This window comes from Camarhynchus parvulus, chromosome 3 (assembly GCF_901933205.1).
Source record: "Camarhynchus parvulus chromosome 3, STF_HiC, whole genome shotgun sequence".
Classification (NCBI taxonomy): Eukaryota; Metazoa; Chordata; class Aves; order Passeriformes; family Thraupidae; genus Camarhynchus; species Camarhynchus parvulus.
This window is the reverse complement of record NC_044573.1, coordinates 5,811,645-5,950,112: the sequence shown is the minus strand read 5'-3', so window position 1 is coordinate 5,950,112 and position 138,468 is coordinate 5,811,645. Positions and strand designations below refer to the sequence as shown.

At 48.3% G+C, this 138,468-nt stretch overlaps 7 protein-coding genes across 10 annotated transcripts in view; 2 read left to right on the top strand and 5 right to left on the bottom strand.

Annotated features, from left to right (window-relative positions):
- Positions 1-7,420, bottom strand: part of RRP36 (ribosomal RNA processing 36) — an 8,718-nt gene extending 1,298 nt beyond the window's left edge. Inside the window, exons 1-7 of the mRNA XM_030946145.1 lie at positions 7,179-7,420; positions 4,145-4,283; positions 1,712-1,778; positions 835-939; positions 635-709; positions 417-534; positions 1-179 (exon numbers count right to left, since the gene is read on the bottom strand). The exon at positions 1-179 is cut by the window's left edge and continues 1,298 nt beyond it. Of these exons, the coding sequence (XP_030802005.1) occupies positions 40-179; positions 417-534; positions 635-709; positions 835-939; positions 1,712-1,778; positions 4,145-4,283; positions 7,179-7,380 (846 nt within the window). The 5' untranslated portion in view covers positions 7,381-7,420 and the 3' untranslated portion in view covers positions 1-39. The remainder of the gene's footprint in view (positions 180-416; positions 535-634; positions 710-834; positions 940-1,711; positions 1,779-4,144; positions 4,284-7,178) is intronic.
- A 5,627-nt stretch (positions 7,421-13,047) lies between these two features.
- Positions 13,048-32,605, bottom strand: KLHDC3 (kelch domain containing 3). The gene is made up of 11 exons (XM_030946143.1): positions 32,453-32,605; positions 25,511-25,737; positions 23,139-23,315; positions 20,878-20,993; positions 19,489-19,560; positions 19,048-19,261; positions 18,682-18,768; positions 17,314-17,422; positions 13,832-13,905; positions 13,403-13,481; positions 13,048-13,207 (listed from the first exon to the last, which is right to left on the bottom strand). Exons 2-11 carry the CDS (start codon positions 25,662-25,664, stop codon positions 13,141-13,143), a joined length of 1,149 nt encoding a protein of 382 aa, XP_030802003.1. The 5' UTR covers positions 25,665-25,737; positions 32,453-32,605; the 3' UTR covers positions 13,048-13,140.
- A 199-nt stretch (positions 32,606-32,804) lies between these two features.
- On the top strand, positions 32,805-34,025 carry MEA1 (male-enhanced antigen 1). Its single transcript, XM_030945421.1, has 3 exons — positions 32,805-33,066; positions 33,146-33,260; positions 33,327-34,025. Exons 1-3 carry the CDS (start codon positions 32,854-32,856, stop codon positions 33,488-33,490), a joined length of 492 nt encoding a protein of 163 aa, XP_030801281.1. The 5' UTR covers positions 32,805-32,853; the 3' UTR covers positions 33,491-34,025.
- PPP2R5D (protein phosphatase 2 regulatory subunit B'delta) lies at positions 33,898-61,532 on the bottom strand. Of its 2 annotated transcripts, none has more exons than XM_030945418.1 (16): positions 61,448-61,532; positions 60,580-60,681; positions 53,922-54,141; positions 52,713-52,912; positions 52,235-52,345; positions 50,781-50,873; positions 50,198-50,328; positions 50,027-50,086; positions 49,250-49,358; positions 48,356-48,409; positions 45,457-45,627; positions 43,357-43,484; positions 40,226-40,327; positions 37,702-37,774; positions 37,134-37,250; positions 33,898-36,787 (listed from the first exon to the last, which is right to left on the bottom strand). In XM_030945418.1, the coding sequence occupies exons 1-16, from the start codon at positions 61,472-61,474 to the stop codon at positions 36,650-36,652; spliced, it is 1,836 nt and encodes a 611-aa protein (XP_030801278.1). In that variant the 5' UTR covers positions 61,475-61,532; the 3' UTR covers positions 33,898-36,649. The 2 variants fall into 2 exon arrangements, with proteins under 2 accessions (XP_030801278.1, XP_030801279.1); XM_030945419.1 differs by lacking the exon at positions 61,448-61,532 and adding an exon at positions 61,118-61,202.
- Positions 61,533-66,955: 5,423 nt separating this feature from the next.
- Positions 66,956-105,030, top strand: ABHD12 (abhydrolase domain containing 12). Its single transcript, XM_030944831.1, has 13 exons — positions 66,956-67,197; positions 86,475-86,599; positions 88,890-88,995; positions 91,163-91,282; positions 94,152-94,182; positions 96,672-96,717; positions 97,887-98,016; positions 99,797-99,834; positions 100,012-100,091; positions 100,634-100,716; positions 101,421-101,499; positions 101,767-101,894; positions 103,088-105,030. Exons 1-13 carry the CDS (start codon positions 67,037-67,039, stop codon positions 103,125-103,127), a joined length of 1,167 nt encoding a protein of 388 aa, XP_030800691.1. The 5' UTR covers positions 66,956-67,036; the 3' UTR covers positions 103,128-105,030.
- A 1,275-nt stretch (positions 105,031-106,305) lies between these two features.
- PYGB (glycogen phosphorylase B) lies at positions 106,306-123,185 on the bottom strand. The gene is made up of 20 exons (XM_030944830.1): positions 122,860-123,185; positions 120,808-120,909; positions 118,879-118,957; positions 117,961-118,064; positions 115,885-116,016; positions 113,757-113,868; positions 113,282-113,364; positions 112,238-112,381; positions 111,815-111,907; positions 111,557-111,703; positions 111,276-111,439; positions 110,893-111,007; positions 109,695-109,796; positions 109,425-109,572; positions 108,852-108,910; positions 108,020-108,161; positions 107,502-107,709; positions 107,011-107,145; positions 106,832-106,898; positions 106,306-106,602 (listed from the first exon to the last, which is right to left on the bottom strand). The coding sequence occupies exons 1-20, from the start codon at positions 123,100-123,102 to the stop codon at positions 106,450-106,452; spliced, it is 2,532 nt and encodes an 843-aa protein (XP_030800690.1). The 5' UTR covers positions 123,103-123,185; the 3' UTR covers positions 106,306-106,449.
- Positions 123,186-123,404: 219 nt separating this feature from the next.
- ENTPD6 (ectonucleoside triphosphate diphosphohydrolase 6) lies at positions 123,405-136,797 on the bottom strand. Of its 3 annotated transcripts, none has more exons than XM_030946213.1 (14): positions 136,744-136,797; positions 134,992-135,333; positions 133,653-133,729; positions 133,114-133,257; positions 132,614-132,689; positions 131,327-131,362; positions 130,077-130,165; positions 128,754-128,833; positions 127,743-127,807; positions 127,283-127,384; positions 126,689-126,829; positions 125,670-125,726; positions 124,992-125,104; positions 123,405-124,739 (listed from the first exon to the last, which is right to left on the bottom strand). In XM_030946213.1, exons 2-14 carry the CDS (start codon positions 135,248-135,250, stop codon positions 124,650-124,652), a joined length of 1,329 nt encoding a protein of 442 aa, XP_030802073.1. In that variant the 5' UTR covers positions 135,251-135,333; positions 136,744-136,797; the 3' UTR covers positions 123,405-124,649. The 3 variants fall into 3 exon arrangements, with proteins under 3 accessions (XP_030802073.1, XP_030802075.1, XP_030802074.1); XM_030946215.1 differs by lacking the exon at positions 136,744-136,797 and adding an exon at positions 136,659-136,673; XM_030946214.1 differs by lacking the exon at positions 136,744-136,797 and adding an exon at positions 136,327-136,477.
- Between the last annotated feature and the right edge of the window lie 1,671 nt (positions 136,798-138,468).

Below are 138,468 nucleotides of genomic sequence, written 5' to 3'. Positions count from 1 at the left end.
AATGAACCAGTGCCAGACAACAGCGCGACTGTCCAACAGTCACAAGTTCTTCTGTGAGGGCAGATGGCGCTTGTCTTTGATGGCATTCCTCTTCCTCTTCTTGTTCAGGAAGCTCTCCAGCTTTCCACTCCTCTTCAGCTCTGCATACTTCTCAGCTAGCTCCAATTTCCGCTTCTCAGCTGCAGAGCAGAGGGAAGTCGAGTTTTAAACTGAAGCCCCAAAACATCTCTACAGAGCAGCCCCTTCTCACCTCTCCCTCCCTGGTCCAGGCTTAGCTTCTCCCTTGAGCAGCAGCACTGGAACAATTCCCCCACAACTGTGTGGAATAGTATGGACACCTTGCTCCCAGAGCTTGAATTCCTGCCAGCAGTACACCCTCTAGATCCTCCTGCAGCATGCTCACTCTGAGTACTTACATTTCTTTAGGAAGAAAGGTTTCTTTCCCTGCTTGGCCAATTCCCTCTGTTGTTTTTTCAAAGACAGTTCTCTCTCTCTCAACTTCTGCTGTTTTTTCTGTGCCTGTTCCTGCTGTGTCTGTACAAAAAGGATAGCCTGTGTCAGCACTGAGGCAGACCTCAGGTGACACGTCCTCTCTCCCCGTGCCCCCCAGAGAGGAGATGTTCACTGAACTCACCATACGGTTCAGGAGCCGCTGAAGTTTCTCCTTCTGTTCCACGTTCCGGCATTTCTTCAGCTGCTTCTGAACCATCTGAAGAAGAAGAGAGCAGAAAGCTGCATCACTGCCTGCCTGTCACCTCCCCTGTGAAAAGCCTTTGAAGAAGTAGCTCCTGCCAAGCAAGGTTCTTCCAGGCAATGACAGGCACAGAGCATCACCTCCTTCTCCTGCTTCTTGATGCTGTCCAGGAAGCTGTATGTCTTCATAAATATTTCAGGCTTATACTCTCCAGACAGGTCATCAAATCGAGGGTCTCTCTGGACCTGTCAGCAGGGAAGGCAAGAGCTGTAGCCAGTGTTACTCTGTTAACAGCCTGCTGACTCTCCCTTCATGGATCAGCCAATTTTTTCCCCCAGGAATGTTATGCTCCCACCACTGAAATATCTGCAGTTGGCATAGATTGAGTACGATGGTCAAGGTGGCATCCCCAAGGTCATGCCTGCATCAAGTTTATCATGCAACAGGCATCTCCATGTGCCAGTCTGCCACCCAGGAATATCCAAGAATAACAGCAGTAGTGCTGCTGTCAAACACCTGCAACTCCCAGACCAAGAGCTGGCTGAATATGTGTTGTCAAGGTGATGGATTTGGGAACTCATACCTATGCAGATTTTCACAAATTAACTGTGTCAGGTCATGCAAAAAGGGTGGGACAAAGATGTTTCCAGCTGTGGAAATTACCATATTCCAATGACCCAGCAATGATAAGTCAAAAATTAGATTCAGATTGGAAAGTAGATGGACATCTGAATTTCTGGGATTAGAACAATGACCATGGTTTGCAGTGGAACTGTCACTGGTGGCTGTCATTGCACCTTCTAGAAACATCTGGGTCACAAACTCTCAAGTTAACCTGCAGCTGCTCCAACCCACCCGTTTTTCTCCCCAGGGAAGCACTGTCACTGTCTGCACCCCCAGTGGTCCAGCCCTGTCCTCCAGAAGTAGCCTGTGCCATCTGCAGCAGCCCCATTCCCAAGTGTGTGCCCTGTCAGCAGTGCTAAGGCAAGTCCTGAGCTGGGGAGGGGCAGCACCCACCTTCTTCCTAACAGGGACCACTTGTCGCAGGAAAGGTACAGGCTTCTTGGCTGACATCTCCAATGGCCTGAAAACAAGAAAAATGGATTTAAGAGGAGCAAATGTCAGAATGAGGCTCAAGCTAATATGCTGGGAGGTCATCCAGACCCTCAGAAGAACATTACTGCACAAGAGATTCTCCCAGCTCAATCCTTACCATGATATAGAAAGCAAAGAGGTGGCTCAGTCAAAAGCCACAGAAGGTTACAACAACCAAATATATCAATATGTGGTTAAAACAACCCTACAAAGAACCTGGAACAGCTCCACTGTATCAAGTGAAAACTCACCACCTGCATCAATAATGTGTTGTACTGATTATTCCTCTCATGAAGTCACAGAATGGCTGGGGGTGGAAGGAACCGTTCCTAAAGCAGAGTCACCTAGAGCAGATTGCACAGGATTGCATCCAGGTGGGTTTTAAATATCTCCAGAGAAGGAGACTCCACAACCTCGCTGAGCACTTGTTCCAGTGTTCAATCACTCTCAGAGTGAGGAAGTTTTTCCTCATATTCAGGTGAAACTCCCTGTGTTTCAGTATTGCCTCTTGCCTGTCACTGGATGCCACTGAAAAGAGCCTGGCCACATCCTCTTGACACCTGCCCTTTACATATTTCCAGTGGTAAGGTCCCCTCTCAGTCATCTCTTCTCCAGGCTAAAGAGTCCCAGCTACCTCAGCCTGTTGTCACAGGAGAGATGCTCCAGTTCCCTAATTTTTTTTTTTTTGCCCCCTAGTGGATTCATCCTCTCCAGGAGCTCCACGTCTCTCTTGTCCTGAGGATCCCAGAACTGGGCACAGCACTCCAGACTGGCCTCCCCAGGGCTGAGCAGAGGGGCAGGATCACCTCCCTGGTCCTGCTGGCACTGCAGTTCCTAATGCAGCCCAGGATCCTCTTGGCTTTCTTGTCCCCCAGGGCACTGCTGGCCCAAGGACAGCTTGTTGTCCACCAGGACCCCCAGGTCCTTCTCTGCAGAGCTGCTGCCCTGCAGGTCACCCCAGCCTGTGCTGGTGCCTGGGCCTGTTCCTCCCCAGGTGCAGGAGCCTGCACTTGCCATTGCTGAATTCCAGGAGGTTCTTTGTGCCCAGCCTGTCCAGGTCTCATGGAATGGCAGCACAGTCCTCTGTGGACCAGCTACTCCTCCCAACTTTATGCTGTCAGCAAACTTGCTGAGGGACACCTGCTGAGAGCACCCACAGCCAGCCACAAGTGATGCTGGGGAGGAGCACAACCCCACAGGCACAAGTTTTCCAAATCCCTCTCAGGGCAGTGCTCAGTGTATTCTCACATCCTCTGAGGCTACAACCCTGCACAATGCTCTGGAGTCACTGCTGAAACCAGCTCAGTGCCAGGGGATTTCCCTCAAGCCCTTTCTTTAAGAAGCTCACTTCCATAACAAAAACATGAGAGAAAAAGCATTTGGGATTTACAGCAATACATTACTTAAAGGATTAGAGGAATTAAACAAAAGCAGAATTATGCAAACTCTGTGGCAGAAATAGAGACACTGAGAGAAGATGTTACACTACACAAAATCCCCCAGAGTCTTGGGTAAAAAGGAAAGCAGAAACATTATCCCAACCAACTCTTTATGGCAGGAGAAATGCATTTTGTGTACTCCACTTTGTGCAGGAGAAATGTATTTTGTGTTCTCTGCTTGTGCATTGAGCGGAGATTCAGAAATAAGATAGGGAGTGCCAGTGTAAGAGAGGAAACCCATTCAAATCACCTGGGTGCCACTCTGAGGACTGAAAACTACCTAATTACTGCAAATAAGGGGTAAGGGTATTGCTGTTAGCAGTGGGGGCCTGTGGAGAACTGTAAAAAGGTATGATAGCTTTTGTTGTGATGAATACAGGGAAAAGTCTGTGATGGCAAGTTCTGTAGAGAGGGAAAAAAGGAAAATGAACACGGACAAGCCACAGATGAGACAGCAACAGAAGGATGAATGGAATTCCAGAACAATTGTCTGTGACTGTGACTCCAGCCAGTGAGAACCAGGCAGAAGATACTGAAAAGCTGGAAGGGGTTTAGGAACCAGCAGGGCAACTATTTCAGGTCACAGTGGACACTGTCATAGAGCTTGAGAGGCACACCATGCCAAGGGTTACAAGTGCCTTAATTTAGAGGGTATAAAGGCATTGAGTGCCAATTTGACTGTCAAGTGACAGGTGGCTGCTGGGGATTTGAAAAGAACAGGACATTAAGAGCTCTGAAAACAGCACCAGACCATTCCCAAATGAAACTATAGTGACAGGCATTATTGTCCAGTACATTAAAGGAGATCTATGCCAGCTCCAAAGCAACATCACTGCTGTGAGGAGCTCCCAGTGTAATTTCTGGAATGCAGAGAGCACACATACACGTTTTTCTGATCACAAAAGAGCCTCTTTACCCCTTTTTGCCTTGTTGCTGCTTCAGTGTAGCTTTGGCAGGCTTTGCAGTTTTCTTCCCACCAGGCACCTTCCTGCTCACACTCGTCCTTGCATCACTCTGCACCCGCAGGAGTTCCTCAAAAGACATGTCAGACTGATCTGGAAGAGAGCACAGGGCACACCTGAACTGAAGAGCTTCTCAAGGCACTTCTCACCCCCAAACTCCACCAAGAGGGATGCCTCAGAGCTTGGGACAGTGACACAAGCACAGTGGTGCCACCCCTGTACAACTGCACAGCAGGAAGAAACCACTGCATCTCTCAGCCTCTGATTCCTCTCCCATTGATCACTTCAGTCTCTACCACCAGAACAGAGCAGCCTCCCCCTCTCCCCAGAGTGTCTTTGCTTCTCTCTTCACTCCACAACACACACAAGACCAGTACAAAGTGTTTACCTGGTACAAAGAGCACTACAAGCTCTGCACTGGGCACTGTGAATTCTGAGGGGTCACCTCTCAGTCCTGACTTTCCCACTTTAATGTTTCTTTAATATCCCTTAATATCAGTAACCTTTAATGCTTCTTATAACCAGAATGCAAAAATATTATCATCTCTATTATCACACTATTCTTTATTCTAGATTTATACTTCTAGGTGTTCAGAACCAACAACTGAAAGCATTTCTTCAGTCAGCACTTGGATATGCTCATTCCACTCTCGTGTAAGGGCAAGAAGGGCTTTGGACTGTGTCCCTTCTGGAAGGGAAAGCCTTGGCAAACTGACCTAGGTGGTGTTTGCCTGCTCAGCACCCCTGAGCAGTGACAGACACAAAACCCTGTCCCATGAGCAAGGTTTGTGTGTGCTCTGCCAAATTCAGGAAGCAACATGAGGTCAGTCACATTGGCTCAGAGCATGGATTCATCCCAAGCACTCTCATCCTGGCAACAACCAAGACCTTCAGAAACAACTCCCATCATCCAGAAAACATCATGGGCACAGCCAAGAGCTGCCTCAGTAAATGTTTTCATTTTGCTTGCTCTGAATGCTCAGGAACTCTGCTCTGATGATGCTCATTAGTGCTCTGAGGTGGGATACAGGAACAGGGACTATCCAGTCTGCTGCACAAGGGACAAAGGAAATGTGAATACAGCATGATTTCATTGCACTGCTTCCCCTAAACACCAGCCCCAGTCCAAATTCTGAACAAGGGCAGCCAAAAGGACAAACAAAGCATTAAAAGAAAGGAATTATGATGTGGAAGATACTCTCAGCACTTGATGAAGACAAGGCACCATCACTTGCACTCCAATATTCCATTTGGCTGAAATTCCAAAACAATACTGTTTACATAGCAAAGACTTCAATGAAAATGAGATAAAGACACCATATAAAATGATGCCAAAAGGAGATTTGGTATAAATCAGACAAAGCAAAGGCATGCAGAGTTTCCATGATAAAGTATTTCACCACTGGTACAGGAGAACAAACCTGACTACCTAAAACCTGACAGGGAAAATGATTTCCACATTGTAGTATCAGTCCACAAAATACATCCTACTGCCTATTTCTAGGAGATTGAATTGACCACTCACAGTGATAAAAACATCACTATAAAAAAAAGAAGCCTGTTCTGGAGCAGAAGTGAATGGTCCCAGCAGGCATTCACTGCTGGGCAGCAGATTTGGCAACTGTGTGTGTGCAAAGGTTCTAGTTTAAAGGGCAGGATTAGCTTATTTTCCTTGTTCCTTGCATTCTTGCTTGAGGGCTTAATTTCCCAATTTTTTCATTCCTTTTTTCCCCTTAGTATATAACTTACCTGTCCTCTGCTGTCTCTGTTGTCCATTTAATTTTCCCTCCTGCCACTTTTTCCCTTCATCCATTATTTTGTGGATTGTTTCCTTCTTTTTGCACCTCTTGATAAGCTACTGTTACCTGCAGATAACAGGGGCATTTCCTGCTCTCAAGCACAGCCTCCTCGTGTTTCCTCTCCTCCCACAGACTCCCGTGGCACATGGACACCTTATGCCTTCCTCAGCTGAACCTGCAGGGAGCTATACAACTTGCAGAGCACATCAGAGTGTCCAGGATGCAAGAACAGATGGCCTAAAGAAATGCCTGATATCTGCCCAGTCGTTCCCTGCTGAGACAAAATCAGTGCTGGACTCCAATAGAACTCCTCCTGCTCCAGAAACAAGATCACAGAGTGCCCTGACAGATGGCAAAACCAAAACTGCTGTTCCCATTCCCATCCAGCTGTGGGAAGGAAAGAGTGCCTGTCAGTGATCCTGTCTCTGAGCTCTACCCACCACTTCCTCACCAGAGGAAAACAAAATGCCTACGACAGATGGTGAGGCACCTTGCCCACCTCTGAATCCCACTGCCAAAATCTCACCTCCAGAGATGTGCCTCCCCCACAGACACACTCTGGAGACCCTCTCACAAGGAACCAGTGACTCCTCGTACCCGTGACACGCTATGTTGTGCCCTGCAGCTAACACCAATGCCCGCTCCCTCACGATTCCCTTCAAGGGCTTTGCTGTATTTTTGTAAGGTTTTCCTTCTCATTCGGATCGTTCTGAGACAAGGAAACCAAACTGTGTTTGCTGCAGTGGATGAGAACCCCCACGCCGACCCTCAGCCCACACAGCCGGGCATCGCCTGCTCCTTCCCCGCTGCTGTGCTGGGACGGCCTCTCCAGCTCCTGCACATCGGAACTGGCACACAGATTGTCCCCGAGACGTGTGACATCTCCCACAGCAACCTGGCCTGGAGCCAGGTGCGGGTGGAGTTAAATGGGTGAGCTTTAAGGTCCCTTCCAAGCAAACCATTTTATGGTTCTGTGACTCCCCGCACTGGGAAGGACACCGGGGACAAGCGGCCCCTACACGAGTTTGCTTCAGGGACCTCTCACCCAACCCTGCTGCTGATCCTGAGCTGCTCAGCTGGGCAGGAGCTGGGATACGAGAGGGCACCGAGCTCTTTGACAGCTCCTTTCCCACCAAACCGAGCCGAGGCTGCCGCCTTTCCCGGAGTCGCTCCCGCCGGGCCCCCTCACCTTTCCCGCCAGCCCCCGCCACGCTCCCGCCGTCGTCGCTCTCGTCGCTGGAGCCAGAGCTTTCCTCCGCCGGCTCCAGCCTCCCGAGCGCCTGCTCCGCGGCCGCCTCTTCCTCGCTGTCTGTGGCGACGCTGGCGGCGGCTCGCCCTCCTCCTCGTCCCTGTCCCCGTCCCCATCCCGGTCCCTCACGGCGCGGCCCCATCGCCCCCGGAACGGCCGCGCGGCACCGGCGGAACCGGAAGCGGAGCACAGGCGGTCACGTGGGGGAGAGGCGTTTATTTTTTTCTTTTTTTTTTTTTTTTTTTTTTTAATTTTTTTTAAGCAAAAATCCTTCCTTTCTGAGGAACGGGTCGCGTAAACAAAGGCCCTGGCGATACCCAACTAAGTAGTCAGTAAGTGTTTTTAAGTGCGAGATCTGGATCCCTTTACGCTGCTGGACCGAGCCGTCCTGGTGCCGGATTTATCGCAGCCCGGACTAAGTTTCTAATACGAGCACCAAGTGTACGGAACGAAGGTTTGCCATGGCCTCCCACTGGATCAGCTGCAGCTGTCAGAAGTGACCAGCAGGCTGAAGTGTGGTAACAGTGGCGTGCATTAGGACAGGTACAACCAGCAGAATAAGCGGTGTCAGCATCTGTGAACACTCGACACCTGTGGGAGCACACTTGGAATGCTGCACCCTATTTTCTGCTCGAAAGGAAACCGAAGGAACTGGGCAGGAGGGTGTAGCAGAGAGTTCCCAAGGCACACAGAGGCATCGTCCTCGGCTTCCTCGGGACGAGGCCAGCGGCAGGGCACGGCGGCGGGCGGCGAGAGGCTGTCGGCCAGGGCGCGGAGCTGCTCGGCCAGCCGGCCCAGATCCCGGCCCGCGGGCGGGGCGGCGGCGCGGGGCTGCCGGGCGCGCAGGTGGGCTGCCTCCTCCTCCCTGCGGGGACACGGGGTAAGGGACAGCCTGGGGACCCTGGCTGAGCGCCAGGTGCAGGCGATGCCGCCCCCATTCCCGGGATCCCGCTCACCTGAGGCAGCGGCAGGTGCAGGTGATGCAGCCGCCGTCCCGCCGCGCCCACACGCGCAGCCAGCTCCAGGCGCGGTCCTTGCGCAGCACTCGCAGCACGGCGGTCCCCGCTGCCGGCCCAGCCCCGGCCCCCAGCGCTGCGGGCAAGGGAAGGGGCTGCGTGAGCCGGCAGCAGGGCACGGCCCCGGGGTGCCGGGATGGCCCCGCAGGCTGCCCCCGTGGGCTCTGCCGCCGGCCCCAGCGGGACAGAAGCAACACAGAGCAGAGTCAGGTCCGTAGCAGTCTTGCCCTCCCAAAGAGATGGGGCTCAGGTGGGCTTGTCCCTCTTCTGTATACCGTGGCAAAGCAGGATTGCCCACCCCCAGCTTGGAAACTACTTATAGACAGTGTATGGGGTGTGTAATCACTTCCCCACTTCATCCTTTTTGGAGCAGGGAGTCACAACAGGAAGGGCTGAATTCACTTTGTCGCTGCTGTCCTGGGTAGCCACGTTTCAGGCATAACCAAACCATGAAGCCAGGGGACAGCAGGTACGTTCCTGGGTGTGACACTCACCCAGAGCCCTGTGCTGGGCAGCTGCCAGGTCAGCATCCTCAGGATGCAGGAGGCTGTACCACGACTGACCGACCAGCTCCTCCCGGTGGTAGCCGAGGTGGTAGGTGACACTGGGGAAGACAAGGGGAGTGGGGACTGAGTCCTGTACGGAGCCTGCATCTCATACACAGGCTTGGTACAGGGAAATGATTCTTGCTGCCTGAGATGTACAGCTGGGGCTGTGTGCGAGCAGGCACCCCTCACCTCTCCGTGACATCAATAAACGTCATGTCCAGGAGATGCATGCTCTGGAATATGTCATCCTGGGAAGCAGCTTCGCCATCTGTGGGTGACTGCACAAGGGGTGTGCAGAGAGCCAGGAAGGCTGTGGTGGAGGGGGAGGGTGGCCAGCGCAGGGTCACAAAGCGCCCGCACACTGCCACGACCCGATTGCCCCCGTGCTGCAGCCGGAAGGCCTTGGACGTGCGCATCTCGCTGACAAAAGTGACTTCTGCAGGGAAACACATGGTTCAGAGTGAGTCAGGAGCTCCCTCACTCTGCTCCCAGCAGGGCTGGCCCTGCTCTCAAATCACAGCCAAGGGCCAGAGCAGGGTGGCAAGATCCATGAGATGCCAGCCAAGGCCTCCCTTACCCCTGCCAGGCTCCTCCCGGGCAAGGAGGAGCTTCTTGTGCACATCCTCTCCCACTCGCCCATCCAGGATGTCAAAGATCGTGTCCCCCTGGGCGAGCAGCTCCACCTGACAAACAGAGGGCTGCCCTCAGAGACTGTGCCTGTCTCAGTGGGCCCTGGCTGCCATCGTGGGTGCACAGCCTGCTGCAGCCACAGCCCAGCCTGTGCTGGGGCAGCGTGCCGTGCAGGCAATAAAGGCACCAGGATGGGTATGGGGACAGTGACTGCAAATGCCCAGTGAGCAGGCCTTACCACGGAGAGGCCCAGGACCTCAGCCACGTTCTCTGAGATGTAGACCAGCTTGCTGTCTGCTGAGAGCACAAGCAGAAACCCCGGGAGCAGGGAGAGTAGTTCTGTGCCAAGGGCCGGTCCCGGAGGAGGAGCCAAGCCTGCAGGGGGATGAGGATTGTCTTGGATGAGGCAGGGGCAGTGCCCCACACAGAGCCAAGCGAGTGTGGAGTACAGCAGTGCTCAGGGTACCTGGAGGGAAGAGCTGAGCCCCCCGCAGCCGGAGGCACACCAGGGCCATGGTGTGCAGGTAGGAGAGCCGCTCCTTTTCCTGTGCAGAGATGGGCAGCAGGGAGCGCAGCGCCTGCAGCTCCGCATTGATCTGGTCTCGGCGAGCCTTGGAAGCGCTCTTGGTTGACCTGCAAAGCCAACCATCTGGGACACGTGTCCAGGGAGGGGAAGGGACAGCATTCCCTGCCTGTCATTGTGGGAAGAATTGCCAGCTTGGGGATATGGAGTGGAGATGCTCAGCACCCCTGCCAGCTGCTGCCTCTAGGAGAGCAAACCTTGTGGGCACGGGCAGAGCTGCTCAAGCCTACCCAGGGGCACAGGCTGCTGGTATGGCTGGTGCCTCTCCTGCTGGGCACCAGGTTGGACAATGGCCTGTGCCTTGGTGGGGAGCCCATGTGACACAACCTCCCCACCAGGATGGAAACTACATCCAGTGCTGGAATGTGCATCCCAGCCCAGTATAATATGCCTTTCTTCCTAAACCACCTAAAATACCCCTGTCCCTCCGAATTCCTGTATCTCCTCCCCATGCACTGGCTGGCAGTCCCACTGTCCCAGGCTGGTGTCAGTACCTTGCAAGGGCCATCAGATCCTACACCAGCTATCCCGAGGTTCTGGGAGGCCATCCCAGCCCTGAGGGAGGGCAGGGGCGGGAGAGAGCTCACCTGAACGGCCTCGGGGCGCTGGGCGCCTGCTTGGCCCTGGCGGGCAGGCAGCTCATCTCTGCCTGCAGTGGCCGGTGGCAGTGGCTGCAGAAGATGGTCATGCTGCCGGGGCTGGGATGGCTGGAGCTGGCGGGAACCGCTGGCAGGGAACCGCTGCCTCCTTCGCCTGCGGCTGAACCTGCTGACCCTGCTGCTCCCGGCCTCCTTTTGTAGCCTCCTGGGGTGCAGAGGCCAAGCCACTCAGGGGCGAGAATTACCTCTTGTGACGCAACTCCAAACAGCTCGGGGCTATTTTTAGAAGGCAGGCTGCTAAAAATAGCCCCTGCAACCAGTTGAAATTTGAGAGGGGAAGTAATAAAAGGAAGCCAGGGTCTTTAAAGAAAACCTGCCGCTCAGGAGGGGGCAGTGACACAGGCAGCAGGGATCTCCCGATGGGGCACACATCTGCCCAGCTCCTGCCAGCCCTGCAGAACATCCTGTGTCAAATCTGCCTGACTGGGAGCTGCTCTCCAGCACCACTGAAGACTGACCTGGGTGCTGGGAGAAGGAGCTGATAAGCCAAGAAAATCGAGGTGGAAACACCAGGACCAAGGTAGTGAGCAGTGTGCCATGCCCAGGCCTGCAGTAGGTTCCTGGCAGAGGCAGGTTAGAGCCACCGCACCCCTGGACCCAAGAGACCCCTTTGAGAGGAGAGGGGCGTCAGTGACCCCTCTACCTGATGAGCCCCTTTCCTTTCCAGAGGAGACTTCTCCCCCACAAAGGTTTGCTCTCCTAGAGGCCGCTGGCATGGGGTGCTGAGGCTTTCTGGGGCCGACTGTCTCCACTCACTGCCCCAGAGACTGAGATTCCTCCCAGGGACAGAATTGAGGAGCCTGTGTGCTCAGCACCACACAGCCCAGCACAGGGACTCTGGGTGTTCAGGGGTCATTTCCTAGTGCCTGGCAGCCTGCAAGGAGAGTGAGCTTGGTGCTTTAGTGCACAGCAAAAAAACTCCACCATTTATTTCACAGCTTGAGAGAGGGCCTGTGGCTGAGGCAGCTGATATGGGGAGGGAGTCAGAGCTGCTGGACAACACATGGGAGATGTTCACCTAAGTCCTCTTGGTAACCTGCAGGTGCCAAGGACCACAAAGGATGCTGAGGCTGCTCCCCCTCAGCCAGCTGCGCTGTCACAGCACACCCTGTTTCCCTCCAGGCCAATGATGCTCATCACCTTCACAGCAAGGTGCTGCCAGTGTGTGAAGAACAAGCTCTTGTCACCATTGTGGGGCCTTCTGTTCTCTTGCCACGGGGTTTCACTGCTCTCACGCCACTCCAGACTGCTCCACTGTGCTTGCATTGGCCACCTCCTGCAGGCTGAGGAGCCCGGGCTGGATGAGCACTTGTCCCTGGCTATGTGCCAGCCTTCAGGGCAGGGGAGACAGCCTGGGCCCTCTGCCACCCAGGTTCCTGGCATGCAGCCACCACCATCTCAGCAGCCCCTGTGACTTTACATCCCAGGAAAGGCCCTGAGTGCTTCCTTAGCTTTCTCTGCAATAGCCCAACTACAGTTGCCACTGGAGCTCCTCTTCACATCGGACGCCTCACGTTGGTGGGAAAGGGTTGGAGCACAGCCCTCTGTGCCACCCAGGAAGGCTGTCCCAGGCATCCCTCCAGCCCTGAAGCAGGAAGCTCCAGAGCACCCACCCACCTGAGGCAGTGCAGCCCAGGAGACAGACACCATTTTCCTTCTGCCCTCTTGCAGGACAGCACAGCTCTGGGCAGGAGGCAGGTACCCCATGGCAGTGCTGCTGGGGGGGCCCAGCTTCCCTTCCCCATCCCAGGCAGGGCTGTGGCTCACATCAGCCACTGCCTGCTGCTGCCACAAGCCACCAGTGGCCTGCAGCTTCAGTGAAAAGCACCTGGTTCAGTCTCTCCCCTCTCAAGCCTTTTCTCCCCCAGTTCATCTGCTAGGACACACAGAAACCACGTCTGCCTCACCATTTATAAAACTTCCCCCAGTTGCTGATTTACAATGGGAGCTGGGCAGTGTCCAGCTGGGCCTAGACCCCCACACTGTGCTCAGCTTGGAGCTGGGGCCTGCCCTTTAGTGTCAGGAAGCTGTCAGTGCTGGCACGAGCAGGTGTAGAGGTTCCTGCTCTCTTGAGGCAATGCAGGAACAGTTCAGGTTGACCCTGACATCAACCCCAGGGCCATGGCTGGTGGTAAGAGTTGATTCAGGCCCTTGGAAAGTGGCTGGACACCGGACAGCACAGCTGCAGTTCCACAGACAAAGGGAAAGGAAGCTCTAGAACCACCAGTGAGGAGAGGGGTCACAGCTGTGCTGCTGGGGCCAGACAGTTTGTCCCTCAGTGGCCAGCTCTGCCTGTCCACTTGTGCTGCCCAAAGCGTGACAAGGGCAGAGAGAGGCCTAGCTAGGGCAAGACAAACCGAGCTCACACATTCCTTGCTTGAAAGGGCTAAAAATTCATGCAGGCAGTGGAGCAAGAGGTCAGTATGTGGAAGGGTGAGGGCAGGGTGGTAGAAGGACGAGTTCTCTTCAGCCCTGGTTGGAGACAATGGGGCGGCTGATGGTGCTGTTGGTTGTCATGGCTGAGAGCTCCCATCTGTAACACACCAAGAGGATACACACTGAGAGAAAGCACAAACACAGTGCCCAGGGCTAGAGCAGCTTTGCTTCATGTCAGCCTCAGCTACAGTCTCCAGCCCAGCCCACAAAGGTGCACAGTGCCCAGGGCCTTGGGCAGCCCTCAGCCAGGCCTGGAGCACCCAGGGTGAGCTCCCAGCAAGGCACACCATACCTGATGTCGTGGGGAAGGCAGGACTGGTCCAGGCTGTACTGAATCACTGCTAGCTTACACAGCGTCTTCAGACTGGGGCCTGGGAAAATAAAGCAGTTTAGTTACAGCAGGCTTTGAGGAGGCCCCAGCATCATGCAATCAGTGCCACAGGAAACAGGGCAGAGCCTTGTCTGAGGGACAAGACAGCGTGCACACCAGGGACAGGCTGGGGTGCTCCCACAATAGGTCTTGCATGCAGGAGTGCACAAAGCATGGCTGCACCTCTGGCTGCTCTGCCTTAAGCCAAGCACACTGGTCAGACACAGCTGTCTGGCTCCAGGAGATGGCACCTGCAGCCACAGAGGGCACATTTAGGTGCTTCACAGCAGGGCCTGCTCACAGGGCATCTTGTGGTAAGAGGTACAAGCTGGGCAGGAAGTGCTCACGTACTCAAGTCAAGGATGTAGAGATCCGAGTGATCCATCAGGTCAAATTCATCACCCATTCCCTCCTCTGGAGATGGGCTGCAGAAACCAAACACAGTGTGTCAGTCAGTGCCAGAATTCTTATACACTAGCTCACCAAGGGCTGAGCAAGCCCAGGAATGTCCCCTGGCCTCCCTGTCCCAGGCAGGGGCCCTGTGATCCCCTGTGATGCTCCAAGCAGCACCCAAAGTCATCACTTTCTCAGCTCCTTGCAGAGTAGGCAGAGCTGCACAGGAGCCAGGGAGCAGAAACCCACACTATTTCCTCTGCAGGGCATGGGAGATCTGCCTCCTTTTCATGGATGACCATGATGATTCCATGAGCCATGAGCCTGCCCCTCATCTCACCTGTCCATCACTCCTGTTCTCATGTAGTTAAGATCTACTGCATTTATTTCAGCTTGGCCACTGAGATGCTCTGAGAGGAGTGTACAGAAAACAGCTACAAAACATCTGCGTAGCAGGGCAAGCACAGACATTTCTCAGTCCGACTGAGGAATCACTTTGGACTCCAGCCACAGCTGGAGTGATTGTGCCAAAATGGAAATGGCATTTCAGAAGACTGTAGCTGAGCACTGAGCAATGCAGCAATCATTTTAAACCAATTCCAATTTGCTGATACTCCAATTTGATGCTGGTCCAGAAATGTTAATGAGGAACTACAACACCAGGCATTTCTAGGGAACAGCCAGCCTCACCTATGGTTTCCTGCCACAGTGGTCTTGATGGAACAACCAAAGCACCTGAGAGACTGGACACTACATCTCCTTGCACAGACAGATCAGCCTGTGCTGAAACATGGGAAAATACTCCCTTGGCTGATGGTTGTTTGGAGAATTTGAAAGAAAGGAAAAGTGTTTTAAGTCCTGCTTTGGTCTGTGACAAACCAACTTAGTGTGCCCTCACCTCTTAGCTGGGACCGACCTCATGCAATGACTCCTTGCCCCAGTGTCACTTGTTTCCCCACCCAGGAGCCACAAAGCTTCACACTCATGGGACATGAGGCAGTACCTGCTCCCCCAGGTCCCCACAACCTCAGGCCAAACTGCAGAGCACAGCTCAGTGCTGGCACAGAAGACCTGTTGCTGATGGGACCCATCTGCCCGGATACAGGCAGGAGCCCCCTTAACTCCAGCTCGTGTGCTTACCACACCACAATCTAATCTCACATCCACGTCACAGGAAACCCTAGGCCATCCCTTATCTATCAAAGGAAAGCCAGCAGGCACCACGTCTGTGGCAAAAGGAAAGTAGCAGGGTGAGCCTGGAGTTCAAGACCAGGCAACCCCCTGCAACTCCCAGGCAGCAGCGTGCAGGGCACACCTTTGCCAGCCAGAGCCCAGCAAAACTGCTCATTCCAGCTGCAAAACAACTCACCCTGCAGTGACTCAGTGACAGCCCCTATTCTCTCACCAGAGCCAGGATTCCTAAGCCTTGTCAGGGAAAACACAGTCTCAAGCCAAATCTGGATCAGCATCTCTTCAGCTAAACTGTTTTACAGCATTCCTTCTCCCCCCACTTCTTCCTTGAGGATGGTCTCTGCACAACTGAGTTGCTGGTGGGCTTAGGAGGAAACCAGACCAGGGCCACAACTGTGACACAGCTAATGGGAACACCAGGCTTCCTGGTCCCTTAAACGGGACACAAGTGAGGGATTGCTCCTGGCCACAGTGAGGGACCACAGCTGGGGCAAAACCACCAAGCTCTGGCCAGGACTACCAAAGAAACAAAGCTTTTGGATGCCATAGGAGCAACCAGCCTGCAGAAGTGCTTCTTCAGCAGGATGTGTGAATCCTCGAAAGGCAGACACAAAGGGGTTTTGCTGCCCATCCCCCAGTGCTGTTCCCTAGAAAGCTGAGCCTGCGGCTCATCCTCTGAGAATCCCTGCAGGACAGCCCCCACCCCTCCCCCTTGCCAGCCAGGGGAGCACAGGTCAGCAGGCAGACCGCTGGGAGTTCTCCATTACAACGACTTCCTGGAAAACTTCTTATCTCGCCAGGCAGCTCCAGAATACACCTGATAACTGTTACAGGAAGCGAGCACGGCCCACCCCCACCTCCCACTTCCCCAAGACCCTCCCTCCAGCTCAAGCAGGCTGCATTCCTGGCTGCCAGCAGCTCTTCCCAGCCTACACTAGTGCTGATGAATGTGCCTGTACTGGGGCTGAGCCTGACCTAAGAAACAAGCTGAATTCTGAAGCGGCTCATGGAGAAGACAAGGCATTGCTGCATTGCCTGGCAAGGGTGAACCAAACTCCAAAAAGATGGTGTCAAATTTGATGTGGTTTGCTAGCATTTCCCAGGAGTGCCAAGGCTTAACATCAAAGTTCAGCTGCTGCAACACAAATCCACACAGCACAGCATCTGGGACCACCCAAAACTCCCATAAAGCCCTACCAAGCCCTAGCTTCTGCTGTACCGAGCAGCACCCAGTATCTTTTGAGGAGACTGGATAAACTCAGCACCTCTGCATACCTCACCTGCACTAAGCACTCCCTCAAAGTCACATGGACATCCTACAGCTAAGCACACTCCCCCTTCACCCCATCACACACTGGTACAGCCAGGTCACCCTTGGTTCTGTGCCCCAAGTTTGCTTCAGAAGCAGCCCCAAAAAGCTACTGTCAAGATCCCAGAGAGAGACCCAAAGCTTTCCAAACCATGTGGAGAGCTGAGAGCATTTAAGATGTCTCTGCAAGGTAGATACTGGCAAGCAGGACTGTGCTCCAGAGCTGCAATTTGTCACTCCAGACAGCATAGAGTGTGTCCTGGTGATAGGCCACTTCCTTTCTTTTAGCAGCTGTTAAGGCTCTTGGCCACATCCAGCTGCCCTGCACCCTGACAGTATCACTTGAAGTGTTTGACAGCTAAAGCCATAACACCAGGTCCCTGTTGTGAATGGGAATGTTGCTAAGGAACACTGGTGCAGAAGGCAACATTGTCTTGTCTTGTGTGTAGGCTCCTCAAACAGCTCCCAGATGAGCTGACATCCCACTGCAGCTTGGCAGCAGAACCCACACTTGCCAATGGAAGCTCTGGTGGGAGAAGCAGGGCAGCATGTAGGTGAAGATAAGTCAGTTTGAGGTCTGCTCTGGCACAGCAGACTGAGATACGTGTCCTTCTGACAGCAGGATCTCCTCTCTTACCCCCACAACCTATTCACCAGAAAGCCTGAGCACTGCACAGCCCCTCCTGAGCAGCCTGTTACACCCTTCTGTCTCTACATGTAGATGGTTTGTCACCAGATGCTTTACAAGCTTACATGACACCTTCAGTCTCTTCCATGGCCTTTTTTCAGAGGACCCTGATGTACACGATCACCTACACGTGTCAGATAGGCTGACACTTGCCACATGCCTCTGAAGTCCATCTGATGGGTCACAGTGTGAAGGGACACTGTGCTCAAGGGACTGGCAAAGCCTCTCGAGGAGCCACCTCACACAACTCACCTGGTACCTCCAAAGAGGATGATTCTGTCCCCCACTCTGCAGCAGCACTGCCGGCGCCGAGGACACGGCCCCTTCCCCTTGGGCTCAATCTTCCTCCAAGAAAGAGAAACTAACAGGAGGAAAAGAGTGCACCAGCTTGACACAAGAGCCTGGCCAAGACCAGCTATAAGCAGGTTATGAATTTAAACAGATCACAGGAAAAGCACTACCCCAGAGACACCAGCTAGCCAATATCCAGCCTCCCCCCTGACCTCCTAATTAATGGTGAATCATGCACTTCCCTGAGACTGTTCCTGAAGTGCCAGTCACAGTCCTGGAGCTCTACCTGCTGAGACAGGATTTGCAGGTCATATCATAGAATGGTTTGGGTTGGAAGGGTCCCTAAAGACCATCTTGTCCCAACCCCCTGCCATGGGCAGGGACACCTTGCACTAAACCAGGTTGCTCAGGGCCCCATCAAGGCCTTTCACTTGCAAAGCCTGAGCACCAGGACCCACAGACTGCCATGGCAGCGGGTCCGACATCACAGGAAGCTGTACTGGGCAGAGCTGCAGGGACAGACAGGCAGCCTCCCTTCCCCAGAGCCTGCTGCGGTCGGGATTTGGAGGAGGGAGATCCAGGAACCAGCTCCATCTGCTGGCAGGCTGCGAGCGCAGAGCACCCGGGCAGAGGTGCATCAGCCGCTGGGATAGCTCGGCTGCGGGAGGAGGGATTGGAGAACTGGACCAGGTGGAGACAGCAGCCTTTGTTCTTGCTGCTCTCTGCGGCAAGGATGCTTGGGGGCGACAAAGCACAAGACTGAAACCTGTAGCAGCTCTCTCACCAGCTCACAATCAGCTTGGGGAGCAGCTGGTTGGCTGCTCTCAGGTAACTTTACTATGCAAAGCAATTAGCAAACAAAATGAGTCTAGACAGTGAAACGTGCCTGAGGACCCCAAACCACCTCACAGCTGACTGATATTCAGGGTACCAGCTGAAGAACCCCTCCTTCTGCAGCACAATTTGAGCTGGTACCAAGAGATGGTGATCCTGCAGCTCAAGCTGAATGGTTTCTCCAGCTATAGTCTCTCTCTTCCCTAAAACCTATTGTTTTCCCATATCTTCTCTTCTGTCAGTACTTTTGCATATTTAAGAACAAGACAAAGTTTTTCCAATGATATATGTCTTTCAGCAATACCTCATTTTTTATTTTATAACTGAGATTTGGAAACATCCTGAGGAGGAACAGGCACAGTAGCAAGCTGCTGTCAGAAGAGCCAAGAGCCATTCCCCCCCAAGCAGTACTCCTTGGACAGTATGTTTCCCTGAGCACTCACATGCCTGAGGGCCTGGAGCACTATCACTGCAGCAAGTTAAAAGCATAAATACCTGGATTGAATTTCCAGAGGTCATGGAAGTGTCTGTTCAGGCGTGCATTGTAGCCACCAAATACATAGAGTTCCCCGTTGTAGCTGACTGTAGGGAGTAAGCACAGACATCAGAGGGCCACCCAGCAGGTCCCTGACCCAACACCATACACAAAGTAATGTGATGCTGGCTGTCCACCTCTCCTTACATCACCTTCATGTGCAGTGTGGAGTGCAAGGCTTTTTGGTGGACAGCAGCTTTCCACAAAAACTGGGCTTTGTGCAACCCCTTCTAACCCACAGCCCCACCCAGCAGAGCAAACACCCCTTCTAAGGCAGGCAGAAACTTCCCTCCACCATCCTCCACCCTCAGCAGACCCACACTCACAGGCTGAATGGCTCCTCCTGCCCTCGGGGAGCACGGGAGTGGGAGGGGAGTCCAGCCAGGAGTTGGTTTCTGTATCAAACACTTTAATTCGGTTACAGTAGATCTCATTGTTAGAGTGAAATGGCCCAAACCGATCAGCTCTGCCACCAAACACGTACATCTTTGTTCCAATGATGGTGGCTGAATGAAAGTCTCTCCAGCGAGCTGGAGTACCCTGAAGGACAGAGCAGAAAAGAAAGACAAAAGAAAGAGTGCAGATTAGCCAGGGAAATAACACATCTTGATGGGGAAGTTGGGTGGATGCCTTCTCCTGGAGAACTTCCCATCCTGTAGATCCCAGCCACACCAGCCAGAAGCTGTGAGACAAGTGTGGGCAGCTACCCCAGAGAAAAGCAGATGCAAAACTTCCTCCACAAACCAGAGGGAAAAACAGACACTGACCTTGGCAGAGATTAAGGTCCACGTCATGTTTGTGGTGTCCAATTTATGGATATCATTTGAAAAGCAGTCAGCCTGGAAGACACACAAGCAGCTTGGTCATAAAGGGACTGAGAAGCCTGGTCACATCCAGCCACAGAAAGGATGCTGCCCTGCAGACCTGGAGCATCCCTTGGGATTCAGTACTTCCTAAGGAACAAGGTGCTTGCTCAGGCAGCACTTAGCACTTAACAAGAGGAAAGCAAAGCCCATTTCTTCCCAAAGGTGTCCTGTCTCTTCCTGCAGCTTTCCCATTTATTTGGTGCTCAGTTCCTCCTCCAAAGGCTGTCCTGCATACAATACATTCATGGCAGGAGCCTGCCTCCTCTCCATGTAGCAGCAGATAAAAGAGGCATTAGCAGGACAGTCAAACTGGCTCTGCTAAGGCTGCCTAACGATGTGCAGAAGCCAAGATTACTTGTGGGAAGCTGAACATCCAGGAGCAAATACACTCCAGGTTCTGAGGTCCCACAAAACCCATCTGCAGCTGCCTGCCTGGAGGAGATTGCATTCACATAATGTGGACTCCTGCTCCTCCAGGCAAGGTAGAGAGCAGCAAGACAGCCAGAGGTTTATTTGGTCTTGGCTGAAAAAAAGACATCTGAACCCCTCCTGCTGCTGTAATCAATATAATGGATTTGGTCTATTACCCTCAGAAAAGAAGGAATAACCCAGAGGCTTCTGTAACAGAGCCCAAACTCTCTTCCAAACAAACAGACGTGACTTTGCACATGTTCTGTAATCTAGTGATAATTTTTATTTACCCACTTCTTAAGATTACATCATAAGAATTTGCTAAAAAGAGCATTAGATACACTGACAACTATTGCAGGATGAACTTTGGCTCAAGATATTCTTAACGGGAAGGCAACCAAATGTTTGCTGAAAGGGATCAACAAGATGTCAAAGCAGGGGGAGGCTGCAGGGAACATACACCAGACTAGGACAAAACCTCACAGCAACACTGCAGAAAGTGATTTTTCTGGCTCATTTCTGAGCCAAATTAAAATAAATGTAGATCAATATATACTCATTAAAAATGTTACGTATTTATGTATCTACATTTGGCTGAGAAATGAGCCAGAAAAAAAATTAATTTTTTACCTCTTTGTGGTAAATATGTTTTGTGAAATTTAAAAAAAATCCAACACTTTTTGGACTTGCTTTCCCAACCATCTTCTCCACAAAACAATTAGCATAACCTGGGTACTAATGCCATAACTTTGCTAAGTTACAAAATGACAGTGACTTGGAATACAAATACACCCCCGTGTCCTGCCTCTATCAGTGTGCTGGGTATCAACACCCTCTTTCCCAAGGGCTCACCAATTAACAGTTACAGAGACTACTCACCAGCTGTTCATAGCCTCCAAAGATAAACATGCTCTTTGCCAGGACACAAGCTGAGTGCCCATCTCTTGCCCCTGGGACCATTCCAGACACCTTTGGTGTGAACCACTTGTGTGTGTCTGAAACAAAACAAGAGGCAACGCTGAGAAAACACAGGAGGAGTTGGGGTGGGATAGTTCTATTACTACTGTTCTTAAATTTCTAAGGCAAAAATAATTCTTGCTTTCTCACACGGCACCTGCTCTGCCAGAGAGGCTGCAAGCTTCTTTGGGCAAGGCTACCTGCCTGAGCCCCCACAGAGGGACACAGCGACAGAAGCCTCAGCCTCTTGGCATGACCACCAACTGCCAGACCTGACAAAGAGCTCACATTTTAAGTGTGAGTAGTACAGCAGGGCTTCAACAATGTTACTTTTACACAATCTCTTGCAGAGTGTACTTGTGAGTCACTTATCAACTCTGCATTCACACTTTCTATTACAATGAAGCAATAATGCTAAGTGGCACAACTGACCTCAAGGCGTGGAGATGCTCAGTAACTGAGCATGACTGAGGAAAAACAGCTCTCAAACCCAGATACAAATCACTTAATCACAAGTTCTCCATGTTAGCTGTTGTGCATATCTCCACCTCTGCAGTGCAGCTCTCCCTGTCTTATCTGCTCCACTTGTTACATTCCCATCCCTTCATCCTCACTTTCCACCCATCACAACGCCCCCTGTGAGCCTGCACCAAACAGATTCAGCCCCTTAGCCTGCACACTACAGGGGCTGGCTTGATTTAGAAGATGACTTAAATCCAGGCAGAGCTGCTCTCCATGCCAGGGCAGCACAGAGCCAAGCCAGGACTCAGTGCCAAGCGCTAACAGGCACCTGCCCCAAGAGCTCCCAGAGGCACAGATAAGCCTCGAGGCTGCAGGAGACATTCCCCCACCCTCCCTAATAGCCCTTGGCTGCCAAAACCAGTGCCTATTTCAGAGAGTCGTGGAGCCAAAGCAAGAGGATGACTTCTCTGAATTTGGCCTGTGGACACAAGTGTCCACCTATGCTCCAGCTGGCACCAAACAAAGGGTCTGGCAAGGTCAGCAGAATCCCTGGGGAGCCTCTAGTGTGACATCCCAGGGCTATCGAGTTCCTTTTCTCCCTGGGCTGCTTCCAAACTCAGTCACACTGTATGAGCAAAAGCTCACCCAATTGCAGCATGTTAAACTAGAGATGGAAAAACCCTCAATTTGTGATCTGCTCAACACTGCAGGAACAAAACTGCACTCAGACAGGACTTTATTTAGCCTGATGTGGCTCCTACAGTGGAACTTACACTGCAGACATGGGACTGTGACTGCCAGCTACACTTCCCAGGAATGGCAGGCCTGTGTGTACAGACAGCTGCAGAGGGCTTGGAACAGGACTTTCTGTTAATTTTCACTTAATGCTAAAGCACTGGAGCTGCCAGGGAGACTAGGCAGGTCCCACTACAAAGCCTCTGTGTAGGCAGAGCTTTACTGGTGGCTTCTCAGCTGCATGTGTCAGGGGAAGGAAGGGGGAAACCCTGTGCCATAAGCTGTAAGATATTTCCTGGTAAAGAAAAAGATCTCTGGACCAAGCACCAGAGCAAGCAGTTTCCTTGCAAGTTCAGCAAGACAGTTACTGGCCAGAATTTAGATGGACTTGCATCCAGAATCCAGATATATTCCTTTTCTTTCCTGACACTTGTGTCCATGCAGTTCCTGATGGTGCCTTTTCTCCAGAGGTGCTCCAGCAGTGCTATGGAGAAGCCAACTAAAAGGCTCAAGGAGTTTATTTTTCAGGTTTATCTAACTTGACTCATGTCTCCTGTGATTTTGCCATCCTGTCCTGGACTACTCCTGTGCTTTGTTCCTCACTCTCCTTCACACCTTCAGAAAGAAGAACCACACTGGAGAGGAACCACAATCTTCAAGAGCCACAATTAAGGAATACTATATCACATAGAGAGAACACTTCAATTATAGCTACTATCAGAGAGAGCACACAAAGCTGACAGAAAAATTAAAACCATTTTCATCATTAGAAAAGATCAGCAATCTCTGCCCAAAGGCTTTTACAGAGATGTAAGCACAATGGCCGCCATACTCCGCTTCTAAAACTGCTGAAACAGACAGTGACACCATTTCCTCCAGATTGTCACCGAGGGACAAGAAAACAAGCTGGGGAGCAGAGTGGGGGGCAGAGAGGAGGTGTGATCAAGAAGAGCTGTGCCAAGGAGCAGTGAGAAGCTGGAACTTACTGACATCGAAAGCATAGAGAACGTTGCAGGCTCCCTCCGTGTCGTTGCGACCGCCCCAAATGTAGACGGTGTCGTCGATGAGCACTGCTGAGTGTCCATACCTCATGTAGGGCACCTCCCTCACGTGGTCTCGGCTGTTTGTCCACACTGGAGGCAACTTGATCCAGCGCAGAGACACTGGAAACACAAGTTTGAGCCCATGTCAAATGCTAAGCCTGCTGAATTGCTCACAGCTCATAACCCATCCTGTGCGGTGCTTTTACCCCGTGACAAGGGGTAGAAGCGGTTGAGTAAACAAGAGAAAGCTGTGTCTGACCCCGAGTAGTAGCTAGTTAAGAAATACAGAAGGAAGTCCTCTGGAAGTCCAGAAGGCTCTGTTCTACAACAATTCATTGAGAAGGTTTCCACTCTGGCTCAGCCTAGGCTGTGAGTGAAAGATACAGCACACACACAAATAGGGAAAGAAAAATGAAGTACAGAGGTGACCATGAATGCAGACACTACTTCAAGCTAGTGAGATTGCTGAAGAGACTCAAAGCTGGAAGAATGGGCAGCACAGGAATAACTCACTGCAGTAAAATGCAAGGGAACACCTGAAGGCATCACTTGGACTTGCAGGAGCACAGTTTAAGTAAAACAACCCAGCAGTTTTGTAGGAACTGGGTTTGTTTGCTTTGGTTTTGGTTTTGAAGCTATAGATGAGGTGGCTGTCTGCCTCCTTTACCCCATCTGTATTCAAGTTCTCCCTGCTAACCTTGCATTACTAATAGGAGTTCCTTGGGATTACAGCTTCCCCTTCCTGTGTGTCATGCCCAGCAGCAGCCAGAACAGTCAACAGGTATTACAGGGTTTAATGCCAGTGCAAGAGCCACAGCAAGTGTTACACAGCCATTACATAACAGGACCAGTCACCCTCCTTCTACCACACACAGCCTCCAGGTTTGTTTTCTACATACAGCTGATACAAAATACAGAAGAAAATAGTCTGCAGCTCCTCTGAAATACTAACATTGGGAAAGGGAAAAGTCAGGCATCTCAAAAGGTAGGCATCTACCCCACAGGCAGAAAGGGCACTGAGGAAGCACATCCATCTAAAGCCAAGCTAGACTGGATGCTTCCTACCTAAAACAGCTTTCATCTTTGGAAGACTCATTCAAAATCTGGTATCTTGGCTTTAGCACTGCCACCTGACAATGCTAGCTGAGCAAGGGCTCGGGAAGCCACTGTCACTTCCCATGTGGTGGCTGCAGCATTCTGACTGACACTTTAATACTTGGGAGTGGTAAGAGGGAAAGACAACACAAGAGCATTCCTTTGGGCACAGTCATTATGCTTCCCCAGAAGATTGCTGCTCTACTTGGCACGTTCTACAACATTCAGCTGTGTTGAGTATAAAAGCCCAGTCCCTCTGGACAGAGGTGAATGTCACTGCTCACAGGATCCTGAGCTACACCTCCTCTACACTGAGAGCAGGTCACCTTGGCAGCCCTCTGTAACCAATGCTTTTATCCCTAGGTTTGTCTACATGTGGTGCTCACAGAGCATTCAGCACGCTGTCCAGTCTCCAAAACTGGTCATTGCTTCTCTGTTCTTGGCTCTGTTTAGCTGGAGCCACCCAAGCATCTGTGCAGTTTTTTAATCACCTGCCTAATTACAGGGAAATGCTTAAGGGACCAGCTCAGTAACCTCTTTAGTTCAAGGAGCACTCAATCAAGAAATACAGCCAGTGCCAGCACAACCATGGCTCCAACTCAGCCTCATGACAGGTACTGGTTACCCTACACAAATGGCTCCAGTTGCAGATGCTTTTCTAAGCTATGTTGTGAATCTGCACGATAGCTGTTACCAAAAAGGGAAGGCATCCCTCCTAGCCACATGCCCCTACTGACTCCATCATGCTGGCACCAGTTGTCAGCTGCCCCCATAGGGAAACAGCTCAGATGTCTACACCTGGAATCTTTAGTGAGTGCACTGGCTCACACCCTGCTCCTTCCACACTATGGGCAGCTGAACATGGACATGATGCCATGAGGGGGGACCTGAGCCAGCTCGATATCACCTCTTTGCACCTGGCTGACTTTGTGTTTGCAGAGAACAAGGACAAACCAAACTATTGGCTATGTGACTATTTCAGTGAGTCCTTATCCTAGCAGTCACATGAACTACAGCCCCTCTTGCAGTCCTGCCCCTGAAGCTGAAAATGCAAGGCTGCACAAAGAAAGGGGCTCCTACCTACTCTGATAACATTTTCTGGAAATTTACGTATCAGACAGCATGTTACAGGGTATAACATGTCAGGTACCAGCAGGCAAGAAAAGCAATAAGTGAGCCCAGCAAGCCAAGCCCTCTGTGCCCCACGAGGACACGTGTACCTGCGTTGAAAACGTGGACGTCGATCTGCCGCAGGGTCTCATAGTCCTCTCCAGAGCAGTAGCCACCGAAGGAATAGACCTTGTGGCCCACAGCCACGGCCGCGTGGTTCACCCTCCGTGGCCCCCCTTCCAAGTGCACTGCCCACCGGAGCATTCCTCCCTGCGAGCCAGGCGGTCTTCAGGGCCCCCAGCGCCACAGCCGCATGCTTCCGAGGCCACTGCAAGGTCTGCAACACAGACACAAGGCCAAAATAACAACATCCATCCTTCCCTGAATGCCTGCTGCAAAGGTTACCTTAATGTGTCCTCATTCACCTGCCTCCCAGCTGGAAATGTTCCTCTTGGGAAGGGGACACAGAGCAGGGCTCAGAGGAGCAAGCAGAGGTGCCCTTGCACACAAAACCCCTCAGGGTGGCTGCACAGGCAGCCCCAGCCAAACACCTTCAGCCTGGGCACGCACACGTCACGTTCATGTCAGAGCCATTTGTCTGCATGAATGAAAACACACAGCGAGAGCCAGCGGTGAAGGTGAAAAGAACAAACCCAGAGGGTTTGTGCTCTTTGGATCAGTTCTGAGAAACAGCAGAGGAAAAGATTAAAAACAAAACACCCAGCAAAAAAACTCCAAATAACCACCCCTACATAAAGCAACCAACTTGTCGTTGTGAAAAATGCATGTATTTTATGATTGGCTTTTTGCAAATATTCAAATGAATATTATATGTGTTGTGTTAGAAAGTAATGCTGTATTAATTCTCTTAAGTAGTGTATTAAATATAGCTTTAGGTAATAAAAAATGTTAAAATAGAAACTATGCTATGTAAGATACTTTTTTTAAAGAAAGGACTCACAGTGAGATAGGAGCCACAGGACACCTAAATCTTTTAGAGAAAAAGAATTTATTGCCCTCTTATCAGAAGAAACCATCTTCTTCCTGCCTCGAAGGCGCTGTTAGGATTCAGAAAAAGAAGCTGAAGATGACCAGACAGAATCCTGTGTTTGAATGGAATTTATGCATCATGGATGAGGTGTATGAATATGCAACAGGTTATTGTTTTTAAGGGTTAATCCTCTGTTAACGTGTGTCCTTTTTTGGGCTCGTGCTGCCCAGAAAAAGGTACCCGGACGTCTGTAACTCTTTGTTTCTATTGTCTCATATTGTCCTAATTCAAATTGTCCAAACTGTTATTACTCTAATTGTATTACTATTTTTTATAACCATTTTATTACTATTAAAGTTTTAAAATTTTAAAAATGAGTGACTGGCATTTTTCACACCATTACAGGGGTGGGTGACAACATTAGCATTTGGACTCATTGATTTGAGCACTAGGGTTCAATCTAATTAGACACAAGAGAGCAGAACCCCCTAATCTAGGTAGAAAGCTCTTTGGTAATGCTCTGAAAAGGTCTTTTCCTCCCACAGTAAACCCAGGCACAACTATGAAAATTCTGTAGCATCACATCTTGTTAAGCAACTGATATCCTTCATTCCTCAAACAGATGGCTTAGACCATATCTTACAGAAGTCACTACAGCTGATTCTTGCAGAGATTCTCCTTTGGATTTAAGAACCTAGAGGAGAGTCCTATCCAGGTGCTTCTGAAACAGCAGGTCAGTTTGATTTTTAACAGTTTTCTCCTAGCTGAAAACAGCCATTAGAAGAGATGTCAGTGTTTCAGATAGCACAAATAAAATGTTCTTATTTTATTTGTTGTTTCTAGGTTATTGAAAGATTCAGCCAGCATGCTCCCATCTCACAATCAGTTTCAGCCTTTGCAGAATCCAAAGAAATTTGGGGATGCCTTTGAACAAGGACTAAATTCCTACACATAAAATTCCTATGCTCTGCCCCATTTCATTTTGGAAAGTAGTGAATTTTGGCAAGGAGGACTTCCCTCCCGTTTTAGGTTTCTGAAGTAGCTGGAGGGCAGCAAGAGGGGCAGTGCTGTGCTGCTCTGCTCCACTTGGCCACCCCCAGCCCTTCGGTCAAGTGGAATCACTGCTCACAAGGAGGCTCATCAGCAGCCTGACCACCCCAGTGCCCAGCACACCCACACACTCACATTTTATCCCCTCCTGCAGAAGAATAAGAGATGCCACCAACAGGGAGCTCCTGGCATGAAGCAGAGCTTAGGCTTCCAGCTTCATCCACTGACTCCATAGACAGCTCAAAACCATTCAGTAACCACTCACCTCATTCCAGAACTCTCAAATGTCATTAAAATTTGAGTAGCTTATTTTAAAAGTTATTTATTTTTTCAGTTGTTTTCATGCTCTGTACGTGAATGTGACAGAACACATGCAAAGCTCGAACAGAGACCATCCTGCAGCCTTATTGTAACAGGAGCCTCTCCTGCAAACCTGCCTGTTCCTGCAGCAACCACCCTAACCTAAACTGCAGTCAGTAAGCCAGAGAGTTGCAGCAAGCTTTGCTCCAGCAGGGGTGCTCCAGAAGGGCCCAGGAACAGCCCCTGTCTTCTATAGGCCATGCTTCAATTTCAGATCTAACAGGTTCTTTTCCTTAAGCATGTTTTTTTTTTTTTTTTTAAGCCAGGCAGCACTCTTGCATAAGTCTTCTGCAAAGCTACAGAACAGATGAGTTTCCATGGAACCCACTAAAGGCACCTTCCAAGCTATTTTGAAGGCTTCACATATCTAAATCTGTTTCCTGCCTCAGTCACAAGTTATTCCTGAAAAATCTAACCAATGTTTCCCTCATAATCTCTTCTTGTTTAAATGATTCTGTAAAATACTCCTCAAGGAGCTTAACTGGTCTTTATCACCACCATCAATATTTTCAACACCCTTCAGACTGAGCCCAATCCAGGAGGACCAAGAGGATGAATCTTATTTCCAAGTTCTCTGCTTGATTCCTACTGAGGTAGAGGAGCACAGCTGCTTGGCGCAGCAGGCAGGCATTGTACCAAGGCCCTGCCTTTTTTGTCAGAAAGGTTGGGAACACTCTTCCTCACCTTTGGGGCTTCCCTTGAGCCAGGTGCAAGGATGCTGGTCCTGTCACTGCCACAGGAGCTGGCTACCCTGCAGTTCTGCTATTCCCATCAGAAGGCAGCTCATCCCAAGAGGTTAAATCTGGTCCACTGAGAAACAGCAGCTCCAGGCTCAATCCCTGGCACTGCCAGAAAGATGCTGAGGTTGAAGCAACAATGTTGAAATGCTGTTTCCTGCAATTACTGGGAAAGGTTTTCCCCAAATGATTGCTTTGCAGGTGACTGGCAGGTCTGGAATGGTGGTGAGGGCAATGGGATGGAAGTTGGCTGTGCTTTGCCTTGGCTCTGTCCGGGGATACCCCTTTAGAGCAAACACAGAGCTCTGCCAGCACAGCCTCCTGCTGCCCCTCCGCAGAGCCAAGAAAAGCAAACACTCATCTGAACACTTCACCGACACAGAATGACCAGAAGTGTGAAGTAATCTTTACAGGTCATGGGAAAACACAGGGTTTAACAAGCTGTCAGGGATTTTCCAAACCCAAGAGCTCTTCTCTACCCTGTAACAAAAGCACCCGTGCAAAATCCCATCTTCCTCTTCTGCCACTGGCCACAACCCTACCCTGTAACTACCACATCTTCCTGCCATCACCAGGCATTTGTTTGCCCCTTTTCAGCCACACACAGGCCCGGCCTCCCCTCCTCCCCGCACAGCCTTGTCTCCTGAGGATGTCTCCCCTGCTCCATCCATGCTTTCTATGTCCAGCTTCAGATTCTCCTTGCCTGCCTTATTTACAATCGTTTCTTTAGATCAATCTTCTGTCCCAAAGCATTTTCCTCCACTGAGCCCCCTCTGTACACTATCTACAAATAAGAGTTAGACACACATTTTGAGAAAAAAACCTATATTTTCTGTCCTACAACTATGGACACTGTTTAATTCCATTTCAAGTTTAATTTCCAATGCTAATTTTTATTATATAAATGAGGACATAAATAAACCACTTTTCAGTCTCATTCCTATGAGGATTTCTTAGTAGGAGAAGTGCACTTGACATTAAGCTACAGCTTAGATTTCTTTACAGATCACAGAGGACACAGCCAAGGAGAACGGGAAACAGCAAAATTGATAAGAAACAATTTACTAACAATTTCCCCCAACTGTACAATATTAGATTATGCGAAGTACATTCTGTGGTTTCTCATTTAGGACACCAGCAACAGTGATGTAGGCTATAAAACACAAAAATATTGATAAGACAGAGGCAAACTATATTAGAGAACTGGGAGGGCACTGCAGGATGAGGCACACAGAATCACAGCTTCTGTTCAGGCCACCCTTGCTTCCACTGACTCGCATTAGATCCTCACTTCCACTCTCCAAAAATGAACAGATCTCTTACTTTCAACCATGCAACCTTCACAACTCCCCATTTCCCTGGTCTGCCATGACCTAGCCAGAAATACAGTAAAGCACAGAGGATGCAGAGAAATGTTGAAACCCCTGGTAGGTCCTGTCATTATGGAACAAGAGCATTTCTAAAAATCAGGACATGCTTCACTTACTGGTGAAGTACCTGACGTTGGTGATGCTGGAAATTAAGTGAGAACAGCAGTGTGTTGTTCCTCTGCCACAAAGCACCTGAAGCATTTCACTGCTAAGCCAGGGAACAATCAGATTTAATTCAGCTCTGCATTCTTCCAACACAGCACCTACAGAAAGCACTCCCATGTCTCCGGTTGTGCTGTTGCCTCAAGATGCACTTAATGCCTGCAACAACCTTCATCCCAACTGCTCCAGCTTACACCTAACAACACAGCATACGGACACCTGAGATCAACAGAAATATCACTCAATAATCTCTCACTAGCATATCTTCCAAAACGGTCGTGCTGACTTGAGCACTCGGGCACAGATAGAAAAAAAATCTCCAAAACAGCAACAAAAAACCAAAACAGGTTTTAGTCATATTTTTCACTCATTTGTTCTACTGGCTTTAGGCTTAGTATTTTCAAACCCTACAATTAGTTATGAAAATACTTCATTCAAGATAGAAAGCTACTGAGCATCTCCAAGTACAGTAGCCAGGTGATGATCTTAAAGCAAACCCTTGGATATATCCTTGGATCCACTTCTTTGCTCAAAGGGAGCTCCCTGGGCTCTCTCACTGCTCCATGCACACAGAAGGAAACCTAGAGCCATTTCTAAAACCTGCTCAGATCAGCCTTGTTGCATCCAATTCCCAAAGCAAGGGGGAGAAACCCAGCAGCCTGGATTTTCAAGGACTCATTCTGCTACCCCCAGAATTACAGCAGCACCCCAAGAAGAGCAGCCTACCCTGAAAAGCTGCTCCAGAGAGCAAATCCTACCGTGTGGCTGCCTCAGTCCCGTCTCCCAAAAGACACCAGCCACAAGGTTTAGTAACCCTTAAAATAGCCCAGCCAGTTCACAGCAGCCCATATAGACTGTTCTATTTCAAGCACATCCAACATACTGTTAGAGATAACATGAGAACAACCCGCTTTCTTCACTTGTGCTTGACATTTATCTAATGCTTGGAGCATTTGTGCTAAGGCAGTGGGAAACTGCAAGCTTGCACATTCAACAGCCCGGCCACTCACAATGCAATTCCAGCCCCAGTAAATTAGATGGTGCTAGAACAGCCCTGGAGCTCGTGAACTGAGCCTGCTCTGGAAGCTCATGTTAGCCATGGGAACCACAGACCACACTGCTCAGACCACACAAATTTATCCCAGTGGTATCCCTACAGCCAGCCTCACCATCTCCTTATTTTTCACCAAATATTTTGCTCACTTATTTTTGCCTAATATTTGGACTTACTTTTGCCTAAAGCCTAGCTGAGATTCTGCACCTACTCAGCTGAGCTTCTATTCTTCGCCTTGCCTCCCAAACCCCAGCTTCTCTATGGAGTATGCCTAAGCTTTGGAGACACTGCTTGACTTTCCCATCAGGAATTTGTCTCAGCCTGTCAAGCTGTGTCTGCCAGGCCAAGGGCAGGCCTTGGGTTGGGAAGCAGGCTCAGGAAAGCTGAGCTGACAGTTTTACACAGGGCTACATCAGTTTGTTCCTCGGCCCCTCTGTTGCACTGACACTGATGCCCAGGCAGAGTGGTGCTCACAGGTGCCAGCCTTCCCTCTGCCTGGCACACGGGACTGGCATGCAGCCTCACACCAGCCACGGCTGGGTGAGAGAATAAATGGTCTGAAACCACACGAGCCCACGGGATGGAGAGAGAAGGCACAGCAGAGGTCATGCCAGGGCAGAAGGGCAGCCTCCCTAACACACACCTGTCTGGGAGGATAGGGATGTGTGGGGTCACAGAATCCTCTAAGGATGGAGAAGACCTCCAAGATCACAGATCCCAGCCATTAACCCAACACTGCCAGGCCCACCACTAACCCATGTCCTGAAAGTGTCACATTTACAATTTTTTTCAACACTTTCAGGGATGGTGATTCCACCATTTCCCTGGGCAGCCTGTTCCAACGCCAGACTACCCTTTTCGTGAAGGATTTTTTCCTAATATCCAATCTAAGCCTTCCCTGGTGCAGCTTGAAGCTATTTCGCTTGACCTGCCTGTGAGTTGTTACCTGGGAGAAGAGGCCGGCCCTCAGCTCCTTTCGGGCAGCTGTAGAGAGCGACAGGGTCTGCAGGCTGAGCACCCTCAGCTCTCTCAGCCGCTCCTCACAGGACTCACTCTCTGCACCCTTCAGCAGCTCCTCTGCCCAACTCTGGACACGCTCCAGCACCGTTGGCCGCCCCTGCCCGCCCGAGCCCCTCCGTGCCGCCCCGCGCCCCCACCCGCCGCCCGCGGGCCCGGCCGAGGGCACCCGGGCAGGGCGGCGGCCCCGCGCCCCCGGCCCTCACGGAGGGGCTCGGCGGGGCCTACCGGCCTCACCCTCCCCCAGCCTCAGCATGGCCCCGCCGGCTCCCCCCGCCCCTGCGGCCCCGGCTCCAGCCCCAGCCCCGTACCTGTGCCCGTACAAGGAGCTCCGACAGCCCCGCTCCGACAGGAGCTCCCGCCGCCCCTGGGACTTGTAGTGCGGCGTGGCCCCGCCCGGGTCCGCGGGCGCCCCCGCCAGAGCGGCGCGGCCCCGACAGGCCCTTCCGCGGTGCCGGGCCCCGGCCCCCTCAGGGGCGGCTCCCTGGTTCCCCGCCCCGCACGGGCCCGGCCCTGGCGCGCTGCTCCGGCCCCGGCGCAGACCGAGATGGCGACACTCGATGGCGACGCTCGACGGCACCGGCGGCGTGCCGGCGGCCCCGCCCACCGCGCCGGGGGCCCGCTCTGGGACTACAACACCCAGAGTGCCCCGCGGCGGCGGCGGCGGTTCCGGGCGGCGGCGGCGGCACCTCCTCGGCGCCGCGCCCGGTGTATGGCGGTGGTTCCGAGCATGGGCCCCGAGCGCGTCTGTCCCCGGGAGCCCGGGCCGCCGGAGGGCCCTGACGGCGCGGCCGGGTGGAGCGGCGATGAGGAGGAGGAGGAGGAGGAAGAGGAGGAGGGTGGCGGGTACTTGTATCAGCCGCTGAGCCAGGAACCGGAGCAGGGCCTCGGCGACGCGGGCCCCGGCCTGCAGGAGCGGCTGCAGGTACCGCCCAGCGCCTCTCGCCGGGCCGGGGGTGGCGGCGCCCGCGGTCCCGACCCCCGCTGCCCGCCTTTCTCCGCAGATGCTGAGGCTGCACCTGCCCGACCCGCCGGTGGACAGCGAGGAGGAGAATGAGGAGGAGGCAGCGGGAGGCGCCGCGGCTCAGAGCAGCCACAGCTCCATCCCCATGGATGCAGGTAACCGCGTCTCCGGCAGGACCCGCCCGGGGCTCCGCCGCGGTCTCACGGCCTCTCTGTTCCCAGAGCATGTGGAGCTGGTGAAGAGAACGATGGCCAGCGTGAAGCTGCCCACCCTGGGCATCCCTGCCTGGGCCAACCAGATCTCGGAGGAGCAGTGGAAGGACGTGGTGCAGCGCACGCTGCAGGCCCGGCAGAGCCTCGGCGGCCCCCGGCCTCAGTGGAACTGAGGGCTGAGCTGCGGCACAGCGGCTGCAAACCCCAGCCCTCCCTCTACCCTGGAAGCACCCACTGCCTCCGAGCCAGGTGCTGACAGGACTTGCCAGTATCAACCTCCCAGTTTGTCCCACTGACATTGTCTGATTTTCCTTCCCACTCCTTTTTCTGGGTTCTGGCTGGTGCATAAGTCAGTGTGGTAACGTTGTGTTGGCTTCCTCTAGCTCTGAGGAAGCAGATTGTTTTCCATGCCTGGATGCATATGGGGTGATGGGGCTTGGCTGGCTTTGCCCAGATTCCCTCAGGACAAACACTGGACTTGGCCCCATGCTGACAGAACCAGAGAAGTCACTCTCCAGGCTAGGGCCCCTCCTCTCAGGATAGGGTCTGTGTGTTGGAATATCACAGGTGGAGCACGATGTGTCATTCCAAGAGATTGGTTTTATTTAGTTCTGTACATACAGGGACATCTGTACAAAATCCAACACTTTCATACTATGTAATGCTCTACTGAAAATAAAGTACACCATATGTACATATGAACTGTAAGCAGCTTAATACTTGTGTCCAGGGTGTGAATGCAGTAGTTTTGCTTTTTCCCTTGGGAGGAGCAAGCCAGGTGGAGTGGAAGAGGCAGCTCCAGTTCTGTCCATTTGGCTGATGTGGGGAAAGGCATAGGCAGAAATGAGCAGCACTAATGCTAGAAACCAAGTATTGAGCTAGGGGCAGCTGTAGCATGGCAGATGCAGGTCTGCCTATGAGCAGTACATGTGGTGAGAGGGTGAGCACACTCCCCCCTGTCTCACATGGTCCCCTTCTGAGGTGTCCAGGACACTGGAATGGATAGGCAGCCAACAAAGGATGATGTGAAGGTACTAAGCCTAAGTTCCCTGACCCAAAACAAGACACAAAAAGCTATGGGAACATCAAAGCTGTACAGCACATAATCATGATGTGTTACAATCCTGCCCCTGCACATGGCACAACCCCAGCAGCATTCCTCTGGCCAGGGTCAGGGGCTGCCAGCAGAGACAGATCATCTGCAGGACAGTGCCAGCCCCTGCACACCACAAGGTTCTGTTCCCTCTGCAGGCAGAGCAGCCCACAGCGGGGAAAGGCAGCCACTGCCCAGCAGCAAGCAGGCTCAAGTGAGGGCATACCATGCTGTAGCAATCTAAAAATGAGGTCTTGGCTTACAGCACGAAGCTAAGCAGCCAGTTGGAGAGCCTGTGCTGAGACAGGAAGGAGCCTCCTGCCCAGCCCGAGCCTGGCAGCCCCCATTTCCGCTGTGCTGCTCTGGCACCACCCGGTGCATGTCCACATGCTGTGCCAGGCGTGAGGTAATCGATTGGCAGCTGATCATGAGCTCAGACTAATGTTCAAAATAAGCAATAACCTCCCTGAGGTGTTTCTGAAGTCTCCTGACTTTAGAACTGGCCCGTTGCGTGAGGCGGAGGGGAGGTGGGGCCCTGTGTGACTGGGGGATCTCACACATGCACCCGCCAGCTCCTCCCAAGAGATGGCGGCATTCCTGATAAGGGCTGAGCCGGGAGGAGAGAGCTACACAGGGCAGGGATGCAGGATACACAGGTCAAAACAGCCTCGCTGGGCTTGGAGGAAAGATGTGCTGCACACCAGCAGAAAGATTAGAGGGGGTGATGCTCTGACCTGGAAATGGTTTACTGGTGAGGACAAGCAGATACACCAGAACCTTCTACAACATCCCGTACTGCCGCAAAGCAGTGTCAGGCTAGCACCAACCCCGCAGGCTCCCTGCACTACTGCAAACCCACTTAAGCTCATGTGTCAAGAAAGCAGGCACAGCAGGTAAGAAGCAAGGACTCCGTCTCTATGACAAACCAGGTGGCACCTCGGCCTGGCACTAAGTCTGCACCACAAACAACACGGGTGAAAGCTGGATCACAGGAGCACCCAAGTGCTGCGCAAGCCCCTGGGCTATCAGCAAGTGTTTCTAAATGCTAAGTTAGCACGGGCCCCTGATGCACCAGGTGATAACTAACAAGGGCCTCGGGCCACAGCAGGTGCACACGTGACAGGACAGGTGAACTTTGCTCAGAGCACCCACGGAAGCGATTCAGCACTAGCGCTTAGCCATTGATAATAATGAGGAGACAAGTGAACACTCAAACTCAGCCACACCCCAGGAGGCGTAGCCATTGCTTCCACTAGCTTGCAGAAATGACTAGCAGCACAAGCTTCCTAGAAACCCTGGCCCTGAAGAGCTAAGGATGGGATACAGAGACAAAGGGAGAGCTGCAGGAGTATTTTAATTGAGCAGGTAGAGGAAGAAAGTAGAAGTCAGTGGCTGACACCTGCTACAAAGCGGGAAGTTAATTCTGGGCCCACAATTAACCCGAGACATCGGGAAGGAAATGAGTCAGCACGGACCAACACAAACAGCAGAAGGAATTCACTTTCTCACAAGAGAGCTTCTAAGGATGCTCTAAAGGGAGGACTGCAATAGTATGTAGTGCTTGCACCCAGCTTAACTGGGGGTGGCAAAGCACTGAACCCCCACTCCACTGACAGGGAAACAAAACAAGGGGCTGGTAGCAAAAGAAAGGTGGAAGTAAACATTTCCTCTGCTGTACATTAAGACCCTTCAGCTGTGGAGCTGCACCCCAAGGCAGGCTGGAGAGGCAGCAGAGCCTTCACAAGCTCTGCTTCTGCCCCAAGCTTAGCCTGGCCTCTGACCAAGGCAGGGATCAGCTGCACAGGCAGCACAGGGCAGGTGTGGAGGAGATGGGCACTTGGAGTTTGGAGCAGCACACTGAGCCACGCATGGCAGGCTCTGCCCAACACAGAGCCTTGAGCGAGGCTCTGGCTGCCTGGCAGAGTAAAATCAGGTGGCAGCTCACAGTGAAGTGAGTCCTGCCTGGACTGATAAAAGCAGAGGTCAGGCAGGCTCCCCTAACGCCTGCAGAGCCAAGGTGGGAAAGCAGGAGGACGGAGAAAAAGCAGGAGGACAGGACAGTGGTGAGATACAAGTTCTAACATAAAACCAGATCTACCCTGGAGGTATGCAGATGGAGTGGAGGACAGGCACAGCTCACCATGTTCATTCCTTACTTATACATGAGAACCAAGTGCATTTCCATGACCCCTGGAGGAAAGGGATGGGGCAGAGCTTCCTGGGCCAGCTCCTGAGCCCGTCAGAGAGCCTCCTGGCTTGAGGTGAGAAACTCTTCTGCTCTCTTGTGGGCTTCCAAGGCTTTTATAGTGTAGACGTCCTGTGGAAGCTCAGACTTCCGGCGCAGCAAAACTTTGTCCTTCTTAATGTCTTTCAGCATCTACAAACAAATGAAAGGCGTCAGGAATCAGTAGCAAACCCCTTCATGCCTTCAGCCTCTGACTCCAACTGCTCTAGGTTATGCTGGGTGGCACTGCAGCATGCTTCAGAACAGGCTGAGAGCCAAACACAGACCAAAAGGACACAAGCAAGTCCCACTGGCACTTTTTCCAGAGTGAGAAGGTTAGAAAAACTCCACTCTTCAGACTACAGGTTGATCTCTTAACGATGAAGGGTGAGAGTAGTGGCATTTACCTTCAGAACATTTGGAAAGAGCCAGTTCTGGCTATGCTGATGTCCCGGCTGGACTGGGAGCAAGTATGAAAGGACTCGAGTCCCCTACGCACCTGCACAGCCTCTGTCTCCACCGTTTTCTTCAGGAGCTGTATGTCCTCTGCAGTCGGGGTCTCCGTCTCCATACAGCACACAGAAGGCAAGGGTAGAGGTGCATAATACATGGGGTACTGCAGGCAACACAGACAGCTGGACAGTCAGCACTCCATCCAACACCACACCTTCTCCCCCAGCATGCTAACACGGCATGGCACAGCTCTTCCTTCTCTGGCCCCCGGGAAGGCAGCAGTAGGGACACAGGCAGGGAAGGGTATCCTCCTCTCCCCTGTGCCCTCTGACTCCCAGCATGCTGCATGTGCAGCTGCAGTTCACAGTGTGCTCCATAAACACATACATGCTCTCTATAGGGCAGTACTTAGAGGTCAGTGCTACAGAGGGACAGCCTGATAAAACACTGCCACACTCCCAGGACGCTGTTTTTTGGGAAGGACACACCACTCCTGCAGCAGTGTCCACAGGACTGAGATCAAATGCTAAAACCTGCTCTCATGGCCTGAGGAAGCAGGTCAAGACCCCCAGCACATTCTTGCCCCATTCATCCTAGGTCCTGTTGTCACTCACCTGGGGGTTCAGTCGAGCCAACTCCTCTATTTTCTGCCACATTTCTTCTCGTTCCTTCATCCTGAACCTTCCCCTGTACAGAGAGAGCGAGAGCAAGTATGAACTCCTGGGGAAAGCCCAGCTTTCATTCATAGGATGATAAAAGCAAGAGATAGCAGAAAAGTGCAGGCAAGGGCAAGCGCAGCTCTGTCATTCAGAAACCCCTAATTCTACCTAATTCTAAATCTACAGGTGAGATGAGGCAAGAAGAGGGGACACACTACGGCTAGCAGAGGGTAGGCAGGCATGCTCCTCGCTCACCTCAGAGCACAGGGTGGCAACACTGGGCTGCACAGGTACTTTTGGCCTGGCTTTGTGCTGCCAGGAGTAGAGCAGAGTGTCTTGTTTAATGCCAGAGTGTCTGGGGTAATGCCATGACACCAGTCTGGATTTCAAACACACACTTTCCTGGTGCTCCCCAGATGCAGAGGGACAAACTATATATTTCCAACAGAACTGGGGCTCCACTGCCCACTGTTCCATCTCTCTCTAGCCATAACACACCAGAGAGCTGCCTGAACAGCCCAGGCAAAGCTCTTGAACTTGGCACAGATTTTGGCACACAGCAGGGTCACTTATAAATCACAGACAGTGAATGTTCGCTGCAGACAGAGGTGAGCATCCACCACCCCCTGTTATTCTCTTCTACATTTCAAACAGCTGCACTAAAATCTCTGCTTTATTTCTATTAACTACATGATTTTCATCCCAGCTACTAGTCTCTCTAGTGCCCTATGTATCCATGTTAAGGAAGTTCTTATACTCTGTAATGACATCACACTCTTTAGAGTCATGTAGGCTTAGAATGAGAATGAAGCTGCCAAGCAGCAGATTGCTCCACCAGAAGTCACAGGGTCACAAAAACACCTCCAGCAAACCAACCCCAAAACACCCCAAATGAATAACTATTCAGGACAAGACACCACCTGCCCCAATTTCCTCACTGGTTTTCTAGAGGATTCTGATAATCCAAACAGTTTAAAGGTGTCTGGGGAGACCAGAAAGGTGCAGTCAGCCCATTTGCACTGAGCAGCAGAGAGACAGCCTCTCCACATGTTCCTGCAGAGTCTGTCCCTCATGACCCCCCTGGCTGTGGCTGCATAGCTGGGGGGTGCAGCAGTGACAGGCCTGAGCTGGCATGTCACTTGTAGGCATGTTACCTAATCAAAAATGAGGCTAAGCCATAATCAGACCTCTCAACATCTGCTTGCAGCCTAACAGTGAACATACAACTCTCTCTCTTTCCCCATTTCCTATTTACTCAGTTTGTTTGCACATGCAATCCTTCCCGCCCGAGCTGTTTTCTAGTTCACAGTACAAGGTTTTCTGAAGACTAATTCAGCACTACCCATCCTTTTACTGGACAGCACTGAGCTGTTTTGTTGAGCTTTTTCAGAACAATTCTCTATCAGTCACACACCAATACTGGGAACAGTCCCCTTCAGCAGGCCAGCAGCTAAACAGGGAGAGAAAACTCCTGAGGGAAACACTAGTTAGATCTTGTAGGAAATGTACTGTCACTGTCACTTAAAATATATGTGAAAATGTTGGTGGGCTTCACAAACGCCCTAGAATGGGAAAAAAAGAAAACTTGCTTGCTCCCATTTTAGACACTAAAATACCTTAATTTCTCCATAAGCAGGTTACTCATCTGAAGGTCTGATTCATAAATCAACTTATTACTTATTATTGAGTTACTTACTCCTATTTCACGAAACAACAGAATGTACCCCAGAGTTCCACACTCCCAGCAAAGATTTAGCTCTGCTCTCCCCACCAGCAGCCCTGGCTCATCCAGGAATGAGGAGCATTGTTTTACTATTTTATTTCACTAAGTCAGCAGAAAATAGATCCAAAACAAAAATAAAAAAGTTTCCTTCTTGCTTACTGGACTGACTCAGCTCACCAAGGCAAGCCATAGAAGCACCAAAATCAGCACAAGGCAGCAGAAAAAGTGGAGTTCTTTCCTCTTTACAGCATCATGGCACAGGTACTTGCTGAGCACAGATTTTATCCCCACCATTCACTCTTTGAAACTGCAGGAATTATTCCATCTTTATCACTGGAAAATTGAAAGCATCCTGTGGCATGAAAGATGCATTATGCCCACTGCAGCAAAAAGGTTCAGAAAAGCCCTTCTAAAGCAATAGATTCTACTGACATCACTACAACATTTATGAACTGGTAAGTATTTCCAAGGCAGAACAAAGCTGAGTATTCTCTATGTGGCAATCTATTTGCTCATGACTCAGCAAACTCTGTCAACTACCTGCTTTTTCTAGGCTACCTGCTTCAGCAGGACTGAAAGGGTTTTTATCAGGGCACACCTCATCCCTACCCATAGTTACAGCTAAGGAATCCTACTTTTTGACAGAATTACTTACCACCTTTGCATTTCCCCTCTGCCTACTGCCACCTACCATCTGTTACTGTACCCCAAGGAGATTTTAGGATGAGCTCAAGTTACTCGGCAAAAAAATCTTACTTCTGCTTCTCTGCCTTGTATTGCTGTGTGCAGTCATCAAAAAGCTTTTGGTTCATCTCCATGAAGAGCTTCAGTGCATTGTAGATCAGCCCATGAATTGTCCTGCAAAGGAAGGAGGAAAGGAGAACAAGTCATGGTGGGCAGGTTCTTACAGCTGAGCTGGCACCAGCAGCACAGACAGGAGGTAACAGCAGCAGCAACTCATTCTGCAGTGATGTGACAAAAGACTCTCACACAATCCCAGCTCTTACCAAGGCAAAATCCCTTCCACAAACACAACAGGAACTGTACAACAGGGGGAAAGAGATGGAGAAGAAAGAGAAGATCCTGGGACAGGCCTTCTGTGGTCAGACTAATGAGCACAAAAATACACATTCATGTGTTCACTTCTTGCAGTTACAAGTGGGAAGTGAAGGATGCTAGGGGCCTGTTCAAGGCTGTTTTCAAGGGGGCTTTAGTGCCTCGCACTGTTCACACCACACATACAAAATGACTGCTTTGGGCTGCCAGTATTTGGGCATGAGCTTTTCTGCTGAGCTGCCCAAAACACAGCCAGGCAGCAGCCCTGAAGAGATGGGAACCAGCACACAGAATATCACAGAAGGAAAGTCAGCTCTGTACCAGTGATTTGTGGATAGCTTGCACTGTGAGTGAACTCCCTATGGGACAAAGACTCTCCTAGGGGATGAAAACAAGTGTTGAAGCTGTCTCTGAAATACCTGACCCAGAGGCAGAAGATGAGATTCAGCAGACTAAGCTCTGTGTCTCTACCAGCTCTGCAAATGGAATATTGAAGAGAGATGCAACCCTGCTGGACTTAAGCAGGCTGTCTGACCAAACAGATGAACTACATGAAGGAAGAGAAGAATCTGAGGTACTCAACCTGCCCTGAGAAGATGGGGATGTTGCTCAAAGACAAGGAGAAATAAGAGAAAAAGACTTTCATTTGCAGAACTTCTTCTGCAATACCACTGGGAAGCAGACCAGAAAAGACAGGAACAGCAGAATCATGAATCTTGGCTGCTGCAGGGACATGGAACTGGTGAAGGGTTTCAGACAAGAACATAAAGTCCTTTTCTGAGCTCTGGATTTGTCCAGCCTCCCTAGAATTAATTTTTAGCTAAATCACTAAAGGAAGTGTTTTAAATCAAATTAATTAAACTTGAATTAACTAGGTAAGGAATGAAATTAAGAAGTCAGAAGAAAGGAAGTTGATAAGAGAACCATAAAATAGAGTAGCATCTAGGAATCAGACACAGGGGACAATATTTGACATGGACAGCTGCCCAGTTAGTTCTGCTTTCTCTGTTTTTCCTGTACTCAAGGAGTCAGGCACTGTATTAGCCAAGTTCTCTGGTCACAGAGAACATAAGGGTGGGACATTAGTTAACAAGCAGCCAGAAGTCTACTGCACACTTCTGAAAGACTGGCAGCATTAGGGATAGGCAGGTATCAAACTCTATGCAGACTCAATGGCCCCAAGGCTGGCAAATGCAGGTGCTTCAATCCTTGCAGAAGCAAGCCACTCTGGTCTGCTGTGGCCCTTTTCCATGCTGTGCAGAGATGGCTAGGGACAAAATCAGAGGACACTGAGAACTTATATTCACATCCTAACAGAAGCTGTAACAGTACAGGATTTACAGGGTAAAATGCAGCTGCTGCTCCCTGGATGGAATGCTGTTGGCATGCTCCAAGCCTGCTCCAAGATGGTTCTCCACAGACACAAACAGCAGCCACAGACCCTGCTGAGGGGATGGAAAGGAGGGTGGAGCAGAGTGGAAACACCACAGCCAAGTTCCCTTGGAGTCCTGGCAGGGAGGGGATCTCCATGGTGCTTTGCAGCTGATAAACTGCACAGGGCCTGCCAGCCACAGGAGATAGGAGATGTCTTGTGGCTGGGCCAGGAACTGGGGTGAAATCACCCTCCTTGGATGAGCTCAGTTCACCATAACACAATTGTACTAACACACATCCCCTTCCCAAAATCACCCTCCTTGGATGAGCTTGGTTCACCATAACACAATTGTACTAACACACATCCCCTTCCCAAAATCACCCTCCTTGGATGAGCTTGGTTCACCATAACACAATTGTACTAACACACATCCCCTTCCCAAAATCACCCTCCTTGGATGAGCTCGGTTCACCATAACACAACTGTACTAACACACATCCCCTTCCCAAAATCACCCTCCTTGGATGAGCTCGGTTCACCATAACACAACTGTACTAACACACATCCCCTTCCCAAAATCACCCTCCTTGGATGAGCTTGGTTCACCATAACACAAATTATTAACACACACCCCCTTTCCCAAAATCCCCCACCCCAGAGTGTGACCACCCCTCACAGGGCATGTGCTCTGTGCTTTACTGACTGCACCTCTGAGCAAAGTGAGAGAATTTTACACCAATCAGTAACAAAGGCATGTATGACTAAGAGTCACTCAAGCTCCACCTAAACATAAAGAAATAGCACAAAAGTAAGCTGAGAATAGGAGTTAGGGAAGACTCCATTGTAACTACTGGGATCAGTCAACAGGCTGAACCCATCTTCTTCCCCTGTGGGTAAGAAATGTACTCTGCACATTGGATACTTTTACTGGGAATCAGAGCTTCTCTGAATTGCTTTGAATGTTTTTGCAGTCAGATACTTTCACTAGCAGTCCCCAAATCTTAACCTGTCACAATTTTATGTTTATAAGGAATGTTACTTCATGAACTGTCAGTGTAAGTCTTTCCCAGGCACTGACAGCCACCAGCAACAGGGAACATAATCAAATAAAATGGAAGACCTGCTGAGTGGTTTCTCCTATGCTGCTGGCATACTTCCCTGAATAAGTCAGTTGAACTGATCCAGCAGGACTGTTCAATGAAGGGTCCCCCTAACAGGACACTGGCAGACTGGTTGGGCACTAGGGTTTTGCTTTTCCTGGGGTGCTGACAGAAAACTCAGAGGGTTCAGGAAATCTTTTTCCATGATACATGCTGATACCACCACTAACCCCCTGTCTTAGCAGCTGCTGCCACCAAGCACCATGCATTGTTGCATTGTTGCACTGCAGCAGCATGCCCCAAGACTGTGGGTCAAACAATCCAGCAAGTGTCAAGAGCATGGGGGAAAGACCTACTTGTTCCAGTGACTCTTGGAGTTCTTGTAGAGTGCTGGAAACATGATTGGGAGGATTTTGGCTGCATTATCGCTGATCAGGCTCATGATATATTCATTGTTCCAGTAGTACAGCGCTCGCTCTGCCACCTGCAGCGGGAGACAAAGGCATCCTTGAAGAGGCTCCTTCCAGGAACTCCTGTGGTGCACAGGGAAGCCACCACCCAGCCAAGGAGCCCACATGCTTCCCCACAGCACAGGGCTGACCTTCATCAACTTCTGTGAGGCCATTCATCCTTCCTTTGCCTTAGCCTCTGCCAGACACTTCTCATTTTCTGGGACAAACCTCATGTTCTTGAATAGACAAGTCAATATACCCATGATTCCAACACCCTTTACACAACACTTAAGGACAGTAATGTCATCTACTACAGGTCCCAATTCATATTAGCTCCAAGCCTTCTTCATTTCCTCAGACTGTCCTCTGTAAAGTTCCACTCCTCCCTGGCTTTCCCACAACAGAGTCTCTCAGGGCTTTGAAGCATGCTTCAGTCACCAGTTCCACAATTCAACCCCCTGATTTAGTAAAGGTGAAAATATGGAAAATCTTGGGCCAGCCACCCTGCTCTAACAAGACAAACAAGTCGAGCAAGTTTCCACACAGTGACAGACAATGCAGGCTAAATTCTGCATTTAGTGCTGGCTTGAGAATGGTTTAAAAACCTGGAAAAAAGAGACATCCAGACTTAGTTTTGCATTTCAGATAATGCAGAACTTGCTATATCCCCTTAATATTTCACACAAGTAAATGAAATGAAACTCATTTTGGGTCCACTTACCTAGCTTTTGGTTTTCAAGATCTGGTTAAGCTTTTTTCTGCTACATTAACACACAATCCACTCAGAGAAAACTCATTCCCACCAAGGTGCTCAGACTCACCAAGAAGTCAATTCCTAATTTTGCTCTTCAGACAAGCTGTAGACTGTTCAGCCTGACTGTATGGGACACCTTTGGGGTTAATTCTCTTAGGCTCTAAAGCGTTTGCACCTTCTCCAGGTTTCTCAGCATTGTTCTTCAGAGTTTGGCAGCAGATGAGGGCTGCTATCAAGTACAGGATGTCTCTCCTCCAGCCTTTACCCTACTTTATTCAAGCTCCTTAATTCCTTCTGGTAGCTGCCTCCACACCCAAAGGTCACATTAGTCCTTTGGTTCCCACCACCACACCAGGAATCCATGTCCAGCTGGTTTCCATCGTGCTCCCCTAGACCTTTACACAAAACTCATTTTTTACATATACGTGTGACCTAGACTGACCTTATTCTTGGCTTGTAAACACACAAATTTGTACCTCTCTATACCCAAGGACAAACTGAAGCCAGCCTGCCTCACTGTGCACTCGCTCTCACTGGGAGATGGCTGAGTCATTTCTTCTTTAACACTCCACCTAAACCTGGGTCAGCCATGTGTTTGACCAGCAAGCTCTCTTCCTCCTGGGCACTCTTCATGGCAGTCTAAAACAGTGAGTGAAGAACACCTGCTAGAAGCTACTAGCAGGTCCCACCACCCTGTACATTTTAAACCTTAAGACAACCATCCACAGAGATATTGGCCAGCTACTACAACCAGTTTTTCCCTTCAGTGGAAACAAGGGAGAAACAGACTCCAGCACTTCTCCAGTATACCTCACTCTTTACTATTACCTGTCCCAGAATAAAACAAAGGACTTTCCCAGCACAGTGTCTTTGGCTGGCCTCTCTCCAACACTGCAGAGTGCTCAGTTTTACTTCAACAGGGTGACCCTGGATGGATCTCCTCTGTCCTTGCTAGACAGAACAGAAGGTGGCAGAGCACCTGTGCTCCAGCCCCAGCCTGCTGCAGTACCCAGTGCTGAACAGCACAGAGCAGCAGGAGAGGCTCAAAGGATCTGCTCTGTGTTCTCTTTGGATGAGCTCAGGCTGTGGCTGTGCTGAGGGTTCTCACTGCTTCCCACCATGTGTCACCCCAATACTCACCCTGGTCACACCTCCATGTGCCAAATACAAGCCCAAAACTGTGGTGTCACCCTCACATGCCAAGTGGATTACAAGTCAATGCTCCATCTCCTCCCTGAGCTGCAACCTACCTGGAAGTGTGGGCTGGAGACACATTTGGCCAACTGCCTGAACAAGGGCTCCATAACTTTCACAAACTCAGATGGCTCAATCACGTCCAGGATCTCCTCCAGCTCATTTAAGAACATCACCTCTTTGGGACTGTGAGTTTTTGGCCAGAACTTCAGCAAGCCCACAATCACCTGAGTGGGAAGAGTACAGAGACAGTTAGAGGCTCAAAGTCAACACCAGCTGCAAAATAAATTTTTAAGTGTCTGGTCACAACAGCAAGAGGGGAGGAAGTAACAGAATAGACTTTCTCAGTGAGTCAGGGTGGGTGATCAGTGAAGAAAAAAGACAAAAGCCCAAACTCTGCAAAGTTACACTCATGGCAGCAGCTCTCCCTAGGCTGCTATGATTTATTACAAGCACAAACCTTACAATCATTTCTTATCCCCCACCACAGCTTAACACAGAAGGGTGAAACTGGAGTGGGCAGCAGCTGGCAGACACTGCAAAGTAACCACAGAAGTTCAACTAATAAAACTGGAAATGCTATAGAGAAGGTCTCTGAAGGGTCATCATTCAAAACACTGCAGAGCTTGAATACTGGGGAGCACTGAATAAATAAAGCAATGGATGGGTTTGGGACAAGGAAAGGAAATACTGCTTCACACAGAAGTAACTGGATTATGGAACTCATTCTTGCAAGACTTTGTAGAGATTCAAAGGTGAAACAGACTCCAGAATGGAACAGACAAGTTTATGGAGTTTACACCTAATGCTTATAATTAAATATGACAATGCAGATGCAACTTCTGGCTGAGTAAAACTATTGCTTACAAGAATAGGGAAGGACTATATCTCACTAGATTTTATTTTTTTAATTTTTAATACTGCTTCCTGTCCTACCCATCTGCTTCTAGACACTACAATGGCAGGATCCAAGATGCTGCAGACCTTCACTCTGTTGGAAGAAGAGATGCTTACGCTGTGGACACCAGAGGCACACACAGCTGACCAGAGGAGCTGTCCTTTCAAACCTCTGTACTTCAGCTACCTGATCCTGAAGTTGGCGCTTGAGAGGAAGTTCAGAGCAGCAGAGGGACAGTAGTGAGCATTGCAACAACAGGATTAGAGATACCTGAGCATAATGTTTCTGCCAACTCAAGGCTTCAGAAACCAGCAGTCCATTATTCTCAATGTTTGTCATTATTCATGTCTGCCATTCAGGCCAGAGTTAGCTTCAATGACTCAGAAGTCATTTCACCTACAACTAGGGTGTCTGGAGTCTGTGTTTGCTATTACTGAGCACATCTGAGGCCTTGCTCACCTGACAGTCTTTCAGACTGTTGTTGAGGCAAGAGCTATCACGTCAAGCCCTGCTGAGCAAGCTTCTGGGGGGCCATTTGAGGCAAGTGTGGACCCAGGGAGTAATCTGGCCTCTTTCCAGCACTGCTGGTAACATATCCCTGTGCATTCAGACTCTTACTGATGCACAAGCCCTGTAATTCTTCCAGACTTCAGTAACACCAGGCATCTTGGGGGTCTATTCAAAACCTTCACAAGCAAAGGGCTTCAACAGAACCCAAGTTGTGGCAGTATGGTCTTGGTATGGCAGGTTGAAACACAACACAACATGCACTGAAGGTAGTGAAATTGGGTCATTCCACTGCTTTCCACCTGGGTCTGTAATCCAGGGGCCACTAAACAGTTATCCGGAAAAAAGTCATGAGCTACAGAGCTTTACTGTCTGAATAAGCTGCAAAGTGAAATATCGACAGATTTCTATTTCTCTCTTCTCCCTCAACCTTTGAGGTGCTTTGGCAGGAGGCTGTAGGACTGGATGTCAGCCACAGGAAGTACTCAGCATGATCAGGAAGCTACTTTAAGTGGCTTGTTTCAGAGCAGGCTTCTGGGAACATAGGAAATGGAGGAGCCAGGTTTAAAGGAAAAGCTAGGAGGTGTGCTTCAGCACTGCTGGTGTCAGAGCTGTGGAGCCAGAAAGCTGACAACAGCTGACCAGCTTCTACCCAGCACAGGCAGGCCACCATGAGCACACACATTTGAGCCAGAGAACAGAACGACCTCAGCCAGCATTACTCATTAAAACACTCACACTTTTGGTGCTCCCTGCTACAGTGACAGAAGTGTGTGTTCTCTGCCCATCTGCTGTTTTGAGCCTGTGAAGCTCAGCTCTGTAGAAGACATTTCCTGGCCTGCAGTGGGTGGAGAAACACTTGTCTCCTTCTTGCACCCTCTGCCAAGCTGGCATTTAGCCTGGTTAACACTGCAGGTTTGTGCAGACAGTAACTGGAATATCTGAGGTCACCACTTACACTGCTCACATTTTAGAACCTGCTGTTTCCCAGCTCCATATCCTGAAGGTAAATGTGTCTACAATGTCACTTACCTCTACCAAAGTAGCAAACTGATGCTAAAGCTGGAAGGAGAATACTTTCATGAAGGAACAGTGGCATGCCTAAGTAGATGTTGTGTCCCAGGTTCCTAATCTCATCCCCACAATTCTGCAGCCAACCCCAGCAGTCTGGAGGAACTCTTACTATTTTAGGGCCCCCACAAGCTCTGGTTCCATCAGATGGTCATGTATTTTGTCTCTGCAGTATCCCTCATTAGCCAGAAGCTCTGCCCTGAAAGAACAGCTTGGTATCCTGTTCCTTCTGCTATACCAAGATGTGAAGCACAGAATAAGATTACAGCCCACCTTCCTGAAGCTTTCAGGAGAGAATGCTAAAGGCTTGCACATGAGCAGTACAGCCCCTTCTACCCCCAGGGAGCCAGGCAAACCCAGAAAACAATACCAGTGACTCCCAGTCTCTTTACAGCAAGGGTGAAAAAGGGCTGCTCTAAGGAAGCTGTGAAGCTTTTTGGGACTTGACTGTCACACAGAAGTGAAGCAAGATTACTCACTGGCTCTGTCAAGCTGCTGTCTTTCTCCAAGAACTGTACAACACAGTATGCCAGCTGCAGGAAAAAAACATGGCAAGATTAGAGCTTCCTCAAGGGTACCCAAGTGCTACCACCTCCTAGCCTGGAAGTAACACCATGCCCATTATGTTGCAGCTCTAAACAAATCCAGTTTACTGATGGCAAGTGAAGACTTTAAGACCAAGCAGGCAGGGCCTGAGCTCAGGACATTTGTGCAATTTAAAGGACAAAACTTCAGTCACCCAGAGCAGTCCCCAGCCAATACATTCAGATGCACACAATGGGGAAGAACAAACCTGACTGACACAAAGCCCTGCCCCACAGAAACAGGGCTGAGAGAACAGACATCTCTACTTAGTACCCGTATTTTTTCACTTCCTATCCCAAGTTCTCATCTTCTCTATTCTTCTGTTATGTACTCAAAATTGGAAGAAATTAATCTCTAAACCAATCTAGCAGACTAGCAAGACAACTTCTCCACATATCTCAGTGGTGACTAATAGTTCATACACCACATGCACAGGCTGATGACTGCAGCTAGGAAATTTACCTCTCTGGTTTCAGCAGGCCCCCAGTATTTCACAAGCTTCCAGCACAGAAAGACAAAGCAAGCCACAGCATTAAGACACTGGGAAATGTCAGGAGACTCTCCTATAATCCAGTGGCACAGGCTCAGACAGCACAAGAATGGAATAACCACTATAGTATGGGACTAGTGCAGAGGCCAGAACATCTCACAGCAAGAACTTGTACAGTGTGGCCTGGTGGATAGCTATAAACAATTATCTTATAAACTAATATAAATATAGAGAGCTTTTAACTGCTATAAGCTCTTGCAAAATCCCAATCTGCCCTTGAACTTGAAGCACTTCTCACCTGTGGATGGTACACACTGAGAGACTTCACTTTGTGCAGTGGTAACAAGACTCTGATGAGGAACATCTTGTGCTCTTCCTTCAGAGGCAAAGCAAACCCATTGATTATGCTGAGAAGAAACAAGAGTCTTGTTAAAATTTTGACCCAGCAGAAATACAGTGCCTCTCACCTCACAAGACACCCTAGCTCTCACCAGCCCCTTGAGGAAGCACCCCCCAAAAGCGTGGTCACTGCACCCCAGCCTGCACACTGAGCTCAGTGAGAGTGTTCTTGGCAGGCACCACAGGGAAATGCCTCTGATGGAGCCTGGACTCTGCTCTGTCCCTGCCAGGCTCAGCCCCACACACACTTAGGCAGAACCTCTGGGGAAGGCCAGCACTGAAGCAGCTCAGTGCTTGAGCCTTGTGCATTACACAACAGGAGGATGGCAGCACAAGAGGGTCACAAACAGAAGGGAAGCTGAAACCCAGGAGAAGGCTGCCCATTGCTAGGGCTTCTCAGAGCTGTGAGGAGCTCTGCTCTTTCACTGCCTGCTGAGGCAAGACAGCAAGTGTGACTGGACTCAATAAAGAACAGGAGACAGATCTGGGGAGGAGAAGGCTACCACTGTATTTATCAGCACACTGGGGAGTACTTTATGCTCTGTCAGACAGATTCTCTGGAAGAGGTGCCTCCTGCAAGGACTGCTGAAGGAAGGCACTGCCTTTTCACACAGCACACTGGGCTGGGAGGCTACTCTCACTATGGGCCCTCTGGGACTCCCAAAAGTGGCCTTACCTTCCCAGGATCTCCAGTAGCTCTGCAATCCCATTGTGGTGTTCTGTTTCATAGATGAACCTAAAGAGAAGGATGAGAAGTCATTGCCAAATGCTGGATACAGTTTGATAAGCAAGAGGAAGGAAAAATGCTGGAGACAGAGAGTCTACATGGTAGTAAGAAAGACCTCACCTGTAAAATATATTATTGATCTGCCTCCTCACATATGCTCTCAGACCCAGGAACTTCCCATAGATCCTGTGCAGAATAGTTTTTAGGAAGTCTCGTTCTCTGGGGTCTTCACTGTCAAACAGATCCAGCAGCTGTGGGGAGAGAAACTCAGTCAGTGCCTGCACACTGCCTGTCTGGGCAAAGCTACCAGCAACACTGGGCACTGCTCCTGTTTGGCAAAAACAGCTCTTTCAGCTGAGTGATGCCTTCAGCACCCTGAGCACAGTGGTCATTTCCCTGACACATGTGACCTCCTAGTCACAAGCTGGAACTTTCTTTCACCTTCAGAAGCACAGTGATGGCCTGCACATTCTACAAAGCTGCACATCCCCAGATTTCCCCTGCAAGACCCCCATGCCTCTTTTCATCTGTACAATGAGTTATGAGTTCCAGTGACTACAGCTCACACAGAGTCTTGCCCCGCACAGAAAATTCTGTCTGCTCATTCAGGACTAATAAAGAAAAGTCACATCATCAAGCACCAAAATCTGCTGCAGGTCCTCCACAAAGGTGGTGCACAGTGGCAGAGGCAACAACTACTTACAGATAGCACAAACTTCTGATCAATGTATTTCTTGGCTACATTTGGTTGAAAGTCAGGTGACTCCAGGAACCTGAGGAAGAACTCGTACACCAGCTGTTGGGGGAAAAGGAGAGATTACTTAGAAATCTCCCTGTCCTCTCACCAGTGTTCACTTCAGATTTTATGTTTTCCTTCTCCTTAAGGATTCAGGGAAAGGCTGGGAAGCCCAAACAGGAGCATAAAAGCCAGTGTTTCCTTACCTAGTGGAATCAACTCAGCTGCCCTTGCTTTAATGGGCAGGGGTCTCTGGTGGCACATAACTCCCGAATTCTGCCTGAGATCCCATCACCTCAGGTCCCCCAAAGATAACACCCACCTACTCAGATTAACACATTAGGCCTGGGAAACTCTTCTCCCATCTTCAGCACACATCCCTACAGAGATCAGAAATCCCCAGAGATGGCAAAGGCTCAGACTCACTTGGTTGCCCTTGAGACATGCCAAGGAATAACAGAAAAGCAGAGAAATGAAACAGACCCCAGAAAAACATGCAGTGTCCTCTGCCTCCTGGGTACTGACTCAAGGTTGGCTTGGCCTCACTAAGCCAGGAGAGCTGCATGCTGTGTCCCACTTGGAAAACAAAGGGCAGCTTGCTTTAAGAAGGCTGTCAGTGCTGAAACATCAAATTCTGGTCCTGCTGCTCTCTGAGAGGACTGAGTCCACTCTCATTTCTCCTAGTGGTCCTGAGGGGCCACTAGGCCAAACAAGATCAATGCATTTGAAAGGTCTGACTTTGGAATTGAAGGGATGATAGGACCATGCATCTACAGGTAGGGCCTGGCTGCCAAGGACAGCAGTAAAGAAAAAACTGAGGTGCTGACCACAAAGTTCAGCATTCAGTTGCCAGAAATCCATGCTGGCTGCTGCTGACTCAATTCTGAGAAACAAAAGCTGCCTAGCATTCACAGCACTCTGGTACTGAGGACATGCTATTTCTATCAATGCTCACATCCCTATGTCAACTGCAGCAGTGAGAAGTGATTAACCACTGCTGCAGAATGACACCTTATTTCTTCTCTGTATTTTCTGCTTCATTCTGCAGTACCTGCCTCTTTTTCTGCCTTTGTCTGCTTGACAACACATCCCTGTGTCAGTGCCTCGAGCTTTCCTCCTGACTTCCACTGCTGAGCTCTGCTAAACTACACTCACTTGGCACTTTCCTAACCCTTTTTATCTAGTCTGTCTAAAGCCATCTGCAGGTGAATGCTGCACAGAGGCATCACCCAGTTCCCAGGACACCCTTGCTTCCTGCACTACCTAAGAGCCACCTCTGACCCCTGGGTGGCAGGCCTGGTCTTTCCTCAGCAACCCTTGCAGGCTGGTGAAGCAGCAGCGGCAGGGCTGGCAGCCTCTACATGGACTCTTAACTTCTTGGAGATAAATTCACCAGATTTATATCCCCCACTGCTCCTCACCTGAAGGTGTGGCCAGGCAGCCTCTAATGTAGGCTCATCTTCTTCAGGGTCAAATTCTGCTCCTGTGGGATTGGACGATGGTGGGAGTGTCCGGAAGAGGTTCACTGAAAACTGAGGTGAGTGAGAAAGTTGCATGAATGACATTCTGACACCTCATGATGGTCCTCCATAGAGCAAATGCTTCACTGCAGTGTGGTTTGTCACAGCTGATCCCTTCCTGCGGGCTGCAGGGCTACACTCTGCACAGGACCTCCCCAAGTGCAGTCTGTGCCAGAGACAAGAGCTGCCACCTCTCCCCAGAGCAGGCACTGTCACTACCAGCACCCCCACACACACTTCTCTTTCTGGAGGTGGGGAGATAAGGAATGGGTAGGACTGGGGTCACACTCCTCTCTGACAAATCCCCAGCCCCTCCTCCTCCCACACTTCCCTGTTTCTTTGGCACACAAGCCACACAAACACTGGCTCCGTGCCCTACCATGATGACAGCTTCAGGGTAGATGGCCTCGGTGACAACATCCCGGTTGTGTGTGATGTACTCCACCATCTCATTGAGACCTGCTCGCTTCACCTCCTTGAACTTCAGGTCACTGAGGGGGTCAGAGATGAAGTCAAAAAGAACGCAGCACTGCCGCAGCTTCTGGATGAAAAGCTCTTCTCGTTCGTGGGGAGGAGCATCTGCCAGAGAAAGCAGGGACATCTGTCCTCGGAGACAGGCACCTCACCTTCCTGCTTTCCCCAGGTAGCACCGTGGTTTGCTCCCTGTGGTTTCCCCCTCCCCATCACATTGCCCTTGAACTGTTGGAGGGGAAGTGGGAGAGGCAGTGTTATCCCTGCTATGGACATGGGACACTGGAGGCAGAGAGGTTGCCAGGCCTCTGAAGCAGCTCCCCCATGAGGGGATTTCAAATGTGGGAGCAGTTTCTAACCTGATAAGCATTGATCTCTTCTGTGTACAGAGTACACTGAAAAAGGAGCTCAACCAGCTCCCACCACAGAGCAGCGGCAGCCATGTCCTGCACCCCAGAGACACAAAGGGAGCTGGGCAGCACATGCTGTAGCCTAACCCTCCTGCCAGAGAACAGGGCCAGGGTGGCAAGAGCTGTACATTAACAGATTCTCTTTTTGATACAACTGGAAACTACACACTGCCTCGGCCTTCCCCAAAGGCTTGTCTGTGTCTGTGAGCAGCACCAAGAAATGGCTCTGCCTCAATGACTGCTGAAAATGTTTTCTCCTTGTCCATACTCATGTTTAATTGCAACATAATGTACACTAAGTGCTAATACCAAGCTGCCCTAACGTGGACAGGTTCAATTGCACTATCATAATTTGCAATGGAAACACAATGAGGAGGTAGCTTGGTCCTTCCCCAGGAATGGGTGGATGTAGGAACCAAGCACAGCCTGCACCAAGGTCTCTGCACTTTACCACCTTCCTGCACAACCTGCTGAAGAATCTGAGGCAATCCTCAGTACACAGAAGCAGGTTTAAATACCTCAGCTGGGAAGGTAAGTATGAAGTTTGCATTGAGAATATTCTGATTATTTTAGACCATCCATCAATTCTCTACGTGCTAACAAGCCAAGCACCTTTCCCAGAACCATCCTTGCTGCACTGCCCATGTAACTAGCTGGAGAAACTGCAGCTTGCCATGCAGGTCACTTCCACCCCATTGCCTCTTTACCTTTGAGGGCTGGGAGTTTTTGCAGCTCCCGGTTTTTGCTCAGATTGAAACGGGAAGAGCTGTGCCGGCGCTCCTTCTTCACAATCTGGGGTCCCCCTGAGTACTTGATTTTGTTCAGCTGGGTTGGGGGGGGAGCGCTATTGCTGGGCCGCTTGTTTGAGGTTGGCTGCTGCTGTGGCTGCTGCTGTGCCTGCTGAGGCTGCTGCTGAGGCTGCTGGGCCTGGTGAGGGAGAAAAAAACAACTCAGAAGTTTTTACCTACAAGCCTCATAAGCAGATGCCCATCACCATTCATTCTTCTTGGAATGAAGAAACCAGGCAGCAGGTTTTTCACTGTTGCACTTGCAGTTGAGTGCATCTCACCAGCTCTAGAGCTGCTGGTTGCCTTTGCAGCATACCTGCAAAGTAAACATTAGTTTTACTCATGTCTGCAAGGTACCACAAAGACAGTGGAGTCTCTTGGCACAGCCAGTGCTATGGATGTGGAAAGCAGCAAAGCCAAAGTCACATCTTGTGACAAATTACATGGAGTAGAAATAAGAACTTTCTGTGCTCCAAACAGAAATCTCAGCGTGCTGCTGTCCCTGCAGCACTCTGTACAACACACAACAAGCATGTTTAGAAAACCAGCAATTTGCTTCCTTGTCTCTGTGCAGGGAACCACTTGTGAAAAAGCAAAGCATGTAGTACAGAGCGGACATAAAGGCCTTGGAAAGGCAATAGTGAAGACCACGACAACCATTGCTGCATTCATGGTCCAGGAGCACCTATAAACAACATGGATCATACACACAAACATACAGAACCTTAGATCCCAGGCTGTGGGCTCTCCCAGCCCATCCTGGCTGCTCTCTCCCATCTCTGCCTCACTGCTGTCTGGACTTCTGTAGATGGACTTTTCCCACATCACTCCTTTCAGCCACACAAACTCTCTGCCTGCATTCTCCTCTACCACTGCACTAACAGAGGCACTTTCTCATGTTTAGCATGTGACCAGAAACTCAAGCCAGTGTTTGCTCAGCTCAGTTCTCTTCTGACCTTGCTGAAGCTCTCTTGGTTCAAGTCCCACTTGGACCATAATGACTCAATAACTGACCCCTTAATTTCACACTGAACCAACCTGTGGAAAACTCAGACAAAAGTGGGCAACATCCTGCCAGGAAGCAGAGGGATTAGCTGGAACCAGCACCCAGCCTACCCTGGCTGTGCTGCATGAGCCACCTCCTTCTTGCTGCTACATGAAGCCAAGGATCTGCAGCATGAACCTGTTTAGGATATAGCAAGAATAGCACAATGGATGGGGAGCAGAGGTGAGTGAAATTCCTGGACATCACCTCCTTCTTTCCCCATAATTCTCAGCTGCCACACAGAGCACAGCGGTAGGAATGCAGACCTCACCAGAACAGTGACCAGCAGTGTTTTAAGGGAGTGCAGGAGCTCAGCAGAGCTTGCCACCCTCCAGATGGCCAGTCTCTTCCTGGCTGAGCTGCAGCTGCTCTGCACAGTTCTTTCCCTGGTTTCCAAAGAGGTGCAGCACAGCACTGCAGTGCAAGAGCAAGAGTTACTGTACCTGCAGCATGTGGGAAGGCAGCAAGGTAGGAACAGGGAAAGCTATCTACAAGGAGATGCTGCTCTACAGATAGGGATTCTGGTCTGGCTCTGTTTGAAGGAAATCTTGAGTGGTTCTGTTTCAAGCCCAGCTCCAAGCCAAGGTGGGGGAAGACAACAAGATCTGAACTTTCTACAGTTTACATTTGTTTCAATTCCCTTCACAGAGCAGCACTGTCCCATGATGAGAGGAGGGAGCCAGATGAGCTTGTGATAAAAACTGCAGTGTCTGCCAAACAAAGCAGGCCCAGACTACAAACTGGAGGCAACTTATCCTAAAGAGTAATCTCTGCTCAGTTAAGCCAGGACAAAGCCTTGCTGGCCAGCCTCCAAGACTGAAAAGTTCATTCCTCACCCTGAATATATGGGTATCAGGGCAGTGAGAGCCACTCAAAATATTGTCCAGATGCCTTTGGGAATCCTCACCTCTGTATCACCCTCCTTACACAGGGAAGAAGGGAAAAAATCTGAATGCTGAGCCACCATAGAGTAAAGATGGTAGAGAGAGAAGCAGAAGATGCACTGGTGGCCTCCCAGGTAACACTGAAGGAAGCAGGACACGTGGGCCCTCCTAGCTGATAGGATATGCCTGTGTATTCCTCATCCACCCGAAAACCACCACAGGCAAATGCTCAGAGCATGGTGTGTTTACTGCATGTGAACAGGCTGCATCAGGGGGCTGGAAAAGCCCACCAGTCTTCAACAGTCCACAGTCTTCAACATCTTGCACAAAGAGAGACAAAACAAAATTTCAGGTTTAGCTGCCAGCTATTTAAGAAACAGCCATGCACATGCAGAAGTCCCACAGCTGAGATTGCTAGGGAAAACCTGATGGCTGGAGAGGTCAGATACACTCATATGCTGCAGGGCTTATGATGGGCTGCTTGTACAGGCACTTTCTGGGATCAAGTTGAATCCCTGCTTTCAAGAGGTGCTTCCAGTGGCAGGCCTGCTGTCCTGCTGCCTTCAACACCTCCTACCTTGGCCACATGAATCAGTAGAGGCTTATTTTAAGTTTCCTAACACTTTCTTCCCTGAAGTTTCCATCCCTGAAAACACAGCAGACTACTGAACCTGAAAGCTTTTCTCTTCATGTACAGACTCTTTCCCTGATACCAACACCAGCTCCATGGCTGCAGGCACCTCCCTACCTGAGCAGGCTCAGCCCCTCCTGACAAGCAGGGCTCACACACCGTGACAAAGCCAACAGCCTGGGGGACACTCGCTGTTTGCTGTGCCTGTTACACTGAACATGCTGAAGTGACCAGAGAATAGCACAAGGTGTTTGCACCAAGCACAGCGGGGTAGCCCCACATTCCCCACTGCAGTGGAGCAGTTCCTTGAGCAAACAGGACATGAAATTTAGGGGTGAATGAAATGAAACTAGGAGGAGAGGTGGAAATTTAGGGGTGAATGAAATGAAACCCCTAAATTTCATGTCCTGTTTGCTAAATGAAATTAGAACTCCTGCACACAGGCTCCCTGCCCCCCAGTGCACTTCCTCCCCACTGGTTCCCACCACCTCTCCTCCTAGGTAGGAACTTGCCTGCACAAGTCAATGAGCCCCACGCCCTGAGCTTGCTCTGTGCCATTCCTCTTCACCCCAGAGAGCAGAGATCCTCTTCCCCCAGCCCCCCTGAGCTGTGCTGGCTCCTCCTGCTCTCCCCTAGCCATGCATGACCTCACCTCTGCAGGCACTCCTACTGCAGCTGGGTGCATCGCCACTCAGGAAGCCCTTTCTGCCTCACTGGTCCCTTGAGCATCCCCTGCTTGCTAAGCTTCCCAGCCCAGATCTGCTCTCAGCTCCTCCTCCTCCTCAGATGACTCTTCCCTTCCCATCCCTCAAGTCAGTACCTGCTCTCTTTGTCTGCTGTTACACAGCTTCCCTATTAAAATGAGGCTCTCTGCCTCAGAAGTAGCACGAACACACTGTAATGCCTGGCTCTGAATAATGAACTCCAGGTACTGCAGTAACAAGCCCCATGGAGATATGTGCAAAACATGAAAATACAGCAGCTCACTGAAAAGGTACACCCTCTCCCAGAGCTGCACATCTCATCAGCAAGGCTCCAAGCTGCCCTTGAGGCTGCAGAGCAACTCCCATCTTTACTGCTGCTAATGCCTGCTCCCACTTCCAGGTCATTAACTCTTTTCCCCACCCAGCTGCCTCTCCCAGTCTTTCTGGCCAGAAGGAGTAACACTTTCTCATCCTCTCATTCAATGCTGCCTTGGTCTCTGACATTATTTTTTTTTTCTCCTTAAATAGCTACCCAGAAATTCTCTGCATTCACATACTCATCATGTTCCAGAGGGACGGAATTAAACATACCTTTCATTTCCCACTCCCTGCTCTCATGTTTTACTCCACTGCTCCTTGTCTCTTCCACAGCAAACTGCCCCCACAAAGCCAGGGGCTGGCCAAGCTGTGCTGGCTATTCACATCAGACAGAAGCTCATCTTGGAGCAAAACTGAGAGCACTGCAGTACCCCTGGACTTAAGAGAGAATCCAACACTCGCCTTCCCTTGTGCATGTGCCTGCTTTTCAACATATCTGCCCTTCCAGATCAGCTCCACTACAAGTTCCTTTGCTGTACAGAACAAAGCACTTTGCTTAGGGGGTTCTGGACTGGCTCCTACCCTCTTCATCTCCCTCCACACAGATCCCCATAGGAGCTCTTTGTCCACTGCATTTGCCCAGATCCATCAAAACAGAGCTGCTCTGTAACAAGCTTTACTCATCCCACCAGCTAGACAAGTTGCCTGCAAAACAAATCATAACTTTCTGGTACCAGGATAAATTAAAGTTGATTCTTTTCCCTGCTCCATGGAGCACAGTGTGGGAGAGAAAAGCACAAACTGGAAGAGGGCTGCCCACATGGCTGCTCCCCTGCTGCAAGCCCATTAAATATCTACCGAGATATGAAGAAAAAGGAAAGATTTTTTTTTAGTGCACCCAATTTTCACCCTAGAACAGGCAACCAACCAACCATAACTCCACAAGGGAATTCACAGGGCATGAAACTCTCACAATGGCAGCAGAGGTATCCAGGTTGGGCTCAGCTCATCAACCCCACCAGACAACACCACTCCCAGCGTTTCACAAGTCAAACCACCTCTTGCTTCTGGAAGGAGTTTTGCTCCCAGCACACATTACCTAATTCCTCACACATTGTGAAAGTCAAAATACCTTTCTGTGTTTCCTGAAGAGCAAGAAAATCGCATTCAAACTGGTATACATTTCTTCTTATCAAGCAAAGAGCTCTCTTCCATTCTGCAGCAGAGTACTCCAGAGATAGGAAAGCACCAAGAGGGAAGAAACTTCACTGCAGACTCAACAGAGAAAGGAAGAAGAGACCTGTGGCAGTACACACTGCAGAGGTGTCTCCTCTCTGCTCTGCTCTCTGTTCCTATGATCAAAGGAGACGCAGCTTTCCATCTTAAAGGAGGGCTGGATTTTGTCTGGAGTATGAGGAAGTGGCTAGGTATGTTTTGTGGGAGGGAATTTTAGACACATCACTTCCAAGTTTCTCCTGCACCCAGGCAAATATTACATGCCATTTCAGGTCACAAAAGGAAGCCGGTCACCTCTGACATTCTTCCCTTCTTACTGCACCACTTGCAACGAGGAGGTCAGTGCCACAGCCTGATTTGGATGGGCACATCAGAGTGACCTGCTTTGCTGGCTATTCACTGCAAGACCCAGACTTTCCTACACCTTTCCAGAGCTGTGAACTCAAAAAGAGCTCCACATAAATAAAAGGTAAGTCTGACCCCATAATGCCAACGCAGGAGTTCTCTCACTTCCTTGGAGTCTGCAGGCAGCTCTCCCACCAAGCTGTTTTCAGCTGTATACACAGAATAAAACAGATAGAAGCAAAGGGCAGGATGGAGGATCTACAAAACTGCTGCCTGCTCCAAGGCACACAAAGTAAGAGTGATTCCTTGCTGGCCACATGGCAGGTCAGGCATGAGCACAAAACTGAGTGGCTTGTAGTGGGTTTGTTTTCTGAGGCTCTGCAATGCAGATCCGTGCTTTGGAGTAGACTCTAAAATAACATTGACTACAGCCATGCCACTGTACTATACATTTCTTCCTAGTCTTGATTGGCCCTACGTGTCTCCCATGCCCAACCCTCCAAATGACAAGTGTAATGTGTCCCAGACAAGACTAGAGCACACAGGCTTCTATGGATGTAGAAGTGGCACAGCTTGTTCGCCAAACTGCAGCATTAAAATAAATAAACCACACATACATGCATGCTTCCTCAGATGTGTACAACATTCTTCTGAGACAATTCTCAAATTCCAAAACCACTGCCTGAACGCAAGACAGACTCAGAACTACCAGAAAAGTTCCAATGAACACAACTTTGTGCTAACTCTAAGGACAGCTTATCACACTCTGCTGAGGCCATTCTAATGTATCTACCCTGGCAAGATCCAAACTGAGAGTGAGACTGCACATCTGGGAAAACAGACTGTGCCTTCTTGTGAGGAATGCTGCATTCAGCAACAAGGCTGTTATACCAAAAGAGAGCCATTTAATCGCTAGCAGTTCATTCTTTCAAATGTTCCTATCCATTACTTCCTAATCTCACTCCTCCAGAAAACTCCTCAGAAGAACAGATCTTTTCCCATTGCTTCTCACTACTCTCCCACTCTGACACAAAGTGACAACAGAGTTGACAGCACTTTGCTCTGACAGGAGCAAGGAGGCTGCTCCCATCTGCCAGGCTTCCACCTCCTTGATAATCATGGCGTGTCCCTTTCTGCAGCCAACTTTGCCATGTCCTGCCCACTTCTGTGAGCACCACTCGCCCTCAGCTTTGTGCCACATGTCTTTTTGCAGGTCTGTAGGGTATGAGACTCATCTGGTCTCATCCATAGTCATGGTTCCCTTTGGGCCAATTTTCCTTCTCTGACTTCTTAAGATCCTGGTGACATGTGTTATCTGGTGGAACAGCTTGAAACGGCTAAAATGAAAGATTTAATTCCTCCCCGAAGATGAGTTTGCACATGCACACTGCTGTACCCAAGGTGAAAGCCTTACCTCTTCTGAATTCTCTGCCCCACCATCCTTCCCGCTACTGCTGCTGCTGCTGCTGCTGCTGCTGCCAGGCTTTGTGGTGCTTTTGGTAGACTTTGGAGACTCCTGAAAGAATGAGAACACAATCAGAGAAAACTCCACTTTGCTCAGAATTTCAGCATCTCTCTGCAGAGCTCAGGTGTGTGCTGCCACAGAGCACTCCCGCAGCACGCCCTGCTCCGAACATCCACTCCCAGCCCTTTCTCCCTGGGAAAGCCATCCCGAACGGTTCCCGCGGCGGTGACGCCCAGGGCGAGGCCAAGCTCCCAGCCCAGGAGCAATGCTGGCATCTCCCGTCCCGGTCACCGCGGGCTGACCCCGCCGGGTGACAGGGCCCGGTGCCCACCCAGCCCTTCCCCGGGGCGCGGCCTCATCGGCGATATGCGGTGCCAGGGCACCCACAGCTCCGGCCCAGCCGCCCTCGGCGGCGGCAGAGGCGGATCCGGGCCCTCACCCCGCCGGCGGAGGGAGCAGCGGGGCCGGGGCGTGGGTGCGGCCGTACCTCCCCCACCGGGAGCATCCCCGCGGCCGGCGGAGCGCGCAGGGCGGGCCGGGCCGGGCCGGGCTCGCACGGAGGCACCGCCGGCCGCCCCTCGCACCTTCCCCCGGGCCCGCGCGCGCCCCCCGCCGCCCTCCTGCGCCACCCGACCCGCCCGCCGCGGGCGCGCGCCCGCGCCCCCGCCCCTGCCGGCCACAGCCCCGTGCGCGCCCCCCGCCCGAGGGCTGAGCCCAGGGAAGGCCGCGCCGGGGAGGGGCGGCGGGAGCGAGCCGCCGGCCGCCGCGCCGCGCGCGGGAGCTCCCCCGGCGCCGCCGCCGCCCCCCGGGGCCGCACCTTCTCCTTCTTCAGCTTGTAGGGCATGGTGAGCGCCGGCCCCTAACCGCTCCGCGCCCGCCGCCGCCGCCGCCGCTTGCGCCCGGGCCCGGCCGCAGCGCCCCGCTCCCATTGGGCCAGGCGCGCCGGCCTGCCTAGCAACAGCCTCCGCCGCCGCCGCGTGCCGCTGACGCAGGGCGGCCGATTTTTCTGATTGGCCACGGGGCGCGCGGGCGCCGGGCACGCCCTAGGGGGCGGGGCTGCGGGAGCGGCTCTTCCGGGGCAGCGGCCTCGGCGCGGGTTCGGGCTCGGCTTCTCCCCGCGGGAGGGAGCCGGGGCGTGCGGGGCTCCCCGGGACACGGCAAGCGCCTGCAGGGGGCTCCTGGAGAGCGGGAGGAAAAGTGTCTGGGCTCCTTATCCTGCCTGCCCGGCTCTCCTCTGCATCGCTCCAGAAGGAGGAGCCCCATAGCCTGAGCTGGCCCCAGGGGCTGCACCCCATTTTTGCGGGCCTCGTTAGTGCTCCCATACACAGTTCTGGCGGGGCTGCGGGTGGGAATAAGGGGGCGAGTGAGGCTGGTGGATCCAAGGGTGACAATGTGCCTGTGAGCACTGCGAGGCCCAGCACAGCCGGAGCTTTGTGGCTGCTGATACGGAGAAGGCTGTTCGTGGGACAGGGGGTCGGGACGCTGCTCTGCTCACATGGGGCTGCCCGATTAGCTCGTTGGCGGGTGGTCCTGCATCCTCACAGGGGGAGGATGGTGTCCCAACAGCCTGCACGTGTCACCTTCAAGCTGGTGGTGCAGGTGGGCAAAAAGCACTGGGTAGTATCAGAGGTGCTTCACAGTCTTTTCAGGCATTGGGTGAACTGACCTGGTGTAGCATGTGGGTAAGAAGTTCCCTAGGAGTGTTTTGAAAGATGAGTGCATCAGTTTATTGATCTTATCATCTTCATTGACCTGGCAGTCACTGGCACTCCACAGGATCCCCAGGAGCAGAGCAAGGTCCTGCTTTCTGTTGTTCTTCCTCTGTGTCATGCACAAGTGGCCATAGCCCCAGCACAACCATCTGGGTGCTTGTGAGCAGGAAACTGTGCCAGTGTGAGCAGGCAAAAGCCACTTGCTTGAAGAGTTTCTAGTTATCATCATTCCTTGTCAAAAGCTGTCACATGGAATTCTGGATTGGCTTTCCTTGGTCCTGGAGGTTGGTGAAACTCAGCTTCACTGAACTGGTATTTGGCCCCTGACTTTGTCCCAATGTCAGGTGACTGATGTTTGTGCCTAATTTCTATCTAATGCTGTGGCACAAGGTGGCCATCAAGGTCATCTCCAAAAAGAAGGCACTGGAAGAAAACCTTGAGATATTCCTGCCCCACTGGATGCAGGCAGGGTGAGAAGGTGGCATTATCAAGGGGCAGCAAGAGAAGCCCCTGAGTATCATGGAGTTCTGCAGGGCAGGGGGCACATCTGAGGGTCCCCAGGGGCTAAGGGGGAAATGGGAGCACCCTTTGGGGAGCTTCATGGGCAGCAGTGCTGCTGGATGGCTCAATGGGGCAGGGGTGTTTGAGGTTCAAAGGAGCAGGGAGTGGTTGAGGGAGTCCTGAGCATTGAGGGCACTGTGAGGCAAAGGGCAGGGATTCCGAGGGGCAGGGAGTTCTTGGGAGCTTCGGGAGGATGGAGGCGTGGTGGGCACTTCGTGGGGGACTGACGAGGGTCAGGGGAGCAGCGGTGGGCAAAGGGGATGGGGGTGCAAGGCAAAGGGGAGCCAGCGGGGGGCAGGGCCGTCCCGTGCCAAGCCCATGTGTCCCCGGATCCCGAAGGGCTCATCCCGCTGAGCCAAGGCATGGAGACAGCTTTTATCTCCTCAGGGAGCATCCCAGAGCAGGGATGGTCCCAGATGGGGAGTCATGTTCCCCAGCCCAGGGAGTGAAGGACTTCCTGGAAGCCTCTCTTCATCTCCACACCTCTGACTGCTGCACTGCACCCTTACCTATTCTCCCTCCACACCACTGCTTACCAGTCCAAGCTCTCCTCCCTGCCCCGGCCCCTCATTTACCCACAGCTCCTTCCTTGCCTCCTGACCTTGCCGGCCCCAGACCTTCATTCTGCACCTGCCTGCCCACAGCACCCTGCAGAGGGTTAAACCTGGAAAACATTTTCCTGGACAGCTAGGAAAACATGAGGGTCCCCATCTCCAAATTTTCCAGAAGGGTGGTACTGCATGATGTCAGTGGGGAGTCCTTTGGGGTCTCAAACATCAGGGACTGCCCACCAAGGCATCACTCATCCACAGCCAAACACAGCTCTCATTCCTTCTCTTGAGAGTGTTACTTAGGATCAGTGCTCACAGGGTGTCCTTTGCGTCCCATCACTCTTCCTCATCTCCAGATCAGGCTGGTAAATCCAGGTGCAGCTGCCTCTGAAGAATACAGCATGGGAAGGAGGCTGACACTGGTGTAGTCCAGCAGGCTGTATCCTCACCCCATAGTCTGTCTCCAGACCCCTTTGGGATCACTCCACACATACAGAAACTCTTTGGAATGTGCCCTTGCCCATAGCAGTAGTTTCTACTATTGCTCTATTGTAATCTTTGTTCATGCCTTGAGCTAAGAAATCCAAATTCTTTCCCAGCTCTGACTCGATTTTCCTGTTCTTCCTGTATATGTTTTGTAGAACTTCTGGCTGGTAAGAAATCCTGTGTCAGCACATTTCCTCAGCTGTTTTGCATTGTTCAGATACAGCATTTGTTGACCACAGATGGCAGAATTTTACCCTGGGTTGCTTATAACAGCAGCAGAAGTAAGGTTTATAGTGGACTACGGCCTCAACAATCTCTCAAGTCGACCAGAATTTCACCATGGGGGTTAATTTGGAATTCAGAATGGATCTTGTGCATTGATTTCTGGGCTGTGTGTGGTAATTTCTGAGGATAACTCACAGAAAGGCCCACTACTCTCTTTCAGTAGGTCAGAAGGGCAAGTACTTGTCCCAAATGGAAGAACTTCTTCACACTGGTGGGATGACCCACACAACTGGAGTGCTGCAAGGGGTGCCTATAAACTCTTCAGCCTGGAGAAAAGGAGGCTCAGGGGAGATCTTGCTGCTCTCTACATATTCCTGAAAGGAGATTATAGTGAGGTGGGGGTTGGCCTCTTCTCCCAGGTCACAAGTGATAGGATAACAGGTAAGAGCCTCAAGTGCCATTTTCCTAGGGGAGGTTTAGAGTAGGAAAAATTCATCACTGAAAGGGTCAGGCTCTGGAACGGGCTGCCCAGGGTGGAGTCAGTATCCTGGAAGTGTTCAAGGAATGTCTAAATGTGGCATCTGGGGACATGGTTTAGTGATGAACACAGTAATGCTGAGCTAACTGTTGGACTCAATGATCCTGAGGGTCTTTTCCAACCCTAACGATTGTATGGTTCTACAATTCAATATTCTGCCTACCAGCAGCACAGAGGACACTACACTAAAAAATAAAGAAAAAAAAGATGTGGTGATTCCTTAATCTTAAATATCTTCTATGATGGGAGAGACCAAGCAAGCACCTGTTCATACACCTATGTAGTTAAGGAAGGGAAGCATTTAGAAATGTTGAGATTAGCTAAAGGGCTTCACAAGAAAATACTTGTTTCTTTCTAGCACAGAGAAAAAGCCAACTGGTATTAAGACTCACCACACAAAGACTGACTTGCAAGTCATTTTCCTTAGCTGTCCCTCTGTAGTAAACCTCACTCTGAGGCATTTCAGAGGATTTATGACAGCTGAGTGTATTCCCCTTGTTTCAAAGTCCGTAGAGCAGCTTGCAATTCCCTCCTCACAGCACCCAACTGCCAGACTCAAGTCCCTTTGCTTTTGGAGTGCCCACTACTCATGATGTTGTCACCAGACAAAGCTCCTGACAATGCTCAATTGCAGAACTCAGTCTTCCCAATGAGACATAGAAAATGGAACAAAATCAAATGGACAAGAACACACCGCTCCTGACAATGCTCAATTGCAGAACTCAGTCTTCCCAATGAGACATAGAAAATGGAACAAAATCAAATGGACAAGAAGACACCCCTTTGCTGTTCAAAGCGTGCAAAAGTACAACCAGTCTTTATGAAAGCCTGGCTGGAAATTTTTGCAATTATGATCTTATCAAGAGAAAATTTCTGAAAATCTCAAATGTTAGGAGAAGCTTGTAGAAACAAGATAAAACACGTATCAGTTCATTACACATTGTTTTCTGCTAGTTATCTGTAACTGCCAGATAGTACAGGCTGGTATTTTAAAAATCGCTTCCTTCTTCTTGGTTTAGTACCTCCTGGGATTATTTCATTTGTGTATTTCTCTGGAATCTGGGGTACAGGATCACTCGGCAACAATTCAGAAGAGATGCTTCTCATGCTAATTAGTTTGCACACCCACTCTTCCTCTTCTCCTGGATCTGTGTCTTTCTTGGGCTCGTGGTGGCCGCAGATGAAATTCCTGACAGAATTACATTTTACCCAGTTGCAGTTGATTACAGGACAATTGCTAAGCTGGCTTTATTAATTTCTTCCTTGCTTCCTTTGGGAGTTCTACCAGGTGTCTTTGTGGCCCATAAATTGTGTCCACTATCAGCGGGTGTCCTTTTTCCAAATTTTTGTTAATGTCTCCCTAGATCTAAGATCGCTGAAGGACGTCAAGACCTAAACTTTAACAAGGCAGTTAATTTTTCTAACACACGGAAAATCAGCTTTCTTGCTGACTAGGCTTAAAATTATACAAAGATCAAACATCTAAGAACTTCCTCTCTTAAGAAAAATTTGACATATTCCACACTTTGCAGCATCTGCACTGTGACAAACGCCAGTCGCTTGTTTTTAAAAAAATTTGAAAGTTTAATAGTAATAAAATGGTTATAAAAATAATAATACAATCAGAGTAATAATAATTTGGACAATTTGAATTAGGACAATACGAGACAATAGAAACAAAGAGTTAAGGACGGTCCGGGTACCTCTTTCTGGGCAAAATAAGCCCGAAAAAGGACACAGTTAACAAAGGATTAACCCTTAAAAGCCATAGCCTGTTGCATATTCATACGCCTCATACATGATGCATAAATTCCATTCAAACACAGGCTTATTTTGCCCAGAAAGAGGTACCCGGACCGTCCTTAACTCTTTGTTTCTATTGTCTCGTATTGTCCTAATTCAAATTGTCCAAATTATTATTACTCTGATTGTATTATTATTTTTATAACCATTTTATTACTATTAAACTTTCAAATTTTTTTAAAAACAAGCGACTGGCGTTTGTCACAAAGGGCTCTTTTACGGGCCCGCAGAGCTCCCGCCCTCAGCAGCGCCGCCCCTCAGCGCCCCGAGCGCCGCCCCGGCCCATAGCGAAATGGCGGCCGTGCTCGTGCCCGCAGTAGAGATGGCGCCGCGGCCTCTCCGAGGCGGGGATTGGCGGGGGCGGTGAAGGGGCGGGGCGAGGGGCGCGGTCGGGGGCGGGGATTGGCGGGCGCGCCGAGGGGGCGGGGCCGGGCAGTGCCGGGCAGGGCGCGCGGCGAGTGAGCGCGGCCCCGCTCCGCCGCCGCTGTCTCCTCCGCCGCCGCCGCCGCCGCTGCCGCCCCCGCCCCGGCATGAGGAAACGCAACGAGTCGGTCACGGTGGAGCATGAGCGCGCCGCCGCCGCCGCCGCTGCCGCCGTGCCCGGGCCCCTCGACAAGGGCTGTAGCCTGAGGCGAAGCCTGCGCCTGCCTTCCTCCGCCGCCGCCGAGGGCATGAAACGACCGCTGGGCAGGTGAGCGCCGGCGTCGCCGCTCCGCCGGGCTTTGTTATCCCTGTGTCACCGTCTGGGCGGCACCGGGAGCCTGCCGGGGAGCGGGACGGCAGCGGGGCTGGGTTTGGCGAGCAGAGGGGAAGGGCCGAGGAGCCGGCGGGACGGACAGGTACGCGGGCCCGGGATGGTGCCCAGCTCAGCCCCGTTTCCCTGGCTTTCCCTGGCTTTCCCTGCTTTCCCGGTGTGCCAGGAGGGCAGGTGCCGGCCCCGCGGCGCCTTCCGTTCTCGGGCCGAAGGACCGGTCGGAGAGCGGGGCGGTAACGGGACCGGCGGAGCCAGCCAAGGATGGGAGGGGTTTGGTGTTTGGTGCTCGTACCTGGGCGCTGCCGCCTCCATCCCCCTTTGGAGCAGGCAGGCATTCTCCCCAAAAAAAAAAAAAAAGGCTAGCACGGAATCCTTCCGTCAGAGAGCGTATGTGGAGCAGCAGGGCCCTGTAGGTAGGATGTCTGCGTTTTTGGGAGAAGCTGGTGGCTGTCAAAGTGGTCTCTTTGCCGTAAATGAATCAGATTTAGGGGTCACTAGGAGAAGCTGACATGCGTGACTGTTGGAAGGAGTTTAGCCGTGGCTTTTTGCCAGGTATGTGAACGTTTTAAACGTATTTTGTGCATATTTATAGCGGGGAAATGTTCGTGTGCCTTTCTAAAAAGACTGTAACAATAGAAGGTGCTTATCACCTGGACCCTTCATCGTGCAAGATTTTTGGGGGGATGCAATACACGATCAGGACTTGCCTCCCTGGCCGTCTGCAGCTGCGAGTCAAGATACAAGCTTTTAGTTTCCTCTAAACCAGTATGGTGGTGTTCTTTGTGTTTTGAAAGTGTGAAGAATGTGTAGAATAGCTATGTGGTTTGGGTAGCTGAAACCAAATTGCTGTGCTTCAGCAATACATCAGCCAAATTTTTTTTTTTTGAAAAAAGGTGCTTATCAGTGCATTTCTAGTAAATGAGCTATTGTGGATGTTTCTCTGCTAAATTTTCTGAGATTTTTTTCTGTTCTCATAGACAAAATTAGCATTTGAAAAGAGCTGTGGATACTTGTCATGTTCAAAGGCAGAGGCTTTAAAATGTGATTTCTCATATTGGGTAATAGCAATTTAATTTTTGTGCCCTGGAGGGAAACCTTTGGGATGCTGTCCCTGCTCTGTACATGTTAGGACAAGCTTTTGGTAATTGAAAATGGCGCTCAGTTGATCTCTCAGTTTCCATGACTGTGCAGTGGATCAAACTGCGACAGTGCTCTGCTTTTATAACATTTTGAAATTTGGCATATCTATTCTCTTTGTCCAAGTGGATGTCTTCTAGACCAGTGGCACTTGAGTGATGGCTTGCTGGCTCTTCAGCATTATGAATGGCACTCAAGCACCTTTTACTCAAATGGAAATGCTCTGTCGGTGGCGAGCAAGCCCTGAGAGCTCCAAGTGCAGGCTGTTGGCTTGGTCTGGCAGGCAGGCAGGTGCTTTGTGGATCCCAGACACAGCACAGCTGTATTGGGAGGGCCAAGCTAAAAATAGGGAAAGCACATCCTGTCTGCGAGAAATACTCTTGCATTTATTTCTCCATTTACACATTTGAAAACGGTCAGCAGTCAAGCTTTCCTCGGTTTTCTCCATTTTCCACTTTTGAAGCCTGTTTCAGAAATTCCTGAAGTCCTGCATGAATTCTGGCCCTTTCCTCCCTGCTTCCCACCTCCCCCTGTCCTTTTTGGGTCGGGTACTATATTCCACACAGCAGTGTTTCTCAAACTCGTGACATTGTGGGAGAACCTTGTTTGAAGCTGGCTTTTCCTTTTCCACATTTTGAAATATCTGTGATGTTTTTTTTTTTCCTTTCATGCTCTCCTGTGTTGTCTACCTTTCTTACTGACTTTCAGTGGACCTTCTCTGACTTTCCTCACCTTGTGAGCCTTCAGACAGTGGTTTGCAGGCAGAGTGTCTCTGTCTGACAATACCTTCCAGCAGTGTTTTTATGGGACAACAAATGCATTGCTGAATCTGAGCGTGCAGGAAGGGGAGGTCCAGACAGAAGAAGGTATGATGCCCAGAGATAAGGTTCTTGTCCAGAACAATCATCCTGAGTCAGGTGAGACAGCCTTCTAGCTCCATATCCCACCTTTGGTGGACAGCAGGGAGTATTTAAGGAAGAACATGGGGCAGTGCATGCAGTGACCTCCCCAGGGCAGTTGTGGTCAGTTATGTGGCCACCGAGTTGCTGTTACACCATCTAGATCATCATATTTTAATATGCAAGGTCATGCTGTTATTGCAGCATTCCTTATACTGCTGGAAGTAAAAGTAATGCTTGATTGTTGTTTTCAATGGGTTACATCAGTTTTACTCCCCATCTTGCTGAAGCTGTAAGGTGAAAATTCAGCTGCAAGGTTTCTGAGGTTGTGGAGGTGACATAACATCTGACATTGGAGGTTTGGACCAGACTATTGTTAGCTTGCTCCTCGATGAAACAGTTAAAATCAACACATGGATGCTGTGTTAAAGGGGAAGCTGGGCTGTCTGCATTTCGTGCTGCTGTTCTTTACCCTCTGCAGGCTTGGGGAAGCAGCACATATGTCTGGCTTCATCCTGTGGGTTTCCACCTCTTATTTGTAAATGATACAAGCTCCTGGCTGGAAAGGCAAACCAGTCCCCAGTGGTGTGGAGTGGCTGTGTAGTTGTGCAGCCAAGGGCTGATCATTTGGCATATTCCATGGGTCAGGAGCACGGGGGCTGCAGAGGCAGCTGTGCCTGCAACTGCAGCAGTGGCCAGGAGGCTGCTGTGTGCCCTTCTCCAGCACAGCTTCTCCTGCTCACATCCAGCTCCCCAGCAAAGGCTAAATAGCACCCTAGGTGATGTTTATGGGATACAGTGCTGGCTTGGTACCAGCAGCAGTTTGTTCTTACAGCAGTATTTTTGAATTTTTACCAGCACTGCGTTTGCCCCTCAGTTTTTGTTCAGTCATACCATCACAATGTGCTCATTCATCCAGGAGCTGAAACTCATTCTAAAGAGGTGGCTGTGCATTTTGACTGGCAACTACTCTGTTACAGAAAGTGTGTGCATGTGCTTCAATGTGTAATGGAGATGGATATCTGATAAATAAGATTTATGTGGCTTTGGCTAGTGCATAGTGCAGTCAGTGTGGCTTTCCTTAAGTGGTTTACAACCAGAAATGAACAAATATAGGTATTTCCATTTTCTTCCATAGATAGCAATAATATCTACTCTGATGTTTACCTAAGCACTTTAGAAGTTGCACCTTTAAAAGTGCATGATTATTTTTTAAGGAGCTGTTTTGTCTGAAATTATTAAAAGCAATAATGCAGTAAATGAAGAAATAATAAGCAGTGCTTGTTTTTCCTGGTATGTATGTTTTGTGTGGATGGCCATTCCTCTAATATTTCTGTTGTGAGGCATTTTCCAGGTGCCAGTGTTGAAGTGCTAGATGGATATTAGGGTAGCATTGTGTTTTGGGTACTTGCTGTGACTCATTTTTGTGGTTGGTGGCTGTTCCGAGGAAATGTGTTTGAGCAGCCATAGATGTGGAAAACCTTTATGTGGGAGTGCAGAGAATAGAGAAAATCAAATGAGCTTAATACTGACATTAGATACCAGAGCAAATTCTCCTATCTCATTTCTGCAGAACCCTGATCCTGGTGATAAAAGGTCACATGCATGTTACCCTTCACTTCTGTGACCTCATGGTTATCTGATCCTCATTTAACCCCAATCAATAGTCAGACTATAGACTTGAGGTGTGAATTTTGCCATTCTCCAATTCTTCTACAAACACTTGTTTGCTACAAATGTTAGAACTTGTTCCTGTCTCTCTCCATGCTGTGGAGCAGAGAAGTTCTTCAAATCCCATGTGTGTGAGCTTTGCTCCTTGATACTTCTGTGCTCTGCCTTGCTGGAGAAGCTGCTGTCCCTTCAGCTGTCCCTGGTACCTTTAGACCCCCTGATGCTGGCACAAGTCCCTGCAAGGGGAAGTTTTGGGACCCTTCCAGTGCCTGTCCAGCCTGTGCACCCCACAAGCTGGATATTTTTGGGCTGACACTACAATTTGATGTAGTTTCAGTTCCACTGTAGTCAGCCTTGTTCTTGTCTGTTGTGGTGCAGCTTGCTCTTGGGAGGCAGCAGGTTGTTTTTAGGGCATTTCCTGGGTGTTTTATGAACATGCAGGGAGGTGCTGAAGGGAAGAGGGTGCAGCAGGCTGCTCTTCCCCTCTGATGCAGCTGAATTTCCCTGGAACAGTGAGTGTGCTCGAGTGTGACAAATGCGATGTGTGGTGACCCTTGGTGCCATCCTGCCCCAGCAGCTGAAGTGCTTCATGCCTTCCCACATCTCTTTGGATTTAACCAGTGGTATCTTCCCTCTGACAGAAAACTTGGCCATCTCCAATATCTGCCCCTCTGTCCTCTCAGTGCCCCATCCTTGTATCTCTAGACCTAGCCCCCTTATCTTCTGATGTTATTTTTTTAGAAGAATTTGCAGAATATTTTATGATTATTCCAGTCTGTTCCATTGTAGCACAGATGACAAATACTTGAATTGTTCTCCTGCAAGTTTTCATCAATATATTTAAGGGTTTTTTTTTCCTCAAGTGAATTTTATGCTATTGTCTCTCTTAATTACTGTGTTCAGGTTAAACCAGTTACTTGTCAGGGCTTTCAAAAAAGGAAGGAGGCTGCCTGCATAGAGATATTTCATCAATCATGTTGCTTTTTCACCAGTTCCACCTTCCTACTGGGTAACTGCCTCTATTTCAGTTTTTCTTGAGCAGAGTTCACAAAGGAGCTGTGAAATGGTTTCCAGTTGCTTGCCTGTTCTTTCTTTCATAGTAGATACAGGTTGAATCACAGTCCCTCCAATGGGTAAAATATGAAAAAACAGTTTCCTTTGTGTGAGGACGTTTTTTTTTAGTGTGTGGGGCTCTTTTTTGGTTTTGGTTATGTTGGGTTTTTTTTTTTTTTTTTTGTTGTTGTTGCAGTTCTCTTGAAGAGCATGCACAATAATATTTTGCTCAGATATGTCAAAAATAGGATTGTGTAACTTTTTCCATCTGTATGTCTTCCTTTTTTTTTTAATTATTTATTTGAAGGGTATCACAGTAGCTCTGCCTCCTGTTTTGTCCTGTGCATTGTCAGCCATTTTGGCAGCTTATGGCTGGGAATGCCTCTGAATTTCTCCCAGGTTACCAATTTGAGGCATTAGGTATTCGTTCTCTGCAGCATCTTCCCAGTTTGCTCATCTTTTCCAGCCATTATAATTCTCTTTCCTTGTGCTCATCTTCTCCCCACTCTTTCTCAATGACACATTAGTCATTTGGCAAAATTAGCAATATTCCCTGCAATGTGGGGAATTATTTGTCTTATTATTGTGGGTTGTTTTAATTTCATTTTTTTTTTTTTTAGGATTTAAAGATTTGTGAAGCCATAGTGTTGACGTGTAGCAGTTCTGTGCCTCGGTGTGTTACTGTTACAGCCTATCTTTTTTTCACCATTTTCATCACTGACTTTGGGTTTTTTTTTTGGTGTTAATTAGGCGTGGTTTAGTCTCTTAAACATGCCTTGAGACTCATAGCATCCTCTTGCAGGTCTCTCTGCATGACCTAAAATTTCTTTCTTTGGATCCAGTGTACCCATGAGCCTCTCTGGATTTTCTGTAATAGAGCACAGCATTTTTTTCTGCTGCATGTGCTCTGTTGTGTCTTTTAATCTCTGAGCAGTTTCCTCAAGTCCCCCTATTTCTCACAGAGACCTCTGCTCAAGCAGGAATGTTCAGGCTGAAGAGAGTTTGCCCTCTGGTTTGGTGTTGGTCTCCTTAAACTCCTGATTTCCTTGCAGTGCCATATTTCTGACATCACACTTCCCGCTGGGTTCAGTTGCTCTGCTTTGATGGCTTATGTCTGAATTAATAATTACCATGGTATTGCTAATTGCTGCTACTTTGCAGTACTTTCTGCTTGGGAGCTGTATTAATTGCCTCTGCTTGTTTGAGTATACCTAAACTTCCCTTGGGCTTGGTAACTCCTGGGACCAACTGGGCTTCACTGTCATCTCTGGAGTGAAGGTACCTGTGGAGATCAGGATTTTCTCAGCATTGTCACCTTCTCTTCTGTCCTTTCTGGAATGTGGTTGCTGAGCCAGAAACCAAGTTCTCTGCAGAGGCAGTCACAGGTCACTGCAGTGAATTTGTAGGTTTTCTCCAGGGTGCAACATAGAAGTGTTTCTTTTTGGTGAAAACAATGTTGGGGTGTTTTTATTAAAACTAATGATGGTGACATCATTTCCTCTCCAGAATCCCCTTTCTGCTCTATGTTCAAGAGGCCTGGTGTCCCCCAGCAGGACTTCTGCTGTATTTGAAGAGTGCTGCCAGCTGAGTCTGGGCTCCTTTGAAAGGAGCAGTGCCTGCTTAGGAGGCTGCAGCCAAGTTACTTTATCCTCCTAGGCCTGAAGGGCAGGGCAGATTATTTTGGTAATCATGTCAGGATGTGAAATTAGTGAATTCTACAGCAATTCCCCTATAAAACCTGGCGTTTTGTGAGCTCATTGGGTAGCTGTGCTGTGTCCTGTTGTTGGAGCTCCAGCAGCAGCTGGCTGCTGGCATGGGGAGTGAGTGACTGCAAGCAAGGGAAGTTTACTAAGGAATGTAATGTGAGAGCACTATGTTAATGTAGCCGTGACTGAATCAGTACCACAAGAAGATTAAAAGAAAGTGCTTCAGCTGTATTAAAAGGGTAACAGGAGACCTAGGAGACTTTAAAGCCATTAGCCTGAGGTGGAGTCAGTGCAATTTAAATTGCAACAGTTAATTTGAAATTCAGTGGAAGAAGATTTAACAGCTAAATATATATATACTAATGAAAGTAGATCTGTCCTGTGGAAGGACACTGTAAAATGCAGCAGGTTTGTCAAGATTACAGCCTGGTTGATCAAAGTATCAGCAGTAAAATTGTTTCTCCAAAGCACTTGACTTTGTACTGTAGTTTTATTGACATTGCTTGCACTGCTAATGGAAAGCGTGATATCTCTATTGAAAATTGGCTCAATGGAGAGAGAAACAACTGGGAAATTGGAGTGGGATTGATCCTTGAGTTCAAAGGTGTGTAATTTTGTATATCAATCATCCCAAGGATGAGCTGGTTATCAGTTACTATTGATAAACGTGGGAGGAGGAGAGGATTGATGAGGGTTGATGGATGGGGAAGTCAGCAGTTCAGAGCAGATAGCCAAATAGTGAAAAGGTCACCAGGACACAAGTAAAGCTGGCAGGATGGTGGGGAGAGAGGGTAGGGGTTGTAACAGGGATAGGAATGGTGACAGAGGGTGAAGCTCTTCTAGGTAAGTCACCTCTGTAAGCTGTCATGTGTCCCTGAATATCCCTTATCCAGACAGGGAGGCTGCCACCTAGGCTGTGGACTTTTGCCTTGCTGGCACACATCTCCTTCCTTCTCTCTCTAAGCAGCTGGTGAAACCAGTGCAACACTTGGCTGCAGAAATCTGCCTCTTTCTCATTGAAGGCAATTCAAACTTTCAAACAGAATTTCCTAATTTTAGACTCTATCACGTGCCTTGATCATTCACTGAGCTACCAGGAATCATGACTATTTACTTTCCAAATCAAAGTGTTTATTTAACCCAGATTTATTTCAAGATTGTAACTCTTACTGAGAAATAGAGCAATAGAAAAGATTGTTAGACTAGAAGATTAACTTCTAAAACACAAACACTTGAAAACATTCGAGATAAGTCCCATGGCTGCCCTTGTTCAAAACTATCTGTCCAATTTGTACGCACTTAAAATGGTTGTTAATTCCTCTTGCAAAAGAGGTTAGTGTTGAGTAATAAGGGCCATAAGGTCATGTGAAGTCTCATCTCCCTTTTTACTAAAAGTGTGCAGAATAAAGGATTTCATGTGGCATAGCTGAAGGAATGAATAAACTGAAGAATATGTGAATAACTGAAGAAACCCTTTTGGAAGGATACTCTTCAGTGGCATTGTGCAAGCTCAGAGCAGAGTACAGAAAATGCATTTACCCTCTCCAGAGCCTGGTTTCCCTTCCCCTGGCAGTAAAGCTTCCCTTGGGGTGACTATTCTGAGACACAGGAGCCTGCACTAATGAGGATGATGTAAACTGGAAACTTGGAGTCAGGGCTCCCAGGCTGCAGCATCCTTGCTTGTGGAGCAAAGTGTGTTCAAGGTGTTTAAGAACTGAATAGATGTTAAGACTTCTTACAATGCTCAGGAAGGGAAGCCTGGCACTCTTTTCTCCCTTAAAGTGGTTCGATTTCACTTTTTGTAAAGTTTTGATTCGTTTCAGAGCAGCTTCAGGAAGCAGGAATAAAGCTGACAATACAAGTTTTATACTGCTGAATGTGAAAACTGTGAATTGCACACAGTCATTGGAAATAGCCCATTCTCTTGTTCTTGCAAATCCAGCAGAAATGCAGTGACTGACCTTTGCTTTCAGTTTCTGATAGCCTTGTGCTGTCTCTTATAAAACATTATTTTCCTCTTTCACTACCAGAGTAGGGACCACATTTCATTTTAAACTTTGGCAGGCTGATGTGCAAGTGCTGCTTAGCACAGTTGGTCAGAGCATGGTGCTAATGACACCAAGGTTGTGGCTTCAGTCCCTCTATGGGCCATTTGCTCAGGAGTTGGACTTCATGATCCTTGTGGGTCCCTTCCAGCTGGGAATATTCTATGGATCTGTTTCATTTCCCTGCAGTTAAGTAAAAACTCCAACACCTGGTTTTCACCTTGGAATTTGTGTTTTCTGGGTTGGTTCTTGAAGGTTTTGTAGTGTTAGCAATGGCTTTGGTTTTAATTGTCCTTAATTTTTTTAAGCCTTTGTAATTTTGGAGTTCTTTCCTCCACGAGACGATAGCTAGAGCTAGAATCCCTGAATAAAGCACAGATGAACACAAATTAATCTGCCTGCCTATATGCAAAATGACCCCCTGTTCAAAGTGTGTCAGGGCCAACAGCAGTTCTATATCTGCTCATACATCTGTTCTTTAACTCTGGCTGTTGTTTTATGGCCATGCAGTGTTTGTTAAGCCTCCCTTTTTAAACGGGTCACAATTACAGAGGACACTGTGACTGCCAGCTGAATGTAACTGTGCTGGGCTGACAGTCAGCATATGTAATGTTTTGGCATTGTTTAATGTTCTTGTTTGCTTGTATGCTTCCAACGGGGAACAGTTGGTCTATTGTAATCAAAATGTATTGCTAACGATGTGTTCTGAATCTAAAAGGTGGCGGTATCACTGCTAACCCAAAAACATTCTTTTTCTTCAGGCTTCTCAGAAGGAATGGCTTCTGATCTCTGCCAGCAAAAGTAGAGCTTTTTCCAGCTGGAAAGTATAAAATGACCATTTTCATGTATTTGGAAGGAAAAATGTCTACAATACACAAATGAGTCTTTTGCTCAGGTGCTTTAAATGAAAGCCAGAGCCACAGAGCTTGCTAGCAGTGGTAATTCTCAGGCTGTGTGGCTGCCTCACAAGAACTGCTATGTGAAAAAGTGATTTCATGCTTACAAAGTTGTGCTGCTTGGAAATACAGATCTGTTCCCTCACATGTATCCACAAGAACAAAGAGTGAACCTGGATTCCTGTTCTTGCTGCAAGGTTAACACATTCGTGCAGGTCTGTGGGGTTTACTGCACATTAACAAGGGGTAATTGGTGGTGGGGGAATTGGCTTGGCTGTACTGTGTGCTGCCTCAATGATGATATGCATTCAGCAGGCAAATGGCTTTAAATGCAGGTTAGGAGCTGTGGTGGAGCATTATGTGTCTGAACTAGTTCTGCTCTTGAACCTCTGCTTGTGCACCTTGATTCTCCTCCCCATGAAGGTGAGTGTGGTTGGGAGAAATGAGAATTTCCAGACTCGGCTGGTCTCAAGCTTCTGTTTTGTGCTTCCAGTTCTGTTTCAGTCTTTTGGTGTTTATGTTCTGGTTTTTCCTCTTTCATTAGCAGACAGCTAATGTGTTCCCCAGCTCACAGAGTAGTGAGAAAGCTGTGCCTTTAATATAAACCAGCTGTCAGCTGTGAAATGAGTAAAAAACTTAAGAATTCAGTAAAAGAATTCACGGAGGGAGTGTACTTGTTGTATCTCAATGCTGAGCTCGACTAAAATCTAATGTGGGTGACTTCAGATTTGATTAGTGTCAGCAGCATTGCTGGTGAGCTCTGGAGAAAGCATGTCCTTAGAATTTAAACAAGGGCTCGTACCAGAAAGGTTTGGGCAAAACTGGCTGTTGTAGAAGATGCATTCAGGGAAAGTCAACAACCTTAAAACCCGAATCCCCAAGCCTGCTCTTCTGTCCCAAAAGTCAATTGTTCAGTTGCTGAGGGTTTAATTATTCGTTGTTTGCTGCATACTTAAAATGACAGCAGCATCTGCCCCTTCCTTTTTAAAATGTAGCTTTCAGGTTAATCTTGTCACATGCAGTTCACACGAATGGTAATACCAGTGTATTGAGAAATAACATAGTTGCTGCTTAGGCCATGCTGTCAGCATACATTTAAAATAAATTGGTGCTGCGTTGCCAAATGTTCAGCCCATGCTTGTCTCTTGCTCTGTGAAACATGTAGATTTCATGCAATTGGAATGTAAAGTTATCAAGAGTGATGTTCCAAGCTCCTGTCCTTCAAAGGATGTGCCAATGCACAGTGATTTAATCAGACAAGCTGTGTTATTACTGCATTTAGGGTAGTCAGCTTAGACAGTGGTTGTGAGGAGGAGAGCCCATGCCATGACATTGGGAAGGGATGGGGTGCTGATGGGGGAAAAGTTAGATGTTCCATGTCCCTGTCCAGTTAAATGCTTGTGAGAGCCTTTCCCTCCCTTGCTTAATTTATTCTGCTTTTTGCAAGTGTGTGTTCCATGGACAAAGACCCATACATTACCTGCAAGCTGCTCTGTTATTTCTGCTCATTAATGCTGTACACTGACTTGCCTTTCCCTCCCTTCATGGCCTTGTTTTTGTTTTTGTTTTTTCCTGCAGCGCTCTGAGTCCTGGCATAACCTTTGCTGGCATTTCAGTGCTATCGACCTGCTCAGCAGTGCTTTCCTCTCACCCTGAGTGCTGATGCCACATTCCCCCCACTTGATGCATCAGGATCTTGATTCTTTCAGGTCTACCCTGATCTTTCCTTCTTCTCCAAGCTGAAATGTGGTTGTGAGGGTCTCAATAGCTGGAGCTTAATGGCCCCTCCTGAAAAAATTGAGATGCTGTCCTTTACTTTGCAGTTATATTTCTTGGAGGAACAGAGCTAAATTCTTAACTGGCTAGATGGCTTCCTTCTTGCTGTTTGCTGTTTTAAGTTAATACTTAACCACTTGATATTAATCAGAAGGAGGCACAGAAGCAGTCTGTGAGAGTCTGGGTTGTAAGAGGGGAATGAGGTAGTGAAGTGGGGGAATTTGGGAGCTTAAAGTTTCAAACCTCACCTGCATTCAGGTGGGTGGAACAACACTGAAGATCTTAGCCCAACCAAAAGGAGATGGTTTGTAGGCTTTGTGGGAATAGATCGTTTGCAATAAAGGGAGGGAAAGGAATGTGTCTGAGGCAGCAGTTGTACAATCTCTGTAAGCTGGTCCTGGGGGCTCCTTCTTTGGAACCTTCTTAGGTGTTTCTACCACAGGCACTAAACCACCTCCACAAACTTACCTATTTGAAAGGCTAATTTTATGTGTGTTTGCATTTATCTGTTACAATGCAGGTACAGGGGTGGGTCTTTTCTACAATGAACTTCTTTTTGTGGCCCCACTAACCAGTGCCAGCTTCAGGCTGCATAGGTGTGGGAGTGAATGGAAGGTGGGATAAACTGCATAGTTTACTCATGGAGAGCTTGTCAAATGAACTGAGGTAACTTCTCTGAATGCAGGTGATGTGGGGGGATTTTTAAAGATGATAGAAGTTCCAGAGGGCCTAACTGAAAGCAGCATCAGTAGTCTTTTAATTGTAGTCTTTGATTGATAGTCTTTTCTTTGATTGATTGTAGTTCTTTGATTTATAGGCTTTTCTATAATAGTAGCAAATAAGAATAAATTTCAGTAGCCAGCAGTGTTTTTTATTGTTAGAATTGTTTGTTAGCATTTGACAGGAAATTCAAAGTTTTATGGGTGTATTGACATCTTGTAATTTCTTGGTTTTGAAGTTTTTCCTCTGTTGGGACACCTTTACTTTCCATCACTGATGGTGGTGTGTCTGTTGACAAAATAAGTTGTCACAATATTGTGAGAAACATGGAGGTAGAGCTTGCATGTTTAAAGAGATTATCAAAAAGCTCAGCTTGCTTTTCTTTTGCCTTTTTGGTTATTTTTTAATGAAAATCCTTAGGCTTTAAATTTGTTGCCTTTCCCCCACCTTATTAAGCCAATTATTCCTGTTAATTTGTCTTTTAATTTCAAGAGGAATAGCAGAACATCCCAAATCTTTGCTTCTGGGTACAGTCAGACTATGGAGTGCTGTAGCTTTTCTGGGGCTCTCCTGATGGAGGCTTGAATACCTTGCTTCATCCTAGTTTTTAAAGCAAATATTTAAGAAGGTTTGCTTAGTGTTTTATTCACCTTTCTCTCCTACTTTTCCATTGATCCAAATAGGAGCATTTAGCAGCTTTAGCCAGATTTTGATGTTTGGGTAGCTTCTTCTGTTTCTGCCTAGTGGGCAAATTATTCAGCTTTGTTTGTATTCTGGGAGCCTTCTTATTTTCTGTGAAAAATCACTGTTCAGTGAGAATGCAGCCAGTCTGATTTGTTGCTTGAACCTGGCAAATTTTAGCCCATTCAGCTCAGCTCTGGGTCACCAGAGGGAGTTTGTGAAGCGTGGGCTGTCACAGTTTGCCAAGTGTTTGTGGGAGGAATTAAGTGGACAGCTGTGTAAGGTAGTCTGTCTTTTCTAGGATGAGGAGGAGAAGGGACTGGGTGGCTTCGTGGGATCTTCTGTAGCCTCTTTGCTATTCATGTATCTGTGACATGACTGAAACAGTCCCTGATTTTAAATTAGTAGCACTCATCTTCCTTTATTTTAAGTCAAGTGATGAACATTTTGGATGCTACAGTGATGAGAGCAGTAGGATCAGGTATAAACTTGCCTGTTGCATTTTCTGTACCTTTGAAGGCATAGAATTATAGTGTACCTTGTATTAATTGACTGATACTTCCACACAACAGATCCAACTACTCTTAAGGCTTGGGTTTACAGGCAGATGGATTTGTACTTGAATTATAAAATTTGTCAAAGAACAAATAAGGTACCTGGGCTTTCCTACCTCATCCCAATAGCTGAAAGATCAGTTTGTCTTTTGAAACATCAAAGCAAATCGTGTCTTTCAAAGACATGACATGTGTCAGTAACAATTTATTCCACTGCTGGATGCCTGAAAATTCTCAGAGTCCTTTATCCTTATAAAAATATGTTCTGCATGGCTCTGTGCAATAGAGTACCTTCATTATTTTGAATAAGTGATACTTGTGTTTTAGCCCCAGCTGTCGACTCAGCAGCACACAGCTGCTTGGAATAATCACATTTTAAGACTAGTAGTCGTCTTCCTAAGTAATCCAGTGATTATTTAGGAAAACAAGCACCATCACTTTGAATATCCCTCCTTTCCTACTTCTTTCCCCAGCTGTGTGTGCTGATCCATGAAGCCATATGGGCTGGAATATCCCTTTGGTCAGTTGGGGTCAGTTGCTCCAGCTGTGTCCCCTCCCATCCCACCCCCAGCCTCCTTTCTGGTGGGGTAGTGCTATTCTGCAGTTTAGTTTTTGAAAGGGAGACTAGAATATTTCTTCAGAAAGAGCAAAAGTTCAAGATTTTAAGGAACTTCTTGGAAGAGATGGCAAAGGAATATAGTAGAGCTAATTTTCTTATTATTTTCCAGATATTTCCAGGAGCAAAAGTTTTCAGGAACTGGTTGAAACTAAAATTCTCTGAGAATGCAGTTTACCATGCAGTTTTTGTACATGATATTTTAGTTGTTTTATGTGGCTGGGGGGAAAGAGCAATGCCTTTACATTTGTGTCTTGTTTCCAGGATTGGAGTTTGACCTTTTTACTTTTTTTTTTTAATGTTTGCTTAATCTCTAGAATAGGAAGATGCATTTGGAGGATTTGATTTTTCTCTTTGTGTTGTTTTGCAGTGAACTCATCCTGTTAAAGGGATCTTAGTGCCAGAGGGAGGGATCAGTCACTCAGATCCTTAGACTTCTGGCAAATACTGCTGTTACCAATGGCTTTCATGGATTCAGGGAAGATGTTTTCAGGATTCGATGAATTTTCTATAATTTAAGCTCCCTTTTCTCTATACAGTACCTACAGTGAAGCTGTTGGTTGCAGCTTTCATTGAGAATTCTATAGCAGTGCCCAAAATGAGTCGTGTGATTGCCTGTTTGCCCATGCAGGTTTATTCACTGTGCCCAGAAACCAGGAGAGGGTAAACCCCTGGGCATGAGCATCTTTTCACTTTGCATTGAGCTCTACATAAAGCAGCTTTTGCAGCAAACCCATAGGGGAATAAACTCATAATTATCTTGTAGTGGGAAATTACATTGTTGAGTGTTGCTGTCCAAAAGTTGCTGGTACCAAGTCCAAATGGAGAGGGGAGACACTGCCTGTGAGCTCAAATTCAGGAGCTGAGAGGCTGTTTCTGTGTGCAGCTGGAAGGGTGATAGGTTTTTTCCTTTTTCTTTTTTTAACTTTTTGAGAAGGAACAAGTGAAATAAAATGAAAGCTTAATTGGATTGAGTGGCTCAGGTGGTGGAGGAAAAAGAGATGGGATGATCCATCAGGACCTGCAAGGGGCCCTGTGCAGCACCACTGTCCAGACTTTCTGCAGGAAAGGAAGATGAGTGCTCTTAGTGATCCTGGGCTAGAAATCATCTCTTGTTCAAAGCAAGGAAAGCTGGAAGGCTTGCCAGGGACCTGGTGTGTGGGCTGTCCTACCTTTTGCATGGCTGCTGTATTGTTTCTTTGCCCCTGTATGCCTTGGGACTCCATTGCAGTTTCCAAGTTGTAGAATAGGTTGTTTTGGATACAACTCTGTTAACCCCCAAAAAATCATCCCAGTCCTTTAAACTTTCTTTGGCCTTCATTCTTTTGAATCTTCTGCTCATATCTTTATCTACCTCCCGATTTTATGCTCTTGATCCCTGTCTGGGGGAACAAATGTATTTTTTTAAAATATGTTTTCAGTTAGGAAAGTGGGGGGATATGTTCTTGTTATGCCATGTATTTTGTTTTTTTTCTCTACCACCCATAAAGTCACTTCTGTCACTTGTGTGATCAAAGTCTTTGCTTTCCACATCCTGTGCTCTGAGTTCCTGCTGGGAGAGCTCTGCTGTTTGCAGTTTGGAGAGCTGGGGACATGAGGGACTCCAGAGTGACAGCATTCCCTGTCACTGTTGAACAAACAGAGCCTCGTGCTCTGGTGTCTGCAGCAGTTTTGTTTCACTCTTGCCCCAGGCACATCACAAAGGGCACGGTGGGCTCTGGGTCCATTTGTCTGTAGATCCTTTAGGGGCTGCAAGCACAGCCTGTGTGTGTTTGATAAATGTTTTCCTTGCTCTGCTGCAGCTCTGACAGGATCAGTTTTAGTCTCTTGTTTCACCCTTGGCCTGCCCTTTCACCCTGCTAGCACATCTGATCAGGAGATGCTAATGGAAACACTCCTGGTGTAGAAATGATTCAGATGATCTGCAGGAGAAATTATTTTCATCTGAATCTGGATGCCAGAGCATGGCACAGGATTGTGCTGATTGGACATTGTTCATGAAACCTCCCAAGTTTGCTGGAGAGGAGGGGGCTGCACTCAGGGGAAGCTGTCATGAGAGCACCCCCAGCTTCTCCTTGCCAGCCAGACACTCACACTGCGCCCAAATGCAGAATGTGCTTGTTCTGGGTCAATGTGGGACCTTCATCCAGGTGGAAGCTACGAGGAAAACCTTCTAATTCTGATGTCACACTTCCAGGAAAGACTTCCTTCTGTCAGACTGAAGTATGTCTGGAGAGGGAATGTGCTTTTCCATGTTCACTTCAGGAAAGTGCATGAAGCAAACACTACTTTTTGTTTTGCCTGTGTTTGGACAGAACCCAGATGTTGGGAAAAAGCCTTCGGTAAATGCAGGGGGGGAAATTTGATGCTGGGGATTTTGGTTTATTGTTATGTGTTCTGTGTTGTGACATGTTTTGTTGTTTTGAGGTTTCTTACACATTGTTTTTATTATTCCAAGAAATCAACTTCTGATATTCTTAAATATCTTGTTTGCAGCTTCTTATTTTCTACATCACTTGTATTTTCCAACTAAGACCTGCAGAGTTTTCTGGTGAAAAGGTGGTGACAAGTATGTTGCTTTTGCCTGAGCACACCAAAATTTCCTTTTTCAGGGCATATATTTCCTGAAATAGCTTTTCTACCAAGCAATAGGAGTTTAATTTAGCTAAATTGCTCACTGAAGATTTACCTGATAATTTTATAATGTCTTTTATTTTTATAATGTTATTACATTATAATTTTTATAATGTACTTCAGCATATATTCTTGGATTTATCAGGAGAAAAGCTGTCTGGTGGATAGAAGCTTTGCCCTGGTTACATTGTAAGTAGACATCTCCCTGGAGATGAGGTGTAAATGTCACATTGCTGATTAGCATCTGACATGGGGCATGGGAGCAAAGAAAGGGATGCCTCAGTTCAGTCTCCAAAAAGGAGAAACTGGAATCATTCCTGAGCTCTGACAGTGTTACCTGGACAAATGTTTTCTGTTCCTGGTTCCAGCTTGTGGCTGGGCTCTGGGAAGTGCTTTGCCACCCAGATCTCTGAGGAGCCCCTGTTTTGCTGTGCTCTGGTTGTGCCTGGAGGAGTTAAGACCTGGCTCTGTTGTCTTCCTAAGCGAATGGGGGTTTCATTCTGTAGGAATGAAATCCTGGCATATGCAGAATTCCCCTGGCAGAGCTCTTTTTGGCTGCTGCAGGATCTAAGCCCCAGGCAGGAAAACTTGCTGGAAAGCCCCATCCTGCCTGGCTGCTCACCTGTACTCTGCTTCTTACTGGGAAGGTGGTGAGGACAGAGAGTCTTGGTTTAAGGCATTTGAAGGCATGGACACTCCAAAATGAGTTACCTCCCCTTTTAGCTTTAACCACTACCTTTTTGCCAACAAGGAGAGATGAATGGAAGTAGATCTCAGTGAAAAAGTAACTAGACAAAGTGTTTTAACAAAACCACACACTTTTCTCATTGAAGAGAGCTCAGTTACATTTCAATTAAATGTCAGCTATCCTTTAGTGATCTCCCTTTCTCTTCCACAAATCCATTCCAGCTATGAAAATAGGTGGTAGGTGCTGATGTAGTGGAAAGCTGGGTTTAATCTGAGAGTAGGGAGCAATGATCAGCTCAGTGATTAGCCCAATCAAAATCTTGTGTGAGTTTTTTTCCCAAAGTTATGGGCATAGGTGGGTCGGTCTGAGGCTTTGGTACTCACTTCTGTTCTTCTAAATCCTGTTTTGTATCATTTCTGCTGCTAGTCCTTTGCTGATTTTGCTTTCCTTACTTTAGAAAACTGGGCTTGAGGTGTACAAATGTCACTGGAAGCCTTGATGGAGTTCTTTACCTCTTCATTGTCAAATTTGCTGTGGGAAGTATAAAAATCTGTTGAACCTTTCAACGTGGGCTTGTTGCAGCCACAGCTGGGTGACAGTGACTTAGTAATATATTTTTTCCCCTTTTGAAAAATGACAGTTGTTTTAGCTTGTGAAGAAAAGGGCTTTAATTTTGGTAGCACGTGTTTCTGAAGTCCAGAATGTGGTTCCAGGGTGAGAGGGAGCAGACAGGCACTTGTAGGCGCGTAGTAGTGTGCTGAAGGCAGGGTTTGGGTGAATAAGAGGATATCCTCTTCCCTGTGAGCACCTTAGCAACCGTGCCAAAAACTTAGGGGGAGATTGGAATGTCTCCATTTTTGCTGTGCTGAAAAAGTGTTCCTGAGAGTCTTGGCTTTTGGTTCACAAAAGCTGTTGAGATTTTGAAAATTTTGGTACGTGATTAAACTATTTCAACCCAGTTCTATCTGTACACTCATTGTTCTTGTACAAATGTGTAAAAACCAGGTCTTTAGGCTCTCTATTTGACAATTTCACCTATTTGACAGTGGCTAAACCCTCTTAGCTCGAGTCTAGAGCAAGTTTAGCTTGTCAGCTCCAAGAATTGCCAAATGGGAGATTAATAATTTCATGCCTTTTGGAAAGATTGTTCTCTGATTTCAGTAGCCTGCAGTTCCCAACACAGAACTGTTTACTTACTGGCGTGGAACATGATTCTTGCTCAAGACAGTCTGCTGAAAAGGAACAGAAATTGTGTTGCCTGAAGGCTTCCCATGGATTTTAGTTCTTGATTGCAGGGCTGGTTGAGAAACCTCAGTGCACATGAAATATTGGTCAACTAAATCATTACACATAAGCCTTTATGTAAACATATGTGCATATGTAATCACACATATGAATGTGTATTTGGTAGTTATTCTGATACAATAAAAGGAATTTTGAGATATATCACTTGATTAGCTGTTGTGTGTTACTTGAATTTTTTGTTGTTGTTGTTTAGGATTTTTTCTCTTTTTTTTTTTTTTTTTTTTTGTAGCTTATTCTTCCTAATAAGAATTGGGGCAATTCTTAGAGAATAACGCTGCAGTTTATGAAATTTATTATATTTTATAACTTAAAATTATTTGCTTTTTAGGGCATTGAGAGGTAATCCTTTTAGCTGGACAAAGCAGAATGTCTGCTCCAGTCTGTTCATGAGATAATGTGTAACTTTATCAGTCTCATTACAGGTATTTCCTCAAAATATGTGAAAATCTAACTGAACAAAATCTGACAGTGATGTAAATGGAAGTGTGATTGGGCTACTTTTTGGAGATGAACATGTGATATGCATTCTAGAGATTCTGAAATCTGTTAAGTTAGCAGGAAGAAAAACTCTTGTTACAGAGTCTTTTAAAATATAATCAGTAGGGAGTTTCTATTCCCTTTTTCTAAGCTGCATGTCATCAGCTGGTATTTTGGTTACTTCTGCTTCTCTCAAACAACTGAGGCTACACAAACTGTTTGAAATTAGCTTTTGTTTAAAGTGTAAATGACCAGATTTTCAAAACCACCAAGCAGGCAGATCATTGTGAAAATTGCTCCATAAAAATTCTGCTGTATTCAGCTCTGTCTTTCTATTATTTTTTTCTTTTTTCCAGGCGATACGGATTATGGTTTCGATTGAGGAAGTTGATACTCTGGCTGCTGGGAGTGTACATAGCCATCCCATTTCTAGTGAAACTTTGCCCTGCTATTCAGGCAAAGCTGGTCTTCCTAAACTTTGGTGAGTGACTCAGTGGCTGGGTGAGGGGACAAGGGGAGTTTGTTTGCCTTCACTGTCACCCTGAATCTGAACAGCTTGTGAAGGACATGAACTTTCACAGGTTGTAAACTTCCCCAGACTGTGGTTTGGAAGGCATTCTGTGTGGTTGGTGTAGTGTGTCTTTATATAAATAGAGTGACCAAACTGAAGCCAATTTTCAGCCAAAAGAGTTTTTCCTTCAGGAAAACTGTGCAATATGTCAGCTGTGTTTTTCTGAGGGGTTCCACACAGTTGCATGAGTAGACAGCAAGCAAGTGAAATTAAACCCAGCAATCTAAATTTGCATTTAAACCTTACTTGTATTTTATAATGAAATTTTGAAAAATATCTTCCTCTCTGTCAAAGCTAGAAGGACCAACTATGGGTACATTGTTTTTTACATAACTTGTCTAATTTTGACTGCATGCTTTGCATGTTCTCACACCTTGGACCGTGGTTGCTGTGAGGTGTGCACACGTGCAGGGCAGCTCTTGTGCTTTGATTGTCAGAACTGACAGCCACATAACCTGAATAGTGCAGGCTTCAGTGATTTTGCTTTTACAGAGCTTTGTTAGGTCTCACTGAAGTTCCTGCCTCTGCTCATTGACAAGTGACCAAAGTAATTGTCCTGTAGCATGTTCTTGTTGCTGTGTTTGCCAGGTTTCTTCAGTATGGTCTACAATGTGTTTAGAGTCAGGACAGAGATTTCTAGGGAAATCGTCCAGAAACCTGCCCTGGAGGTGGATAGTCATGAGTAGCATGGAGAGTGGGAGAAAATGGGCCAGATTTTGAAGGACTATTCTGTTCCAGTGGTTTTGGAAGCTCACCCCTGAACAAAGTGGTAAAGTGGCAGAACATTTGGAAGAAAATCACCATGGCAGTTCCAAAGAGGGAGAATCTGCTGCAGTGTGTTGGGCCCTGGCTGCTGATTATTGGACACTGCTCATTACTGGGCAGCACCCTCAGGGGCAGGGGAAGGAAAGCAGAGCACAAGCACTGTGGCCACTCAAACTGCAGCTGAACCAGAGCTGAACCTGTGCCAGGAGCAGTCAGCCCTGTACAGAACAAGAAATCCAATATAAACCAGTTTGTGTAGTGAGTGAGGAAGGGGAAGCAGGGCCCTCACAACCAGAGGAAGAGGCAGGGCCAGAGATAATCCTACCCCTAGGTGAGCTGTGAGGTGAGTCCCTGGTTACCTGGCTGCTCCAAGGAAGCCAAGCAATTAGGTTCCAGAACACTTGCAGTGCATTGATGACGTGATCATTTGGGACAGTACGGCAGAGGAAGTTTTTGAGAGAAGGGAGCAGATAATCCAGATCCTCCTGAAGGCCTGATTTGCCACAAAACAAAGTAAGATCAGGGGACCTGCCTAGGAAATTCAGTTTTTAGGAGGCAAGATGGACACCATCAGATTGGACGTGGTCAACAGAATAGCAGCCATGTCTTCACCAACCAGCAAGAAGGAAACACAGCTTTCCTAGGAGCTTTGGGTTTTTGGGAGATGTAGATCCCAGAGAACAGCCAGAATCTAAGCTCTCTCTGTCTTGTGATATGGAAGAAGAATGGTTCCAAGTGGGGCTCTGAAAAACAACAAGCCTTTGAACAGAGGAAACTGCCCATGCAGTAGCTCAAATCCCATGTGCTTTTGCATAAGAGCAGGCACATGCACAGCTGAAGATTTGCAGTCTGAGGCCCACATTTGTCAGGTTAACATTGGCTGTTGTCTGCATTGGTTTTTATGTCTGTGTGAAGTTTAACAGTTTTTGAGAGGCTAAGTGAAGTGAGATTTGGCTGTCACCATTATCAGTATTTCTTTTTGTGTCAATAGCACAAAAGCTTTGGTGTGTTAATTGCTCTACCACTAAATCTCAAGGAGACAGACTTCCTGGTTCTGCTATAGTGGAGCTCCATTTTATAGGAAAAGACTGAATCCAAATCAGCTAACCCATGCCACTGATGCAGCAGAGATCTATAAAGCAGACTGGACAGAGATGGTTAAATGTTTGTCAAAGGAAGCTTTGTCTTCCCCACCTTCTCTTAATTTTAGCCTGTTCCCTGTTTTTTTTGGTGGCTGCCTGTGTCTTCTTACCCTGTTCTCTTTACTGTTCATGTTTTAAATCACAGCTGTAGCAAATTCATCCTTTTACACAAAAAGGATTTCCCAGCACAGCAGACCAGCTAGCACAACCCTCCAGTGTTTTGCTTAAGCAGTTTTGTGAGAAAATAAGTTAAAATTAAAATGTTGGGGTTTTTTTCTCTCTTTTCATTTCAGTGAGGGTCCCATATTTCATTGACTTGAAAAGACCACAGGATCAAGGTTTAAACCACACCTGTAATTATTATTTGCAGCCAGAGGAGGATGTAACCATTGGAGTCTGGTAAGGAATCCAGTTCTGTGCAGTATGTGCCATGCATCTTTATCCTTCTCTTTGTTCTAGACGTTGCCTATTCAGTCTTTTTGCTGTGCATGCTCTCATTTGTGGATGTTTGTATTTTCCTCTGCCAAGTGACCGAGTTCATGGTGAAAAGTATGCAAATCTCTGGGGCTCATCTGAGCTAGGATCAGTAATGCACAAAACACAGTCAGACAACCTGTGCATTCAGAGAAACATCAAAATTTGGAATTATAAAGGTTACAGGTCTGCATCACTACAAAGATCCTGCCTCCAGATCAGACCAGACCCATGGAGTTAGATGTTTTGTCATTCAACTCTGATTTGTGTTTTGTTTTGCAAAATTCATGTGGGGGAAGTTAGGAAAACAGATCAAAGTGTTCAGAGTAGGAGGAAGAAAATTCTGTTCATAAAGCATATGTAAGATTTGGAGAGTGGGTGAGAACGGAACACACAGTTTACACTCTTCACAAAACAAGTGACAGTGTCAGAGCTCATTTGTCATTTCTTTCTCTCAGTGATGATTTTCTGCTCCCAGGTAAGGGCAATTCATTTTAGCTCCTTGTTAGCCTGTAATGTGTCAGGTATGGAGGGAAGGGGGTGTTCCCTTAATACAGACAGTGATGTTCAGTCTGTGAAGGGCAGGATTTGGAGTTTTCAGTTGTGTGTGTAACTTAGATGGGTCCTTTAATACTGTAGAGATTTTCTCTTTACTTGGTACATAACCTTTAAATGGGATAGAGATATTCTTGTCATTGTCATTAGGACATTTTCTTTCCTTTAAGTAAATTTTAGTGAAAGATATGTTTAGAAACTTGAAAACTTCAGTCTTTCCAAGATAGGCTGATAAATAGTGGTTTGATTCTTCACTTGGACAATTAAAATTCTACCTGTTAAGCTGTTAAATAAGTTTTTATTGAAGTCTTGAGACTTGTATTTTGTTTCCCTTGCAAGTGTACTGTGTATCTTTTGCTAAAACAGAACTTCCAGCTTGGGGTGGCAATTCAGAGGCTGTCATTTATCTGGATATTTATGGAAGATTTTCACAAAAGTTTGGAACCTTGCTTTTAAAAGCCAGTGCAAAGTCTTGTGTTTGGTACATTTGTGAAACAAAGTCCTCAGCCTGCTTTGTTGGTAAGTTTGCAAAAGTCTTGGGGCAGAACAGTTGAATTTTTGAGTCTCACAGTTACTGAGGCTTTTTACCTCTTCAAGACCTTGGTGTCTGCTGGCTGCATGCAAGCAAATTGACTTTTTACACTGTTTTCCTCCTGTGTGCTCTGAGCTTTACATCTGGGGAGGATTGCTGTGGTAGGTGCAAGCTTGTCTGCCTTTCAGGTAAAAAGCCATGGGAGTGCTTAAGTTACTTCTGATGGCTCTAAGCCAGCCCCCTTCTCAACAACTCACATGGTTGTGGGCATGTCCTTGCTTTGTGTTTGTACTTTAATTATCCAGTTTAATTGCCTACCTTCTGTTCAGTCTGTCATTCCTCTTACTGTTCCACCAGTGTTGAATTCTTTCTCACAGGCCACCTAGGTGCATTATCTGCAGCAGAACTGCTGCGAGTTAAAAAGTCCTGCCTCTTGTAGATTGTAACTTCTTCAGCTAAAATGTTACACCTTCAAGAACCTTGTGCCTGAAAACAAAACATTTTATCTTCTCCTCAGAGCTCGGGCTCCTCCTTTTCCTCAGATTGCCTGTAAAGGCAGATATGCCTCTTAATCACTGAACATTCTTTCCAAGCCCAACTGCCTTTGATTACTCTGTACATCTGCTGACCTAGCAGTGAATCTGGTTTATGGTATATAAGTTATGTTAATTGAAGTAATTAAATGCCATAAAAGCTGAGGAACTGTGATTATTTTGCCAGAGCAGCAGGAAGTTCAGTAATTGTGCCTTTGAAGTTTGATGCCTTGCACAGACAGCTCTACATTTTGAAGGCAGTGGTGATGGAGGTGAAAATGTAGAAATAAGTGTAGCCACTGCCTTTACAATTTGACCATTTGTCAGCTAATCAGGACAGTTTTATGAAAAATGTGTGTGAGGTGTGTACTCCTGAGTGAAGGAGTTGAACAGAAAATCTCAGAGTTCAAGTAGCAGACACTTGGGTGTTGAGGAGCAAGCAGGACAGTGCAGATTTTCCTTCTGTTCACAGGCACACAGTCCCTGCAGCCTTATGGAAGAATGCCCGAGGGAAGGACCAGCCGTGGTTTGAAGAGGCTTTGGGCTCCAGCCACCCTGTAATCCTTTACCTGCACGGCAATGCAGGGACAAGGTGAGGCACAAAACACTCATGGCTTCGTTTCAGGATGTGTTTTCCTGGCTTGTCACAGCTTCAGCACCTTCAGAAAGACAAGAAAAACTCCTTAGGGGCTGTAGTGACGGGATAAGGGATAATGGTTTTAAACTAAAAGAGGATTGATTTAGATCAGATGCAGGGAACAAGTTGTTCACAATGAAGGTGGTGGTCAAACACTGGAACAGGTTGTCCAGAGAGGTGGCAGAGGCACCACCCCTGGAAACATTCAAGGTCAGGCTGGATGGAGATCTGAGCAAACTGATCTAGTTGAAGATGTCTGCTCGTTGCAGGGGATTTGGACTAGATGGCCTTTGAAGGTCTCTTCCAGCCCAAACTATTCTATGATTAAAACCAAAATAAAATCTAAAATTAGTTAGGTGCTTCTCCTTTTAAAAGAAGGCACATACATTTTATGGAATGATCCCTCTACATTACTGAATGTGGGAATGGATTTATTGCAGTTACCAGAGACATCTGATGTTACAGTTTACCTTGTGTCCTCTGCTAGAAGCCAGGAGGCTGTGACCCTTCCTGAATCAGGTGTTGGAAAGTACTTCCTTTCTGTATAATACAGAAATGTTCTGAATTGAGACAGGGCATGGTATTAGTGCTTCTCTATATGTGACTCACAGGTGTTAAATAAACCTTCCAGTTCCTTTTGTGAGTTTATTTTAGTAATTAACACATTCTGAGGAAGGAAAATCAGAAGGAAAGAGGAAGGTTATGTGCTGATCTTGTTTCATTATTGCATCTGTCCAGGACATTTGTCTGGACCAGGAGCACTTCTAAAACTTGTAATTGTATAGTTGACTGTTTATTGGCTAAAGTAGTAGATCAGTTCTCTGTACTTTGTTGCTGGATGCTAAAAACCATTAATGCAGTGTGAAGATATTTCTCAGGATCATGTTCTTCCTGCCACCTCTCCACATGTTACAGTGCTTTTGTTTGTTTCTTAGAACATGGTCTTTTCTCCTAAAAATATGCATTTTACAAAAGAATATCAATCCCCTGCTGGATTTTGAGTGCCAGTTCTTGGGATGTTTTTTCTTGGTTAGATCTTCTTTTGAAGCTGATGTCTGCCCTTAGATACTTTGCAGGAGCAGCAACGTTGCAGGAAAACAAGTTCCATTCATTGCAAGAAACAGTTTTAGCTGTGCTGGTAGTGAAGGTTTGCTAACCTCTGCATCACAAGAACATTTTTCACACCTATTCTTGTCTCAGCACTGCGCTTTTCTTGGCACAAGGGCACAGTGTGGAAGGTGTGTGCTGCAACCCAGGAAATGCATGAACAGATGGGTTTTTTGCAAACTGCCCTTGCCTTCTTGTGCTGATACATTGCATGGTTTAATCAAATTGTTGCATTGTTTTTCAAACATTTCTTCACTTTTTTTATTTTTTGCCTTGATTGGGTGTAACAAATGATACTAAAGGAAGCTTAAGGGAAACTTAAGAGAAGCTTAAGGAAAACTTCCTGCAGCTTGATGGTGGCTGTTTAGGGCCAGTATCTCTGCTTTTTGTTTATTGATTAGATTTTCTTCTCAACTCCCCCAAGTGCTGCTGGGATAAAGGACTGAGTTAGGGATCAGTTACATGTGTCCCATTTCAGTCTGCTCTGGAGGAGCTGGAGGTGTCTTGGCTTTGCCATTTCAGATTTAATATGTGTTGCTGTATGTTTGTTTCTGTGCTGCACATTCAGTTGCTTGTCCCAGGGCTGCTTTACTTCTTCAGGCTGCATTAACCATGAGTAAAAGGCATTGCCTTGGCTTCCTGGTTTGACTTGAGTGATGTGGGGCTGAGGCAAAAATGTTGTGTGCTCAATCCCCTTAGAAAATTCCTCTGTTACACTTCAAGGAAAGCATGAAAAAGCACAAACATGTGCACGTGAAAGGTGACTTTTCAAGAAAGTGGATCATCATCTTAAGGCTTGTATGATTCAAAATTACTTACAAGCAACCCCTTGCATTTTGCCCTGAGTGTTTTTGACTGGATTAGGTGTTTTCTGGCATGGTTGGGGCTGACAGCTTTTGGTAGGTAGGCAAGTGCATATGTTCTAAATTTTGGTTTAGAGTCTACACTGACCAAGTCAACCATAGTATGAAATTTCTAGAGTTTTCATAAGTGCAAGAGTACATTTACTATAATACCAATACTAGACTGAAGTTTGAGTATGGCTTAGCCATGTCATGTTGTGCATGTATTTTAAGGTATGTAATGGCACACTCATATTCCTTTCTGTTGTCTAAGTTTCAGTTTATATTTATAAATAAAAGCAGATTCTTCCCCTGGACTTTACAGTTTGCAGTTCTGCTTTTTTCTGCTCATGTTTTTGCACATGTACTTTCTTTTCCTCTGCTTGGAGCCAGGTGAGGAAATGTAAAGGCTTAATGTCATTATTTCTGCTGAGAGCATCAAAGTTTTGAGAATCAGGGCTACTGGCTGGGGCAGCACTTGTGGCAAAAGATCAGGGTAGGCAGAGCAAAAAGGGACAGGCTGTTCTGAATGTATTACAGGCTTTGGAAAAGGCAGACAGCAGGGTGGGTTGAAAAGTTCATTTTTACCTGCTGTGTGGTAAGATTTACATGGAGAAGTTGACTTCAAAATTGTGTCCTGCATAGCTCAACAAAGCCTGGCTGTCTCCTCGAAGCCTGTGACAAAGCATTTATGGTGTTTCTTAGGTTTGGCATGTTTTTGTTAGGTTGCCTAAGGCAATTGGGAAATATGTTTCTGGAAACTTAAATACTCAAATGTGGTTGGTTTGGGGGTTTTTTAATGTGTTTGTTTCTTTTTGCTCGGTTGTTTAATTTTTTTTTCCTCTCCTTTTTTCTTCATCAATCGCTCTTGCCAGAGGAGGGGATCACCGGGTGGAGCTTTACAAGGTAAGAGGCTGCCTTGTAAAAGGAGATTGTCCAAACAGCTGCATTAAAAACAGCTTTCCAAAGAGCTTGGTGAGTGGGTGACAGCTGCATTACCACCTCAGGTGTGCACAGAGCTGAGAAGACTGCTCAAACAGCCCACAGGCACAGCCCTTGGGGCTCTCAGTGTCCTTCCAAGAGGAAGCCTGTAAGGGAAAAGGCTCTGTAAGTTGTGAGCAAGCACACTTCTCCCATCTTCAAAGATGTTTGAAAGGTCTTTTATTTGCTGTTGTTAACTGCCAGCTCCAGCTGAGCTAACCAACACAGTTTCTGGGAAAAATCAAAAGTTTTATTTAATTACAGCCCCAATTTGATTGATTAGTGGACTAATTTAAGGTACCATTTAAGAGCATTCAGCCTGGATTTCCCCTTTCCTCAAGGCACAGTGCATTTGTATGAGTGGTGCCATCTCAAGTGCAGAAGGTTTTGGTAGAAAACCCAATGAATTCCCCAGGTGTAGCACTATGGTGTGAGTTATATGAGAACACAGCTGCTTCGAGTGCTTTGTCTAATGATTTTTGGGGTAATTTACTTCATTAAACTCTCTTTTGGCTGAAATTCCCACACAGAGTTTCTTGGTCTCATATCACACGTTTCTAAGAGAGACATAATTGTTTTTGTTTGTTCATTTCAGAGAGGTCTGAGTCTGTTCTTCTCTTTATTTGTGTCAGTGTTGGCACTCATAAGGCTTTATTGCAATTCAATGCAAGATCCCCTGCTGCAAAATCTTTTAAATTCAGATTGCTTAGAAAATAGTGTTTAGCAACTCCAAGAAGGCAGGTGATACTTCATTTCCTTTAAGGAAAAAAAAAAAAGATTAGCTAATTTGCAGAAAATTGTTTGAGGAGACTGTCATGTATGATCTATTTTGTAATTTTTCTTGGAACCAGCCTGTGCTGTGATGCATTTTGTGCTGGCCAAGACAGACAGAGGCGTTGGTTTTGGTTTTGATGGACAAGAGTAGGAGTACTTTAGAATATACAGACTTGGTGTGTTTCTGTGTGCATATACAGAGAACACAGTTTACCAAACCCCAAGGTTTCTCTTCCTGGGTCTGATATTCTTTGCTTCTGAGAACATCCAGACAAGCTGCTTAGTTTGCCTTTTTCAGTCAGTGAACACATGCATGGGCTTAGCAGAACCACTCCAGAAACTCCAGGTTTGTGTTTATTCCAGCAGAATGAACCAGCTTTGGGATGCTGTGTTTTTTGCTGGTGCTTTTAATAAGCCTTCAATGCAGCCAACACATAAAACATGTATAGAAGACAGGTGAACTCTCAACAGATTAAATAATTTTTAATGGCCTGGAAAAGGTGAGATTGTATATGATATCTTAGCAGTAAAATCACATTGTAAAACTAAAAACCAAACTTTTCAGGAAGAAACTTCATCTTTTGCGTGTCTAGTCAGGGAATTCAATGTGTGAGTGAAGTTATAAAAATGTCACATAGAGATTCCATTGGAAACAGCTGTCCTGGACCATCTAATTTGTCTGGTGGGACAATTGAAGTGCTCTCTCCCTTTCCAGTGACTTGTCTGTGTGAGCTCCACTTGATACTGTGTGCCTCAAAGTGGTTGTGAAATGTTTAATTGTTTATAAATCTACCCAATACATGTAATCTCTTAAAACTGTGCTATAAGTAATGCTCAGTTGACAGGTGTAATTTCATTTGTAGACTACAATTAATTTCATTTGTAGATTACAATAGTCCCAGTACCACTAGAAAGCGTGTTGGTTTTATATTTCCTCTTTAGAGTGTAGCATAATACTAATGTTGCTTTTAAAAAAATCATGTCTCATACATAGACCACAAGAGAAACATTTTAATAATTTTGTAACTTTTTGTTGATTTTTTTTTGTTTACCACAGAGCTTTTAGGTTCATATCAAGCAATGGTTGCTTGGAATGCTTGTATTGTTTTTACCAAGGCACTTTTTCCAAGCAAGTTGGTCTAACATTGAGTGGTTTTACTTACTTTTAACAGATTTTTTTAGGATTACCACTGGCTATAACATGAATATTTATAATAGAGCAACTGCACATTTTTAAGCTATACATTTAAACCTTCTACCATGGGCTCCTGTATGTTATTCTTACATTTATGCCAATTTGAGTAATGTAATTGAAACAGTTGTACTCTTTCACTGGAAAACATGAAAGTCTTTGTAGGGGAAACAGTAGGATATTTGAAGATCTTAAGATCAAAGCTGTTAAAGGAATAATCAACATCTTAGGTAGCCTGATATGAGGTCCAGGAAACAAACAGAGTAAAACCAGTGGGCTGAGATAAGTGTTTGGAAAGCTCTGTGCCTGCCACATTGAAAAGCTGTAAATTGGCCATTTAGCATGTCAATAATTTTATAAAATGAATGCCTACACCTTGGCCTGATGCAGGAGCATGGCTGGTGTGCAAGACTCTGTAATGGGTTCTGAGTGTTTCTCTGCCTTGCAGGTCCTCAGCTCCCTGGGGTACCACGTGGTGACGTTTGACTATCGAGGTATGTGGGCTTCTTCTGCCAACCCTTGCTGCCAGCTCATTAGCTGTGCTTATTGCTTCTCTTTTTTCCCCTCATGGCTATCTAGAGAATTTCCAGAAATTTCTTTTTCCTGATGTCCAGCTGGGTGGGCTGTGGCTCCTGTCTGTCCTCATGCACAGGGTTTGGGAGCTGAGGAGCAGAGAGTGAGCCAGGCTGTCACAGCATCCACTTCAGGCACTCCCCAGGGGCACACATGGGAGCTGGGGGCTTGCCTAGGTGTAATCCTTCTGGATAAGATCTAGTAGACTTTCCTAAGGTCACACAGGGAACTGAACTTGCACTTTCTTCCTTCTAAAAGCTCATAGGTGAGATAAAGCAGAGTAAATGATTTGCTAACAATATTTGACAGAAGCCATGACTGCTTTGCACCTCTGCACCAGCAGTCAGGCATCTGCTGCTCCTTTTTTACCTTCTTAGTATTTAAGCCATGGCTGCATGCCACTGCAGATACCAGAAAGAAATGAATCCATTGCATTTTAATCAAGAAGACACCTGGGAGAAGTTTATTTGTAGGAGCTTGCCCTGTTTTTCAGTCCTGCTGGCAGCTGATTCTCTGGCTGCTTGTTGGGAATCAGAAGGGATGTGGGGTGCTGGCTGCTGAGAGCATACAATGTGTGGATGTGCTGCAATAGTGATGGAGCCAGAACAGTCAGGAGGATGGAAAGTTGCTGGAGGGCAGTGATTGAACAGCACTGACAAACTGACAAACTGATGTTGCAACAGCTCTGTGAGGCACGGTTGGGTTTTGGCCCTAAGCATCCAATCCTGTGCTGTCGGAGACTGCACTTACAAATTGGTTACGTGCATGGAGAAGCAGGGAAGGTTTGGGAGCTGAGCTGTTGCAGGTGGGTACATGCAAGAAAGCTGTTGTAGCAGTGTTTGAGATCCAGTCTTTGGTTTTGTTGTTGACTAAATCCACAAAACCTCCTTGGCAGACAGCAGTCACCTGGATTAAATGACTGTGAGTCAACCAGAGCTCTCAGCCCCAAATTGTAGAGGTGCACAGTGAGGTGAACAGCAAGTACCCGTGTCCCAGGCCCCTTTGCAGTTGCAGATGGGCTGCATGGGAGGAGCTGGCTGGTTCTGCTGAGCAGTTTGAGCGATTCTCAGCAGGACTCTTTGTGTTCCAGGCTGGGGTGACTCAATAGGCAGCCCTTCAGAGAGGGGAATGACCTACGACGCCCTTCATGTCTTCGACTGGATAAAAGCCCGGAGCGGAGACAACCCCGTCTATATTTGGGGACACTCCCTGGGCACAGGGTAAGCATCTAATCTTAGTGGCACTTCTAAAGAAGCAGCTTCTAAAGAACATTAAGCACTGACCTTGGATGAAGGTGCTGTTTTGCAATAATCCCTGGGCTGGCTTGGCTTGGTATCTGTGGCATAATTTCTGGAGGGTGGCTTCCCCCTTTGCACTGTACAGAGTGAGAAGGGCTACAATGAATGATTGCAGCAATGGATCTGGAACCTTCATTGTCCACAGGGTTGACACTAGAAAGACACTTAGAATGATAGATTGCAGATTGTCTTTCAGAGCAGAGCATCAGACTTGTCTGGTATTCTGAAAGTGTCTCAGACCAGCCACGCCTGTGTGTGCCTTGTGCTTTCAAAAGGTTTTGCTCCTGTCCTGATGAACATGCTGTGTGTAATCAGTGCTTGGGCAGATGCTTGGATGACTATGCTGCTGGCCACCTCTGACATTTGCATGACCATGCCTGGCACAGGGAAGTTCAAGGTGTCAAGTACCTTTGCCTTCATGTTTTTAACTTTCATTTCCTGCTTCCTCCCTTTCCATGGTTGTCTGGAGGCAAGTCATGTTCAGCACCACACGCTCTTACCCTTGTGATTGTGGAGGAGCAGAGGGCAAACACAAGAGTTACCTTTGAGTTGAGTTATGTACAGATAAACTGTGAGACCACAAAGGCTGTGAAACACATGCTGGGACAGGGAGGTATTTCAGGGAAGTGGCTCTTCATTGCTGTGACACTAAACACCTTGCTTAGTTTGAGAGAAGACAAAGACTTTTTCTTGGCTCGTCCTCTATTTTTTGTGCTGCTCAGAATCCCTTTCTGGGTCAGAGCATGCTTGTGATGTTTCCCAGCATTGCAGTCAGAGTGTCCTGAGAATGGTTCCCAGCTGAGTTCTGTAGTGACCACAGCCAGTCTGGAGTTCAAGGTTTATGAAATGCTCTGTGCTTGGAGAACTTGGCAACTTTGGAAATACCCCTGTCCCATTAGGGTCTCCCATAGGGGAGACCTTGCTGCTTTCTGTCCCAGTCAGGGAAGCTCCTTGCAGTGTAGCCCTGGGATGCTGTGCTCCAGCTGCCTGGAACACAGCACCCCTCTGCCTACTCCCCTGCACTCCCCTCTTGCTTGCTCAGCCCTTGTGGTCTGGAGGCAGGAGGCTATGTCACCCTGCTATGGGTGTGCTGAGAGCCACCTGAAAGGAGTCTATCCAAGGGGCTGCCTGGTGTGTTTCTTCCTTGGACTTGTTCACTTAAACACAGGTCCCTGGTGTCACTTGGGGCAGTTGGGTATGTGGGGACACAGGTCACTGTGGGCCAGCTGCCAGACCTCGAGCGGTGTGCGGGATCAACCTTGTGGCTGTGGGGTTGTAGGGAATTTACAGGGATCCCCCAGTGAGGGGAGAGAATGATGCATCTGACTCCATCTTATCAGAAGGCTAATTAATCACTTTATTATACTACATTATTCTATCTTATATTGCATTCCATCTAAACTGAATCTGCCAAGCATTCAACTGCACACAACTGCACAGAATCTCGTGACTGTCAGCTGACAGTCCCAACACACACAAGGAAACAAAACCCCATCACTTTGGGTAAACAGTCTCCATATTGCATTCTCCTTTGGCACAAACACAGGCACAGCAAATGAGATAAGAATATTCTTGGGAAGAATTGTGCCTTGCTTTTCTCTGTGAAGAGAAATGTGGGGCTACAGAGTTGTACCTGTGCCACCTCTGGAGCTGCTGCTCTGTAGAGGGCCTGTGCCAACTCCATGCTCCTTCTTCTTTCCAGAGTTGCAACAAACCTGGTGCGGCGCCTCTGCGAGAGAGGTGAGTGTGACACGTGGATGCACTTCCCAGCAGCCTGCTGCTGTCCCAGATTCCCACAGACATTTGGGGAGGGCTGTCCTTGGTGCACCGTGGTGGCAGCTGCTCTCATGAGGCAGAGCCTGACCTTGCTGGCTGTCTGCAGCCCTGCATTTCAGCACATTGCCTTTGGCTTTTCAGAAACGCCCCCGGATGCCCTGATCCTGGAATCTCCATTCACCAACATACGGGAGGAGGCGCGGAGTCATCCCTTTTCTGTGGCAAGTACACTGTGACACTCGCACTGCTGGCATGGAGTTATGTGCAGGGAAATGAACCTTCAGAAGTGCTGGAGCTGAGCTAACTGCATGACTTGTGGTATCTGTAAACATTGGGGGTGAAGAGATGCACTGGAGACAGCTGCTGGGAGCACACAATGAGCAGGGCCAGAGCCGTGTGTCCAGCATGGGAATGAGCTGGCTCTGAACTGAGCACACAGCCAGTCCAGGCCTTGCATACAGCCAAGCTGGTGAGGAGGTGTCCTGGAATAAAGCTCTTCCAGGAAGAACTGCCAACAGTCCTGTATGATACCTGGGGACTTTGACCATGCCAGTGCCCACAGGGCCTGCTCCTGAGCAGGCCGGTAAGATAGGCCTGAAACAGGGGAGGAAAAATAATGCTGGTGGAAACAGGGGCAGTCTTACTGCAAAGAGCATGGTCAGCAGCCAGGGGATGTTATGGGATGGCAGTGGCCTGCCCTGTTAGTGCTCTTTGTATCAATGGACTGCTGATGCCTGCCACTAATGCACATCTTTCCTCTCAGATATACAGATACTTCCCTGGATTTGACTGGTTCTTCCTTGACCCCATCACAACAAGTGGAATTAAATTTGCAAACGATGAGAAGTGAGTTCCCTCTTTGCTGGGGTTTCAGCTGTGGCTGCAGTAAGCCATGGCAAGCATCAATGAGGATAGACATGAGACTGCACTCTGGCTTTTTTTGTTGCTGCATTGCTCTTACTGAAGTGATTTCAATTACTCTCACAGCCCTGAGAGCAGCACAGTGGAGCTCTGTTTTTTTAAATTGTTCATAGTAAGGACAGATGCAACAGAGAGAACAGAGACTACTCAGGGATATCCTGATTGGGTTCATGCCATTTATGCTTTTCAAGTGTACCTTCCATGTTAAACAGTAGCATTGGAACATGGAAGGAAGGTTTGGGAAGGTTTCTTTGCTGTGTATTTGCCTAAGCCGCCTTGCCTGTAATCACATTGTCTCCTTTCACTGAGTCTTTCCTTGAAGGGCCAGAGCATTTGTGAGTTTCCAGTATTGAAACCAAAACCAGACCTGGGGGGAGAGGGGGTGATGATTTACAGTGGAGTGAGCCACATTTCTCTGGTCTAAGCAGCAAGAAAATGTTATAAGCATGTCTTTCACTAGTAGATTTTCTACAGACCAAATGAATGGTGCCCAGATAAGGTTTTAAGTTGTAGTTAATAACCCAAAGGACATGCTTGTCATTACAGTTTTCTTTAAAATGTACATATGTTGGTGTTGGAGAATGATGGGATTGCTCTGAGCCTTTGTGACATTGTTTTCTGTTTTGCAGTGTGAAATACATTTCCTGCTCCCTGCTCATCCTTCATGCTGAGGATGATCCAGTGGTACCATTTCATCTGGGAAAAAAGGTACACACGTGGCTCTGCAAACTGATCTGGTGGGAGGAGCTGGTGTGGATAGAACATCTCAGCCAGGCAAGAAGTCAGTAATGGAAAGGGGTAGCCCAGAGGGATTGCAGATCCTGCAGTGTGGTAAATCAGTGGTGCAATGAGGCTGAAGCTACCAAAGCTGCTCAAGGCAGGCCCCCTCAGCTGTACCTGAGAGGGCAGTGGGTTTGGCAGGGGGAGCTGGGTTGGGGTGACACAAATCCCTCACCTGCCTCCCCTTGGGTCCAGCTTTACAACATCGCAGCGACGTCGCGGAGCTTCCGGGACTACAAGGTGCAGTTTGTGCCCTTCCACACAGACCTGGGCTACCGGCACAAGTACATCTACAGGAGTCCAGAGCTACCTCGGATACTGCGGTAATGGCACTCCCTGGGCTGGGCACCCTTTGCTCTCCACAGCAGGGGAGATACCCGGCTGATGTGACTCTGGGGTTTTCAGGATCTCCCCAAAAATGGCTGCTGTGGGTGTCCCAGAGAGCGAAGTTTAGTTAAGCACAACCTGTCTGTGTTGTCTTATATATCAAGCATTCTATTATCATTATAGTGCAAGGATTCCATATCACCAGAGTTTCATATCTCCCCAATGCTTCTTGTAGGCAGCTCCTCTAAGCACTGACTGTTCCTGGTCCTTGCAGAGCCCACCAATCCACTCTTTTATACCACTGTTCTTATTGGCTACAAGTGTGGCCTGTTAACATTAGGCCTGCTCCTAATCTTTAGTAATTGGTCCAGCTGCAACTCTTTAGGGGATAAAGATTACATTCTATACCACCTTCATTTACTCGTACTGTATCCCCTACATGTCTGGGCCCCTTAGGCAGGCTCTAGAGCCACAGGCAATCTTAGCAAGCTCAGCTCTTAAGTGGCTCTCAGCTTATTAGTGATTTTCAGCTCTTTGCTTGCTAAGTGCCTCAGCAGCAGATGCAGGGAGAGAGAGGAGAAGCACTGTATGAGGTTCTGTAGAGATGTCTTTGTTGGCAGCTTCTGCAAATGGTCTCAGTGACAGCTCTTCTCCTGAACTCGGCGGAAGTAGGGGTTTATATAGGGTACAGGAGTTTTGGGAGACACCCTAATAGTAAGGGTGGAGGTGAAAGTGACCTGTTGTCTTACAGGGAGATAACAAGGGTCTGAGGGCAGGAGAGGGGCTTCTTAGCTCCAGTCATCATGACTAGGCATTTCTTATCTCAGGCACCTGCCCGCCAGGGAGGCCTTGCAGACCCTGTGCCTGCTACACCAGGGCTGGCTTAGCACAGGAGTCCGAGCTCTCCACCTCCTTGCAAAGCAGGTTTTGGGAAGGGGAGCCACAGAAATCTGGGAGCATTATCTCTGCTGTGAGCCGGCTGCTGTGGAGGAGCTGTTTGCAGAGTGCTTGCTTCAGTTTTGCTCTTTCAGTGGGAGCCTCTGATGGGTGTGAGAGCAAAGCTCAGTGCTGTTCCCTGTAGCTGCAAATGCTCGAGTGTTTGCCAGGGGAATGGGAAGACCTGCAGGCTGTAGCATGCACCAGAGTATAGGAGAGTCACGTGTCACTGCTTTGTCATTTCCTTTTCTAGGGAATTCCTGGGAAAATCTGAACATGAGCATCATCACTGAAGACTGTCTGCTTGTCAGCACAGAGATTTTCATTTCCTTCCTCTCTCTTTTTCCTCCCCGCTCCCTGTGGGTCAGTCTGCCGTTCTTCCATCCCTGGCACTAGAGGAGGTCAGGGATTCCCATTCCAGTCCTGATGTGTACCCTTGGCAACTCCAGCTTCTGGCATCAGCATCTGTGACGGCAGAAGGAAGAAGTTCTTGGCTTCTTTTTGGACTTGGACAGAGAGGTGGTAACAGCCCAGGAGCCAGTACCAAACCAAGTGAAAAATGTAAGCGCAGCGAAGCCTTGCCCATCCCTCGTGGTACTGCTGAGGACAGATGTTCCTAGGACACTGTGTCATGACCAAGGATGTTTCTTTCACTTTTAAACACTGCTGCTGTTTTTGGATCATGTAGAGATACATTTGTAGGCAAATGGCTTTTGCCACGTCTCCTTACCGCAGGTGTCTTGCTTGAGTTTGAGGTGTTCTCTTTCTAGAAAATACATGTTTTGCCTTTCCTCTTTGATCAGTGGCTGTAATTGCAAATACATGGAGGATCCAGGTAGTGAGAGGTATTTTTATTTAGCTCTTCAGTCACAACATGCTGCAAGTGTTGGAGTAATTGCACACATTTGGAAATAAAATGGAAGATTTTTTTTTTGTTCTTCCTTTTGAAACATCTATGTAATGGGCAAGGCCAGTGCCCCTTTATCTTTCCTGTACCTTTTTCCTTCTGAACATTATTTTTTGCTCTCATCCCTGCTATTTTCTGTGGACCTCCTCCCCTTCTTCACAAGTATTCCTATTAGGATTGGAATGACACATGTATATAAACTGCAGATGTGGGCGTTTAAGCCGGAGGCTGTGAGATTACTTTTTTGCTTGATCTCCTCTTCCATGGACAGTGTGTGCCCAGGCTGCTGGAATGGATGTCTTCCATTACCCCTGTACAAACCCAGACAGCCATGTGCTGCTTTTACGTGAGAAGAGCAAGGGTTTTTTTTCCCTCAACTACTTTTTAACTCCTTGGGTCAGGTGTTCCTGTTTCTGGTGGCAGTGCTGTTCCACTGTAGTTAAAAGCAGGCAGGGATACAGTTTTTGATGCAGAAATGTCTGGGGTGCCATTCCCCATCTCTTCCCCCCTGCCTTCTGTGCACTTCCAGTAGCACATCTTAGCCCCTCCGACAGCCATTGTTCAGGAGGCAGAAGTGGAAATGAGCCTTTCCCACAGGAAGAGGTTCTGGGGATGCCCTTGCCCTGCATGGGGCTAGAAGTGGGGCTGGTTTATGCCACTGAAGAGCTCTGCACTGAAAGAGGAGTCAGTGACACACTGCCTTGCTGGGGTCCTGCCCCTTGTCAGTCCACACAGACAGTACCAGGTGCTGTAGGTTTAGTCACTAGTGCTCAAAGGGAATTGTGCTGCCCCAAGGATCCGGTCAGGGGTGTACAGCATAGTAATAAACTGCTCTGCATGCATCAGAGTTATAGCTGCAGGCTCATACTAGCTGCAAAAGAGACAGTAGCTTGTTCTTGTACCAAGATTCTTCTGCCATTAGCGCAGTTGTCCCTGAGGTTTCTGACCCCTGATACTCATGAAGTAGCTGTGCCACTACAATACGAGTGCGGCAACCTTCATTTATCGCGCTGACAGACGAGAGATACTTACCTGGCTCTGGAGAGTAACACACATTCCAGTCAGTGCTGCTGCTGGCAGCTGGCTTGGGGCAAAGTGCAGCCTGAGCTGAGGCCTGGCTGGCTGCCTTCCTCCTGCTGGGACAGAGCTGGGAGTCCAGCACGAGAACTGCTGCTCTTGGTGGTCCCACCACCACCATTCCTGTTAGCAGCGCAGTGATCCGCTTGGAAATTTAAACTGAAATGTTTATCTAAAAGTGGTGTAGTTTTAATAAAGGCATTGACTGCTGATCACTTTAGCTTTACCGCTCTTACCTGGCAGTTTTTGGGACATTTTCCCCACACTGAGCAGGTCAGCTGGGTGTGGGGCTGGGCTGCAGTAGGGCTGTGTGTGGGAGGTGAGCTTGCAGCTGGGAGTGGGCAAATTTTTGTGGCTGCTGTCAGCTCTAGGGGAGCGACTCACCTGGAGCCCAGAGGGTCTGTGCCTTTGTTTTGGCTGCAGCTGTGGCTATGCTTCTCCCCTGGGAAGGGAGGAGATGGGAATTGCTTGTGTGACTTCTAGTTCAGGAGCCCTGTGTGCCATTTGCAGGGCAAACCCAACACTGACCCCCACCCCAGTGCATGGAGTCAGCTGTCATGGGCATGCTGTCCTCCCATGGTGGGACCAGCACCCTGCCAGCTGCAAGGGACTACAAACCACAAAGCCACAGCTGGGCAAGGACAGCAGTGATTCAGGCATTGTGGCTTGAACTTGTTGCAGCCTGAACCCAGAGGCGTGGAGTAGTCACAAGTCAGTCCAAAGTCAAACCAGCAGGTGTTTGGGTTGTTTTAATGAGTTGGTGTCAAACAGGGCAGTACTGGTGCACTACACAGCACTATGGGTGTTAAACTGTGACCCCAGCACTGGGAGGGACATGTGGAGCAGCATGACCCTGCTAAGGAAGAGTGCCAGGGATGTGATCCATGTTCACCCCCTGAGCAGCACACACACACAGCTGTATCTGCAGAGCCAAGAGCCAGCAGGCACAGCTGCCCAGCTGGCAGTGGCAGGTACAGCCCTCCCTGTGCAGAGATGGAGGCTAAAAATCCCTGGAGTGGCTTGGTTACTGGGCCTTTAGTTAGGGAAGAGGTGTGGGAGGAGGCTACAGAAAGCTCTGTGGCAAGGAAGTGGCTGATCCCAGGCTCTCCTGATTGTGGCACAGCATTTGTGCCTGCCCTGGGGCCAGCTGCTTTCACAGCCAGCCCCCCTTCTTTAGGTGATACTGGGGAAGAAGATGGGCAGGGATTGGCCTCTCCCTCCCCCAGCTTTGGGCCTGGCAGACCCCTGCAGGAGAAAGACACACTCTGTGTTGGCTAATCCTACTCGTGGAGCAGGGTCAAGGAGGCCAGGCCCTTGCACACAGGGGCAGGGGAAGGTTTACTTGGAAAGCCCTTGTTAAGCATGGAGCACAGCCGTGGAAGACTTATCCATGGTCATCTCACTAAAAGCACTATGCAGCACATGCAGGCTAGGTAGTGCAAACACAAGGTCCTTTCTCCTGCGCTCCAGCTCTTGTTCCTTGGTCAGGGCTCCTCCTCAGAGCATCCTTCTATCCCTCTGAGGGAAAGGCCTTGTTTCTGCAGAGCTGAGCCCATCTGACTGGTGGTGAAATGCAGCTGAGGCCTCCTGTGATGGGAGCATATCCCTCCTTCCTTCCCTTGGTGCTTGCATCAATTTCGGGGCAGGTTGGGCGGGGGGATTGCTGTGGCAGAAGGCTCCACCCCCCAGATCTCACGGGCATACTCCGTGATGGTTCTGTCACTGGAGAACTTGCCCGAGCACGCAATGTTCCTGATCACTTTCCTCGTCCATTCACGGGGATCCTGGGAGGAGGAGAGGCAGTGTCAGTACTCAGCTGCTCACCCAGCTCTGTCCTGGCTTGGGGCACTGGCTAGTTTAAAACCCCATGGTGTGGGGCTGCTGAAGCAGCCAAATCTGCCTCACTTTGCCCCAGGGCACCCACATGCTGCAGTGTCCATGAGAAGGGCTCCACTGGAAGACACTCATCCCCATTACCCCCAGTGTTCCTACTCAGCAGTGGGCAAATCTTACCATGAACAGCTGGTCCACTTGCCCTTGGCACTTAATGTAGGCCTCATAGTCTGCAAACACCTTAAACCTGAAACCCAAAGCAGAGTCTGGCTGGGGTTTGCCTTCTGGGCAGGACAGACATCTTCCTTCCCATGAGCAGGCAGGGCTCCCCCCTGCACAGGGATGCTCCCAGGACTCACCTGTCGTGGTACATGAGCATGTTCACCACATCCTTGAAGCAGCCGGGGTCCCGAGGGGAGAAGAAGCCGCTGGTGATCTGGTCGATGGCCTGGCGCAGCTCGGGCAGGCGCTCATAGTACTCCCGGGCGTTGTACCTGTGCCAGCAGAGACAGCCTCAGGCACTGCTGCTCCTCCTTGTGTCTGGGGCAGGGAGGGCAGGCAGGGATGTGGGACAGCTCCTGCGTGAGGGGCCGTGCTCCCAGGGCTGTGCCCATCAGAGCACCCTGCTCGTGGCTCAGACCAGCAGCAGTGTCTGATACCTCGTGCCATGTCCCACTCGCAGCCAGTGTGCCTGGGCAAGCTGAATCCTCGCAGCCCAAGGCAAAGACTGCCTCTAGCCCCCTGCTTTTTCCTGCTCCAGAGCTGCCCAGAGAGGAAGGTGTCCCTCCCAGAGAACATGGCTCTCGCCACCAGAGCTGAGCCCATCTGACAAGCCCTGGTGTTCACCAACCCTTTCCGATCCAGGGCCTCCACATCCTCCACCCTCATGCCAAATATGAAGAGATTTTCTTCGCCCGCCTCCTCCGCCATCTCCACGTTGGCCCCGTCCATGGTACCGATGGTGAGGGCCCCGTTCACCATGAACTTCATGTTGCCAGTACCCGAGGCCTCCGTGCCAGCTGTGGAGATCTGCTGGGAGAGATCCGCTGCTGGGATCACTGCCAGGTGCAAGAGAAGTGGGAGTTAATCCTTGGCACACTGCAGCTCCCCACAGCCAGGACTGGCCCTTCTGACCTTGCCCTCAGCCCAAACAGCACAACTCTGGGGCCAGGCTCAGCTTTGCCATGACCCCAAGCAGCTGCTGCCACTCCTGCATGAAGCTGGCTTCCTGCCCTGTGTGGAGCCTTCAGGCTCTTCCTAAGGGACAGCCAGGTGTCCTGCCACAACTGCCTCTCAAGCCAGTCCGTTCCTGGGCTCAGCTGGGACATGCCCAACTTCTGACAGGTGCTTACAGAAGACCAGACATACCCTTCTCAGCCAAGGACACCCGGTAGTTCTCCAGGAAGATGACCTTGAGCTTGTCCCCCACATAGGGGTCATTGTTGATGACCTCACCAATGGATGTGATGAGTTTGATGATCATCTTGGCCATGTGGTAGCCAGGGGCTGCCTGAAGAAGAGCAGTCCAGAAATGGGGAAGGCTTATAAGGAAAGGAGAGCATAAAAGATGACAATGTGGGGTTCTCATTGCAGTGAGTCTGGGCCTCACTTCTGCTGTTCACATGGAGTCACAGCATGGTTTGGGTTGGAAAGGACCTTTGAAAGATATCTAGTCCAACCTCCCTGCAATAAGCAGGGACATCTTCAACTAGACCAGGTTGCTGAGATCCCCATCCAACCTATCTTGAATGTTTCCAGAGATGGAGCATATTATCACCTCAGGGCAACCTGTTCCAGTGGATCACCACACTGATTGAAAAAATTTCCACCTTAGATCTAATCTAAATTAACTCTTCTTCAATTTAAAACCACTCTCCCTTGTCCTAGCACAACAGGTCCTGCTAAAACATTTTCCCCCATGTTTCTTAAAAGGCTCACTTCAAGCACTTAAAGGCTACAATAAAGTCTCCCCAGAGCCTGAACAATTCTAATTCTCCCAGCCATGAATTAGGAAAAACACCCTATTGGGAGAAGTCCTGAGCCATGGGGTAATCGTGATGGAGCCTTGCTAGTTAGTTCATGGAGGTGTTCCCTGCTGCTGGCTAATCTACAGCAGGCCCAGCAAAGCCACAGAAAGGGGACAGGACCTTCCCCATCCACCCCCCAGCCACGCATGCATGGAGTCTGGAATGCAGGTTACCTTTCCTCCAATCATAATGGTCCTGGGCACAAAGGATTTGGATGGATTACATCTGATGCCTGAAAGAGCAGGGATCTTTCTTCAAAATTGTTTCAAATTTGAAAGCTCGAATTTGATCTTAAAAAAACCCAAAAAATTAAAAATCTTCATAACTGAGGATAAGCTGGGCAGAGTTTACTGCCTGATCAGAGGCAGGCTGGGTTCTCAGCCCATGTCACAAGGACCCTGTAGGACTCTGATGCCCAACCAGACATCTGCTGGAGCTGTGGTGGGCAAAAAACAGCCACAGAATCCTTGGGGATTCAGATCCTTGGAGAACTCCTCAATCCAGAACAATGCAGAGCTCCAACGACTTGCCTCCCTTTGGGAATGGGCAGGGGCCCCAAGTATACAGTGGGAAATGGGGCCTTAACTTGCACCAGGTCAGTCTCAACAGCTGTAGAACAGGTGTGGAGGTTACCTGGGCTGGAGATTTGGGCTGTGAGCTTTTCCCCAGAGCTCTGTGTGAGCCTTCAGCCACTCTGTCTTCCCTCCTGGAGAGAAGCCCTGGCAGTGAGAGGCCAGGGGACTTACGGTTGTAGAGGGTGATGGCGTGCAGGCAGTTCAGCAGCTGCCGCTTGTACTCATGGATTCGCTTCACCTGGACATCAAACATGGACATGGGGTTGATCTTCACCTTGTAATGCTCCTCCAGGTAGGCTGCAAACTTCAGCTTGTTCTCCTGGCAGAAAAATTTGGGGAACAGGCATGAGTTGCCAGGGCTTGCATCAGAAGTGAGCATTTGCTGCTGGGATGTTCCTGGCAGCATGGTGCTTTTAGCCTTCTTCCCCCAGTGCACATTACCTGCTTGACCTTTGCCACATCCCTGATAAAAGTCTCATTATCGATGAACTCCAGTAGCTTCTTCAGCTGGCTCAGATCTGTGATAAAGCCTTCCCCAATTTTCTAAAACAACAAATCAGGAATATCATGAGACACTTCACCCAGTCCATAACTGCCCTTTCCCAGCAGAGGTGCCACAGTCCCCTTGGGAACTGGAAAAGGCAGTGTGCCACATTGGAAAAGGGGCACATAGGAAAAGAGGCACAGGTTCTTATTATGAGATCATTTCTCTGCATCACAAAGAAGCCCAATGGAAACAGGACACTTGCAAAAATTCAGGCAAGCTCCCCTTTCTCAAGGAGTTTTAGCAGGAAGAGGGAGATGTGTGCACATGTGTGATGGCCTCCTGGCAGCTGGAGAAACCAAGGGGCAGGACGTGAAGATTCATTTAACTACAGGATGATATTCAGTCACGGCATGTTGCAGTGTGATGTAAAAACCTGCCCTAAAGGGCCAGGGAAATACAAGGGACAGAACTGGAGCTGGGCCTCCATGGGAGGAGCTCCTTTGTGCCTATGAAGCTGAACACTTGTCCAGACACCCTATGGTTGTGCCTGTGTGCAGTCCCCACGAGGGCAGGGACCAGATCCAGATTTCTGCAGCTTTTTTTGGCCAACTTTTCATCATCAGCTTTATAGCCCAGCCAATCTCACACCTACACGTGCCACAGCATGGTCCTCCCAAGGCTGTCCCCACAGAGCTGCCAGGTGTCACATGTCACAAACATATTTTCTGAAAAATACTTTTGCTAAGATTTTTCTCCTGAGAAGCTGAGAAGAATAATTATCTGCTGCTGTGGAATGCAACAGGTGCATCTTTGATTGGTCCATGGGAGTTGTTTTCACTTGATGACCAATGACAGTCACCTGTGTCGAGGCTGTGAGCAGTCACAAGATTTGACTATCATTCCTTTCTATTCCTTTCAAGCCTTCTGATGAAATCCTTTCTTCTATTATTTAGTATAGTTTTAGTATATAGTTTTCTTTAATATAATATATATCATAAAATAATAAATCAGCCTTCTGAAACACGGAGTCAAGATTCTCATCTCTTCCCTCTCCTGGGACCACCACAGTCACCTTCAGGGCTGACCAGACCACAGGAAGAGGTGACCAAAGGGATCACACTCAGCTCCTCACTTCACATGATCACCACTCACCTCAGCAATAATGTCAGCCAATCCCGGGTTGCACAGCAGGAGCCAGCGCCTCGGTGTGATCCCATTGGTCTTGTTCTGAAACTTTTCTGGCTCCAGCTCATAGAAATCCTTGAACCTGGAACACCACAGAGCTCTGAGCCACCCACCACCACCAGAGCTGCAGCTGAGCCCTCCCCAGTGTGTGCTCCTGACTCAGGGCAGGCTCTATCACTCTTTGCTGCTCTCTCCCCTTCCTCAGCCATACTGCCAGGAGTTTCACCAGCTCCAAAGGGAGAGAGTCCAAAGCAGAGCTGGATGCCCAGCTGCCCCAGCTAACCCTTCCCAGCTGGCAGGCAAAGCCCAGTGAGGGGAGGGGGTGCACTCCTGGGTGTGTCCCAACTCACACCGAGTTCTTCACAATGTCGGAGTGGATGCGGGCCACGCCGTTGACGGCGTGCGAGCCGATGACGCAGAGGTGAGCCATGTTGATCCTCTTGCAGTCGCCCTCCTCGATCACCGACATCCTCCGCAGGCGGTCGATGTCCCCCGGGTACAGAGCTGCCACGCGCTGCAGGCAGGGACAGGGACATGAGTGACACAGCCACAGCACCTGGGAGCACTCCCATCCTAAAGGTAGTCACACCAAGGTCCCCAGAGTCCCCGCAGCCTGGCACCAGTCCCTTACATCCAGGTGCATTTGGTTGAGGGCGTAAATGATCTCCAGGTGCCGCGGCAGCAGCTTCTCAAACATGGAGACCGGCCAGCGCTCCAGGGCTTCGGGCAGCACAGTGTGGTTGGTGTAGGCACAGGTCCTTTTTGTGATCTCCCAGGCCTGCATTACAGACAGCGGGTTAGTGCACGTCCACCCAGGCCAGGTGGGAAAAGGAAATCCTACAGGTCCTTCCCCTGTGAGGTTCAGCAAGGTCCTCCCAGCTCTGCTCACCTTGTCCCAGTCCACCTTCTCCACATCCACCAGGATTCTCATGAGCTCTGGTATGGACAGGGCAGGGTGGGTGTCATTGAGCTGAATAGCCACCTGCAACACAGACTTGCTGGTCTCCGTTCTGGCAGTGACAGACTCTGACAGTGCATGGGGTTGGCTAAGGGTCAGCCCCAAGGCTCTTCTGATGACTGACAACCCAGAAACAGACAGACCTCTCAGTAATGGAGCTATTCAAACTTTTCAAGTTTTGCTCCAAATTACAATTTTTTCCCTGGGAAAACAGGCCCACAGATCATCTGTTTTACAACCCAACTCGCCAGGGTGTTTGTATAAATGCCCCTATTTAGTCCTGAGCATCCTGCTCTCCCTCGAGAGAGGCAGGTCTGGCTGAAACTTCCCCAGTGCCTCTGCCCACAGACTCACCTTGTCTGGGAAGGTTTCAAAGCATGTTCTCACAGGGTCTCGGCAGCCAAACTTGGAGGACTTGAAGCGGCGGATGATGTCCTGGAGGGTGGCAGCCACCACAAAGTACTCCTGCTTCAGCCGCAGCTCCTTGCCTTCAAAGAACTGCAAGAGGGGGCACCACATCCACCAGAGCTGCAGCTGCCATCCCCTGCTGGCAGCCAAAGCCCTGGAGATGCTCCTCTCCACCCCCAGGGGCTTCCCAACAGGCTTCACACGTCTGGCTCCTCACCAGGGCAAATGTGGATGTTTCTCATGTGTCTCTGATGTGGACAGCAGCTGTAGGGACTCACAAAGGGGCATGGCATCCCAAACAGCTGCTTCCAGAGAGGGCAACTGAGAGAGAGAGAGCCTGCCCCATCCATGCTACCCCTACAGAGCCAGCACAGATCCCTCCCTCGCGGCAAAATCCTTTGCAGGGATTTTTGGCAAAGGATTTTGGGCTTTCTGCAATAGCCAGGAGTGTCTCTGGACACAGCAGCTGCTCACACACACTGTGCTTTCTGCTGGTCTATTTTAAAACACCAGCAGGTTTGATGGCGTGTGGGGCAAAGTGCAGGGGATTTGCTTTTCCACAACAGATGCCAATCCATGACTAGATATGAGGGCTCTTCCCTTTTGGACCCAGAGCCCAGTGAGTGCTTAGCCTGGGACAGCACTTGCAGTGACAAATCCCTTGAACTGGGGATGGAAATGAGTCCCCACTGTGTAAACTGGCAGCTGCCTTCAAGTTGAAGGAGTAATGTCTTCCTCTCCATACAGTATGGAACAGAGCAGCTACACTGTATGGGCCAGACTCTTAGCTGCTAATCAGCCAGCAAACACCCTCTGGAGCCAGCAGAGCCATTCCTGTTCACTGGGAATTATAGGGACAACCTATACTGTATTAAAGCAGAGCAACAAGCATCAGATGGCCATGACCTTCCAGTGCTGGCAAACAAGGAGGTACAACTGCAGGAAGGATGACTCTGAGCAACAGAGAAGAGAGGCAAGCAGGTCACTCACATTGTCATTTGGGTACAGGACTCTGGATATGTTTTCTGCCAGGTTTCTGTCCAACACTGCCTCGATGTAGTCACCCATGTTGACTGCAGGGAGAGAAACACACACAGCACTGCAGCAGCTGTAGAGATTCAGGCAGATCCCTGACAACACACACTCCCCTCTTCTCTTGCAGAGAGGTTTTGTAACAGGAATATTCAGGCTGGTACGAATGGAACAGGATGGGAATGTCCATGTGTGAAAGGCACTAGAGTGACAGGAGGAGATGGGTGGGTGTCCTGGTGTATGAGGGCTCTGGAAGCAGCTGGGGAGTAGTGTGATCCATGGATGTGCACACAGTGCTGTGGTTTGGAGATAGCTAAGTAATAAACACAAAGCAGGGCAGATGTGAAGTGCTGCACCATGCAGGTGCCATGCACAAAGGGACAGCTGTGTCCCAGCCTGGCCAGAGGAGAGGCAGTGGAGGGACAGCACTTACACTCCTGGAGGTTGAAGTCATTTGGAGCCTTGGCAGACCAGAGTCTCATGGTGTTCACAGTGTTGTTCTTGTATCCAGGCACTGGGGTGTCGTAAGGCATGGCAAGGACAACCTGAAAAGGACAGTGTTCCCCCCTGGTTACAGCACAGTGACCTGGAGAATGTGGGACAGTGGCTGAAAGCTCTGCAAGAAGAATCCAGAGGACAAAGACAAGTCCTGGCTGTGGAAGGAATCTCACCTCACTAAAATACATCTGCTGAGCTTCACAGACTTCCCTGCTATCATGGGCACTTCCATCACCTAATGGGAAAGCATGCATAGGAGAACCAGAGCTGTCTGGAGCTTTACTGACCAACTTGACTTTCAACCCCATCAATGACATGCAAAAGAGACTTGCAAGAAACCTGCTTACCTTCCTGTATTAACTGGGGTACCTATCAGAGCACTGAAAGCACCCTCAGCTGCCCACTGGGATTCTGCCTGTGCTGGGCAAAAGCCAGGGCAGATTGGACTTTTTTGTTTCCATCTGGGATTAACTCCACAGCCTGAATCCTGCCAGGACCAAACCCTACAACTGCAGCATCATTTCCAGAGCCATCCACCCAATACTCAGGGTTTGTTGAACCTGCCTGGATAACTCCACTGGGATCTCCAGCACCTGAACTGAACATGAGTGTGAAATTCCTTGTGCAGTTTGCAGATTATGCTTAAGCCTCAGGAGGCTGCAGGGAGTAACCCTGGACCTCCTAGTTCACACAGCAGGGAAAACCTGGGCAGATCAGCATGTCATGAACAGCCTCTTTGTGCTGGCATGGGCAACAGCTCCCCTCTGGGGACAATCAGCAAGAGCTGAGGCTCTCCAAGCTGCTGTTACCAGCTCCGAACATGGAAGCAGGCAGGGAGCCTGCCCAGGGACTGACTGGGGCACACATCACATGAACTCAGCCATGCTATATTTGGAGACTGCATCTTTGGCTTTTTTGAACCTTTCCAACTTGTTCCTTTAGCAGCACTATCTGAAAAGTCACCTTGTTGTAGGAAGCAGTGTTTGGGATCCCTGAAACCCCAGACTACCAGCAGGATCAGAAGAGAGACACGTTGAAATGCAATGGCACTTGGTCCCCAGATGGATGCCTGCTGCACTTGGGGGCCAGAGAGCTCTGGCACAGTGCTCCCAAGATGTTCACTGTGCTGGGGCTGTGGTGTTGAACCCCTGCACTGTTAACATGGCAATGACCTGGGTCACTTCCACAGCCTCTGACAACCAGAGATAAAATGGTTTATTTCTCCTCTGAGCAGGCCCAGGTGACCCTGTAACTGAGCTTCAGCTCTTGGTGCTGAAGAGAATGGCTGAGCTCTGTGGCTGTGAGCTCCTTGGATGAACTCAGCTGGTTCATCAGGCTGAGAGACTACTGAACATTATGGGAACAAGGCTAGGTCAAATCCCTGAATCACAGAGAAATTAATTGTCCTTCCTTCGTCCACCCTGAGCAGTGCTTACAGAGGAGAGGCTGAAGCATCTTAGATTCACCTGTGTCTTTGTTAGCAGCAAAATGGGAATGCACCCCTATGACGCAGTAACCTGAACAAGCACGAGCTCCTGAAGTACAGCACGACCTCCTCAACTGTGGGACAGGCTGAAGGAGTGTTTGTGCTCCATGATGCCACAAAACAAGGCCTCCAGGCATACTGGAGACTGGAATCCACACCTCCAGCCTCCCCTGACAGAACTCTGCCCATTGGGCAGCTCTGGGAAGCATCTCTCGCTCTCACGACAAGAGTTAAACACCCATGGGATTGCTCCATGCCTCTGCACAGCAGCTGCATCAGAACCAGATGAAAATTCACAGAGTGTGAATGGCCAGCAGCATGGAAGGAGCCTACAATCCTCCTCCAACATAAATCCATGTAAGACTGTGCAGCTTTGCCCTGGAGATCAACAGATCTCTCTTTTTTCTCAAATCCTGCTGCAACCATTCAACAAAAAAGCTTTTATCTCCTCAAACCCCATAGGCTACGAAGTCACCTCTGTAACTGGGAGAGACGCAAAGCCTGAAGACCTCAGGCAGCCCCAGGGTGACCCTGTCCGGCCTTCCCCAGCCCAGCAGGGGGAGACTGACGGTGGTACCTGCGTGTCGATCCACTTCACGCCGTCGGGCGTGTGCTCCACGCGGCCGTAGAAGTGCACCGGGAGCATGTACTCGGGGCGGGCCTTCTCCCAGGGGTTCCCGTAGCGCAGCCAGTCGTCCGCCTCCTCCACCTGCAAAGGCAACACGGGATCAAGGAGAGCCTTGGATCAAGGAGAGCCTTGTGGCTCCACGAGAAGGCTGAACGTGGCTCCTCACAGGGAGACTGGTTTAAAAGCGAAGCTTCAGCAAGCTGGCTTTAAAAATGGATGTGCAGAGGCCTCTAGAGGATAGCTGGGTGTGAAAAATGCATGTATTTTATGATTGGCTTTTCGCAAATATTAAAATGAATATTATATGTGTTGTGTTAGAAAGTTATGCTGTGTTAATTCTCTTAAGTACTGTACTAAATATAGTTTTAGGTTATAAAACATGTTAAAATAGAAACTATGCTATGTAAGATACTTTTTTTAAAGAAAGGACTTGCAGCGAGATAGCAGCCACAGGACACCTGAATCTTTCAGAGAAAAAGAATTTATTGCCCTCTTAGCAGAAGAAACCAACTTCTTCCTGCCTCGAAGGCACTGTCAGGATTTGGAGGAAGAAGTTGAGGATGACCAGACAGAATCCTGTGTTTGAATGGAATTTATGCATCATGTATGAGATGTATGAATATGCAACAGGCTATTGATTTTAGTGGTTAATCCTTTGTTAAGGGTTGTGGGTCCTTTTTTGGGCTCATGCTGCCCAGAAAGAGGTACCTGGACTGTCCATAACTCTTTGTTTCTATTGTCTCATATTGTCCTAATTCAATTTGTCCAAATTATTACTCTAATTGTATTACTTTTTAATAACCATTTTATTACTATTAAACTTCTAAAATTTTAAAAACAAGTGATTGGCGTTCTTCACACCGGCCTTTCCAAAGCTTGGATAAGTGCATCCCAGCTGGTATAAATAAATAAATCAGCCTCTACAGATCCTTGTTAAGGTTTAAGCCATGCAAACTGCACAGACCACTGCTCTCAGTCTGTCTCCAGGCCCTCACATCCAGTCTGACTGTGGATACTGTGGAATATGTGGGATGTGGCACTCAGTGGTGATGCTCCTGGCCACAAGCCACACGCGGTAAGCCAGGTCTTGTTAACTGCTCTGCCCTCTGCCAGAGGGGGTTTCTCCCCTCAGCTCACAGCTGTGGCAGTGGGAGCAAAGTGAATCCATCAGAGCCACCCAGGCTGGTGTTATCCAGAGATGCTTTGTGCCTCCACACATTTCTCTGCTGTGGGAGGAGGGACTTAAAGGAAGGGGGAGATAGTGGGACAAGGAGGGGCAAGGCAGAGGGGAGGGCCACAGCCCAGCATGCCACCACCCCTGTTCTTTTTTAAGAAACATCAAGTCAAATACAGGGGAAGCTTTCCCCTCCCTGTTTTCACCATTTATGGGGCCTGGCATTGCAGCTTCTTTGTGGAGAAGCAGGAAAAAACAACTTTCAAACCTCTCATGGTCCCTGACCTACAGAGTGGTATTTTAAGGAGAAAAAGATACTTTATACTTGGAAGCAAGGTGGGTCTCCTAATGAAAACCATTTCCAGACACACACTAAGGAAAACTGCTAGCTGAGGCAGTTTTTTTAGCCTATTTTCACTGGAAAATAATATGATCACTAATGCTACAGGAAAATTCCTGTTTAATCCCTGTCTGCCACTGACCAGGGAACCCCCAGGAGCAGCAATCACCCCAGACACTTGCCTGTGCTCCATAATGATCAAGCACATCCTTTGCCAGACACCTTCCTGAGGTACTTAGGCACATCTCCATCCTTAGCCTGACTGCTTTGCTGACTCACAGCCAAGCTGGATGGGACTCTGGGGCTGTTGCAGCTGCACTGTGGAGACTCAGGCAGGCAAACCTCTGGTCTCAGCCATGCCCTGTGGCTCAACTCCCACATCATCTTGCCCAGCGATGGACTCAAATGCCCAGTTTAAGAGCAGCTCAAGGCACTGCAGTGCCTTTTACATCCAGGCCTTGTCCACAGCATGAAAGAGAGGGAGAAAGAGGGACCTGAGTTTTCCAAGTACCTGCCAGCCATCGACAATCTTCTGGTTGAAGATCCCAAACTCGTAGCGGATGCCATAACCATACGCTGCCAGCCCCAGTGTGGCCATGGAGTCCAGGAAACAGGCTGAAAGGGTGAAGGAAACAGGCTGAAAGGGTCCAGGAAACAGGCTGTAGGAGCAGAGCATGGGCACTCTGCAAGGAGCCTCACTCCTTGCTTGCTGCATGTCCTACAGCCTGCTGTGCATGGAGATGAGGAGCTGCCACAACAGTGCTGCTGGAAATGTTTATTACTAAGAGGAAATCCATGTGCAAAAGGGAGACAAGGAGGCAGTCTGCAGCAGGGCTCTATGCATGTCCTGCTGAGCAACCACAAACACCCAAAATTGCTGGTGACAAGGACAGATCACCAAAACACCAAATGCAGCTTTGTTGCAGTGAGAGCTCTTCTAAACTTGCCTTGCTCTAAGCCTGTCTGCCCAGTAAAGCAGAGCTTCTGACCCCGACCTGCTGCACCACCAGCTCCTTAACTATTATTGCTTCCAAAGGAAACCCTTGCAGCCCTCAAGCCAGGCAGTTCTGGTAAAGATCAGCCCCAGCATTTACTCTGAGCTGGGGAGCTCTCATCTCCAGCTGTCCCACAGGACAGGCAGACTAAAATAGCAGCCAACAATCTGCCTGTGTGAGAGCTGTTGAGTGCCTCTGAGAAGTGAGAGATTTCACAGGGAGGTGAGGAGAAAGGCTCCAGACAGCCTCTTCCAGCCACAGCCCTGCCTGCTGCACTGCAGAACACACACCTACAGCTCTGGGCTGCTCTCTCTGGTGTTCCTGGCCAGCCAGGAGCAGGCAGGAGGGTCCCACTGGCAGATGATGTGACAGCCACACCACCCTCGATCCCCATGCACTCTGCATGAGGAGGGAACTCCCTCCCCCTGTATTACCTGCCAGGCGCCCCAGGCCTCCATTTCCCAGTCCAGCATCTTCTTCAATTTCTTCCAGCTCCTCCAAGTCCAAACCCAGCTGTTGGGGAAGAACCACAGCAGAACACGTCACCAAACAAACCCCATGTCCTGAGCTGCTCTCCAAGGAGGACAAACACATCCCAAAACCACCCACACTGAAGGAAATTAAACCCACAAGGTCTCTGATTCCCTCCCCACAAAGCATCTCACCAGCACCTAGTCCTTGGGCAGCCCAATTGATTGAAAAACAATTTAGCCCACCACCAGATGTTGCTTTCCACTGAACAAGGTTTCCTTAGAGAATTCAGACAAAACTCTCATGCCCTAGCAGCCCCTCAGGTGAGGATGCCCTTTGACCAAACTTGGCATTGGAGACAATATGGGGGAAATGGTCAAGCCAGTGTGCAAGGGACCCCCGAGTCCTGCCTGGGCAGGGGAGGTCATCCCTCTGCTTGTGCACTGAGTCCTTGAGGAAGGGCATGGCCAGGCTGGCAGCAGTGACTGCAGCATTCACCATCACTCTCTGTGCCTCCCACATCCTGCCACCGAACTCCTTGGCTGCACTCTGTGGCTGGAAGTGGTTGCCTGCATCTCTTGAGCCATTTGTTCTATGGTCTGGGGGCCCCTGCCAGATGAGGGCTGAGGCTGCCAGCAGCAAGGACTCTCCAGGAGCCCAGGGGTGCAGACTCTCAGGGGGCAGCAGCAGCTCACCCTGGTGCCAGGGGGGACAGCACGGTGTCAAGCCAACACAGCTGCTCCCCAAACTGTTCTCCCAGCACTTCAGTGGTCTGCAACCACAAGACGGGAAAGCCTCATGCACAGAGTGATGGGGACACAAACACTGAGACAAATTCTCTCAGTGACAGAGCCATGCTGGATATGAGACCTTCGAAGCAACCTGGCCACGGGCCATGATGAGCTCCACAGGCTGGAGGCTGCAGCAAGGGAAGCCTTGGCATGTCAGGCCAAATCTGCACTTGGAAAGTGTCCTGCAAAGGAACTTGGAGGATGTTCCTGAAAAAAGCCAGCCTGCTCTCTGAGGCACAATACCTCAGAGAGGAAACAGGTGCCTCCCTGGAAATCCCTTTCCATCTCTTGGCAGGGAAAGTGCATGCCAGGATGTTTCAGCGGCAACTGTAGCACCTCATGTACAGAGACAGTGAAGGGCCCAACTTCTGCTACAAAGCGTAACATGGATCAGAGGGGAAGCTTGGAGAAACAAAAGGTTTGGGTGAGAAAGCCAAAAACCTCATTCTGTCAAAAAAAGGTCACTGTGCTGCTGCAGAGGTGCCTGCAAATAACCATATAAGTAAGTAGCAATGGCCTCACATTAGTGATTGCCTTGGTGATACCCAGCTATGTTTTTTTCAAGATGGAAATCATCTGAGGACATTTTATTTCCAGCAAATTATTTCCCTCCTTTTTCTTTTCTCGCCAATTAACTTCTACCTGCCAGCACTGCTGCTATGCCTTGTGTACCTCAATGTATGAACTGTAATTTGGTGTTCTGCTGCTTGAGTCCCAGTCTCTCCCATTACACTACATCTCCTGTGATAAAACATCATCTCTCCCACTAATGGAAAGCTCTTTGCAGCCTGTGACTCTCATGCCATTTAGGATACTGGGTGTTGTTTTCTTTTGGGTTCTCCCATTCACTACAGGGTGGTTTGGAAAATGTACTCCAACTCCAATGGTGGTTTGGAAAAATGTACCCCAACTCCAAGGAACCCCAAGGACCCCCGCCATTGTCCTCTCTAGGGAATGAAAAACACTAAGACAGAGCCAAGCTTCATTTAGTGTAGCCCAAACAACAACCATCTCAGGTAAAGCCCTGAGAAATAAAGATACTCAGCCATCTGTGTGGAAAAGTTTAGCCTCAGGGGGACCCTGGTATCCCCAAGACTTTACCTGGTAAATGGCTTCATCACAAGCATTCTGAAGGCCCAGGTTCACCATGGTGTTCTGCAGAGTGCGGCCCATGTAGAACTCCAGGGACAGGTAGTAAATGCGCTGGGGAGGCAAAGCGAGACGCTTACACACAGCACAGCACTTTGCTTTCACTGAAGCTGCTTCAAATCAAGAGCAGACCCAAGCATTTTCCAGAGCAGGGATGTCTTCCCAGACTGGCTTTTGGCGCCTGCTCCTGAACACCACGCACCAGAGTTGTTTGTCAGAAGAATTTCATGCGGGACGCCGGCCAAGCCTCCACCACGCATCTCCCTGCCAACAGCCTTCTATAGAAAAATCTCGCTGCCTGTTAAGTGTTTCCCTAATTAACTCAGAGCAACTATTATCTAGGATGCTGAATGATATATTTATAGACTGTCAGGCTCAGCTGAGGTGATGTTTACGCTGGGCTTTTAAAGTTTTCCTAGGCTGAACTGATCCGGTCTCCCAAAAGCCAGAGCGAGCCCCCTGCCCCTGCAGGCTGGCTGGGCTGAGGGCCAGCACCTTCCTGTGAGTAATTTTCCAGCACTCCCATCTCATGGGTCCTCCTGCTCACCCCACACTGAGTTTCACTCCTGCTTCACCCTGTTGAACAAGTAAATTGTCCCATAGGTGGCAGGGTTCCTGGCACGACTGTGCAGTGACCTTCCAAGTTTGAGAGGAGCCGTGTCTGTGCTGCAAATGCTAACGAAAGCCTGTTTGTGGGATGAGAAGCAGGCTGTGCTTCTTTTGCCCTCACTCAGATTCATCACTATGGATATTTTTATAAATAAACCAGAATTCTTAATGGAGCAATTACCTGACTTCAAACTGCGCTTTTCTTTGAATCTCTTTCCACTGTAGCATGGATCTTTCCCTGCTAAGCAGCAGCATTCCCCACTCTGCCACCTCTGCTGGGAGTCTGAAAGGGTCAGTCTGTTCCCTGGGGCTCATCAGAAAGACCAGAATCACCGCACACAAATGATCTGCTCCTTTCAGTCTCCCACAGGGGCACATTTCTAGTGAAAATCTAACTGTAGAGGACAGTAAGCAAACTCACTCTTTCTTGTGTCAAGGCAATATTCATCATGTTGGGAAACGAGCTGACTCAGGGAGGTGGCTGCCTGCCTGCACCCTGGGAAGGTACATGCCTTTCTCTGTGCACACCTGCTCTGTGTGGCTCTCCAGCCAAGTGCTGGATTGCGTCTTAAATCAAAAGGATTAAGTCTGAATTATATCTTGCACCCCCCAACACCTCCAGCATCACTGTTCTGACTTGGCAAGTGGGGAGGAACCCCAGGGTTTGGTGACCTGGGAGAGCTTATGTGGTTTTCACAAGGCAAGGAACTCCTCTCCAGCCTCAAAGCTGAGCTGCCTGCATGCTCTGCAGGAGTGAAGTCAGGACACAGCTGTGCTGAGCCAAGGAGGTGATGATGCCCACAGGGGACACCACCGCAGCAGTTGAGTGCAGGACGTGACCGGGGTGGAGCATGCAGGGGAGCTGGCAGCAGCAAGGCCCATGCAAGGACCTGCTCAGAGTGGGACCACAGGGGACACGGCTGTGACAAGGTGCAGGGGGACACGGTTATGAAGGTGTCTGAGGGGGGACAGCGCTGCAGCAAGGTTCAGTGGAACAGGACTGCAGAAGAGTTTGCGGATACACAGTCACGGCAAACTGCACAAGGGACATGGCTGTGGTGATGTCCATGGGGACAAAGGCATGGCAAGATGTGTGTGAGGGACACAGATGAGGCAAGGCTCATGGGGACACAGCCACACTGAGGTGTGTACAAGGGACACAGCCATGGGGACATAGCAACAGCAGGGTGTGTGTGAGGGATACAGGTGTCATGATGCCCTCAGGGAAGAAATCACTGTGAGATGCATGAAAGGCACGGCGCCCCACAGCCAGGTGCACGCAAGGGACAAGTCGCAGGGGTCACACCCACAGTGTCACCTGCCAGGTAGACACGGAAACACCCTTGGCGAAGGCACAGCCGCCCAGCCCCCGTCCCTCGTCCCGCCGGGGCTCACCTTGGGGTCCCGCTCGTAGTAGTGCTGCTGGGTGCGGATCCAGCGGCCCACCAGGTGGTCGCGCACCGTGTGGGCCAGCGCGAAGTAGTAATCGCGTGGGGTGGCGACGTTGCGGTCCTTGACGAGGGTGAAGTGGAGGTGGCGATTGAAGCTCTTGCGCACCTCGGCCACGTCGCCCAGCCCCGCGATGCCCCGCACGCTGATCTGCTTCCGACGGTCCCCGTCGCTCAGCGGCGCCGCCATCCCGCCGCCGCCGCCGCCGCCCCGCCGGCTCCGCCGCTGCCTCCGCCGCAGCCGGGCTGGGGCAGGGCCGGGGCCGCCGCGCCTGCGCCTCCTCCGCCCGCGGCGAGGCGGGGCTGGCAACGCTGCCGGGGCGGGCCGAGGGGCACCGGGAGGGCCACTGGGGACTGCGGTGGCCGAGGGGCTGGGGGGGCACCGGAGCGCTTGGATGGCGGAGTGACTGGCGGAACTGATGGCGTCAGGGCAGGCAGTTCCATCCCACCCCCCGTGCGGGCTCTGGCGCTAAAAGGCTCCTCACCACCACGTTCTGATTTCAAACTGGGGGTTTATTGTCGGCACAGCGAGGTTCAGGTGTCCCCACACAGCAGGTCACCGTGTCATGTACTGCTGCCCTGAGCCCACGAGTCAGGGCTCTCGGGGAAGCTGGGCTCTTCTAGACCCCCAAAAGACCACTTGGGCCTTCTCTATACATTCATTAAATACATCACAAATTCACAGTTGGATTACAAATAACACAGCACATCTCCTCCAGCCCCTGTGAACACTCCCTGCCTGCATACCAGGCACTGTTGGAGTGGAGCACATCAGCTACCCTGCCCTGGCTCATGGCAACCACAATACATTCATGTAGCACAGACGTGTCTGCAGGAAAACTCACCCAAATACCATGCAAATGCATTAATCCCCAGCCCTGCATCAACCCTGCCAGGGCACAAAAGTCTGCAGTGTCCAGTAAGCCATGCTCAGGGTTTATTTTTGTGGCTGCATCTTGTTCATCTATCTTCCTCTGACCAGTTCTAGAAGTGTCAAATCCATCATTATCCTTGTACCCAGGTCCCAGGCCTTGCTCATTCAGCATATCTGATGTTGCTTTCCATCATCCACCTCCCAACAGCCAGGGAATCAACATTAGGCTTTGACCCTACAGGTACACAGGCTCCAAGCCTATATCCAGTTCTAGAGTCTTCCTGAGCTTTTCTCCTTTGGCAACTGGAACACAGAGCGGTGACTTCCATGCTGCATTTCAAAGCTGCTGCCTGTCAGCAGCACAATGTGTAAATGCGCCATTTTTGCACACACACAAGTTTACCTTTGAACACAGGAGTAGTAAAATAAATATCATCACTGAAAACTGCTCACAAACAGGAAAAAAACACCCTGAAATCAGGACAGTAAAGAGTTCCTTCTGGAGTGACCGTTCAGCAACTTCAGCACACGGCGAGCACATAGTAAAGGCATATTCCAAAAAAGGTGTGTTTTTCTCATAGAGATCATAGATGTCCTGCAGAGTCCTGGTTTTCCTTCCAAAAGGATCAAGTTTTACATTAAGCTGATGGCACATGCTGTCAAATCAAGGCTTTTCCTTTACACTCTGCACTGTAAAAAAGAGCTAGCGATGGTGGGGGCTTGGCAGGGGGTGGGAGGAAAGTAGTGTAGTTCATGGTGATCTTCCAAAGGACTCTGGAAGCCAAAAGCACACCCTTCAACAGGGTTTCCCATGCTGGGCTTCCAAAAAAAAGGAAATTCCAAAAAGTCACCTTCTAGGAGTGTTAGTACTGCAGTCTGTTCAGTGAGTCGATGTAATGGAAAGTGGCTCCCAACGCCCAGCTTGTTTCAACATTGTCAATTTTCCGGGCAAGCTGGACAAAAAAAAAGAAAAAAAAAACAAGCAGAAAAGTTGAAACACATTTTTTTGTAAGAATCTGAAGCATGCAAGGTGGATACAGTGCTGAAGATTATGACAAACAGTTACCAGCATTGTGGGGAGAGTGTTGCTGCACCCACCACGTGTTGTAGCAAGAAGGTAAATCAAGGACCAAGCTCCTGGCAGGATGACTCCTGCCTTGGCACCCTCCTGCCCACTCTCCCCAGAAATCCTCTTTGAACTTCACCTTAAAGCCTTGGCTCTTTGGGAAGCCCAGTTCCTGCAGCAGGAAGGTGATGTATGTGAGGTCCATGCAGAGAAAAGGGTTGTTTCCAGGGCTGATTTCCATGGTCTTACACACTGAGAAGAAAGAAAACAGTGTCTGAATGCACACTGTGGGCTCAGGTCTAACAACAGCCCCACTGTGAAAAATCTCAAATGAATCCACAAGACAGCTCCTGTCAGTGATGGAACAATGGGGCTGAAATGACATACACACATTAGGATAAGCACATAAACTTTGTAAGGAAGTCAAGACATTCTGTCTCTCCCCTAACAGCAGTTTCTTGTATCTCTCCAGGAAAAGAGCCTTTCTTCTATCTACTTCAAGTCTTTGAATATCTGAGCAACCACAGGTGTGTTATCTTTCTTGAGCACCAGCACTTAACAAATGTTGACAAAACCAAGTTTAAAAAAGCCCAACAACATAAAAGAAAAAGTCAAACTCAAAATAAAACCCGCTGCAAAAGCAGAAGTTAATATAAAAATAGATGAGATTTTCAGAAATAAGCAGAAATGTTGGTTAGATGCTATTTAGAGGGACTCAATATTTACTTAAAAGCATCAGGCTTCATAGTGTGTCTCACATTTGCCACCTGGAATGAATTTACACACAATTACTAGTGTGTGTTTGTATTTTACTCACCATATTTAGCTGCAATTTCAAAGTCACTGACAGTTAAGCTTCCTCCATTGTCTTTATCTAAAAGAAAAAGAAAAACCACTTTTTTACAGTCTTTGTATAAAGGTAATTGTAGACTCAAATCATAAAAGTTGTTTGGAAATTATACCTTGAATCACTGAAATCAATGTCAAAATTCAGAAATCAATGTCACTGAAATCAATGTCAAAATTCAGACAAAATTCAGGTTTTAAAGATAAAAGAACCTTTAAAAGATTCTCAATATAGATTAAAAGCCTTGGTTTATGAAGAATCTTTAGCCTTGTTTCCTACAGAAACAGAGTTTACAGATCATGTCACCTGATCCCCATTTCTGCACTGCCCTGTCCAGGGGTGCCTGGACAGTGAGCACCTGTGACCAGATCTGACAGGGCAGTGGTGCTCTGCAACACATTAAATCTGAAATTATTTGTAAAAAGAAAGTAGCTGAGAAGGGGGGTGTGTTTGTCCAAACTAACTTTATCTGCATCTTACCACTGAATATGACAGCCTTTTGTACACAAGCACACCACTGGAAAAGAGATGTGATGCGTTCTGAATGCATGTGGAAATAGCTGAAAATCTTCATTCCATCAAAAGGTCAGTGGAGCAAACACACAGCCCAAATAATTTTTTACTGCTTTACTGCTCAAGAAATTTGTTATCATCATGAAGTTTTTTCTATTTCAGATTGTAGAGCTAATTAGGTAAAAACCATTTCTGAAATGCAAGCTGTTTAAAAACTATTATCAAAGGCTGTAGGTCCTATTTCACAGGCCCAGTATCTTCTCTATAGACAATAGAGAAGATACTGTCTGTATTGTCTGTATTATAGACAATAATATTGTCTATATTGTAGACAATAATATCAAGTCAATGCTGCACAGCAGTGTTAACAGACTAATTTCCATGACAGCTTAGCAAAGTGTTGTGATGTGTGTAAGTGTTCCCACTGCTTCCATAACTTGCCATTTAAAATGAAATAAACTCAGAAGCAGACATACCTATGAGACCAGCCTCTGCTGCACAGTCATAGTAGTAGGAGAAAATGTAAAAGTCCAGGTCCTTCACTTCCCCAGCTCTATGCACTTTCTTGTACAGCATCTTTGCCACTTTATTAGAACAAGACTCATACAGAGGCTCACCTAAAAGAAGACAAAAAAATCGTATTACAGGCTGAGAGTTAAATATATATAGACTTTATTTAGGATCTGTCAGGAAACAGGCACCTTTTTGCAAAACAGCAAAACTCTTCACAGAGAACTGAAATCTGAATCTTCTTCTAGAGGCAGACACCTACCATCCTCATGTTGGGACTATGTGATAGATCAGAGATGGACAACATCATTTGAGGCAGAAGGGTTTTGAAAGACCTATTCAAGGACTGCTCAACTCCATCTGCATTGTCTAGCAGCTTTACTGACTGGACAGACACATCATGGCACAAGACAAAGGAACTGCAGGATCTCTTTGACAGCACATCAAGAGGAGCCAGACAGAACAGTAAACAGAGTCTGGTGTCTTTGAAAGAGGATGAGTGTGTATTTACTGTGCTAATAGCAGCTAACCTAGATAGCAAGAGTGATAAATCACTATACCTGCCTTCTGTCCTTTAATTTTGTACACTATCTCAGCGTGTTGCCATTCGGATTTGAAGCCAGGTGGCAAACAAGGGCTGATCAATTCCTCCCCTTCTCCTACTGCAGGAGTAAAACAAAGCCACATTAGGAAAAAACATAAGGAGTAAATTCAGATTCTTCACCCCCAGCCCTTCTCCATACTATCCTGCAGTTTCAGCAAGGCCCCTCCACAGCCCAGTTATGGTTTGGATGTCCCATGCCATCCCGAACCTAGGGCTGGCAAAAATCTAGGTCTCCTGGGAGCTGTCAGTGTCACCTCCTGCATTCATCTCAAATGCACCCAGCCATGGTGACAGGAGCCCACATGCCATTCAGGAACCTCAAGCCCAGTGGGAAGGGGATACACAGCTCCTCCCCCCACCACAGGACTACACACCCTGAGCTCAGAACCAGGATCTGAAGACTGCCCATAACTTACAGGGTTTTCCCTCAACTCCTCCCAAAATGGCAAGCCTTGCTGACATCAGCCCAAGTCCCAGGTAACTGCAAAGGGAGAAAAGCCTCTGTGAGCAACAGACATCCTTCCTCTGATACTCCACTGACAACCTAGCTGGGACATGCCAGTCTCCTCTTGACAGCCGTGGTAATTAAAGTGGCTCAAGTCAGCAGCTCATGCACAGGAGTGGAACAGTGTGACAGCCTGTTCTCATATTACCTTATCCAGAAGGATAATTTCTCTTTGAAAAAGCTCAGGCAATAGCTGTCAGTTGTAATCTGGCTCTTGGAGAACTGGCAATGGCATTTCTCTAACTCTACCCCTAGTACCTCAATGGATACTCCTACCCTCCTCAAAGGCAGCACAGACACTTGCATATAGAACTGATTTTCTGAGCCCAACCACACCCCACAGCAAACACAGGTGGGAAGAAGCTGCTGGCCCAAAACACTGGGAGCAGAGAAGACAGTGAGGGAGAAAAAATAACAGAAGAAATAACAAAGCATTATGAACTGACTGCAACCCCCATTCTCCATCTTCCTGTGCTGCTCAGTGGTCAGAAGGTATAAAAGTTGGAAGTGAAGCTGAGCCTGGGAAGGAGGGAGAGGTGGAGGGAAAGCCTTTTTGATTTTGTTCTTATTATCTTACTGTTTAATTGGCAATAAATTAAATTAAATACTAAATAAATGAAATTAAAGTCAACTCTGTTTCACCCATGACAATAACTGGTGACCTCCCTGTCCTCATCTTGACCCATGACCTTTTTGCCATAATTTCTTTCCCCTGTCCTGTTAATAGAATGGGAGTGATAGAGGGACTTAGTGGGCACATGGTGGGCAGCCAAGGTTAATCCACCAAAATCACATGGCTCAAGTTTCTCTGCTTCTTCATGGTATTCATTTGCAAGGACCCCACTCCAGAAAAACACCTCAGTCTCCCTGGCTTCACAGAAAACTTCCACCTGAGCAATGTGCTCTCTTTTCCACAACTAACCTGTATGAATACAGCTTGTAGGTGTGGTTAAACATCTGAAATGAAGTTGTGTGGCCAGATGGTGATGTCTGGAGAGTTGCCTGGAGGGAGAAAAAGATGTCACTGGCAGGTTTTTGCCAGCCAGCAGCAAACATCAACAAGGTAATCTTCCAATACATTAGGAAAAACGTCAAACAATCCTAGCATGATTCAGAGAGAAATGATGAATTTGCAAGGATTTCAATTTGACTGCTGATGCACAAGACAGCCACAAAACCTGGAGCTAAGAGTGTCTTCACACGACAGGGTTCAAACTGGTTATATTTGTGTCCACACCAATATGCGGTATAAAAGAGTTACTTTCATTAGAAAGGAATCCTTAGTCCAGCTCTTAACTGCTTTTATCCAGAGGCTCCAGCCACTGCCTCTTCACATGATCCCTACTACAGGAACCGTGTGCAAACTAATAGGCAGGCCAGGCACGCATTAACTTCCTACTCCAGTGAATTCATCTGTGAACTTGCACAAGCCAGAGGAAAAGCACATCCCTGAGCTTGCCAAGGAACAGAGCAAGGATCAGCCTGTGGTCTGAAGGAATGAAAGGGGCTAGCCTGTTCCCCAAGTGCATCAGCTCAGCTAGGGTGTTTGTGGGGAGCAAAGCTCTGGCCACAGTGCTGCTCTTATCTTAACGCCTTCTCTATCTCCAGAATTTCCACATCCTGGACCCTTCATATCCCTTCCCATTCTGCTGAAACAGTGCAATGTCTTGATTATCCCAGCCTGGGACACTCCCTCTGCTTTTGTGCAGCTTTACTATGAGCACTGTCTCTGCTCAGGCCAGAGCCTTACAATACCAGAACCACAGGGCTTCACAGAACAGCTGTAAAAATGCCAGGAAGCTAAAATGGCATTCATTTGCAACTGAGTGAACTCAGGACAATCAGAAACAAGGACTGAGAAGGCACCTCACTGTGTTCTTAAACCCCAGTGTAGGCCATATGCTGGATTTGAACTCATTAATAGCCTTGGGTTTTGTGCTCTTTGTTATAAGCTGTACAAACTGAAAGTCAAGGATTCAGACATTCAGAACATGGTGTCCTCCACGAGATAAAGCAGCCCTGGCAGACTCACCACAAGCACCACTGACCCATGGAGCTGGATGAAGATGGACAAAGAGTTGTGAATGCCTCTGGGACTGACTATAAAAAGGCAGATATGACCAAGTCACAAGTGTGGCTTCACGTCACACTGACAAAACTCTTGCTCTGTTTCCAAGGGAAAGAAATCTGAGCAGTTACAGATTCCTGCAGCAGCATTTCCCAACAGTGTGCATGCTCACGTTACCTTGGTACGTGGAAGGAAGGTGATCTGTGTTGATCCACCACCCAAATCCAGCATCCCTACACTTCTCCTCTGTGGGTCATCTAGCCTGCCTGAAATGTGTGACAGAACAGAGAAAGCCATGGTGGGCACTGGGAAAAACTGGCTAGGAACAAAACCAGAAGTACAGTGGTAAGGAAAGAGAACAATCTAACTCCACTCTCAGCTTTCACACAGCACTAAATTACACTGTTATCTCCTGGGCACTGATTTTGGCTTTATCAGACCTGAAAATCTTAAAGTGACAAGAGTCTCTTATTTCTTCAGTGGCTGCTCCTGCCCTAATCACAGCAGCTTTGGTTATTGCTTTCCTAAACATTTTGGATGCAAAGACCTTTTGCAAACTCTGCTCTGGTAACCACTTTGTAACACAGAGGAATGTGGTTGTCTTGGCCACCTCTCCCTGATCCCTTGGCAATATTTTGCAGATTCCTATGGCCAAAGGGATGACAGACTGAAAAGAGCTGGCCTGAGAGACTCAGCTCTCTTGGAATTCTTCCTGCTGCCAGCCAAGACCTCTGCTCTCATTTAGATCTAGTTCTTTTCAGTTAGATCCTTCAAATATATCCCTCTGACGAGGACAATTTGTGCCAAGTACCTCAATATACCTCATGATAGCTGATGTTTGAAGATCCCTGACCTTTCTGGTATTTCCTGGGAGCACAAAAAGCTCCAGAGCACATTGCCCCACAGGCTGTGTGCTGAACAGAGCACTTGGATGGCAGAGTGCTTTATGCATTGTCAGAGAGGTCTTCAGCTTAGTTTTCTCTCTACTCTTCAGCTACCCTTTTCTCACTCAGAAGTGTAAACACCCGTGGCATTTCTGTGTTATAAATCTGTAAGGAAGTACCACAGCACTTTCTTTTACTCTCTGCAGCTGCCAAGCACATCTAGAATACTCACACAAAAAATTTAGCCCGAGTCACAGCAGGCTCTAAAAAGGAATAAAATGCTCTGGTACCCTACAGGGAACTGAAAGAAAAGCTACATTAAACATCTAGGAAAAAGGATTAAACTCCTCACTCCATCAAGTAAATGGACAAAATCCTAATGACTTAAATAGGCCAAGCCAAAAACAAACTGCTGACTTATTCTCACAGCCTTTTTTCTCCCATTCCACCCCAATGAATGAGCAAATTCCACACAGGGGCAGAAAAGAGCAGGAATTTCACAGCATTGGTCATATCTTTATACACATGCTCATGTACACATACCTGTTAAAAAATTTATCGTGATCCAGGCTGAAATACCTAATAAGGAAAAGATTCAGAAGACACATGCTTAGATCATAACATTTAATTTTATCTAACAGCAGAAATAAGTAAGTCAAGCCATATTAGAAGGTTTCCAGAAATGTCAATGGCTGACAAACTCAAGATTAGGCTATTTGAACAAAGAGAATGACCTTCTCTATCAGAGCTTATGTGATATTTGGGAGAGAAGCCCCATGTATGAAATGCCTGAAGAACTCTGTATTTCACAGGTCAAAAACTTGGGCAGGAAGTCACAAAGGCTTCAGTCCTAAGCTAAAAGACAAAGAGATGACTGATACTCACATTGTTCATTTTCTAGGAGAACATGCACAGCTGGCTTTTGTTTGATGTCAGTCACTCCACTTATCTTTATGAATACTAACAATTTTCATCTTTCAGTGTCTTAATTTTGCCTGTTTTCCTCTAAGCAATTTTGTGAGCTATGCCGTTTTTGTCCTCTTGTTTACTGGTCCCCATAAATTAGGTGAACCAGTGACCTTATGTTAACAAATTCAAATATTTATTCATGTGGTTAAAACTCAAGGCATGCCAGAGAGCATGGCCTACTTCAATCCTTGGCTGAACCCAGGCTATCACTGCTATTACTGATTTTAAAACAAAAGAAAAAGAATATATTTCCTCCATTAAGCAGCAAGAACAGAAACTCATAAACAGCTTCAGCTATTTTAAAGCTTGGTTTCTGAGCAGATTTAAAACACATTTCAACACTCAGTTACTTAGAATTTTGGCATTCTGTCCTCAACACTTTTGGATCAACATAAACTTGCTTCAGCATGTATTTTCTTCTCTATATAACATTTTTTTTCAGATTGAACTCACATTCCCACTTGTTAGATGAGTTAGAATTAACATTATAATCATCAAGTACTTCCAGAGAGCTCTGATTAGCATTGTCAAGAGCAGAGTGGGCTAACCCAATTGTTGAAGACCATTTCAACAAGCAGATATTCAGAAATTTCTCCAAAAGTGCTGACTGCACAGTGGCTTTCTGATGATCCTACAGGAACTCCTCAACACTAAGAGCTTTCAAGATCAGGACAGAGCTCAGGACTTCAAATTGGAAAACACTACACAAGATTTCTTCGGCAGGCACTGCCTGTGGCTGCATAAAAACTCTGCTTCTGTCAAACCTGCTGCTTATGGGTTGCCACTACAGCAGGCAGGGACTTGTCACACTGCAGCAGGGATTTCCAGGACTGCAGAAAGAGTCTCCATAAAGTTGCTTACCTTCATCAGTTCCATTCATTATCGACACACAATTGTCCCTTACAAAGAAGGGGGAGGCCTGAAAAATCTCCTTCACCTGTAGTTCAAATAAAAGTTACATTCAGAGAAATACTTTTTCAGCTGAAAAATAAGCTTTTTAAAACCCCATTTTTACACTACTACTCCTCTGCTTGGGCCAGATCCTGACTGCTGCTCACCACTTTGTTTGAAGTTCAAGAGTCCAACAAGCAGCAGCCTTTATGTGCTGGCCCTGCAGTTTGGTGCAGAAACAGGGATGGATGTGATGGGTTTTCAAGCATGAAGACTGCTCAGAAATGCCATTAACAAGGGATGGGCATGGGTAGGGAAGGGAATCCCATTTGCTTTGTTGGAATTGGTATCCTAGATACATAGGAAAGGCAGGAGATGGACACCCTAGCTTGCAGGAATGTCCCAGGGTGCTGCATTTTTAACAGGAGCATGTTTTTTTGGAAAGCAAACAGAAAGACAAGAGCTAATACCTTTTCCAGCAACTTCTGAGCTTTCTCTCCTGGCAGCAACCGTAGGCCAGCTGTGGCTTTCAGGACCAGAGGAGTAAACTTCCACAGCTCCATAGGAACCTCCTTCTTTGCCACCTCCAGGAGCTCTTTTATTCCCTGGCCACTCTGTGAGCAAAGAACAATAAAAGACATGTTAAAAACTCTTTTGAAAGATCAAAAGGGTGATCAGAGCTACGATTCACTGTAAATGTGAAACAGAGACAAATTAATGTCAAAAGGGGTCAAGAGAAGGTGCAGGACTCACTATCTCACCAGCATAAAGCCTAGTGGATATAATGGGAAATACTGAGCAACTGGTCCAAAGCAAAGTTACTTTTCCAAATAGGGAAACAGAACTCTGCCACCAAAGTTTTTGACTACAAAAGGCAGTATGACAAATTCTCAGAAAGCAAAGGCTTTTGTAAAACACTATGAGCTGGGTCTAAGTCAGCCTCTTAGGAGTCCCTAAATTCCTGCAAACCAGAAGATAAGGGAGACAGGAAAGAAGTAACTTAAATTACCTTTTCAACATCATCAGCATATGCAGACAGACCTGGTTTCAGTGCTTTAAACGTCTCATGGGTTAATCTGGGAGTCTCTGTTCAAAAGCAGTATTCCAAAATAAGTAATGGTACAAATAATTTTGCATGCACCAAAAGAAAACCATTTAATAAATTCCATTATTATGTGCTAATAGAAGTCAATTGAAACCTCTGTCTAATGAACTATTATCAGCCACCTGACCCTTTAAATACAGCCCTGGCTGTGGAATTAGAACGTGAGAAAACCACTTTTAAAGCCATGACTGGTTGTCAGGTGCTGCTGTCCACTATGCACATCAGTCACCAGATGGGTGCAAGCTCTCTTTGAGGCCTTACACCTGCCATGTGCAGCTTTTCAAACTGCACCTGCAAAAAAGAATTCTTGTTTCAGCCTACCCTGCTCTGCCTAAACTTGATTCCAACAAAACCTAATGGAAGCTTTTCTCCTATTTTCAATGGCAGCAGAGGGATGCAGACCTCAGTACTTTGGAAAGCTGCAGTACTTTGTATAAACCAGCAGTCCAGGCAACGCTTACACTCCACAACTTTTGCTGTGATACATTCAGAAATTGTGTTTCAAATGAAGCAGGCAAGGAAGAAGCAAAAACTCGGAGATACAGGGAAAGAAGGAAACCCATGGACTGTTGTTTAACCTAAGGGGCCAATCACACCATACACCACACTGCTAATCCTCATCACAGCCTTTAGATCACCTGCTAACAGTACCCACACAGGCTCTCTGATCTTTAAGTGTTTCACAACATACAAACAAATGAAGCTTACTACTGCCAAGGAAAGCTGGAGCTTTTTTATACACTTTGTCTCAATTCCCCAAAGCAGTTTCTGTCCTGATGCAATACACAGCAATTTTAATCGAACTATATGTAATTTTTATTTTGTTTTGCAGTTTAAACCCAACACTGAAGCCAAGGATGCACTAAACCAGACACTGTAGAGAGAAGCAGCTCACTGCCAGGAACTGGAGACACCAAACAACCTAAAAAATTTGGGGAAATAAGGCAGTTTGAATTTATAATTGTCTCTTCCACCAGTGTGATGAAAAACTGCCTTTCTTCAAGACACTACTCTGAAAGTACAGCTGCTATTTGCTTCGTATTCTGACATTACAGCATTTTCTCCTTGTTGAACATTTTCATAATTTCATCCAAATACACATTCCTGAATCATTTCATACTTCCTGATGGCTCTGAAAGACCTGAAGCATGTATGTTCCAGTAGACCCTAGAAAACTGTCACCAATAATCTCCTCCACACTTTATGGAAGACTTAAATCTGTCATGCAATGAGCAGGACATACCTCTTGGCTGCTGAGCAAATTTAAATATATGGATGCGAGTTCCCGTGCTTCCTGCATCAAACATAATTCCATAAAAGACAGAGAGATCTGTGGTCACTGCCTGATGGGTCAGTTTATCTCCTCTGCTTTCAGCAACTCCTTCTGTGGCTCCCACAAATGGCTTGGAGCCCAAGTGCCATTTTACATAGGCCACATAAACAGCTATGCATGTCAAAATCCCAAAAGCGAAGAAGCGCTTCGATATCTTCATGGCTTCCATTTAATGGGATGTTTTGTTTCTTCCCTTTATCAGGTGGTCTGTTCCTCGTCCTTCACGCAGAACAGGTGGCTCCCACATCACTCCTACACCCAACAGAAGAGAAAGGATCTGTTTTATTTTCCCAACCTGATAGAGGGATCTAAAAGCATGATGCCCACGACACTGGACACTACTTTCCCAACGAACAGAAGGAAAGCAACCTCCTTCAGCACCTCTTCCTGCCCCACAGCTCACTTTAAGGCATGGAGCAGCACAAATCTTCTCTTCCCCCATTTCTACAGAGGCCAAATAAGGCACAAAATAAGGAGGGTTCAGAGAAGCTATGTACAGTGACCAAGGTGGGAGGGGACCTCATCCAACATCCTGCTCGCAGCAGGGGCAGTTCTTGAGACCATCCATGTGGCCAAGAGCATTTTGAAAAACTCTGAGGATGAATATCCCACAGCTTCTCTGGGCAGTTGTCTTTGTTAGTTCCTGGATGGTGAGGGAGGTCCCAGAAGACTGGACAAGGACGACTTAAAATTAACTTTGAATGGCAAGATGCAAGATCCAGGGAATTGAGTGCCCTCCTCCCCTATCCCCAACATCAGGAAAGAAACCACAGCAAAGCACAACCCACAAAATCTACAAGCCCTCACACAGCATCATTCAGATGATTAAAAAGCAGTTCAGTGGTAATTTATGGGGAGAAAAATTACATACATTTTTTCCTTTTTTGATAGAGTAATGAAGAGAAAGGAAAACAATTGATGAAGTTGAGTTAAACAAGGTTTTTTACACATATGTAACCTCCTGATGAGAATTCAGGAAGGTGTGAAGGGGAGGAACTTAAAATCAAAGTGATTACAGAGTATTTCCAAAAACAGGTAAGACAACATTTCCTAAAAATGGAGGAAAACAAAATCACAGGCACATATACACATAAAGCATGGATCAGCTTAAGAGAAAGGGAACTGCAGATTGCCATGACACAGAAATCAGGAAGATGGCATTGCAAGAAAATTAAAAAATTAAATTGCGAGTAAAAAAAAAAAAAATTAAATTGCAAGTAAATTAAAAATCTTCCTGGCTTCTACCGGCAGATGCCAATCGCTGCAGGTCTGTGGGGCGATGGGTGCCGGGAAGGCCTCGGCTGCAGCCACAGCAGAGCTAAATGTCACAAGGGGCAGGAAAGCCGCAGGGACCGGCGGATGCTTCCAGGAGGCTGGAAAATGAGGAAGCTCAGCAGCCTGGAAGCGCTAACCCCGCTTGCCTGGAGACAACCGCGACCGTCCCTTCCCCGCCTTTGTCAGGGGACGCCAGGATTTGCTGCAAGGGAGAAGCTTCCCGCTGGCGGCCCGGAGCCGGGAATGCAGCCGGGAGCCCGGCCCAACCCACCCCGCGGGGTGCCCCTCGCTGACACACAGACCTCTGTCCCTCTGTCCCTCTGTCCCGCCGCCCGCACTTCCTTCTTCCTCCCGGCTCCCTCTTCCCTCCCTCCGTCCCAAACTCACACCGCCCTCGCCGGCCCCGCCATGGCGGCCCCGCCCGCACGGCGCAGGCGCGAGGCGGGCGCGCGGCCCCGTGAGCGCGCGGCCCCACGAGGGGCCGAGCCCCCTCAGTGCGCGGGAGGTCGGCAGAAATCTCCTTAAAAAACAAACAAAATAAATAAAAAGAAGGTGAAATGCCGCAAGGTCGGAAAGGTGTGGAGAAACAGTGTCGGAAAATGTGGAATGTGTCAGGAGCGTCTCGAATCAGGTGGTAGTTTGTGGCCGTGTTCACAGGGGTCTTAGGTTGAGGGAAAAGACGAAGATCTGACTCCATGTTTCAGAAGGCTTGATTTATTATTTTATGATATATATTACATTAAAACTATACTCAAAGAATAGACGAAAGGATTTCATCAGAAGGCCAGCTAAGAATAGAATAAGAAGGAATGATAACAAAGGTTTGTGGCTTGGATTCTCTGTTCGAGCCAGCTGGGCTGTGATTTGCCATTAATTAGAAACAATCAACATGGGCCAATCACAGATGCACCGGTTGCATTCCACAGCAGCAGACAATCAATGTTTGCATTTTGTTCCTGAGGCCTCTCAGCTTCTCAGGAGGAAAAATCCTAAGGAAAGGATTTTTCATAAAAGATGTCTGCGACAGTAGTTAACGTCACTTGGTCAAGGACAGCGTGGAGCTAAAAAGCTCTAAGGATGAGGTACATCATGGAGATGTTGATGTACCCAGTGCCAACTTGGTGAAACACTCAAGGTCCACGTGTCCTATGGCTGAAATATGTTCATTATAGTTGTGAAAAATGTGTATTTTATGAGTGGCTTTTCGCAAATATTAAAATGAATATTATATGTGTTGTGTTAGAAAGTAATGCTGTATTAATTCTCTTAAGTAGTGTGCTAAATATAGTTTTAGGCTATAACAAAATGTTAACATAGAAACCATGCTATGTAGGATACTTTTTTTAAAGAAAGGGCTTGCAGCGAGATAGCAGCTACAGGACACCTAAATCTTTCAGAGAAAGAAAATTTATTTCTCCATTCTCAGAAGAAACTAACTTCTTCCTGCCTCACTCAGGCTTGAAGGCGCCGTCAGGATTTAGAGGAAGAAGCTGACACTGACCGGACAGAATCCTCTGTTTGAATGGAATTTATGCATCATGTATGAGGTGTATGAATATGCAACAGGCTGTTGCTTTTAAGGGTTAATCCTCTGTTAACATGTGTTCTTTTTCAGGCTTATTTTGCCCAGAAAGAGGTACCCGGACCGTCCTTAACTCTTTGTTTCTATTGTCTCATATTGTCCTAATTCAAATTGTCCAAAATTTTTATTATTCTAATTATATTGCTATTTTTATAACCATTTTATTACTATTAAACTTTTAAAATTTTAAAAACTAGTTGGCCCTTTTCACATTATAGTACTAAAAAATCATGCCTGTAGGTCAAAAAGGTGCTGGCCAGCTGAAGACCCTTCCCCTGAGCATGTATGGAAATTATGTGGGTCACATGGTTTGTGTGATAATTACTAACCAGTCCTAATAAAGGGGCAGTACTGTCTCAGTTTAAGACAATTTAACAGATGGATGCTCTGAATGTGTTATCTCCCTTTAGTTTTAGTTGATGCTCTTCCACCAATAAGGAATGAATACAATTAGATGTAAGTGAAAAAAATTAGTTTATCAACAAGTGAAACAGCAACAGGCAAAAATTAAAAAAAATTCAAACCAGTAA

What these genes read in the sequence shown, in the direction of transcription:
- KLHDC3 (XM_030946143.1), bottom strand. Translation starts at nt 25,664, where the DNA reads ATGCTCCGGTGGGCAGTGCACTTGGAAGGGGGGCCACGGAGGGTGAAC. An exon ending in GGACCTTAATCTCTGCCAAG is followed by an intron (nt 19,262 to 19,488) that starts GTCAGTGTCTGT and finishes TCTGTCCTTCAG; the next exon opens with GGTACTCCAGCTCGCTGGAG. An exon ending in TCTCTACATCCTTGACTTGA is followed by an intron (nt 13,482 to 13,831) that starts GTACGTGAGCAC and finishes TTATTTTCCCAG; the next exon opens with GCCCCAGTCTGAAGACGCTG.
- MEA1 (XM_030945421.1), top strand. Translation starts at nt 32,854, where the DNA reads ATGGCGGTGGTTCCGAGCATGGGCCCCGAGCGCGTCTGTCCCCGGGAG. An exon ending in GCCTGCAGGAGCGGCTGCAG is followed by an intron (nt 33,067 to 33,145) that starts GTACCGCCCAGC and finishes CTTTCTCCGCAG; the next exon opens with ATGCTGAGGCTGCACCTGCC. An exon ending in CTCCATCCCCATGGATGCAG is followed by an intron (nt 33,261 to 33,326) that starts GTAACCGCGTCT and finishes CTCTGTTCCCAG; the next exon opens with AGCATGTGGAGCTGGTGAAG.
- PPP2R5D (XM_030945418.1), bottom strand. Translation starts at nt 61,474, where the DNA reads ATGCCCTACAAGCTGAAGAAGGAGAAG. An exon ending in ACCCTGAAGCTGTCATCATG is followed by an intron (nt 52,346 to 52,712) that starts GTAGGGCACGGA and finishes CACTCACCTCAG; the next exon opens with TTTTCAGTGAACCTCTTCCG. An exon ending in TCAGTGTGTACCATCCACAG is followed by an intron (nt 48,410 to 49,249) that starts GTGAGAAGTGCT and finishes TTTTTCCTGCAG; the next exon opens with CTGGCATACTGTGTTGTACA.
- ABHD12 (XM_030944831.1), top strand. Translation starts at nt 67,037, where the DNA reads ATGAGGAAACGCAACGAGTCGGTCACGGTGGAGCATGAGCGCGCCGCC. An exon ending in ACCGGGTGGAGCTTTACAAG is followed by an intron (nt 94,183 to 96,671) that starts GTAAGAGGCTGC and finishes TCTGCCTTGCAG; the next exon opens with GTCCTCAGCTCCCTGGGGTA. An exon ending in GGAGTCATCCCTTTTCTGTG is followed by an intron (nt 100,092 to 100,633) that starts GCAAGTACACTG and finishes CTTTCCTCTCAG; the next exon opens with ATATACAGATACTTCCCTGG.
- PYGB (XM_030944830.1), bottom strand. Translation starts at nt 123,102, where the DNA reads ATGGCGGCGCCGCTGAGCGACGGGGACCGTCGGAAGCAGATCAGCGTG. An exon ending in GTGATGAAGCCATTTACCAG is followed by an intron (nt 118,958 to 120,807) that starts GTAAAGTCTTGG and finishes CTTCCCCAACAG; the next exon opens with CTGGGTTTGGACTTGGAGGA. An exon ending in TTGAAACCTTCCCAGACAAG is followed by an intron (nt 111,908 to 112,237) that starts GTGAGTCTGTGG and finishes TCTGTGTTGCAG; the next exon opens with GTGGCTATTCAGCTCAATGA.
- ENTPD6 (XM_030946213.1), bottom strand. Translation starts at nt 135,250, where the DNA reads ATGGAAGCCATGAAGATATCGAAGCGCTTCTTCGCTTTTGGGATTTTG. An exon ending in AATGAATGGAACTGATGAAG is followed by an intron (nt 131,363 to 132,613) that starts GTAAGCAACTTT and finishes TTTCCTTATTAG; the next exon opens with GTATTTCAGCCTGGATCACG. An exon ending in TGAAATTGCAGCTAAATATG is followed by an intron (nt 125,105 to 125,669) that starts GTGAGTAAAATA and finishes CTTTCTTCTCAG; the next exon opens with TGTGTAAGACCATGGAAATC.